The 113,152-nt window shown below is 37.5% G+C and overlaps 1 protein-coding gene across 6 annotated transcripts; it reads right to left on the minus strand.

The window, feature by feature from the left end:
• Positions 1–27,265: 27,265 nt before the first annotated feature.
• rap1gapa (RAP1 GTPase activating protein a) lies at positions 27,266–103,206 on the minus strand. 6 transcript variants are annotated; one of them, XM_084428056.1, is made up of 27 exons: positions 103,065–103,206; positions 91,643–91,678; positions 74,080–74,173; positions 60,513–60,548; positions 58,331–58,378; positions 57,848–57,886; positions 57,538–57,723; positions 55,321–55,424; positions 51,448–51,526; positions 51,175–51,228; positions 50,863–50,946; positions 49,837–49,937; positions 48,705–48,834; positions 46,234–46,389; positions 46,068–46,139; positions 44,557–44,643; positions 42,695–42,835; positions 40,319–40,462; positions 36,407–36,484; positions 34,563–34,672; positions 33,655–33,750; positions 33,102–33,218; positions 31,384–31,519; positions 31,150–31,261; positions 30,941–31,044; positions 30,700–30,747; positions 27,266–29,318 (listed from the first exon to the last, which is right to left on the minus strand). In XM_084428056.1, the coding sequence occupies exons 1-26, from the start codon at positions 103,106–103,108 to the stop codon at positions 30,739–30,741; spliced, it is 2,397 nt and encodes a 798-aa protein (XP_084284182.1). In that variant the 5' UTR covers positions 103,109–103,206; the 3' UTR covers positions 27,266–29,318; positions 30,700–30,738. The 6 variants fall into 6 exon arrangements, with proteins under 6 accessions (XP_084284182.1, XP_084284177.1, XP_084284178.1 ...); XM_084428051.1 differs by lacking the exon at positions 40,319–40,462; XM_084428052.1 differs by lacking the exons at positions 36,407–36,484; positions 40,319–40,462.
• Between the last annotated feature and the right edge of the window lie 9,946 nt (positions 103,207–113,152).

Genomic DNA, 113,152 nt, shown 5'->3' on the forward strand with positions numbered 1-113,152 from the left:
AATATTTTTTGTACCCCTACATGAGTGAAGTGGCATCAAACCCTTTCATCGCAGATTTTTCACTCCCAACAACACTCAATAAGTTGAATTCACGTTACATTCTGTGCTACCCTGTACAGGGAATTCCGGTCCTGCAGTTTCAAATAAAACAATGTAGACATATAAATGAGCAAAACCCATGCATGGTTCTCTGAGGATTGAATCAAAGGGAAAACTCTCAGTTTAGACTAGACTGTTCCAGATGGGCCGGAGAGGTACCAGATCAAACCAGACACTGAAAATCATTACCATGTGAAGGTTTTAAGAGGTAAAGTGAGAGACAGCAAAAAAAAACAGCCATTAACCACTTGCAGTGCTGAGAATGAGCCATATCAGGGAGGGAGATTTCATCATGGGGGCTGGCAGTAGATCTTTTTTAGGTCGTTTCCAAACGATGATATATCCTGATGGAATTTTAAAAGAAATACTGAGGGGGAAAAGTGGCAGAGAGTGATAGAATACATGTGGAAAGGCTCTTGTGTGTCTCAAAGTCTGCATGAACAAGCCACTCCAGCTGCAGAAACAATGCCATAGCTGACCTGTAAATATCGGTGGGGAATTTCACTCATGAAGAATGGTAATAAGCTGCCTGGGAATCAGCTCTCTTGCTGGCCTGCTTGAAGGAGAACGTTGAGAGGCCATCCTCTTCCAGAGATTGAAAAGTCAGACTCTGTTAAATTCACATGTACAGGCAAGTGGGTTAAGATGAGCCAATTTTTACTGAAATTGTCATTTAGGTAAGAAGTGAGATGAGTAAAAGGAATACATCTAAAAATCATAATTCTGCTATAAAATGATATGAGATAAATATAATTTCTCTAAAAATGTAGTCCACTGGTATATATATATATGGGTGTTTCAATTATACAACAACAAAATTAACACAAACAATAAAATGATTTATCAAAAATGATAAAATGGCAAAAATGACTAATTTAATTAAACAACCTTCCCATGTTTTGTTGCACCTTATTCACATTGTTTAAACCATCCAGGGACCAGTTTAAAATTCTGAATGTAGTCAAATAATTGTATAGTAACTGTATGGGCATAAATACATGAAAATGTATTTAAAATAAAAATAAAATAAAAAAAACTGAATTGTATCAAAATAAAATACTAAATACTTTCAAATACAAATTGAAAATACGCAAAATGTGTGGCCATCAGTGAAGTATCACTATTAGGCTCAGAGCCGGACAGTAACGGAGTACATTTACTTGAGTACAGTACTTAAGTAAAATTTTGAGGGATCTGTACTTTACTCGAGTATCATTTTTGGGGAGTACTCATGACTTTACTCAAGTACATTTGAGAGGCAAATATTGTACTCTTTACTCCACTACATTTCTATCCATAACCGTGAGTACCCGTTACTTCTAAAAAAGAAAAAAAAAAAGGAAAAAAAAAACATCTCGGAAACCCTCAATTTGTTGTTTCCCTCTCAAATGTGATTGGATTGTGCAGGCGCCACTGATTGGGACAGCCTATCAGCAATCACCTTCAGCTTTCCGCCAAAAGTCAACTCCATGGTCAGATTTAGATAAGAGACGAAACCATGGACGAAACAATGGATGAAGACGCAGCAGGTCCATCCCGGGAATGTGCCAACCCGTGGCCCCACCTCGCCAGACTATTTCAATTTTCAAGTGTTTGCTGTGTTTACCAATGTAAGCACTGTGGCAGTAGTAATGCAATATTTAAAAAATGTACTCTTGTACTCTTGATACTCAAGTACTTTTAAAAACAAGTACTTTAGTACTTTTACTTAAGTAGACATCTGACTGTAGTACTTTTACTTGTACTTGAGTAAAATTTAGCAAGGTGTATCTGTACTTTTACTCAAGTAATGAAGCTGTGTACTCTGTCCGCCTCTGATTAGGCTGAAATCTATCCGGACCAATTCGGTAATTCGGAGATGCTACTCGCTGTGAGACTTCAGTGTAACCGCCCACTGCTGTGATTGGCTAACAGCTTTGCATAATGAAATAGCTAATATTTCATGTGGAACTCTGTCGAAAACTTTTAGCACTTTTTTACTATTACTGCTCTAAATGTTAACTACTCGTGAAAAGTGATAATTATAGCAATGCAATCAGATCTATGACATTATATTAAGGTTGTGGCATGATGAGCATAGCATACAGACATGTATGCAGCGATCTCGTCATGGCAACTCGATTTCTGCACACTAACGAATGCTTTCATCATAACTAACAGTGCAAACACAATGTAAATAAGAGATTCGTTGATTATTACGGGAGTTTTGGAGCGAGTCCATAACTCAGTCAGAGATAAACACGCGCTGTTTGATTGACAGCTATTGTAAATGGAGAGTTCTTTGATATATATAATTCAATCAGTTTAAATAACATATTATTTACACCCTACTAAGAGACACAATGTGAAGTTGACTGTTTAGTCACTGCAAATCCTGCGCCGAGTTTGCTGACTGATTTACCAAAGAATCCAGTGAAATGCACCGAATACGAATAAATAATGTTCAGCTGAGACATTCACATTGTTGAAAATAAACAACCACATTCCCAGCATTAAGATCCTTTGGAAGGTAATGTTATTTTTAGTCCAGTGATTGACCCTGTGCTCTTCTCTCTTCCTCATCTCAACGCCCGTGGTCGGGGCCAAAGTTGATTTTCAAAGATCATTTTCTTCATGATCATGATCATTTCAGTGTCTCCAGAAATCATTCTAATATGCTGATTTGCTGCTCAATAAACATTTCTTATCAGGAAACTGATTCATTTTTTCAGGATTCTTTGATGAATAGAATGTTTAAAAGAACATTATTTATTTGAAATATATATATTTTTTTGTAAAAACTGATCAATCTAATGCATCCTATACTAACCCCAAACTTATAAATAAATAAACATATTATATATGCCTGTATACTGTATATAGTGGGCCTTTTCTAAATATATTGTCATTGTCATATTACAAGATTCTGAATAGTTCTAAAAGGCATCTGACCAAAGTCTCTCCGACTGTATGTTTGACATCCATACTGCAAGTTATTAATGGAGTCATTTGCAAATATACAAAATACTGTCAGATTTTTTTTTATAGCTCTTCTCAATGATAAGCGATGGGTTAGCTGGTAGTCCTCTATTAAGACTCTTATGAGTTCAAAATGAGTCGAGATTACTCACTCGGCCAACGCATATATTTTTCTTTTTGCGACCTTATTGATTCTTGTAAAAAATGACTGATTCAGTGTCATACCCAGTGTCACAGCCAGCCTACAGTTAAGTCAAGTCACCTAAGCGCTTTATACAATACAGGTTGTTTCAAAGCAACTTTATAGTGATTACAGGAAAATGATTAATTTCAGCTGTTGTTCAGCTGACGTCAGGTCAGTGTTAATTCACTTCCATAGTAAAGATCATCAATTATTAAAGTAGTTCAATTCGATTATAAAGCAGTTCTGCAAAAAATGATGTCATCGTCCAGCTCAGTTCAGTTCTCATACAACAGCGTCAGTACAGTCAGGTCAATAATACTGTTGAATATTAAGTGTCCCCAACTAAGCAAGCCAGAGGCGACAGTGGCTAGAAACCCAAACTCCATCAGGTGACAGAATGGAAAAAAATTGCCTTGTGTTTCAAAATTGACAGTATGGACAGGACAGAGATTCACTCTGTTTGTCTGTGCCAAAGAATGTTTCTTTTCTCTCTCCTTTTCTCTCTCTCTTGTCTTTCAGGCACGCCATCCATGTCCCCAACAGCTGCCAAGTCCGTCATGGCTGCTGCCAGTGCCTGATGCTTCATAGTGGAATGAGTAGTCATGGAGGCTGGGAAGGGTTTTAGATTCAAGCTGCTCTCTTGGCACACTTGAATTCAGCTCCATGCCAATGCATCTCGCAGGGCCTTTGCCTCCTAAACAGGGATACCCCCCTAAGAGCCTGGGCCCCCAAAACAACTCCATCTACTCTCCCTGTGCCAGGCAAAGGATTTATCCAACATCTTTATATGTTGCTCATATAAATGCAACCAGTCCCCAGCGTTGAACTAAGTGTTATTTCATAATATTATTCCTAAAGTAACCAATTCCGGATGATGTGAGGTTTAAGATGTTATTTGCTCTGAAAGATTCAGTCCAAATGTTATTAAAGCTTTATGTATCCTACATAGATACAGGATACTGTAGAAATGTACACCGTAAGGATTTATGATCAGCAGTGTGAAGTCAGACTAGAAGAGACATATACTAGTAAAGTTAAGAGACTATTTAATAATTCCTAACAGTTTTCTAGTGATCATAGTTGTGATTAAATTGCTTAATATTTTTTATAACAAAATATAAATGGGTTTTTACATATGAATATATATATATTTTCCTCAATAGTGGTCTGTTACAAGGCAATCATCATATTTGGAATCCTTGAAAACCCTTGATATAATAAGAAGGATGTGTTGTGCAACAAATTTCATTGCTTCTGAATTAGTCAAATCTTTTTTTTTCGTCCTGCATGCATGCTTATAAGGGCTGAAAGCAATATTTTTGGACTGCCTCAAACGTACTTAATACCGCAATGATTTCTCATGAAATAGCTTCAGCACTCCCCATGACTCATCTCAAACTTGCATCTGATTCCTATCAGCCTTTTGATGTCAGCAGGAGGACACAAGACGCGGCATGTCCGATCCCAAAACTGCATTTCAAAAGATGAAACGTCTGATCGTTCTACTGCTCCGTTATGCTCTCTTCCATATGTGCACACACTGAGCCATTAAGAGAAGATTTAAAGCTTGAATCATTTTTACATTTGTTGTTCTAGGATGGCGGAACTGTCAGTTCCACTGCTGAAAATATCAAACATCAGTAACCAGCGTTTTCATTTAATCAGGGTCTATGTAGGTTAACCGTGGGAGTGACGTGTATGGGAATAAAATGCTGTGACTTCAGATACGGGCCAAACTGTGTCCTGGTAGTCGGAATGGTGTCTGGAGCCAAACATGAAATGTGATTGAGCGTCTGTGTCACTGCAGCCTCACCATCTGCTGCCACTCTCTCTCTCTCTCTGCCAGGTATTAATGAACCTGGGATAAGTACAGTCTGACCCTTTTTAGTCTGGGTTGATTTGATGAGAAAAATGGGTCAGTAGCATAATTCTTTCTGTCATGTATTGTGTTTTACCTCTATTGTCTTAGTATCTTGCATTGCAAAACGTGTAGTTTCATACTGGATTAAGAGCTGTGTTACTTACAAAACCTACAGCAATAGTTGTCATTTCAGTAAAGAGCTAAATATTATTAGCACACATCAGTGTTTCCCATCCTTTTCATCTTATTTACACCCACAGACACATCCGTAAGGGTCAAGGGTCAACCCCTTCATCGAAAAACCAAACCAGAAATGTTTCCTTATACCTCATAAAAAAAGCTTTGGATATCCATACTCGGATATTGCAGTAGTTCAACTTCACACAACACAATTCACCTCAACTCAAATAATTCCCTGATTGTAATTACTGTGTGGTTGAAATGCAAACAATTTATTTTCCTCTTTTAGAGGTCTATGCATGACGAGAATGTGCTCTTTGCACAATTTAGCTCCTTAACGCTATGCTAAAATAGGAGGGATAATGTTGTCCATATGTACCGCCCAGCTCAAGGGCACTGCTAGAGCACAACCACCCAGAAGAGAAGGAGGCCGGGTGAACTCACGCCTGGTGCACCCCTCAGCGTTAAGTGGCAAATCCCAGTCATGGAAAAGAGTTTAATTACCTCAAATGGCTGCCAGAGCCCACTTGAAAGTGGAAAACCGTGAACATGACTGATTAATGAAGAGACTGTTTGTTTAAGTGTCCCGTTTAATCAGGCAGTCAATTTATCATAGTTAGCTGCAGTAATTACTCCCTCCTTCAATATGGTGATGCTGTGACGGAGAAGGTCAGGCCTTTGAATGACAGCTGAAGCGTGTAGGGAGGTTGTGGTTCAGACAGCCACAGTTTCTCTACCATATTCCCCTGATTCATCAAGACTGACTTACTGCAGTTATATAATGTCTGACTGGGTCGAAACCAACTGTAAGTCATGCAAAAGTTTTGTGTTAATCATTCGGGTGTGTGCTAAGTGCTTGTGTGGTAAAAGGGAAGATGATGCAGCATTTTGACAACACGCTTTTGACTGTAAGGTTTTGCAAGGGCATTTTTGGGAGTTGTTGGCTCTGTATAAGCCCTGAAGCTGCTGTGTTGAAATTTAATTTCATACACCAGAAAAAAGAAACTGTATATGGGAAAAAAATTCCAGATGACGAGATAACGAGACTTTAATTAAACACATCTTGTCTATTAAACATATGCATGTGTATCTTATACTTGTCATGAACTACCAAGTAAGTCTCACAGCTAGTTGTGAACTGGCATATAAGAGTTATTCTTTGGCGAATCGGACTACATGGTTGCGTTGTTTGTATTTTGAGTTAAAAAGATCTGGATCATAAGAGATGTTTTTTGAAGGAGTTGGACATGGGTGCTTTATGTGTTTTATTCACTAAAAAGAGTCAGATCGTAAGAGTCATTCAGGAGTCGGACTACACTGGACATGCTGTCTTTTTCGTGCTGTAGATTCAGTAGTGTTGTTGTGTAGGATCACTGTGGTGTTCCGCTCACATTGGAACCCAATATGGTTCCGGTATTTACATTTTTTTTTTTTTTTTTTATGGAATCAGTTCTTGGTTCCCTAGTCATTCCAAACCCAGTTGCTGTTATTTTTTCATGATGAACACAAAATGAGAGTTTTCAAAAAACTATTCATAGGTTACGCGACCAAATGTACAATATTATATATATTTTTAGAAGATTTTAGAAGTTGATAGCACATAGACGTCTATTTATTGCACGCATTTCATCTGAAAGAAGTTTTTTTTTCCTTGTCAGAAGTAGACAGACATTTAGAAAATGTACTTAAAGGGATAGTTCACTTTGAAATTAATTTTTGATATGTTTTAGCTTACCTCAAGGGCATCCAAGATGTAGGTGTCTTTGTTTCCGCAGTAATTTCAATTTTGATATTTTTAGGTCAAACCGTTCTTGTCTGTCAGTCATATAATGCAGGTCGATGGTCACTGGCTCAAAACACAAGCACAGAGTCCAAATTAAAACAATTCCCCATCGTCCAAATGAAACAATTCCCCATCATAAGTACACATTGATGGAAATGTATACACTAGATGTCGCCTTCGCTACTGCAGTTCATTGGAACGAAACCGTAGCCAAGGCGACATCTATGTATATATCTATACCTGCCCGCGCCGTCAGATCATTTGGACGTGTGCTGTTTTCAAGAGATAACAACGATATAAATACTGTTCGTTTTCTTACACAAACCGCTCGTTTCGTGTCTTAGGCCATCAATGTGTACTTATGATGGGGAATTGTTTCATTTGGACGTGGGGAATTGTTTTAATTTGGACTCTGTGCTTGTGTTTTGAGCCAGTGACCATCGACCTGCATTATATGACTGACAGACAAGAACGGTTTGACCTAAAAATATCAAAATTGAAACTACTGCGGAAACAAAGACACCTACATCTTGGATGCCCTTGAGGTAAGCTAAAACATATCAAAAATTTATTTCAAAGTGAACTATCCCTTTAAGATGTTTATAATGTGGAGTGTATGTAAACTGCTTTTGTATGTTCATTATAGCTTGTTTACAACAGATGCATTTATTTTTTTACCTTTTCAGATCCTTATCAGACATGTTTGGAAAAATTGTCATTGGATGGAAAATATTTCTGTGATTCTTATGCATTTATCTTTTTTTGTTTAACGGAAAAAATAACAGCATGCAGGTTTAATAATACATGAGTAAATAATGACATAATTTTCATTTTTGAGTGACCTGTCCCTTTAAGAGCATAAAGCAGCCATGCTACTGTGAAAAGTCCCTTTTCTTAATCATGCCTCTATAAAACATTTCAGTTTTTACAGCTTGAAGGAGTGTAGTCTGATGACTGTGCTACTGGGCAAAGTTCCACTTCTGAATCATACTGAAAAAGATATATCACTGTACATGGTCATAAAAGAATAAAACCAAACTCTGACGTCATTATAAACAAATATTTCCAAGTGGAGCTCATATCAGCCCACCTTATCATTATTTACATTGTTAGGGTAAGGGTAAGTTTTTATAAATAAACCTTCAATACACAGACACAAGCAATGTCCTCATATGCACCTCGCAGCTGCTTGTGATCCAACATTTGTTTCAATTCTCTTCTCTGAAATGGCTAGAAAATACCCCATTCGATTTTCAAAGCAGGCAGATCTTAATTCTTTCTCTTGTCTTTGTTTTGCGAGTGCTGATTGAGAACCTGTTTGAGAGCGGGAGGTAGAGGAAAGAGTTGGGAGCTGATGTGAACAGGCCTGCTTCCTGTTACAGAATTATTTACAGCCTTCTGCGGTTCACAGCTCTTCCCATCGGCTAGACATCACAACGCCAAGCCAGACACCACAACATGCTGTTTTTCTGCTATTTTCACTGCGTTGACCACAAGCTGTAATTTAGCTGCATTAATCCATGCGAAAGAGTGTAGTGGCGGGGATGGCGTGGCCAGGACGTGCTGCGTGTCCCTCACCCTTGCTCGGCGGGAAGATGTCTGGTCTCCCCTGCTTGGTTTGGAGCTGCTGGATATGACCAGGCTCTTGTGAAATGAACAACTGCATGCTGAGCCACTTAGCTCTCTCTGTATGCGTAGTTTACTGAGGTCTGAAAAATCATAAGATTTTTTTTTTTTTGACAAAGTCTGATAACAGTCTGCACTCTCAAGACTGTTTTGATGTATAAAAAAAAAACAGGCCCGAACTGAAAGGTTCATGGTTTTACTGATGAACTCAGTCCCATTAGTCCCTGCTGGAAGATGCTGTAACTGCACCATATATAGCTGCAAAAAAAAGTGTCTTTCTCCATTGAACGTCATTGAACGTCATTAAAAGCCATGGAGTGTTGGGTAAAGTTACATATAAAAGTAAGGCATTACAGTATTGTGTTATTTTCTAAAAAGCAACTATGTTACTTGGTTACTTTTTATGGAAAGTAATGTGTTACGTTACTTTTTTTGCGTTACTTTTTCTCACCTGGGCTGGGCTTGCTTGTTTTTTGTTTTTTTGCAAATGTACATGCCCTTGAAAAGGCAAATGTAAAGGCACCAAAAGTGAAATGAATAAGCTTCAGGCTGAAGGAAATGCATGCATGTACAGTAGAGGGCGCAGCTCAAACAAACCAGCTGTGCTGCCATTTTGGATCGCAGAATAGGACGCATGGAGAAGAAAGGCTGCAACCGAAATCGATCCCTACTATATAACTAAAGTAGTATGTATAAAATTCATAGTACTCATAAAGAAGTAGGCAAAAAGTATCCGAATTACCTACTTCTTCCGACAAGATTATTGCATATTATCATTACGATGGACACTTTACAATCCCATGAGGCCACAGAGAAGATTTATGAATGACAGTGAAGCGGCGTAACTGACGCTGGTAGGTCACATGATAATGACAGCATGGCGGATGTAGTACATCCAGATTACATTCTACATACTCGTTCTATAGAACATACTGTTTCAGTGGTCGTGAAGTAATTACTTATTCAAAATAAGTACGTACTCAAGAGAGTCTGAGATTTCAGACACAGACACTCTAATGTTCCCTATATTCACCTTTGGTTCCTTACCTTAAATATGTAAATATACTATGGTAAACAATCAGACTGCTGTATTCCAGCTAAGATGCTTCTGTAAATATGTACTTTATGTATTACACATTTGTATAGGGTTACTTTTTTGGCATATGTAATTATAATGGTGCAATGCTCAATATTTATTAGTGTGTATTCTGTGCAAATTAGGGCTCATTTACACTACAAATAGGCTACGTTTTAACGCACAGATGCTGCATAAATGGGAAGACTAAGGGCTAGCTTTCTTGATGTATTATAGTCCTCCTTTGCTCAGATCGGAAGCAAAGATGTAATTTATCAGAGTTCTGATCAATGCCTAGGGATTGTTCAGTTTAATCTTCTGTAATACAGACCTTCCTATGAAATGTAATCTGAGCGCAATTTTGCCTCAGTCTACTCACAAGCGCTTGATTTTCAAAAATCCTGATCTGGTGTACCTCACGTTTTACTGAGGGCCAATGATATCCTAGACAGAAGGACTGTTACTGGGTGTAACATGATATGCATGCAGGTGGGTGCCTGTAAAGCCTCTAAATGGGTTTGGCAGCAATAGTTAAAGCTTGGTCGTATATGAGATGGTTATGATTAGCTTTCCTAAACTGTGCTTTTCATTTTTAAGGTTCACTTAAACTAGTAACTCTCTAACTGCTGTCATTGTAAGGGCTTGTTTTGCAATTTTGTTATAAAACTGGAGAAAATGTACTAAATACTGCATATAACAAAAGGCAAAATTATAACAAAATCAAAATATATTAGATCTGTGAAGAAAAGTTCAGCTTCTTGTGGGATTTAGTGATTGTGTTGACATGATCAGTCTTAAACTCACCCCAGTCACACCATGAAGTTCAGTCCTGAACCTTGACAGTAATTCCATCAATTAAAATGTAATATCTTAAGTCTGATGACAGACATATTCCTAGCAGACATTATAACTGATTTAGAGAAGGCACTTTTAGGTTTATCACATATCTGTCATTGTCATTATGAGCTGCCAAGGTTTATTCATAACTTCTTTTGATTAATGGATATAATTATTTGGTTTTATTGAAAACAAACGGGTTTAATACAAGACTCTTATGTAAAATGGCAGGTAAGTACATTTTACAATGGGGCAAAGATCAGGTTTTTCATACCTTCGGTGTACTGCGTCATTCATTATGGCGTGGACTGCGTCATTCATTATGAGTGGCCCAGACATTATCTAAGTCATTACAGTTACAGTCATTTATCCTTCAGTCCATGGTAATTCAATCATATGACCAGGCTAAATCTAGACATCTTTGAAAATCACATGATTCTAATGAAACTCTCTAGAACTTGCAGAATAAATAGTCAGCATGAGGAAACAAATGTAGTCATAGTATTATGCAATATATTGCATAAACCAAAAAGCATTTTTGTGTGTGTCTTAAGTATGTACATATAGCATGTTTAATGTTATGTATTATGTGTATGATTAGTGTTTTGTATTCACTTTACCACACCAGGGATTTTGAGTTGTTAGAAAGGGAAAATTCAAACCTTATACTTAAAACATTTTGTCACCAATAGATTACAGGTACACAATGCACTTCTGGGTTTCTGAGGGGAACGCACTGAAATGATGTATACTAAAGGTATACAGATTATTATCCATAAACAACAGCTGAAGGTGGAACATTCCCACCTTAAATGTTTGTGTATTGTTCTTATGATTTTACGACTTAGACTTTGTCGTTTTTAATGTTATGTATAAAAACTTGTGTCTATGTTGTGTCTCTTATGTACAGTTAATTTTTATATGACTGCCTATAAAATTCGGTCACAATGTCATCCTGTATTCATGGCTGTAAAACTCTTAAATGTAATATCACTGGTTCATTGAACTCAATCCTTTGGCACAGTTATTTGATTGGGTGGATTAATTGCAAACACAGGATATGATATGACACAACACAATGCCTCAGAGTAGTATAGCCTCCAAAATACACACATAGTAAAATAAGGACCTATCAGGTATCAAAAGTGTGAAAAAATCTCATGCACGACACTGAATGTAAAAGAGCTGGCATCAAAATGAAGTTTAAAGCTAACTCTTTTGACTGGCAAACATTGGTCATGTTTTATATTCTGATTCAGTCTTTTGCTGAAACTGTTGGAAAATAGTGTAAATTAACTTTGCTCAAATAACAAACAGTAAACAAAGTCTGAAAAAAAGAAGGTCTAATTTAATCAATGTAATATGCATTGCTGTGGCCTATAAGCTTGTGTAACAAAAACAAGGCAGGCTGTACAGGATTCTTGGAAAACGGTATCTTTAATTTATGTACTCTAAGGGGCAGTTTACACAACACCGTTTTCAACTAAAAAAACTTTTGAAAATGAGTTTCAAAGTGCAAGTTTTTGAAACTGATACTGTTATCTTCTCCATGTAAACTACAAAACCATGAATTTGTGAAACGGTGACGTCATGCGCATGCGTATTGCGTGTTCAGTGTATAGGCGCCTAATGGTTCTCTACAAAGTGACATCGCCAACTACTGGCATGCATAATACAGCGTGCGTCTTTTGTTATTTTCGCGGATCCGTGTGAAGTTGAACGGGCATCGCTTTGACAATAATGTTGTCTGTATGCGAAAAAAGCAAGGAACTTTTCAGTTTTTAGTACATTGCTGTTGTGTAAATGTACCGTTAGTGGAAACCCTGCTACAAGTCAACAAGACTTCATGAATCAAGTCTCTTGACAGTGAGTCAAAAAATTTGCTTTATTGAAATGAGTTAATTTAGGATTTACGTTCAAACTTCCCCAATGCTCCTGGTCATGACTTCTGGACCTTTGAGCAATTCAGAGTTAACTAATATTCTAAAAATTAAGGATACCTGATGTATTTACCTTATTGCTTATCTGTTGATATTAGTATGTAATATGTATCAGCACTTTTTATTTTTAATTTATTCAGACAAAATAATATATATATATTTATATATTATTATAGTATTATATATAATACTAAGAAATATATAGGCTATATATACACATAGGCTATATATATTTCTTAGTATTTAATTGTAGAATTTATTTTAATATGTTTTTATTTCCATGCAAAAGTAATAACCTCAGTACCCACAAGCCCATATACTGTGCTGCATTTTAAGTTAGAACAGTGGTTTCTTTTGTTTGTTTTGAGTTTGGAGATACATGATACAAAAAAGGGATTGAGTGGAACTCTAGCTCATTGTTCCAGTGATAAGTTTAAAAATGACCTTTGACCTTGTTGTATTCATAAACAAGTGACAGAACATCATATGGTCAGGGGAAATTTTTAGAGCTGATATGCTGTGCGGCAGGAGATGGTAAACAAATAATGACCTCAGGAAAAAAAGGAACTGAGAAGAAGAAGTTCTTTCTGTTGTGTTTAATAGGCATTAGAGTAAACAGCCTAATTTAATTTAATTTAATGAGCAATTATTGGCTAAGAAAAAAAAAAACACCACATTCGTACACTCAGACAAACACGCAATTGAACTGCTGAAAATGGGGTCGGGGTTTTAGACTTGCTGTTCACAAACTTCAAGGACATTTTCTGTGAATCATTTTAAAAAGATGACTCCACATTCAGGAGACAGTTGTTTTCTTTTACGGGATGAAATGAATAGACCCGGCCTCACACAATAATGTTTTTTTTGTTGTTGGGAATGTGGCCACATGGAACCATGTACAGAGCCATGGGTTCACACACAAGTTGGACAAAAGCTATTTTATTCAAGTGGAGGGGAAAATAAAGATCAGCACATTATTTACAGGATGACAGTAAATGTTTGTGAATAGAGGCTATTGTGATGGTAATTCATTCAAGGGTATATGTGGCCAAGGTGATATCATGTTTCTGAGAGAGAATAGAGGGCGTCACTGCAAATAGGATCAGGGTTCACTGAAGAGGGGAACACAGTCTACTTTGAATGTGCAGAATAAGGCTCAAACAACATTAAAGGACTAGTAAGAAATGAAAGCTCTGTCATCACATTAATGTTGGTCCAAACCTGTATGACTTTCTATTGTGGAACACAAAAGATGAATCTTTGAAGAACATCCTCACTAGACCTTCATAATGAAAGTGAATGAGGAATGGAGCCGTTTAGTCCCAAAATAACAAAAAAGTACCATAAAACTATCGTTAAAGTAGTCCATATGACATGTGAGCTGCATTTCAAAGTCTTTTGTCAGGAACAAACCAAAATATAAGTCAAAAGTACCTTCTTCAGGCGTTACGATACTTTGGATACTCTGGATTTATGGACAAAAACATAGTCAGGTTAATTCCCACCATTATGACCGCATTGCGTTTGACACAGTCTTTAATGAAGCTTGCAGACAAGATTTAGTAAAATGATAGACTAATTCATTATGTTAAGGAGTAGAATGTTATGGACATTTTTATGAGAAACAAGAGGTTTCTTTTAGGAGCATTGTTTCCCAGAAGGCCTGCTGTGGTTTGGCTGCTAGCTACGAATGAAATGGGCTTTCCCTTCTCTGAGCTCCCGCTGAACTGCACTCTGAAGAACCCTCCTGCTGGGACTATGTCAGTATAATCTTTTTGAGAACAGTTTATGCTGTTACTAAAACTAATGCATTTTGAACTTTTTGGGATCATTTAGCGATAAAGATATAGAACCTTCACAATGCTAACTGGTGTTTTGAGAGCTACTTTAGTTACTAAACTGTAGCTTACTAAGATACTAGGAGCTTATGATTTAAAGTAGTTAATTTGCAGAACAGTCCCTTTAAGGCAGCCATTTTGGTTACAAGCTGCCCAGTGAGTTGACTAATTCAAGAGTTAATAATATTTTAATTAAATAAAAATCTAATAACATGAAAACTATTCTAGACACATTCAACTTTTGTTTCACAGAAAAAAATTTACACAGTCCTCATATTTAGTAAAGAGGGCAGCATTTATATTTCAGTATAGAAAAGACAAGCAATACCATTATATTGCATACTATATACACTATATTAAATACTGAAATATAGATATTGTTTATGCTGTTGTCCTTAAATTTAGTTAGTTAGTTACCCCTCAACACTGATGCTGACATAGTCATTCCTGTGACATTCACTGCACCAAAGCACAATGACCCACTGAAAAATTGTTCAGCAGTACTTTGCTTACGCAGCAGCAAACTTATCATGCTATTTATTATGACAGCATCACATCATAACAGCCATCTGACAGTAAGTGTCAGCACAGGGTCAACGGTATTATCCCTGGCCCAACTGAATAAACAGGGCACTCGGTTCCATGCTGGTGCAGCTAGCTCTCATGCTAGAGCCGCTATTATCATGGCATGCTCCATTGCTAACTGGAAACATTATTCTGCTGTAACAGCAAACTCCAGAGGCTTGTCAAACTGGTTGTTTAACAAGCAGGTGGTGAGGTCCTTCTCTCCTAAACCTCATTCTGTTTGAGTCTCAGCCCCACTTACGTCTCCCAGCAACCCAGAACCACAGCCACCAAACATGTCCTGCATACTTGAAAAAATAAATCAAAAGAAAGCAGCCTCAATTTATGTGGAGGGATTACGACAGTCAGAAAACTGTCTGCGACACTCCGTAAGTGGACTAAAGAGCTCATAGCGACATGTTCAGCAATTCCATGCCCATTTTTGCCCAGAAAATGACAGAGTGACATGCCGGTCCCACTAAAAAATATGTGATCATTAATGTTTTAAACTCCTCCTACTTCTGGGCTAATCTGAGGAGTGTCTGTGAGAATTTTTGATGATGCACAGAGTTGGAAGCGATGTTGAAAGGCTTGTGTTGATTTGAAACTTTGTGGAAACACTGATCTGTAAGACAGATAATGTCATATAATATACCCATTTTATATAGAGAGAAAGCAGAAAGCAAAGCTGCAGTAAATTATAGTGAATCATTTTGTTTTGGCTTCTTCCATGTTATGTTTCCAACTTGAATGCATGATATCTCATAACACATCTCTGAGGTACTCAGGAGGACTTAAAGACAGCATCATTTACTGGAGGTCACATGAGCGGATATCTGTCTGCACTCCCATTGGTAGTTGCTGTATTGCTGTTCATTAGAATAAAGCTTAAGTCCACAATGGTTGCTGGTATCATGAACATGTGATGAGTGATTCCATTAGCTGAAGGTACTTTTATTGAGTACTCTATTCAGTGCCTGATATCACTTTGGCTGCATCCAAAATCACGTAATTACTTCACGACTGTGCGGATCCGGATGTACTATCTTATCTATCACATGACCTACCAGCATACCAGTTGCGTCACTTCACTACCATTCACATCTCCTCTCCTGTGGCCTCATTTGATATTAAAGTGTCCATCAGATGCACACTTCAGTATCTCGACGGAAGTAGCTATACATTTAGACATACTCTTTTCACATACTGTTTTTCGCCCTCTGATATAATAGGGAAACAAGTGAACCGAACAGTTCATGATTTTTCTTTATTAATGCAAGTTGCTTTTATTCCTTGTTGTTTTAAAACCACATTACATCCACAGTTTAGTCAATGTAATGTCAGTGTTCGAGTTTGAATGTTTTTAATATTCAGAGTCAGTATGATGTTGCTATGATGTACCTACACAGAAAGAATAAAGGGTTTGAAATGGTTGTAGTTAATAATACGGCCCACGTGTTACTGCGGTGAACTAAGCCCTTGTGTTTTTTCATCACCGTTCTCACAGATCGCAAGTCCAATCATAACTTTTCCAATGTGCCAAAAAACACTGGCTTTCAGATGGGCTCCTGTCTGGTAGGAGAGGCAATGAGAGTGTGAGTCTATATAGTGTACAATCTATCTATCATAGGGTGGTGACCCTGGCTGAGAAGGCAATTGGAGGACAAATGCAATACCTTTCTGTTTCTTTGGTTCTCTCTCTCACTCATTCCCTCTCTGTCTCAGTGTGTCAGGACTGTTGCAGGCTGCAGCTGTTCCCCTTGTTTTCTTTGGGTATAATGAGGCAGTGCCGGTGCTGCAGGTTCTCATGATCTAATAGTTGAAGCGTTCAGACAGAGTTCACTCACTCACTGCTGTTTTTTGAAGGGAGACCACAGACGTTTCCTTTGAATGTCTGCTCTCATATCCTCTGCTGCTTTCTCTTTATGAACTCTGACGACTGTTGAGGGTCGTGAGAATTTAAACAAGCGTAAAAAAAGTGTAAGAGACGAGCAATACTTTATACTAACTGAAGTATAAAGGTGATAAACAAAAAAAACAAAACAATTTTAAGTAACTATACAACAAGTTAAAAGTTTGGCCGCACCTACTTATTCTTTGTAATTATATCTAAATATAAATTATTGTTTTCACTATTAGATTCACATTTTGATAACTAGGAAATGAAAGTATAGGAATTATGTAGTGAACATAAGATGTAACATAAAACAAAAGTACCTTGTTTTAAATATATTAAATATTATTAGCATTTAAAAGTTAATAATAAAAGTAATACATCCATCCCTCCATCCATTTACCAAACCGCTTGTCCTAAAAATAATAATCTATCTGTATATCCATCCATCCATATATACGTCCATCCATCCTTCCAACTTTACATCTGTGCATCCATCCATCCATCCATCCTGTAAATACATACATGCTGCACATACTGTACATACTTACTGTGCATACATACATAATGTACATACATACGTAGAATTAAAATGAATTATGTATGGAACTGTTTTAGTCCTGTTTTAAATGTTAAAATAGCATTCAAAAGTTAAAATGAATGACCAAACAAACAAATTTAGAAAGCCATATAGCTGGGCCTGAAATAAATCAAGTTAAAGCTGCTCTACTAGCAAAAGCAAATGAGATGAGTTAAGCAGAACTGCTGCAACTCATTGACAAAACGTATAGTATATGCAGTGAATCACCTCTGATCTGAACGCACAGCACTCTGATGGCAATATATTCCTCTCTTAACTCAGACAAATAGATTGGATGTTAGACCGAGACTCAGTGAGTTGTGTTCATTCATTCAGTCTAATTCCAAAGTTACAAAGACACAACGCTTAGACAGCAAAAAGCTGTATTAAGCACATATTATGTTTTAAACATATGTTTAAATAAGCAAGTCAGTGTTAAATGTATTGTACTATTGTTCATTAATTCATGCTCATTCATAACAATAATGTTAATTTATTCTAGAAATATAAATTATGTATATATAGAAATTAATATTAAACTAGATTAATAATATATATTTGAAATATCTACTCCAAATCGACAGTACCACATCATTGTTTGAGGTTTTATAACACATACTGTGTGGAGGTTTAGCAAGACGTGCGTTTAACCCCTCTTCCCTTCCTCTAATAGAGGGGTCATTTACTTCAAAGTGACCTCAGCCGCTGTAAAAATATGATGTATTTTCCTGTCTGAGGTTGAGACTTTGGCAGTGAGTTTAGTCTGTAATGTTCAAGGGAATGGTTTTCGAATTTCACAGGGGCCAACATGATATTAATGCAGAGAGACACTTACAAGATGGGTGAAGATTCTGGGACAGAGGAAGTCTTGACCCGCATGCGGGGGGCAGGGAAGCAGTACTAAACCTCCAGACACTCCCTCTGCCTTTACTGGCACATAAACCACAACAGATCTTCCTGACGGCATCATGCACTCTCCCTCCCGTAAATAGCAAGCTTTTCCTGCCTGTCATGCAAACAGCATGGATGCAGTCTAGACGTTCTCTAGTTAGAGCTGGTGTTAAATAAGGAAGCCTGGGCCTGAGCTAAAGTGAGGCAGACGTTGCTGAATGCTGTCCAAATGGAAGAAATAAGGAGAAAATCTCAGCCAGATGTTATGAAAAGTGTTTTTTGAGAGAGGTGAGCATTAAGGTTAACAACACACCGATTTGAAGTCAAAGTCAGTGGGGGCCGTGTAATCTGCTCTGACAAGACAGTGCGTGTGGTCTCTTCATTACTTAAAGGGGTCTTTAGGGTCTTCATGTAAAGTTTGTAACATACTTTGGTTAAAAGTCCTCAATGGTTGTGTAAAACAACACCCTTTTTACCTCCTCAAAAACAGCTCTGTTCACAGCGACCCGTTTTGGTGCATGTCTCTTTAAAGGTGAACTAAGTAACTTTTTTATCTTAACCGAACAGCTTCGGAGTCATTGGAATGGTTATATGACTGTTTTCGGGTTGAATGGTGGTCTTCTCGCACCCCTCGAGCGCCTGTGAGACGAAAAACCACCCTTGCAACTTTGGGCCGGCGGGATCAGGAAGTATCGCGCGATATCAGGTCTCGCGATGTAACAAACTGCTTTACGGCACTGCACACATATACTATATAAACATTGATATGCTAGCCTTCTGTGTATTATACATACCTCAGTGGACATGGCTCCGTGCGTTCGCCGGGTTCTTTGAAAACAAATGCACATGACCAGCGGGAGAAGATGGGACGAGCCAACGAGTTTTGACGACAGTGTTGTCAAATATCTATTCCGAAGCTGTAGGGGGAGCTCTATAGAGAAACCCGCGAGCAAAAAGCGAAAAAACAGCGAAGAAATCGGAAAGCTGCATAATGCAGCTTTAAAGGATAATGAGCAACTGCTCACCCCACCCCTCTCTTCACAAGACACTTAAAGTGCTGCCTTGGCAGACAGTATACAAATGGCTGAGGGCGGAAATATGCTAATACGGGACAGTCCGTGGTCGTGGGCGGAGCATGAGCAATATGACATCATATTGCTCAGAAAATCCAAACGGATTGATTATTGAGACTGTTTAGGCTTTTTGATGGAAAAAAAGAGGAGTGAATGGATTTTTTTCATTGTATGGTGGTTGCAAACACCATAAAAGTGAATTTTGCATCCGATGACCCCTTTAAAGCCCATCGTTCTATAATACCTATAATAGCTGCGGTCTATAATACCTGGGAAGATCAATATGTTAGCAACGGCAGGCATGCAGCACATACTCATTCCTGGGTACAATCACCTATAATAAAATATTTGTTTGCAAAATAGTTGCTTGCGATTTTGGAGTATGCATCAGAGTGTTACTTTTAAATCAATAGTGAAACATACTTTTTCCCTGCAAAAAAAGATAACAATAAATACATTTAAAAAAAATAAATAATTAACAATAATTATAAAATAAAACAATTTAAATATATCGAACATTTTTGTAAATAATGGTACACAACTGTTCAAAATGTGAGGTCAGTAAGATAAAAAAAAAAATTTATATTCAGCAAGGCTGCATTAAATTAGTCAAAAGTGAGTGACAGTATATAGAGACATTTAGGTTACGCTTTATATTCGATGGTCCACTTTAGACACTCTACTAACTATAAGTCACTTTGTAACTACATGTCAACTAACTTATAGTTAGTAGAATGTCTAAAGTGGACCGTTGAAATAAAGGGTTACTGACATTTATAACGTTGTTCCTTTGAGCTTTCTATTCATCATAGAATCCTAAAGGGGGGGGGGGGCAGGGGTAGGGTCGTCGCCACTTTTGAATAAGAAACAATCAAGACTATAAAACTCGTCAAAAAACGCGCACACACTCAAACCACCTGACTGCACATCACATTTTTGACTTTATTGATTCTGCTTTTATTCGTAATGCAATGGACCGGTCAACGGGACATAAATTAATCCTTAAAGGATGGGACTTTATGGGACATTTGCACAAAAAGAATAAATAACTCACCGTAGCCTATTTTATAAGTCACTCCGGAGTCGCATATCAGTCAAAAAATGTGCCACGAGGAAGAAAAAAACATATATAGCCTAATTCGCACTGGACTAAGTCGCATTGTCCAGTATACTGCTGCAGCACCCCCAGCACCCCCACTTCCCGCGGCCCTGAGACTTGGTGAGCGTAAGAGACTTCTTTCAGAAACATTAAAATCCCAAACTTTTGAACGGAATGTTACGGCATCTACTAACAGGGTAATGCTAACCAGCCAAGCCTTGAGCACCTGGCACTTACATTGTTGTCCACTTACGTCATTTTCTCCGAAGACCATCCTATCCATCACACTGACTTTCAGGAAATGTCTGTGCGAAGACCTTGGCATTTCAAGCACGTCATTTTTATCAGACTGGTCTATTTCTAACTGTAAACCATGCCCACATCATCAGATTCTGTCTCTCACAGTTGTCTCGAAGAGATATTTATGTATATTTTGACTGCTAGAATATACCCTTCCATCAGTGAGGCACTCTGCTGTGTAATGTTGCCTGCTATTTTGTCAATGTGGTTCCAGGAATGTCTTTCCATGTCCACTCGTTCAGTCCAGCTCAAGCTTTACTGCACAGGCCACATGGAAACATTCTTCTTCACATAAGAAAATGTCAGGAATGACACAAGACTTCTCAAGTCTGACTTGATCACATGATCAATGCAATACTGATGTCTCCCACTAGAGCAGAGTAATCTCAGTCTGCACTAATTCAAACATGAATTTTTCATCAAGTCACCATGAAATCAAAATGGAATGAATTTGGAATATTGCCTTATTTATTATAAATGATTTATTTGTGCACATCATTATTTTTAAATTCATGTGCTCTCACAATGTTTAATCAAGATAACTTTCCCTCTCTCAGTGACTTCTCTACTCTGATGATGTGTTTACTGGCATGAGGGTGGGACAACCTGTCACTCACATGACATCACAGCAATAGCAAACCACAACGACCCAGTCAATTCCCGATAGACGAAATCAAGTCCCGCCCCCTTTTTTTGTCTTGTTCCAGAAGCCGTTTCACTTGGATGTACGTCTTGAAGAAAAGACTTCCGTAGCTATATGTATATATTGGAAAAATGCACAATAGAAGAATTTTAAATCTCAGACTTGCAGCATATGAGCTATTAGGTAAAGCTGTGAGAGGATTAGTTGGTTTAAATAGATGACCTCTGTGTCAGCTTAAACACTCCAGTGGTAAAGTGAGAAGCAAAAATGATATTGTGATGAAAACTAAACATCTTAAAAGATGTTAAAAGCCAGCTAATTAGACTCTGCGAGGCATTGAGGAGTGTGTGAGCGAGGGCTTTGAGTGTGATGGGACAAATGAAATGGGCTGATGAAAGCAGTGTGAATTATTCATATTATGGGACAAAGTGTGAAATGATTCTCTCCATCCAGTACAGTCCCTTCAGTTCACACTCACGCCCAGCTGCTTGCGCTTCACATCTACACACCAAACACGCGGGCTCAAAAACCTTCAGATTTTGAGCTTCACATTTCTGATTCGGAATGAATATTTTTTTGAACATTATGCCACAAATGTTGTCAACTGAGCGCAACTCTTACTGAACCTGGAATATTCCTTCAAGTCTGGAGAAAAACCTGGAGAAAAACAGCCGTGGTTATTAGTTTCACATGTAGGCTACCAGAAGACCGTGTCATAGCAGCTCACAAGAAGGTCAACAAGTTTGGAACGTGTAATGTAGATGGGCAGTCTGGCCTTTCTGTGACGGCAATGAGAATTATGTAATTGAGGAATGTACAGAGCTCAAATAGTATCATGTGATATGTGATCATGTGATTTGCGCTAGTATGTCCTGATCACTGGTGCATGTATTATTAACAGAAACCCCCCCACTAAGTTTACCTTTACAAAGCTTAAATTATCAGCACAATGTATAGCCAATGCAAAAAGGGTAACTACTAGCACAATCCTGTTCATTTTATTCCGCTGTTCTCTTTCTCACCTGTCGTCGGCTCTAGTCATCAGAGCCGTGTTGACAGGCTCTGCTCGTAAGTCTATGTTTCGACCCTGGGAACTGTTTTCACAGTGGAGGTTGAAAGAACACTGGTTTACAAGAGCTGGAAGAGAACCTGGGACTCCTCCAAACTCTGATTCATGGCCACCCTCACACCTTACCAGCTGTGTCTGACATCAGTCCACATCAGCATCCCACCTTTGACTCAGTGGACATGGGAACAAGTATTTAATCTATGTTTCACAAGTTCACACTTATAAATAAGATAGAGTAAAGAGTTTGCGTTTTTGGCGTGGGCTACTGTCCGAGTAGAGCGCTCCGAGCTTGGAATGTGGCCTGAACCCAGAGTACTCCTCCTTATAGGCCTCCTCTCATGCTGATTGGATAGACATGTTAATTGCTGATTGGAATGACGTGTTGATTGGATAGATTATTTGAACGTGTTTAATGAACTTTAATGAAACATCATATCATTATAGTGAAAGTATCCTGTAGGCCTTTGTTGCAATTATTTTTGTATCAGGAGCAACTTTTGCTAAGTATTCTGATGAATTATTTTGTCATTTTGGTTCCACGTCCCCCCGTTTGCTGCGAGTTTGAGTCGCGTGGTTATGACGCAATCGTTAGCCTATTTTTACAAAAACTGCTTCTACGGGGCCATAACGTAAGATACAAGGTAATGGGGCCTTTTATACATTTTCGTGTTTCTTTAGAAATAAATAATGGACAAATGGAGTCTTTAAACGCCTCAGATGTAAAGTTATTCGCTGTCAAAGTGACGCCAAAATGAATGGGAGTCAATGGAATGCTAACAGCAGGTGATGGTCTGCTAATCAATGGCGGCCCCCAGGGAAGCTTCAGTTTCCGGCTGATGGATTACCCCCTTGGGTTATTATGTGGTAGCTTTATGTAGAATGCTAAATCCCGCTGCTATATGCAAGGTAAGATTAAATTAAAATGTATAATGTATATGTAAATTCTATATATTCTATAATATTTAAAATCTCAAGTTGCGTCAATAGCAGAGGAGAAAGACCGCGAAATTTAAAAATAAGTCACGAAATGTAGTTTTAAGAGTTTCTCAGTCGAGAATGTAGTTGTTTGAAGCTCAAATATGTTGTTTATTTATATAAAAAAAACACTAACAACGAGAAATGTTTAATTTTACAATCTATAGCTTCGGTTAAAAACTAGTATATGAAACATAAGTTAAAATACATTAATGACTCGTTATAACGTAGTACAAACGTCTTCTATAATAAAGGGATTTTGTATGATTTGTAACCAGGCACTAAAGCGATTACCCATAAAACGTGCTTTGAATCAATCGGATTGCTTGGGTCCTAAGCTCGGACTCATCTCTTCAGTAGGACTCATTTGTTCACCACACCGGCATAAAGCCTTTTCCATCAAGGAATTTAGTTTTTATTTTACATCTTTTAGAAATGTCCACGTTTTGCATTATGTGAATGTTGCCCTCTGCTGGTGTGGAGAATGTATTTACATTTAACATTTTTTGTCATTTACAGACTGTGACTAGGTACTTTAACATATTTATAGCATTATAAATGTGTATAAATTTTTTTTTTTAAAATTAAATATGGAAAACTTTACTGAGAACTGTGGAAACGCGTCATTACAGTCTGTGAAAAGGGTCCATTGACAAAACACATCCATTGCATTTCAAGTTTAGTAAGAATCACATACAGTACTTCACACATATATGGTCACATGCATAAATGAATTCCTCATACTTGTGCTTTAATACTATAAATCCATTTGGGTATGCTCTTAATTAAAAGAAAACAGACAAGCATTGATGTATATCTCAAGTCATTCAGCTATGGCAAATTGAAAAGCGGAAATCAGACAAGCATGTTCAATGAAATATCACACTCAAGTTTATTTGTTTCAGATTTTCTGGGCAGTATGTACAAAAAAAAGCAGTATTTACAATGATGATTGCACAGGAAAAGGTCACAGAAGCAGCAGCTCAAAGGAAAGCATAACAATGTCTAAAAATTCATACCCTGTCATCAGCATGGATTTTGTGCTGCATCTTTTTTATTTCCCCAGACAAATTTGACTTCTGCACAGGAACAGCAAATTACAGTCATGTACATGGACACTGCAAATAAATGGTAGAATCATGTCTCACCACAAGGGGGCACAGAAGCCCTGCGCAGAGCAAACAAAAGCAGACTAAAATATATTTCAAAAATATTTGTTTTTTATTGATACACAACTGTTCCAAAAGGGGTTTTAGTTATAGAGTTAGCAATTCTTTGTAGTTGTTGTGATGATGTCCAGCCTTTTAGCCCAATATTGGCTGTGTCTGAAACTTCAGCTGCCTAGTCAGTCAAAGACTTGACAGGCATAATGAATCTGCTTTCAGATAGGCTTCCAAGGCACCTTAATGTCATTTAATGATATATATATATATATATATATATATATATAGGTTTGTGTATTGTTGGCAAAAAAGTACACATCTGTACTGCCTTCAAAATCAACAAACTGATGGCAGCTTAGACAAAATATTGCACACATATTGGATTTGGATGTACCTTTTTGCCTTACTTACCTTAGTATATTGCCTGCAACTCAGTTATCAGGTTTCAGACAGAGCCAATGTCTGAAGGTGATGATACACAGGGCAACTTTTTGAGCAATGTTGCTGGGCAATCTTGCCTAGCGATTGTTGCTTGGGCACTTTCCCATTGAAAATGGGCAATAAATACATATATGGATAATTTAGATCGGTCGTGGGGCCTGTGTCTCATCTGGTTGCCCGTTGACGGCAACATTGCCCAGCAACATTGCCCAAAAAGTTGCCCTGTGTATCATCACCTTGAGTATGCCATCAGGACGGATCAATTATGGGAAATGTATAAAACAAACATGGATCAGAGTAATGGCGACTACATTACATCTTAATGGTGTAGGACGAGGGGCGGTATAAAGGCAGTTTAATGGAAGCCAGTAAGGCCAATCATTTATCAGAAATAGATTACAAAATATTCCGCTAAGCTTTCCCCTTCATATATTTTGACACTTAGAGTAAGGCAACTCCAAACCACTCTGTCATATTTAGGCTCCATTCAATGCTTTTTGCCTTCAACAGAAAGAGCAAACATCACATTGACTGATTTTTGGCATTAATGATTGGTTTATAGATTAGCAACAGCACATTTGTTTAACTCACAAGTCTGTTTAGACTTTTTAAAAGAGGACTGGCACCTTGGCACACAGCTCAAACATTAAACAATCTGTATGTTCAAGCGCAAAGCAAAGAATAGCCAGTTTGAATTGAGTCAACATAAAGTAAGAATCTCCACTAGGGATTTGTATACAGTTCGGAAAAAATTGAGAGAAGAGTCACCATAAGGAATGCCGCACTGAAGATGAAACTCAAGACATCGCAGCTTTTTATTTATCACAAGCTGCTTATGTGGCAAACAGATAAACAATCAACATGTCGAACTGGTGCATCAAAGCTGAGCATAAACTACAGTTAGTCCTGCTTGGTCAGCTGGTCAGAAAACTGAGCTGAATTAGTGTGTTAGCTCACTGTTGTTGTAACACTGACATGGCTGAATTTCTTATCTGTTTGAGGGTAAGGTAAGGCATCTGCAATGTATCATGTAATATATTCAGAGGGCGTCTCTCACACTTCACCAAACTGTCATGTTTTGATAATAATCAAATGTGAATATGTTCTTTGACTCACACTCATTAAATGCCCCATTTCTCCATGCACAAGTGATAATGGCAGATAGACACATTATTTAAGAGTAACAGCACTTTTCAGGTTCTGACATATGAGAAAATCTCACCAATAATTATGTGCTATATAAATAAAAGAGCTATGGATGCACATTACTGAGAATCAGTACCATATCAGTTTTTGGCTGATATTAGAATTTTTACATATCAGTACTGGCCAATATTGGATGTATAATTGTTTTATTGGATGTATACTGTAATTTGTATAATTGATATTTTCCTTTATTTGTACATTTAGATTACCTTTGTCATGTAATGCTCACTTAAAGTACCCCTATTATTAATTTTTTTAAATGACCTTTCATGTAGTGTGTAACATAGCTGAGTAAAATAAGTGAATGAAAACATCCTGGAAAGTTTTTAATCTGAAAGTGCACTGTATATAAAGTCTCTCAAAAGTAAGAGTCGACTCTGAGTCAATTAAATGAATCGTTTTTCAAACGAATCCTAAGCCGTTTCGTTGTGACGTCAAGACGAAACATTAGCATATTGCCCGCCCACTTAATGAAGTTTTATTAACTAAGTTCGGGAGGAGCACGTTCAGATAATTAACACGAGTGGATAGCACTCAGCAATCAATGATAAGATAGACTCAGCAGTCTTACCTCGATCCATTGACAGTTTGCAGCATCCCCCCACCACCCCTTCTCCACACTTCTAGTTCTAAACACTTACATGCGGGGGGAGTACTCTGGGTTCGGGCTGAATTCCGAGCTCGGAGCCCTCCCTCCGGACAGCACGCCAAATACGCATTAAATCTTACTCCCTCAAAATTATATGAAGAGTTCAGATGCAAAAGCCTCTAAATGCCATCTGAAATTTTCTTCTAGAATGATCATTTTTATGAAGCTCGAATATTTAAGTTCAGTAATTTTACTTAAATGACAATTAATAGGTAATTTTCATTGCCTTTTAAGTGAAATTACTGAACTTAAATATACAAGCTTGATAAAAATGATCATTCTAGAAGAAAATTTCAGATGGCATTTAGAGGCTTTTGCATCTGAACTCTTCATATGTAAGTGTGAACTCGTGAATCGAGCGCGCAGACACCAGGGAAAACTTGAACGCCTTCAAACACTACAGCTGATTCCTGTGGATACTGGATAGCATCACGTCGAGAAGACGCTGTGCTCTACAATGTGAAGGTAAAGCCAGTTTTTTTTCACTGCCCAAGGACGAGCATGAGAAGAACCAGTGGTTAAAATTCATCTTTACCACGATACCACAGCAGTATAATCCTAAACTTTTGCTGTGTTCCCTTTATTTTACTGACGACTGCTTTTCAAATCTCAGTTCAATGCAGGATTCGCAAAACGCTTGCTCTTAAAAGACGGGTCAGTACCCAGTTAATTTGGACCAACTTGCTCCTAAGAATCACAACCTGTAAGTATTACTAATTATTGATGTATATATTTTCTACCGGTGTTCAAATCGGTGTTATTTTGTGTAGGTCTCCTGCTAACTGGTAAGTAACCCTAACCCTAACCCTAACCCTAACCCTTACTGAAATACTTCTGCTAAGCAGCTGTGGGCCACTATTACCTAAAACTGTGTCTATTAATGCAGATTGTTTGTCGTTCTCACTACTTTGAGTAAAGATTAAGCATGGAGCAAGATTTGTCAGTCATTCACACTAGAGCTCGGCTAATGTATGCACTGTTATTGATACAGTTCCCACATGTTTACCGCAATAAATTAGAAAAATACTCCGTAAATAAATACGTTTAAGTAAAATAATTGGTTTGTTGATGGGCATGCACTTGTTAATGCTGCTGGTGAGGAATTACAGTTGCAACATCTCATAATGTACCTCAAACTGAGTAGTGTATCACTGAGAAACGTCCTGCTCGAGTAGTACTGTCGAGTACTGTCTTTAGTTTACGGTGTAGAATCGCTGGGCGTTTTTGTTTTCGATACGCGGGCTGTACGCGGTAAACCAATCACAACAGACTGAGCCGTCTGGCCAATCAGAGCAGAGTAGCTCGCGGAAAGGAGGGATTTAGAGAGACTGATTCATCTGTTGAGTAGTTTGAGAATCATTGAAAAATGTGGTGATGTGCAAATGACCTTTGATGCATGTAAACCTGTTGTAGGAGACTCCAAAACAACTTTAGGAAACTTTAAAATAGCATAATAGGGGCACTTTAAAATTAATCTTTCAAATATCCAATTTTATTCTGTACATTCTAATGCTGTGATACCTTACTTAAAAAGTTACATTTTATTTGTATTTGTAGTTTCTTTACAAATAAGTATAGAATTTGAATACCTGTCAGCTAATCAGATATATTTCTAATATCGGTGCACCCCTACTCAAAATACTATGCAATGACTGAACTGAAATTCACAACACAGCTTTTTTTTATTAGTTTAAAAACTTTTTGAGTGGAGTTACTCTTAAATAATGTCAAAAGATGTATTGCACAGCTGTTATAAACATTAGATCAGGGGGTTTTACACCTGAAATCTGACTGAAAGAACATCAATAATATCAGAATATGAGAAATGACCCTGTCCCAAATAGTGCATTTGATGTGTACTGTACTTGCAGATGTGCGACGACCGTAGCAAGTCCCATTTGTCATTTTAGGTTTCAGAGGAATGCTCTATGCGCCCTGTTGCACAGCCCACCATTTGGGACAGGGCTGAAAATGCTTTCATCGTGCAAGCAGGTGAAATGTCCTTGAGGAGAAAAACTTCACAGAACTGAATTTTAGCACAGTGTTAGGACTTCAAACAACCTGCTAGTTTAGCCACTCATCAGCACAATGACATGTCATTAGACACTGCTACAGAGGAGGTTCTCATTAATTTACTGATGTACTCACAAGGGGGTTAAGGACAAGCCTGAAGGAGGGCTAGTGCACAGTTTCTGGCTGCCTATCCAACTCCTTACTGTTTCTAGTCAAGTCTGCGAGGGTAGTGAGTGTCCTGATGGAGGCATGGTCACATGATCATGGTTCCGGGCCATGCATGTTGTCACTCATGCAGCCGACTGGTGTCATCGTCCTCTTCTTCATCAAGTAACCCGAGCTCTCCTTGTCTCTCTTAGGTGTTTCTAATGGAAATGCTGTTCAAACAATATGGTGTGAGACAATAATCAGGCCACTGACACCGCTTTTCCACCGCTGGGCCGAACTGTTCTAAGAACAGTAAGGAACGGTTCTAGTTATATTTCCACTTGAGCTTGGTTCGGCACGGCACGATTACAAACCGTTCTCGACCCGGAATTCTCAGCCAACCATGCTGGTAGAATGCGTGTAGTGACGTCGCCACTCAGGATTGGTCACTTGTCTGTTACATGACTACCAATGTAGCTGGCTAAGTGCGCTATTTAAGCAACATAAACACAATTAATAATAAAATTAAAAGAAATATTTGATCATCCTCCACAACGCTCGCTATTTACATCTCATTTCTATAAACTCTTGATTTACCAAGGCAAACAACGGGCGCATTACATCAGGCTGGGCTGGATCGGCACGGAATGGGATGGTTACGCGAAGAGAACACTTTAGCCCAATGGTGGAAAAGCGGCTTATGTTTTTTAAAGTAATCTCACCAAGTACCAAGGCTACATTTATTTGGTCAAAAATGCAGTAAAACAATAATATTGTGAAATATTATTATAATTTAAAATAACAAGTTTTCTATTTTAATATATTAAAAATCAAATGTATTCCTGTAATGGCCAAGCAGATTTTTAAAGCAGACACTGTGATACATTTTTATTTGATGGATTTTAGTTTGGATTTGATTTGATAGCATTTATTTAAAACAGAAATGCACTGTTTACTATAATTGTACTGTATACTATTAATTATAAATGCATTGCAATGAGATTCCTTCTTCTGCTGAACACAAAAGAAGATATTTTGAAGAATGTCTGTAATCAAACAGTTCCATAAGTCAATGGCTATCGTCAAAATATCTTCTTTTTAGTTCAACAGAAGAAAGAAACTCATACAGGTTTGGAACAACTTGAGGGTGAGTAAGTAATGACACAATTTTAACTATGGGTGAACTATTCCTTTAGCCTAATCTCATTTAGTAAATGATTGATTACCTAATAATGAATCTCAGTCATAAATTTACTGATTAATTCATTTTGTTTACATATTAGTTATTAGTAGTAGATGAAGTGTTAATGTAACACTACTCATTTATCATGCATAGTTACCAATTAATGATGGACGATTATCTAAAGTGTTACCAAAAAAAAGTGATGTGGTCTATCTAGTGTCCTGAAATTTGTTCTTTCATTTAGCCTTACAAAAAACATAATTCATATGTAAATGACTCTACATATGCATCAATATTCATATTATGCAATAGTCATAAACTTACATAACTTTAGTCTTAATAATATAATATAGGCAATACAATAGACCAGCCTGTGATATTCAGTTGATGAAACAAAATGATTCAGTCAAGATAACAGTTTATCTAACCTGTTGATGGATGTCCATGAGGCAGTCAAGTAGGAGAGGCTAGCAGTTCTGCACAGACAGTCACAGAGTTACAACAAACACAGACAGAAATAAAGAATGGCAAAGTATATTCACTTGCCCAATACTTGACTAAAGAAGCTGTCATTCTTTATGTGCAAACTGCATGCATTTACACAATTAAATCTGCATGCAGATACAACACTTAAATTCAGCATCTTTAGACTAGGCTAGCAAGACTCACCGATGTGGATTTGGGGTCATGCGGTCGCTCAAGTTTGATGCGAATGTCTGTACGGTTCTGCTCCTGGTTCTTTCCACCATCCTGCTGTTGAGTTTTGCCAGGGGCTGGAAAAATAATACATTTATTATATAGAAAGACACACAAACACTACACTGCTACACAAATAGATTGTGTGAATGAAACTCTTTTGTACAGCTTGTTTCTCTCACCAGGAGAGCTCCCCCTACTGGTTGTACTGGTAGTGCTCATGTTGTCCTCAAGCCATGTGCTGTATGTCAATGAGTCTCGTTTATGAGGAGTATCTGCTGATGACAGACTCTCCTGAATGGAACAAATTCAACAAATTGCTCTAGACATACTTACAATACATATGAAGTTTGTTTAAGTGTTTCTAGAGATGTTTATTACTTGTAATGCATTAACGATTAATGTGCTGTTCTCACCATGCCGGTGTCATAGTCCTCTGTAGCCTCTGTTTCGTTCTCCTCTACCACACTAGCAAAGCTGCTGGCATTAGAGGAGGAGCGGGACAGGTCATGAGCCTCAGGAATGGACGGAGCCCGGCAGTAAATGCTTGAACTGCACACACATACATACAAACAAATAAAAACATGCTCTTAATGCATTCACTCATAACAAGCATGAAACTTCCATAGTTCTTGCTGTCAGATCACTTACATCCCCCAAAATGCACAACCTACCAAGCACCAAATGTGAGTAAAAGCTGACTTTGGTAAGTAAAGAAAACAAAGTTACTGGTAAATGTAATGGAAAGTGTAATAATAATAGAGTGTCTCTTCCACTGTGGGCCATTTTGGCCTTGTGGAAAATTTCACACTCTCACTAGTTTAGCTTGATGTCCAACAGTGGACAATTTTAACAGTGTTCATTAACATTTCCACAACATCTCAAATTACAGAAGTGATGAAGTTAGCTAGCATTTTGAGTACCCAAATACACAATAAAATACTATTTTTCACTTTTGCATAATTTGAAAAAAAAAAAAAAAGTCAAGCTTGTTTGGAGAACTTTGGACACAACAATTTTTTTTTAAGTGTAAATATTATGCTTATTTACAAGTTCATAATTTTTTTTTTTTGGGGTCTATTTACATCAAAAACATTATTTTTTGCATACCGTACATTGCTGCAGAGCCTCTTCTCACCCTCTACCTGAAATGCTCTGTTTTAGTCCCTGCCTCTTTAAAGCTTGCTTTTCTGAAAAAAAGCCCAGTCTGCTCTGATTGGTCAGCAGGCCTAGTCTGTTGTGATTAGTCAACCACTTAAGGGGCAGTCAAACTGCACTATTCGTTCAACTGACTTCCATTCAAACGCATGTGAATGCGTCAGACCGGAAACGCAAGCTAATGCAAAAATCGTCGCATTTCGCTGCGTTCCAAAGTTCAAGTTTGGTGAGCTCTGACCTGCGAATTCGCATCACGTGAAGACGTGTGACCAGTAGAAGATCGATACGTCACGTGGCTGAATTAAAAAAATATTTTTTTTTCAGTAAAGTCACATTTTTTACATTTTGAGTGTATTACTATTGGTTACATGTTGAATTCATGTTTATAAAAAAGATGCTGCAGAGCGTGACGTCATATCACGACCTTTGCAATGTCCGAAGAAATTTTGCAGGCTCAAAATCTAGTGTGACCGCGGCTTTAAAGCATGTGTCGGAAATGTAATGCCCCATTACCATAATAGGGTTTCTGCTGCCGAGGCTTCATGAGCAGCTGTGAAGAGCATTATATCTATAGTATCTATGACGTCTATATTCAAAGTCCTTGCAGCAAAAAAAAAAAAAAGTCAACTATTCTTTGAAGGTGGGCCAAAGCAACCAGTAGGCGGCCATTATGCAAATACATAACATGGTGACATAGCTAAGTCATGGAAATAATGGCAGGACTACAACAAAGCATTTCAGGCAAGTATTTTCTAATCTCCCGTGGACTTCTTAACAACTTTGCAGATCGTTAACATGCACAAACAGCTATATTTCACACTAATGGAAAGGTAAAATAAAAAAGAATAGTTGTATTCTTCATATAACAAAAAGTTGAAATCAACCCCTGAGACGTAAAAATATGGTTTAAGTCAAATTCATAGTTAGATCCTCACTGATAAATGTGAGCAGATCATATAATCACTTTTCACTTTACCTGTTCTTAGTGATGAGGACCTCAGGAGAGCTCTGATTGGAGGAGTTTTCAGACTTGGGTTCCTGGGAGGCGTGGCCACTGTCAGGAGTCTTCTGTGTGCTGGGGGAGCTCTCCCTACTAATGCACACACACACACTGACCGTTAGAGGGCAGCATAAGCATTATGTTTGCAAATCTACAAGTCAACCATGAGGTGAAGGAGTCCAAGCTCAACTGCAGTCAACTAAAAATTAGGTTTGGTTAGATACAACAATACATGCTGTTTCACATCACTACACTGAAACACATGAGTTCAGAGCAACATCATTCAAGGGGCCTGTAATTATTAAAGCACATTTGACAAAGGCCAGCTCATGCAAAATCCGTACAACAGACATTTGATTGGCTGAAAAATGAGCAGACCACCAATCAGCTAGCATAGATTTTGCATGTGCGACCAGTTGAATGTGCTTAAGGCCATAATTCATAGCATTTCAGATGCATTTCTATGGCCAGGTAAGGTAAGCGGCTAGTCTATGGTTAAAGAGGTGGTATTCTATGGTAGCATTTATACTTGGAGGGATCCACGATGAGCCTCCCATTCTTGAGAGTGACGCTGGGTAGAGAGAGACAGAGCACTGTCCTGTCCTCTGACAACAGAGCGGCAATTCTTCACCAAACACATAAACACACATAAAAGGAAGGAGTTCAGTGTAATATTATGCTTTATGTTCTGCCTCTATTTGTATCAAAAGTAATTTTCTCAAAAAGAGGTAAATATAGATCTTAAAAGTATTGTTTATAATTTGCATGTACATGTGCATGATCAATAAATGATGAAGATTGTTGGAACATTTCGATTCTGTCAGTACTGACAATTTCATCAACCAGCTTAATAACTCTCTTTAACTGGCCCAAGCCATCAAGTCATTCTTTTTGTTAAATCCTGCTCTCGCCAAAACACACACAAACTCTATCATTCAAAAGTTTGGGGTCAGTAAGATTAAAAAATATATATATTTGAAAGTCTCATTTATTTTATAAAAAAAAAAGCCATTGCTGCAGTCTTCAGTCACATGATGCTTCAGAAATCAATCTGATATGCTGTTTTGATGCTCAGGAAACATTTCTTATTATTATCAATGTCGAAACAGTTTTGCCTTAATATTTCTGTGGAAACCATGATACTTTTTTTCAGGATTCTTAACAGCATTTTTTTTTTTTTTTTGTAACATTACAAATGTCTTTGCTGTCACTTTTGACCAATTTAATGCATCCTTGTTGAATAAAAGTATTAATTTCTTTGAAAACCAAACTTTCAAATGGTAGTGTGTGCACGAATTTCACAGAAGACCTTTCTTCTGCAAGCAGGTGTATGCACAAGGGTCACTAAGTCTTGAAACCAGTACTGTCTGAATCTGTGATACTGTAATGCTCCACAATTGCAGCTCCAGAAGTTCAGCAGTGTTCTCATCCTCTTACCTTTTCTCCTGGACCTCCTGGATGTTCTCAATGCCGATAGCGCTGCTACGTCGAGAGTTGAAGGGTCCTGACTTTTTCCTAGTTGGGCTTTTTCCAGGAATGATCAAAGACTGTGGGAGTGAACAAGAAGCTCAGTGAGCCGAGGATTCAAACACAGATATCACCTCCACACTGATTCCTTTCAAAGGAAACTTTAAAGATATTACATTCTGTATAGGACAGGTTTATTTTATACCACTTGCAATTGTGGTCTGTAATTTCTTATATCTGTGGCGTGGTCCAGTCTTTGTGAGAACAAAATACACTGTTTCGTAGTTTGACCGGCAGGGTGGATGTGAAGTGTGTGCTTGAGGGTTTGGAGATGAAAGATGGGAGCAGGATCTCCTGAGCTTCACTGGACGGCTGTGTTCTCGCTGGGGACACTTTGTTCTCTTCAAGCCTGAGCGCTGGGATTTTACAGCTACTGCTTTATGACTTCAAATGAAAGGCCTTCAAAAAAGGCTTTTATCTAAAATGGCTTCAAAGGCTTCGGAAAGACTCTGTTGCCTTTTTCTTTTGTGTTTCTACACTGTTAGCTCGCAAAGAGTGTACAATTATCAGACGAGGGGATAGAAATACACCAAATAGTACACAACACCACATGACAAGAAGTGACATTGGACATTCGAACATAGCAGAGCAATGCATGACACACAGGAGGTGATGCTGAAAGGGGAGCTTGAAGAAACACTGAAATAATGCTGCTAAATGTAGATGAATCTAGATGTACATGGGTCATTATAAAGAACAGTGCAAATGGATATAAAAATGTGCAAAATGACTCTCTGACTGAACAATGCTTACAGTTGGATATGGTGTGTTTAGAAAGACTGGATTATGTGGCATGAAGATCTGCATGGAACAACTGTTAAAATGATGGATGCACGAAATATCAGTTCCATATCAGTTATTGGCCGATATTAAAGATATTGTTATTTATTGTTATTGGCTGATATTGGGTATTTATTTGTGCATGCTCATTTCCTCTTTTTTTACAATTAGATGAACGTTTTCATGATGTAAAGCTCACCTAAACCTCTAAATAATAATTAACTAGTTAATAATAATTAAACAATGTAAATGTAATACTTAGCAAATCTCAAAATTAATATACATTTTTCATAATTTTATAATGCTTAAATTCACCTGTAGCTTTTAAAATTATTGATTTAATTTTTTTGTTATTTTACTATTTTTACTTATTCAGACAAAATAGTATAGCATTTTAATATTGACATTTATCTGTAATCTTCCATAAAAAAATATTATTTAGAATATTATTATCAGCTTATTGGTATCTGCCATAATTTATTATTGCAACAAATTAAAAATGAAATAAAATGGAATAAATAAATTAAATTACAATAAATTGAAACAAAAAAAGATGTCATTATAATGTTAGATGTAGTGGACTTGTAGATGTAGTCAAGTTAAATGCCATATTCAATAAGAAACATACTGTAGGTGTGTTGCTGTGCACACACTGGTGTCAATTGTTGCTGACAAAACATTGAAAATATGTATTTCCAAACAATTTCCAGAGGACAAACAAATAACAATTAGTACAAAAAAATGTATCCCTCAAATCCTCGTCTTTATTTGAGTAAAATTAAATATGGCATCAGCCCTGACTATGAAGTTCCATAATCCTATTTTTATATTGTTAGGATGAGTGCATTGAGAACTGAGAGTTAAAGCGCCTCTCGCTGACTGTATCAGCAGCTGTATGGTGTAAAAGTGATGTTTAGGTCATGCAGTGAGAACGAATGATGCAGATGAGAGAGGAGTGAGAGTTATACATGAACCTCTTCTATGGTTCCTATTCCTATGGCACTGCCACGCCGTCCATATTTACTGGGACTTTTGCCTGGGACAAGCAATGACTGCACACAGCCCACAGAGAAAGAGAGAAAGAGAACGAGAGAAATTATGAGTTCATGCAGCAGGTTATGTGTTATACAAACAAAGTACGCTACAGACATCTGTTAGAGGGAGCATGAACAGGAAGAAAAAAAGCTGTCATAAGCACAACTGAGGTAGCCACATGAGGAGAAAAGGGCCGGACGAACTTCAGCAGGTCCCGGGACCTGTGAAGTACAAGAAAGCAAAAGTAGTAGCACACAGCACACCATTGGAGACAACGGGACAGTTGACATTTCAACACGGTTTAACAGTTAGTCAGGTTAGCATTATTGGAACAGGTTAAGTCAGATGACAAAACTCATACACATCATGCTGTTAAATAAACATTAATGCAATGCTATTTGTAACTGAGCTCTATTTAATTTGACCTGTTAATATGCTAAAACTCGCAATAATAAAAATAAAAAAATTCCCTCAGATTGTATCATAGATCATTGGTTCTCAACTGGTGGGTCATGATCCGAAATTGGATTGTTTAAATTAAGTAAAGTAAACAGAATTTACAAACTGTCGCTATACAGTTTGTCACATTGTTATTAATTTAGCATTTCATTGGATTAATGGACGCTGCAGCTCCATTGGGATTTTGAGGACGTTTCTATTTATACTAAATTAAATGTGTAAGAAAAATACAGTTAAAAGTAATAAAAAAAAATACAATAAAATAAAAATGTATAAAAATACAAATACAATTTAAAAACTAAAATAAAAAATATAATTTACAACGCTATCCATTATTACTATCCATAATTCTTGTTTATGTTATTAATTTTGCCTTAATTTTGATATTGGTGGATTTATGCACTTTTCAGTATCAGTGTGATTGTAAGCATGTTTTTATTTACTTGATTATGATCATTTTGGTATGTGTTGGGGTGTCACTTGATGTCCAATATATTTGGACATATACTTTAATATATTGTCCTGAAGCAAAACCAGTTGAGAACGGTCACAGGAACCTTAATGGGGTCCCCTCATCGACGGCCCTGGCTGTTATAATCACCATAGCGGGATGAATCACTTTACGCAATTTCTAATTTTCACCTCTAAGCTTTGGGATTTAAGTCCCAATAGTCAAAATATGTTCTATATTCTCCATTGTGTAACCTGCTGTGAAGGTCAAAAAAGTTCATTTGACTGACATGGCATATAAATAAGTGCTATAAATAACAGAAACACTGACTGTGACAAAGGCATGGCTCAGTAACTCTGAAGTCTGTTCCAGCATGAGTCCCTCTGGGGAAAGATTTCACTAGGCTCATATGAGTTTTGCTTACGAGGGGCACTGGCATGACTTAGCATGGCCTTCAGTGTGTGATAGTCCCCAAGGCAAGGAGCAGCACCATAAGAGCCACTGCACTTGATGGAGCAAGAACTGGCTGGCCGAAGAACGCTGTCTCTGCACTTATCTTGTGCGATAACCATACTTACCGACAGCACACCTGCGTATTAAAACATTAGCACTGCAGAATCCATTCAACATACACACACACACATATATATAATTCTCTTTGCAGGTCCTTATGTGGTGCTGATGTGCGGCTGATCCTGTGGGGGATGTAATAGGTCAAAACATTCACAACTGTCTTTATACTAACATTGCTGGCAGGCAGCCTTATCCTACATCTAGATCAGATAATATTCATTCCTGAGAGACACTGGAAGGAAAATAACTAAATAAAATCTCACATGACTCCTTGTAGACTATCTGACAGTATTTCATTCCCTCATGAGCAACATGCAACACATTCATAACTTTATATCATGCACCTCTCAAAGGACCCCATCTCCACCATAACACACACACACACACACACACACACCTCCTGTGATGACGGAGCGGTTAAATGAGTTACAGTCTTCTCTGGGGAAAACTCAAATTCAGGTAACATGCTTTTGGGTCAATGACATATTTATACTTAAAAAAGTAAAAATAAAAATCTATTTTAAAACATCTGTGCCAAGCTCTCAGAAATGTATTTGTGATGGATTGAAAAACTTTTCAATTTAATGACTTGACAAAATGTCATGTGATCCAATCATTATTACTTTCAAGAAGGTTTAAAATATATATATATTTTCAAGGTAATACTAATATACATTTTTTTATGAATCTCACAAATTGTTTATTCATAAATATAATACATTTTTAATGGGAGTCACCACGTGACATTTGCAACCTAAACTAATCTTATCTGATATTTTATGAGATTATTGATCTTGACATACAGTCATAAGGGTCTTTAAAGGGATAGTTCGGCCAAAAATGATATTAAACCCATGATTTACTCACCCTCAAGCCGTTCGAGATGCATGTCAATCATTTTTCAGACGAACACATTTTCAGTTATTTTAGAAAATGTCTTAGATCTTTCAGTGGTTATAATGTCAAGTTATGGGGTCCTCTCCTTCAAGTCCCAAAAATGTGCATGCATCCTTCACAAAAGTAATCCATCCGGCTCCAGGGGGATAAACGAAGGCCTTCTGAGGGTAATCCGTGCGGTTTTGTCGTAAAAATATACATATTTAAAACTTTATAAACTAAAATAACTGGCTTCCGGCAACGGTCGACGCGCGTTCACGGGAGATGAATGCTGGCGTATGACGTAGGACGTAGCGTAGTAAGTGTCGTGACGTAGAACGAAGTATAGCTAAATCAAACGATACATCCTACGTCAGCATCCATCTCCCGTGAACGCGCGTCGACCGTTGCCGGAAGCCAGTTATTTTCATTTATTAAGTTTTAAATATGTTTGTAACTTTGTTTTGTAACACAGTAAAAGTTATCCTGTCAACTGTAACTGTGGTAACTCCAAGAACTCACAGTAAACTTAATTTGCCACAACCAAGACCTATAAGCATTATGTAATATGCATAAATGTTTCACAGTTGGCTTATGCTTCAACTATGTAGAGATAAACACCTTTCTGTAGTGTTTTCCTTTCAACACAAATATATAATGTAATAAAATATGATACTATCTCACAAATACATAAGGAATAAATATAAATAAAGATGACTAATTACCAAGCTGTAGCCGACAAGTGTCCTTGGTATTTGAGGTATAGGTCTGTCTTTTAGTGTTTTGGTTAAAAACAGGATTGAAAATAGCTTATTGCTTCTAAATTATGATGTTTTTTTTCATGTAAAAATCTGAATAAAAATGCTAACATTATAAGTGGACCTCAAGTTCATGCCCCCTTTAAGTTTTCTTTTCAAGAATTTTATTAAGGCCTTTTTTTTCATCACCCTGACATTTTTGACTAGAGATTAAAAAACATGCTCATCATAAAATAGGTGTATTGAATATGAATGGCTTTTTAAATGTACTTTTGAACAAGTTAATGTCATTGACCCTTTTAACTCAGGAAATATTAACTGTTGCTAGAGCAGCGCACACGAGCAAGGCCAGTGAATTAAGTGATCCTTTCAAGAAACATTCCTGAGGTAAACTCAACGGTAATAAGTGAAAGATTCCAGTGAAATACAGACTGAGGATATCAGTGGCTGTAGAGATGACAAAAAAAAAAAAAAGAATGATGGGAATGAGGAAAAAAGGGACTCGTGCATGAGGGCAATTATTAAGTTGAGGTTGTTTGATTAATCATGAAACATTTCGCCTTTGTTGTGTTGTTTGTCTTTAGTTAGTTTAGCAACTCAAGCTTAAGTTTCAGTGTAGTCAGGAATTAGTGAAGTATGTGTAACCAGGACTGGGTTTTTACCTCATAGTGGAGGGTAGTGAGGGGACTAGCATAGTTTTGCCCATTGGGAAGCCTGAAGGGGGGGTTACTTACTATCCCAGGGGGTTTGGGGGTCTCTGGTGAGAGGTGGTTGATGTTGTTGTGGGTGAAACTGCCGCTGTGACTATTGGAGACTGTGTACTTCCTGATATTGAGGCCCATGGTGTCCAGAGACTGGCTCCTGCTGCGGATCACCCGCTACAGCACAGGGAGAGATGAGGAGGAGACACGGTGAGCAGCGGCAGGTCAGGGTGGGCCAATGGAGTGGGTCTGAAGCCAATCAATCAAGTTGCTAAAACAACTCAAGCAACACCTGAGTGAACCACAGGTGAGGAGAGAGTGCAGTTTTGTCCGTAAAAGAAAAAGCATGTGGCCAGAGAGAAGAAGGATGATATGAAGCCTGAGCACAGGAAGTCTTTGAAAGGATGGCTAAGAGCTACCGAAGCTAGCTGTGTAAGAGTGTAAATGGATATTGATTAAACATCACCCGCTAAAGTGCTGCCCGATTTTTAAAACTCCCAGAATGCAACAACCACAGAAGAGCTGGAGAACATCCTTTATGCTAATGTGTTTGTCTACAGACAGCTGCTGAAGAAAACTGTGTGAATGATTGGTTGCGGAAGCAAATAAAATAGGTTAAAAGAGATAATGAAAATGATTTTTGAGAAATCGGATAGATTTTTATGTCTGGATGACCACAATCAGTGCGTGAACACCACTGGACACATTCAATTATAAACCCGGCTGTCGAGCACATACAAACAGTCTGTCTATAATAAATTATAGGCCGTTTGAATTTTGGCCATAGAAAATTTTGTCTTCTTGAATAATAACCTCGGTAACACTTTAGTTTAGGGTCTAATTCTCACTATTAACTAGTTGCTTATTAGCATGCATATTAGTAGGATATTGGCTGTTTATTAGTACTTATAAAGCACATATTAATGCCTTATTCTGCAGGACCATATTTTACATCCATTTATCCTACCCAATAACTAAACTTAACAACTACCTTACTAACCAATAATAAGCAGTAATTAGGAGTTTATTGAGGCAAAAGTAATAGTTAATATTAATAGTTGGTTAATAGTGAGAAATGAACCCTAATCTAAAGTGTGTCCATAACCTCTATATACCAGGGTTATCATAGTTAACTAAAACCATAAAAAACATGGTTAAATAAAATAAATAAAAATATTTTATTTCAGCTAGTTGCCAAAGCAACATTTCTCATTTTCAATTAGTTTAACTTGAGCCCCTTTTACACAGCGCGATGATCCCGGCAAATTGCTGGGAAATTGCCAGAACGCCTTCTGTGTGAACGCAAACACGACCCGGGATTGATGCCGGCATCGATGCCGGGTTGGGGACCTAGTAACATTGCCATGTTCAGTCCCGGAATGCGCGCTGTGTGAACAAAAGCCGTAATAATGCCGTGTCGTAGTGATGACGCTGAAGCCCGGGATCGTTCGCCAGCTAGTGAAACAGTACGTAATGCGCAAGTTTATGATCTAATCAGAGAAAAAAATGCAGAGAAATCGCAGCTCAAAAGCAAACTTAAGACGCTGCTGAGACATTACAAGTCGCATCGATGTCACGTGTCTTTACGGGATTTTTACGGGTTATGTGTGAACGCACTCTCTGATTCCGGAAAATCACTGGCAGTGTGAATGAACCAAAATCAAACGAACCTGGGTCAAATCCCGGGTCACTTTATCCGTGTATTTTCCGGAATCTCTGTGTGAAAGGGGCTTTGATGTACTAAAACTGAAATAAAAAAATTTCAAAAAAACTATACAGACATACGACACAATTTAAAAACTTTAAAATTAAAATGACAACAGAAAATACAAAAACTAAATCTTATTCAAAATATATTTAAAAAATCTCAATGACACTAAAATAACACAACCATATAGTCATTACGCATAATTCTACATATTACAGGAAAATATCTGTGTACGATATGATTAATCATGTACTACTGATTAATTTGTAAAGTATTTTAGGAAGCAAAATAGTGTAGAGCCCAAGATAATTCTCATGAGTGTATCTATGTTCAACAATGTGCTAATAGGACTAATTAGTGTAAATTATGGTAATGAGTGATTTAATTAAGGTAGCATTGGATACATCACTTGGCAGCTGGAGTCATAAAGGCGGCACCATCTAAATCCCAAGAGAGAAAAGAAATACTACCGTTCATTTAGAACAACAGCAGCAAAATCAAAAAAGACAATCTGAACGAACGACTCATCTCACGTCCTTTAAAGATTCATGAGTGCTAACATGACTGTAAAACAACTGTAGAACCACCATTCACACACAAGCCACAGTAATGCTTCACAAACATCTTCATCCTCCTCTATTCTGGATGTACAGTAAGTGACCTCACAGAGACCCCCAGAGCCCGGTGTCCTCGTGGATTACCTTGAAAGATTCAAAGAAGCCCCCTCCCCCTCCTCCTCCATTCTCCAGTTTGTCCTCCTCTCCTCCCAACCCCATCATGGCCTGACTGTTGATGTGCAGCTCCTCATACAGCGTCTCCAGCAGGGCAGACCGGGTGCGCTCCTAGGAACAAAAAGAGTTATTGTATTTGAATATAAATAGTAAATGAATGTTGACAGCCTAGATGATTTGTTTTATGCTGCATATATCATATGTTGCATATATCTTAAAATATATCTTAAAATACATTCAAGGTATACACTATATCAACATCACATTTTCCTGGGAATTTAACCCATTAGCTTGGTGTTGCATGTGTCTTGCTCTATGAGTGAATGTGAAGTAAAACGTTACTGGATCAACATCCTTTTTGATCCTGAAACAACATTCCAATCAACCAATCAGATTTAAGGGATAGGTTTAAAGTTAACGTACCCCAATTATGGTTTTTCGAATATTCCCTTTTATGCAGTGTGTAATATAGCTGTTTGTGAATGTAAAAGTTCTGCAAAGTTGTAAAGTCGAAAGTGCACGATAAACAAAGTTATTGTCTCCCAAAAGAAAGAATCGACTCTGAACCGCCTGTACGAGTCGTCTGTAATTTGAATCCCACTGCTTTACGATTAAGACATTTGCATAACGCCAGCCTATGTTATATGTTGTCCACCCACGAACAACTTGACCCGCCCTCAAACAACTCATTTTACTGATGACTGCTCGGAGTTCAATGCGGGATTCGCAGAACGCTTGCTCTTGAAAGATGAGTCAGTACTTAGTTTTTTTTTACCAGCTTGCTCCTCAGAATCATAACTTGTAAGTATGAATAATTAATTATTGATGTATATAATTTCTACCGGGTGTTCAAAATACTTCGTTTTGTGTTTTATATTGCGTAACTCACGTTATTACTGTCTTACTGAAATACTTCTGCTAAGCAGCTGAGGGCCACTATTACCTAAAACTGTCTATTAATGCAGATTGTCTCTCGTTCTTACTACTTTGAGTAAAGATAGAGGATGGAGCAAGATTTGTTTTGCAAACTTTAATGTTACATCAATCATTCACGTTAGAGCTAACACTGTTATTGATACTGTTAATAATACAGTTCCCGCATGTGACTGTGGTTGAGGAGAGGTTCCCTGATATGATTGTAAAGCGCTTTGGGTGTACAGTAGTACATATGAAAGCGCTATATAAATGCCTCATTCATTCATTCATTCATGTGCACCGCAATAAATTTGAAATATACACATCAGTTTGTTGATGGATCACACTTGTTAATGCTGACGCTGATGAATTACAGTGCAACATCTCATAATGTACCTTAAACTGAGTAGTGTATCACTGAGAAACGTTCTTGCTCGAGTCATCCTTGCGTTGGAGGTTCGGGTTGAATAACTAGTTCTTCCAATGTTTCATCATCAGACTCGCGCTTGAATTTATATGGTAAAATCGACACCATCGTTACTGTCTTTAAAGAGTGTACAATCGCGGAAGACTGAGGAAGCCTTCTGAGCTGAAAGTGAGTTAATCTGTCGAGTTGTTTGAGAATCATTGAAAAATGTGGTGATGTGCAAAGTATATTATGAGAAAATAAAAGTGTTTTTTTACCTTTGATGCATGCATGTAAAACTGTTGTAGTACACCTCCAAAACAAAATTTGGAGCTTTTAAAATAGCACAATAGGGGCACTTTAATGTCAAGTTTCTTCACCATTTTTCTTGACTATGTTTTTGGACAGGATTATTGTTCTAGTAGGATCAACAAAAGATTTTGATCCAGGAACATGTCTTTCTTGTGATGACTATATGAGCACTGACTTCTGACATCTTACAGTCACTCACCTCTAATTTGGAAAATTTTTCAGCTTTGTAACAAGCGTATTCAGCATTGATCAGCTTGGAAAGTAAGAATTCATGAAACTCTGGACCCTGTAAGAGACAGAATGATGTAGGAGGAGAACAAATGAGAGAAAGACAGTTGGATGGAAATTAGTGTTTTTTTTTTTTTCATTACATACTGTACAAAACTGTTCAAAAGTTTGGGGTCAGTTTCTTTATTTTATTATAATATATAATATATTTATTTCTATACTATACAGTACACACACACAATATAGCATACATGAATTACCCGTAGCAGATCTATACAGGTGGAGCTGGGGAAGATGGAGGGTTTCTGAAAGTGTGCTGCAACTGCTACAGCAAATGCATCTAAAGTTTCATGACAGAACTTTGCATTTCAAGCAAAATGTTTTTTTTTTTTTTAACATTCTATTAATCAAAGAATCCTGAAAAAATATTAGTTTAAACTATATTCAACATTGATAATAATAAGAAATGTTTCTTATTTGCAGCAAATCAGCATATTAGAATGATTTCTGAAGGATCATGTGACAGTTAAGACTGGAGTAATGATGCGGAAATTTTTTTTTGCTTTGCCAACACAGGAATAAATTTCATTTAAAAATATATTAAAACAGACAACAGTTACTTTAAATTATATTTCACAATATTATTGTTTTACAGTATTTTGACCAAATAAATGCAGCCTTGGAGAGTATAAGAGATTTATTTCAAAAACATTTAAAACAATCTAATAGACCCCAAACTTTTGAAAGGCAGTGTAGTATTTGATACTTTTTCCTTCCAAATGCCAGTTTTTGTGCGTCGGCCGACTAAGTTTTTTCAGTGTGTTCCGCACCGTCGGCTGAAATTGGTCCTTGTCAGCGTTTTTTCGGCCGATTCGACATGTTGACAACTCGTTGGTGAGAGAGAGAACTCTGATTGGCTGTTCAGCTTAGTGAACGAGTCAGTGCACGAGAATAATAGCAAAACAGCGAGCAAAGAAGTCAAAACGGTACAGAAAGAAGGCTGTTCTAACGTTACGTCATCTTACCTAGAGTGTTCCTTGGCGAATATTTCAATATTAACATGAGCGGAGTGGAATAAAGAAAGTGTTTTGCAAGAATGATATTCAAAACGATAAGCACGCACTGCTTTGTTTATGGTTTGTGTATCTGCAGCCTGCAGTGTCGGTTTCCCTTTTTGAATGACGAATATAGACAAATTATCTGCAGAAATAGACAGTTGTCTCATTTACACGCAGGCACAGAACACATATTTTAGCTGACAGTCGGCTGTAGTTCTCTCGGTGTGTTCAAGTGCAGCTTTTTACCCCAACGCGAGGTGACAACACAGTCGGCTTTCATCAGCGCTAGTTCGTCGGCGTCGGCTTGGTGTGTTCCAGGCTTTAAAGAGCATTTTAAGTACTGTATATAATTAATCAAAGCATTCCTTAAGAACTGAACCCATGTTGCTAGTGCAATGCATCTAAATGAGATTAATCAACTCACTTTCTTAAAAATGGCTGGGTTGGGGAGGGGTGGTCCGAAGAATGGGACGTCATCTCGCGCAGTTACCGAAACCTGGAGAATGACAAATATGTGTATCATTTAGTGACTCACAGAGAAGTGTTATAGAAGCTCTAGATTGCAGTAACACTGTGACGATGTACAGTACTTTGTAGAGGACGTTGTCAGAACAGGCATTTTCCACTTGCACCACTACATAGGCATGCAGGAAGTTGGAAGCAATCATGTCTGGCACAAATGGAGTGCTCTCCTCTTGAAACACGATGGCCACGATGTCATTCCCTATATGCCTCTTCCTCTGCAGCTATAACAGGACACAAGAGAGTTTATTTTCATAATCCTTCATTTAAAATGTCCTCATGTAACTGCACTTTTAACATGTATGCAAACTCAAATACTAAACAGTTGTTAGAGTGGGAATTCATTTGGAAAATGTATAATGGATTAGCAGCTTTCAAGTCAAAGAATAATAAAAAAATGGGTCCTGGATGCTGATTGGTCAATACAGTGTTGCAGCTAAAATACACAATATAGTAATGTATGATGCAAAACACCTATTCATCATAGTTTCATAAAGGCCAACAATTAACCTTTACCAAACCTACACTACAGTTAAAAAGTAGTATTGTGAAATTTTACTACATTATTACATTTTAAAATAGCTGTTTTCTATTTGAATATATTTTAAAATGTTATTTATTCCTGTGAATTTTCAGTTGTCATTATTCCAATCTTCAGTGTCACATGATCCTTCAGAAATCAATATGCTAATTTTATGTAAAAAAAAACAAACATTATAATCAACGTTGAAAACAGTTGTGCTGCTTAAGACAACTGTGATACATTTGTTCAAGGATTCTTTGGTCAATAGAATTTTTTTTGAAATAGAATATAAATGTCTTCAACTTTTGACCAATTTAATGTGTATTTGCTGAAAAAAAGTATTAACATATTTGGAAAAAAGAAGTCATGCTGAGCCCAAACTTTTGAACAGTAGTGTTCAAAGAATAGTAGCACATAATAAATTAGCTTAAATACAGTTTTAATGAAAACATGTGTTTTTAATACTTTTATTATGCAATATCTATTATATATCAAATCAATAAGGCACTCAAATACGTGCTACATTGTGCATAGCCTGTACATATTTTATACATGAATATATTGACAATGTAGCTCAACATTTCATACTTTAATGCGTAGGAATGAAATGAGCCAGTCCAAACGTAGGTATTTGATGTGGTAAACAAAACCACAGTTGCGATGAGTGCCGTTAAATGCTCTTCGGGTTGACATCTCATGATAAATCCAATTCATTTTGAAGGTTGAATTTATGTGTCAATGATGCCATGTGCTGAAGTTGTTTTTCACAACATGTCACAACAGATGGCTGGCAAGGACAAACACAGAGGTTGTTGCCGCTCATTTAAACATGGACATCAGTTCACCAACTTGATCTGCTGTCAACCTCCAATCACTGCAGAGTGTGTGCACACATGACAGCAAGAGAGAGAGAGAGAGAGGAGCTTGGTTCATGTGTTCTAAATGCAGAAGATTCCCTGAGGAGTAAGCTCTAAAAACACTCTTCCTCTGAGGGAGCAGCACTGCCAGTGAAGGTGCAGAATAAAGGTCACTTTATGAGTCAACAATCATCTGCCAGCACATCAGCAGAGTGTGGCTGCAGGAAACAGCATATTGGAATGGATTTCACCCCTCCTGTCCATCCAGATGGCTTATACCTATGTGGCTTGTTTTTTTATTATTTATTTTACATCAGAATAGTATCTACAGAGATGGATCATTAGGGACAACTGATTATATTTTGTCATACTAACACTTCAACAACATTTGTACTGATTGAAGGTTCTAAAAAAGGGATAATGTACATCTAGCCGGTTGTTAACTCAGAATAAACACAGACAGGGAGATCAGATCTTGACATAGTCCGAGATAACAACCGGCTGGATGTACATTATCCCGCTTATTACACGGCTACTTGCCACATAAGTAAATAATTAGACACGAAATATTGATCTGAGTCTGAATAATTTATTAGGTCTTTAAACGCAACACTTCCACGGAGAGAGCAGTTGCTAACACGGCAAGTTCAAACTAGACGGACATTTAAGGGATCCGGTACAGTCATACCACTTATTCCATGGCATTTTGCCACATAAATAATTATGGGGATAAGAGATATTGATTTGAGATGAAACTGTTTTAAAATCGTACCTGTTTGTTTCTTATAATTTAACAGTGTACAAAACAATCGTCGCAAAATGGCAGCAGCTGCGTTTGTATGAAACAAGAGAGAGCGAGTCCACGATACTGGATGACGTAATTAAATAACAAAATATTGATTTGACTTAGTTTTAATATTTCATTAGCTCACAAAATGCAAAAACTTCCATGAAAAAAAAACTGTTCCTAGCAAGCGTATAGCGCGGCTGACTTCAGTAACCCGGATGAGCATGTGTTATCTGTTTTCAGCGGTTGTTATCGAGGAATAACATACCGCTGGATGGCGCGATTGACCAATCAGAATCACGTATTCCACAGAGCCGTGTAATAATAACAAGGAAAGCACATGTGATATGAGCTTGGTGCGATGGTGAGTACCTGCTGTGTGTCGCCCTCTGTGTAAGGCAGCTTAGTTGACACATGGAACATGATCTCCTTGTTGTGGAAATTGTGGTATACAGACTCAGAGCCTGTCTGTCCATGTGTCACGTCCAACCCTCCACGAAACCTAGAAGGAAACATATACAGAGGTTTTGCAGACAAGACATGAATTTTAGCATTAGCATTAGCATTAGCATTAAACATCACATCCAAGATTTTGTATCCTTTATAATAGGGATATACTGTATTCATAAAGGTTACAAAAAGAACACTCATGGACGAACTCACTAAATATGGCAATATATGGAGGAGCCAAATAAAATTAAATTAAGGAATACATTATTTGAAGGATAAACGATAGAGAAAAGCGACTGGTTTTTGATATGTCTATTTATTTGTCAATTTTGAAAGATTTATATTATTGTATTATTTGTTGTTAAATTTCAGTATATTTACATTTTTTTAATTAAATCAGACAATTTTTACCATTTAAAAGTGATTAATTTGCATTTTAATTTTAATTAATAAATAAAAATATTCCTATATATAAATATATTAATATTCCTTTATTATTATTGTAAATGTATTCTTTTATTTAGTTCTTTACAGTGTTGTTTTAGTATTATTTATATACTATTGTATACTATTAGTAGTTTTTTATTAATATTTTGAATTTGTTTTTATTTTCTGTTATGTGCTTTTGTCATTTTTATTTGTTTTTGTTTAAACATTTCTATTTAGCATTAATTTATTATTCGTTTTCAGATCTTAAAGTTTTTCATTTAATATTTATACAGCATTTTATTTTAGCTTTATTTCAATTATTTGCAGCAATCCCGTTTAATCAGGCACTAAAATATGCAGACATAGCACCATAAGAATTTAAAGTCACTTTCTTTTTCAGGTAAAATTGTACGTAGATATTTGGGGGTCAAGCAAGTGCAAATAAACAACTCTAAAAGCAAGTGTAATTTATTCTTTGTGAAATCTCTCCTCAGATGCGCAATTTTAACTCCAACATCCAAAGCTTCTATTTTAATTAATGCATGCAGTTATTTCATCTAGTGCATCTACATTTCGCTCGTGCCGTACTGAGAGAGAGTAAGAGCGTTCTGTTTATAAGTGTTACCCTTTGAAGTCATGGAGCTCGATTTTCTGTCCCAGAAACTCTAAAAACTCCACCAAAGCAGGACCCTCCTCGTTATTCCCAAACAACTCCTCCTCTGAGGTCTACACAGATAAAAACACATGATGCTGATAAGATTCAAGCAAACATTTGTACTTAAGTACCCTTGGCAGTAGACACCCACCAGGCACAATGGTTCTGTTGAGGTCTATGCAACAAAGAAGCTTCATGCATTATCATAACTTAAATTACAGAACAAAATAAAGTAATTCAGCCTTTCAGATATAGCAAATCACAATAGCAAGACCACATAATGTTACACCACAAAGCCTGACATTCAACAAAACCCAAATGAAATGAACCCACAAACAAAAAAGCAAGAACATCTTGATGAGGACAAAAGCAAACTCTAAAATTAGCAAACCTAAATGGCTCATCATGGGTCAATTAGCTTGATGCAAATGCTAATTGTTCCTCTGAATAAACATAGTCTCCCATTTAGAGACCCATAAGGGCAGGCGGAAGATTTGAGGGCTGATCCATAAGGTGCGTTTCAAACATGAGCACATCCCATCAAAGGCCTTGGTGTTCTTGCTGCACACACTGGAAAGGTTGAGTATGTAAACACATCGATATGTGAGATGAAGAGGCTAGTCAGGCCTCCGCTCTGATGCTAATACGCTAAGAACCTCTTAAGTACCTCTCGCTCGCTCTCGGCTCCTCTCTGCGGCCTTAAAGGTCAATGACTGTCCTAATGTAATCAAAGCTCTTCTCTGGGAACAATAGCCTTATGATTTTAATACAAGACAAATGAAGACAATGGTTTGATTGTTGTCTAAGCAGCGGAGCCATTGTGAGGTCGAGAGGAGGAAGGACTACTTTGTTAGATGTTTGATTCAAACATCCGATTTTCAAAGGTGGTGTTCTAAATAAAGATGAATTATGAAGGTGAATTACAGCAACAATTCATCTCTGTGCATCTGCTAAATGACAGGAGCAAACGGAGATGAGGCTTCCCATGCGACTCACCTGTCCAAACTTCTGATAAATGACTCCAAACTTGAAGTTGTTGCTTATGACGTGTTCGTCGAATGTGACAATGAGTCTGGAGGCCTGCGGGAGGGGTAGATGATTTAAATAGCATGATAAGTGCCCTTTAGGTACCGCTCTGTCAACACTGCAAACCCTTGAGAGACGCAGAGCAACACTTCTGCTGAAACTAGCGTATTTCCCAGTGCCACACTTAAATTAACCAGGACAAATGATTCAGGATCATGCATTGGTGTATAAAGCTTATCACTATGCTGCAGATGGGTTATACAAAGACATAGGGTTGCGTACCTTTGGGTAAAGCACCGGGAAAAAGCGATCCACGTTCACCTCTTCACAGACGAGCTGATAATAATGAAAAGACAAAGCACATATTGATTCTCCTCATTCTCATTTGATCTTGCAAAAGTGAACACTATGGTCATCTGTCCAGGCAGGAAAGAACAGACTCATGGGGGAGTGAGACAATCAGTCATGTCACTCAGAGAGAAGTGTGATGAATTGGAGGGCATGAAAACAATAGTGCTGACCCCTTCACCCCCTCCTCGCATGATTCACTCTCACCTTGGCCATCTGGACAATGTTGGGGAATTCGGTTAGACAAGATATTGGAATCACGTCGTGATACGTTTTCATTTTTGTTCTGTAAAAAAAAGAAAGACAACATAAGATTAAAGTTAAACTGCAATATACAAACACATTTAATAAAAAATACAGTTTTCAATTGTAGTCTTTAAAAAAGGCATCTGAAATAATAAAGTGCAATGTAGTGTTGTCAAAAATAATGATTTTTTTGATACCGAAATAGCCTATCTGAAATTCTTCCAATACTAATTTTCCACAGAATAGATAACAGATACCAGCTGTGCTTTCTCGCCCTCTCATGAATCTCTCCGACAGCGAGTTGACACACAAACCCGCCTCCCCTCACTCACATTTTTCATTTGGTTCGGATGAATATGAATCGCCGTGTGGTTGCTCGTATTGTACAGTACATAATTTTACTCATTACCAGAAATGTAGTGCTCACATCCAAAGTGCACACACGTAAACAAGTACATTGAGTTATTTTTCGCTGCTTATTGCACTTAAACAGTCAGATACACACAAAATAATGTCAAAATGCAGGTATTGGCAAGCATTCTCGTAAACACAGTCAGTTATGTTTTAAGTGAATGTAAACAGCTGAGAAAGAAAATGCGTGTAACAGTATAATGGATCTGTCCATCAGGTCTTAAAGTGACAGCAGCCTAATATACTTGCTGGCAAATTATGAGATAATATTTAAAAAATCTATATGGCAGTTTTTCCCCATGGTATTGATGCCAAAATTGTGGACTGTAGTAACTTTGGAAAACCACTAGCCACAGTGGCTGGTGAGCAAAAAAAATAAAAAACTAAAAATATTTATAAAACGATTAGTTCCAATCCTTGATTCTGATTGGTCAATAGCTGTGTTTTATTCACAATAAAACACGGTTATGACCGCTTTACCCAACGGTTCTATGTATCACTACACAACACCCCTAGCAACCACTCTTAGCAACTTAAATATAATGTTTGATCTCATTGATAGCCTATTATTCATTGAAGCTAGAGTAGAGTATTGTTTGTGAGAGATCGAGTAAGCGAGTGTACCTGCATTGACAGTAGACATAGCATTTTCCTTAAGGTCAGTCCTATATTCATAATAAAAAAAATCTGTTTGAATGTCCGCTGCGATATCTTGTCCTTTTAACAGGTAAGGGGTTTTCCCATGTCCTAGTCATTTGTCAGTTGTGTCTAGCTTTTCCATGTTCACAAGTTTGAGTCCTTTCAATGTAAAAGTCTTCACTACTGACTGACTCACTCATAAAGATAGTTTTTGCCGCCATCTAATAGTGAAATAATGTATGTAACTTCTGTTGCTGGTTACGGTCAGGGACTATTTTTTTCAGCGGAAGGAAGGTTTTTAGTGATTTTACTTCATGAAAGTTGCATATATATATATTCATACACCTTGCTATCCTAACTTACATAAATTAACTATAGTGTCCTGCACCCACTAGTAAAAAAATATCAAAAACTATATGGTGTCTGAATAATTTTGTGTTTGACTGTGTAGTGTATATATATATACAGTGGGGAGAACAAGTATTTGATACACTGCTGATTTTGCAGGTTTTCCCACTTACAAAGCATGCAGAAGCCAATTTTTATCATAGGTACTCTTCAACTGTGAGTGACGGAATCTAAAACAAAAATCCAGAAAATCACATTGTATGTTTTTTAAGTAATTAATTTGCATTTTATTGCATGACATAAGTATTTGATACATCAGAAAAGCAGAACTTAATACTTGGTATAGAAACCTTTGTTTGCAATTACAGAGATCATACGTTTCCTGTAGTTCTTGACCAGGTTTGCACACACTGCAGCAGGGATTTTGGCCTTATCCAGATCCTTCAGGTTTCAGGGCTGTCGCTGGGCAATACGGACTTTCAGCTCCCTCCAAAGATTTTCTATTGGGTTCATGTCTGGAGACTGGCTAGGCCACTCCAGGACCTTGAGATGCTTCTTACGGAGCCACTCCTTAGTTGCCCTGGCTGTGTGTTTCGGGTTGTTGTCATGCTGGAAGACCCAGCCACGACCCATCTTCAATGCTCTTACTGAGGGAAGGAGGTTGTTGGCCAAGATCTCGCGATACATGGCCCCATCCATCCTCCCCTCAATACGGTGCAGTCGTCCTGTCCCCTTTGCAGAAAAGCATCACCAAAGAATGATGTTTCCACCTCCATGCTTCACGGTTGAGATGGTGTTCTTGGGGTTGTACTCATCCTTCTTCTTCCTCCAAACACGGCGAGTGGAGTTTAGACCAAAAAGCTCTATTTTTGTCTCATCAGACCACATGACCTTCTCCCATTCCTCCTCTGGATCATCCAGATGGTCATTGGCAAACTTCAGACGGGCCTGGACATGCGCTGTCTTGAGCAGGGGGACCTTGCGTGCGCTGCAGGATTTTAATCCATGACGGCGTAGTGTGTTACTAATGGTTTTCTTTGAGACTGTGGTCCCAGCTCTCTTCAGGTCATTGACCAGGTCCTGCCGTGTAGTTCTGGGCTGATCCTTCACCTTCCTCATGATCATTGATGCCCCACGAGGTGAGATCTTGCATGGTGCCCCAGACCGAGGGAGATTAACCATCATCTTGAACTTCTTCTATTTTCTAATAATTGCGCCAACAGTTGTTGCCTTCTCACCAAGTTGCTTGCCTATTGTCCTGTAGCCCATCCCAGCCTTGTGCAGGTCTACAATTTTATCCCTGATGTCCTTACACAGCTCTCTGGTCTTGGCCATTGTGGAGAGGTTGGAGTCTGTTTGATTGAGTGTGTGGACAGGTGTCTTTTATACAGGTAACGAGTTCAAACAGATGCAGTTAATACAGGTAATGAGTGGAGAACAGGAGGGCTTCTTAAAGAAAAACTAACAGGTCTGTGAGAGCCGGAATTCTTACTGGTTGGTAGGTGATCAACCTTATGTCACGCAATAAAATGCAAATTAATTATTTAAAAATCATACAATGTGATTTTCTGGATTTTTGTTTTAGATTCTGTGTCTCACAGTTGAAGTGTACCTATGATACCTACAGACCTCTACATGCTTTGTAAGTAGGAAAACCTGCAAAATCGGCAGTGTATCAAATACTTGTTCTCCCCACTGTATGTATAATTTACTTTTCTTACCACACTGACAACAAATTGTTTTAGGCATAAATAGCAAAACTTAAATGTAAAAAGACACATTTATTTGAAAATCAAATTTTGCACAAAATAACACGTTTTCATGTATATATAATTTATTAATTAAATTAATTAAATATATATATTTTTACCCCATTAACAAATTGTTTGTTCTTGTATTAGGCATGAAATAAAGCATAATTTTGTGAGGCTTATAAAGCAAGAAAAAAATATATGTTTCTTGTTTTCCCTGGCAGTTCAAAAACACAGCCCAGACCTACAACAGTAACACTTATTAACCGCTCCAAACTCAGTGTCATTGTGGCATCATTAAATGTGTCACATGGATTTGATAACAAGAACATCCTGCTGCCATCCCTCAACCCACACACATTGGCCTATATTGTCCATCTGGTGCCTAATGCGGAAATGAGGGTGCCGTGTACATTTGGCCTGTTTAATCTGCGAGAAAAGAGGTTTTATTGTGGGTCCCAGGAAACATTCAGTGTGTTCTTTTTAATGTCCACAGTAAAAGCCAAATTTCAAAACAAAGTAGTGGAGCTGTGCCAGAAACTAAGCCCTTCATTAGCCCTCCTCATCCACACGATAAAGACATTTGGCAGGACATGAGGCCAGGAGAAAAATGATTGATTTGGGGGAAGAGAGAAGCAATCTAGAATGGATGGAGAACAAAAAAGAGGAAAGGAAAAGGTCATACCTGAGCATGAGACGGAGATGCTCTTGGTCCCCGATAACATCATATTTCATGGAGAACACCAGGTGGCCCAGGGCACTGTCCACTGTATAATAATTAAAGTGTTCCTAATGAAGGAGCAGAAGGCGAAGCTGTGAGCGTTCATTCATCTTCACACTTGCAAACTCATCTCAGTTTTTAGTCTCAACACTCCCCCACAAACCTAAGGGCTAACCGACCACTTCTTTATGCACATTAGTCTAATTTATAATGGATATTAGATGTGAATACATTACACCCATTGAAGCTAAACCTAATAAATCTTCATTATGTCTGGCTGCTGCAGTGTCACATTGCTCTATGTAATTAGGTTACATTTGCTAACAATTATATCATTGAAACTTATTCAAATGATAGATGAGTGGTTCCATTCTGAATGTTTAGCTTTTTCTATGCATTTTCGACACTAATTTTGTGAGCTATATTCAAAGTCTTCTGAAGTCACACGAGTTGTGTGATAAAAAAACTGAAATATAAGTTGTTCTCTTGATTTATTTTGGCCTGGACCAAAAAAAAGAAAATGATAGTCCTGGTTCGCTCCATTCCCACTGTCATTTTCAACACTGACCCTAAAAATATAAAACAAAAAACAGCTTTGATGACGTATATTTTGCAAAGGAACATCCAAACCTATGCTGTTTGCCGGGCTAAATGCAGTCGCTGTATGTACGTACATATGATGGTATTTTTATCAGTTGAGAACTTATAAAACGTGTAAATGTCTGTGGTCCATTTTGCATTCATATTACAGCCGAACCGCACCAAAGTTCGCTTGGAAGCGGACCAATACCCCCTGGAATGGTGGGTCTCGTTCCGCTCGTTTGGTGCGCACCAGGGTTCGGATGGCAGCGTTCACATTTATTCAAATGAGCTGCACTAACAGAGCAATCACACTAGAGTTTCTTTTAATCAAACTAAAACTAAAGTGTAAACACCCTCAAAAACATGCCGAGTAGAGCTAGGGCAGATTTGCAGTTAATAATGACTTATTAATAATTATCAAGCTGTTCCTCTCACAAAGCTATCAAATGTCTTTAGTGCAAACTTATAGGGCCCTATCTTGCACCCAGCGCAATTGACGTTGTACACCGACGCATGTATCATTCCTATTTTGCACCCGCGCAAAGCGGACTTTTCCCTCCACAGATGCACGTCGGTTAACTAAGAAATACACTTGCGCTCCCCGGGGCGGTTCAGCGCAAAGAGGAGGCGTGTTCCGGCGCAAACGGTCCCTCATGCTATTTTACAGGTTTAGAAAACAATTGCGCCACTAACCGAAAAAAAAAACAGTTTAAAGTCAGTGGCGCGTTGCGCATGTTATTCATATGCTATTTTAAGGGCGCATGCTTGGCCTTAATCAATGTAGCGTGTGCACAACGCGCATACACTTTGATTCTCTCATCTACACACAGACGCAGCAGTTATCATTTTTGCAAATCATACATTATTACGATAGATAGATAGATAGATAGATAGATAGATAGATAGATAGATAGATAGACATTTTATTATAAAAGAATACATCTAGCTTACACATTTACTCAAATTATCATACGCCTGTTTAACCGAAGTTAATTTGGGTGTGTTTCTCCATCCCCAACGTCCCTGACGAGAACGTCGGTCTCCTCGGCCTTGAACCGCTCCTGTCGTGCGCCTGGCAAATCCACCGTTATAATAGGAATCCGCTTTAGAACAAGCGCGCCTGCTCTTAAAGGGAATGTGAAATGTCGCTCTGATTGGTTTATTTCACGTTACGCCCAAACCACACTTATGAATAATGAAGCTACTTCAAGTTCAGACCAACCCCTTTTAGATTTGCGCCAGGCGCAAGAGTCATTTATCCCGCCGGGAAAATAGCAACAGCGCCAAGACCCGCCCACAAAGTTACTTGTGCTTTGCGCTTTGACACTTGCGTTTCAGATCGTTAAAATAGGGCCCATAGTGTATTAATATAGTGCCTGAAACATATAGTGCATATGGAAATATAATACATGAATGGACTATTTTATGACAGTTTTACAGTGATATTTTTGGCATTTTTATTTTAATTAGAAAATTCACTTCTTGTGTTCCATGCAAGAAAGAAAGTCATACAGTTTTCTACTGACATGAAGGTGAGTAAATGATGACATGATTAACCACTTTTGGCTGAACTATTACTTTGTTTAAATAAATCCTTACTTTGCCCAGAAAATGTTTCCTGTAGATCTTAGCTGTGGTGTTGCACTCCAGTTTGAAACGTGAGGTGGGAGACAGGAGCTGCTCCGGGTCAATCCCATTGCTCAGCTCGTGATTGGTCCCTTCGATCCAATAACCACCAAACTGGGGCAGCAGAATCAAGGGAAATGGACTCTGTCTGCCGAGAACCTGACAGAGACAGCAAAGAAAAACAATTACGTTGACAGTCAATCGTGCAAGCCCGCAATAAATTCCACTGAGAATACGACTGCAATAACAATTTCTGTCAGCTCTTTATTTTGAACTGGTTTACCTCATGGACGCTGGGGTAAGGAATGTAGTCTTCCTCAGTCTGTAACAAAATGATGTTCAAAACATTAATTATGCAGTGGATTCATTTAGTTGCAACAGACCGTTTTTTTAAACTCCAATGACCCATGGAGCAAAAAATACACTGCTTGCTCATCTGCTGGTTTATTTAAGAGAAATAACTCACTAACTGTATATGGTACAATCGGTTTGATTCTTTACAGGCACTGAGGCCTCAGGCCAGAGAATATTGCTCAGCACCAGCTAATCTTATTTGATTGCAGTTCCATTAGTGCAAGGGAAAGTGGGCTACGGATGTCTTTGAAAACTAGATGCACCAGCTTGACTGATAACCAGCTCTTCTATTTGAAGCCGTCTGCCCGCAGATAAAACAGCAGCCCGTGGCCTTCAGACAATACGTGTTTTGTATTATTGTGAGTGTGTGTGTGTGTGCAGGGACAAAAGGGAGCCGGTGAGGTGAACGTACTTTGAGAGGAGGAGGAAGAGTGCTTCGTTGCTCGTCCATTCTGTTGCTCTGAAAGATAAAAAGAGAGAATCTGTCAGCCCTATAGCAGCCCTGTCAGCCCACGTGTGAAAGCAAAAATAGCACTTTGGTTAGATCTACTCAGGAAGAGGAATCTGATAATACTTTTATGCCTTTTAAAAAAGAAAAGGAAATATCAGTTTATAAATTACAAGAATATACATCTTAAGAAAGACACAATGGGATTATCATTCCTAGGAGCAATTCACTTCTATGCATGCATTTTGGCACGAAACATGGAGTATTTAAATTAACGTAATGGTTGCACTATTTTACAGCACGTGCATCAACATGTACTTACAGGATATTCACCTAAAACAGTACTTGGTAATAAAAGGTAACTATGGGTTAAGGTTAGGTTTAGGGTAAGTACCTAGTTATTACAATTACTATAATAAGTACATTGTATGTACATGGGGAACAGGACTGTAAAATAAAGTGCTACCAATATAATAATGAATTGTCATTATTTGTCAATGTTTGCAAATTTGGCTTATATGAGCTGCAATTAGCGGAACAATACAATCTTAGCAAATTCCCTTATAGCAAAATTAAAATATATTAATTAATGTTATTATTGTAATGTAATTTGTACTTAAAGAGGTCTGGGAAAAAAAACAATACATTTTGAGAAATTATTTCACATTAAAAGTGTGATTTACAAGAAAATATTATGCAATTAATAAAAAACAGACTAAAATTATCCACACGAGATTAAACATCAGTGCAAGGATAAAACAGGCAATCGCCAGGGGAAAGAATGCATGAAAAAAGTTAAACGACATAATGGGACATTCATAAAAAAAGATTATGAAAGACCATAAAATCTTTTTAAAAGAAAGCTCACATGCATTTAAACGATATTTTAAAAGAGCATATTTATATAGATCTATATTAGATCAGTCTTAGACAATGAACTGTTTTTTATTCTCTTTAATCAGGTTTTATGAATATGGCAGACGGGAACACAAGATCAAAACACGATTGTGAGCGTGCAGGGAAAAGACGTTCAAATATTTGCAAGGCTATTTACAGCCATTATACAAAATATAACATCCTGAAGTAGCAAATATCAAATCATTTCTCCACTTCTTTAACTAAAATGCTGAAGATTAAAAAAAGAAACCCTCTCAGGGCTGAATATGATTCTACTGATAACTGCTGTAGATTTGAAATGCTGCACTGAGATGCAACAGAGATCACATTTCTGATCTATTTGATGACGAATTCCAGCAGACCAACTGTGATATACATACCAGCACATTTGTCGTTTAAAACATCCTGCACATCTAGCTGAGCTTCTCTTTTACTTTTATAATGTCATCCAGAAGCAACCTAACAGTAAATCAGATCCATTTTCAATGTCATATTGTTCTCTGAAACATTAAGGTGCATATAGTGCACTTTTTGTCGTTAGACATCTGTCTGTCCTAAATTAGAGATAACAAAAATAATATCAAATGACTCAATATGTCTCTGTGTACTCAACAGCAGGATCTTGTATTTAATCACCGTAGATAGGGACTAATTTGTTCTCCACAAATTCAAATCATGTTCTCATTGTAGATTTGGCAACTGCAGGGCCCAAATATAAATATATTTTTTGTAATATGTATTTATAATAAATAAATAAATAAATATAACTTTAACTTCCCCCATAAAAGAATAAAAAATTACTTGTTTCAAAAAAGGGTTATACAGTATTTTTAATTTAACACAACAATCCAAATTGCAAATTAAAAACTACGTAAATTAGGTTTAGTTTGCAATAATTGCAATGCAATCAGATTTATAATTAAAAATCATATATTTTTTATATTGATATGAGCAATGTTGTTTGCAACAACAAACGTTTTCACATGCACATGAACAACGAGCAAGATACAGTATAGTGTCAATGCAGTGCTGGTTGGTTAAATGACTGGCCCCGGGGTCATCCTTATGGTTTTTAATGAATAAATGTCCTCATTATTTACTGGGATGACCTTCAACTACAGCAAAAGACATGCAAGCGCAACTATGTAGCTAGTGAAGACAGCTGATTCAGGGGTTAATGAAAGTATCTACATCAAAGATGAAAGGCAGAGGGGAGGAAAAAACGAGAAAAGTAAAAGAAACACATTACCTGCATTTTCTCAATCATTTCAAATAAATCAGTAGTCTGGAAGAAAGGAGAGGAGATGAGATGAAATGAGATGAGATGAGTTCAGAGTTGACCCCTAGATTACATTCTCATGATGTGAGAGGGGTGTGGCTGACAACACACACGACACACTGTAGTGCCGAATACACACACCTAATGAAAATATCTCACATATCTCTCATCATTTAAAGGAACACGCCAACTTTTTGGGACTTTAGCTTATTCACAGTATCCCCCAGAGTTAGATAAGTCCATACATACCCTTCTCATCTCCATGCGTGCCGTAACTCTGTCTGACGCACCCACCGCTAGCCTAGCTTAGCACAAAAACTGGAGGTAAACGGCTCCAGCTAGCATACTGCTCCCAATAAATGACAGAATAACGCAAACATTTTCCTATTTACATGTTGTGATTTGTATAGTCACAGCGTGTACAAATAACAGTATGAGACACAGCCATCTTCTAACCGTATACATACTGGGAACTATATTCTCAGAAGGCGAAGCACTGCTACTTGGGCGGAGTGATTTGCTCGCAGCACCTGAGAAGCCCCGTGGTGAGAAGCAGAGAGTTCATTCAGAGTTGGAGTAAATCACTCCGCCGAAGTAGCAGTGCTTCGCTTTCTGAGAATATAGTTCCCAGTATGTATACCGTTAGAAGATGGCTGTGTCTCATGTGACCTTGTTATTTGTACACGCTGTGACTATACAAATCACAACATGTAAATAGGAAAATGTTGGCGTTGTTTTGTCACTTATTGGGAGCAGTATGCTAGCTGAAGCCATTTACCTCCAGTCTTTGTGCTAAGCTAGGCTATAGCGGTGGGTGCGTCAGACAGAGTTACGGCACGCACGGAGATGAAAAGGGTATGAATGGACTTATCTAACTCTGGGGGATATGGTGAATAGGCTAAAGTCCCAAAAAGTTGGTGTGTTCCTTTAAAGTACTCAGACTGCAGCCATACTCTGACTTACAAAAAACTGCATTTTATTAGCCAGTTAACTTTATCAACTAACTTATATAAGTAAACTCATATAAAAGTATTTTTAATGGGATGGAAAGTTTTTTCCACACAATACAGATTTTAAAGTGCCACTATTATGCTTTTTCAGACATTACATTTCATGTGCTGTGTAATGTACAGTAGCTATTTGTGAATGTAAAAGGGCTGCAAACTTTCAAAAATCAAAGTGAACAATAAATAGAGTTATTGTCTCCCAAAGGAGAGAACCGATTCTGAACTGCCCGAAACGAGTCGTCAGTAATTCCTACATCATTTACGAACAATTTGCATAATGCTAGCCTATGGTCTTTATTTGCTGCCCACAAACTATGTGTACTTTGACCCGCTCTCAAACACTAGTTGTAGCTGGGGCCTGGAAGAGTTTGATTTGTGTTGTTTACATGTTGAGAAGATGCTGTTTTCTGCACTGTGAGAGCAAATCCACTTTGCATGCACTTCCAAAGGATGAGGACTCGGGCTTGAATTGATATGATCAAACCGACAACATTGTTACTGTTTGTATCTCTGTGCATACAAATGCTGAGGAAGCTCCAGAGCTGAAATTCAGATATGGTAATGGTTGTTTTGTTTCTGACATACGCTGTGAGCTGTAGACCAATCACAACAGACTGGGCCATCTGACCAATCAGGGCAGAGTAGGCTCTCAGAAAAGACGGATTTAGAGAGACCGAATCCTTGTTTGAACCATTACACTGCAAGAAAAGAGGTGATAATGCAATGTATAGTATGATAAATTTAAGTGTTTTTTTTTATCTTGGATGCCTGTAGACATTATTGTAGGAGACCTCCAAAACTAAATTAGGAACCTTTAAAATAGGGGCACTTTAACAGTAACACAGCCTTCTTTAGGAGTATGAAGTTTTGGATCCTTCCATGATTTATTACGGCCAAGTACATTCAATATTGGCTGGTGGCAACGTTAGTTTTGGCCTAACTCATGCAGAAGACAGTGGAACTGGCATTTCCTCTTTAGCCCAATGGCAGCATGATTTTTAGATGGAGAAAATGTATAGAGATACATAACAGCTCTCATATAAAAAAATATATAAAAAATAAAAAGCTTATAGCTGATTGTCTTTGTAGCTATGAAGTTTATTATAATTGCATAAAATTATAATTGGATATAATTGGCTGTTGTAGTAGTTTGTAATCATTTCCCATGTGCATATGCCAATTAGCAATATGACACAGAAGCAGAAATTATTGAAATCCATGGCACATTAATAATATTTAACTTCTACATCTCAAATGCACTTATTTTGTTTCCTAAAACTTCTCATTATTTATTTTGACTGATTCCCACAAGCATGTTCTTATCTACTGACAGCTGATGTGACTCTAGTGAGCTTATTCTAGCCTGGAAAACTTCCAAGACACAGACAGTAGAGTTCTGTCCAGCCTTTGGGACGGACCCAAAGACAATATGAACGTGAGTGGAAACAATTATCTTCGATCTGTGGAGATTGTTGACTGGATGAATTTCTCACAGTCTTGAACAAATACTTTGTGTCCTGTAGCATATTGTTGAGTACATTGTGTGAGTCCTCCACCATCAGCAAACAAACCCTACTGCTGTCTTGAAAACAAACTTCAGGAAACTGAACCACGTCAGGTGAAATACCACTGACACGAGGTCAGAAGAGTCCTGCACCACAAACACATTACCAAAGGGCCTCTTTAGCCAAATGACTAACCAAACATCAGATTGTAAAGTAATTTAATAATACTACTAAACTCTGAATCATGTGCACTTTATGGTATACAGTAATTAGTATCCTCCCTAAACAAACATCCACAGATGAACAAACATCTATTGGATTACAGAAATATTATAAATATAATGAAATTATAATACAGTATAATATTGTTATATATATATATTACATATATTAACCTGCACTGCAACATAGGGGGAAAAACATTTAATCTTTTGAATCATATAGCAGATGTATGGATGTGAGGACCGTTTTAAAAAGGCAAAATCCATTTGATCTTAAGATAAAAAGGTAACTGAATATGACGGACAGTGATTAGCCTTGAAAAAATAAATCTGCAGCAAAATTATAGTGCATGTCAGTTTACACTGATAGCAGCTCTGTCAGTGATGGAAGAAAATCCATTTTCTCTTTTCTTGCTTGCATTAAAAATTGCTGCACAAGGAAAAGGAAAACCTTTGATATTTTTCTGTAAGAACATGCAAATGTGTCAGGTAAGCATGAAATATATCCTGAGATGCCAGAACTTGCACAAATCAAATATATCCTGCTCTCTTCACACTCATAATCAGTTATTAAAAGTAAAATAATTTATTTTACAGTTTACTTGCTGTTGGTTTTAGCAATATTTTGCTGCACAGGATTAACTATGAACTCGAACACTGTTGCAAAACCAGATCTTAACCTCCCAGCATATATCCAATGTAATATTTTTGTTTAGACTGCAGATTTCACATACTTACTCCATCAGGTCTTTTCCAGTGAGTAACTGTCACTTGCAGTGGAGTGCAGTTGAGCTGTGCATTCTGACTTTTAGCCATTTTTAAAAAAGTCAAATCCAAAACCTCTATTTGAAATTTTCTACGTCAAAAAGCAAAATATGGTGTGGAGGCTGCAAAGCTACAAAGTCCTCTGTCCTCAGAAGTGACAAAAAACATTCAGCCCAGAGAGCTCCAGCAAGTTCCATGTCAATAAAGTGAGAAAACTCCAGCAGGGCAGCAATAGACTGCAGTGTGTACTCTGGGAGGTGCGTGCATGTCTGTAACCTGAAGTCTAATTGTGTATTTAGGCATTAAGATCCTTTAACTCCAGGTGCTCTGGAGTCTTTCCTTTCTCAGGGAACACTGAGTTGTGGAAGAGACGTTGCATACCTACAGAATTAGCTTTCTCTCCGTCTTGTACTTTTCCTTTCTGTCACTGGGAGGGGATCAGGATAAAACTGAGCTGAGCTTGGATCTTTTCTCTTTCAGTCAGACAAGCCTGAGCAGAGTCGTACTGACTCGTCAACTCTGTTCCAAAACCTAGTGCAACATTGTAACCAGGGTTTGAAATTAATACCCGCCAACCTGCCAAATGTATGAAACAATCAGTCGTGGTGTGTAACACGTATTAACTTACTAGCCAATTTGGCGGGTTATGATTATTAAACGATGTCCTCCAACCAGGAGCATCTTACATTAGCATAACAAAGCGTAAAGGATAAGAAGCATCATGTCTTTAAAGGACACCTATTATGCCCCTTTTTACAAGATGTAAAATAAGTATCTGATGTCCCGAGAGTGTGTATGTGAAGCTTTGGCTCAAAATACCCCACAGATAATTTTTTACAGCATGTTTAAATTGCCACTTTTTGGGGGTATTCATTTTTGTGTGTGTATCTAGCCTGGCAAACCTGAGACCTACATCAAGATGTTAGGTCTGGCAACTCACCATTGGCACGGTTCAATCCGATGGGCAGGATAAACGGTTGTCTCTCAAAATCCCTCTGCACGCAATAGGATAGCGCTACAACCATTCAGAGCAACAAAGAAGGCTAGTTGGTATATTAAACTTTTGCCGTATCCAGTCGGCAAAACTCCAAACACATCTTCCTTTTTTTTAAATGGCCGTGCCGTTCTTTGCTCTTTTCTCAAAGAAAAGCTTAACTCCAAGTCCTCCAGAATCGCGGCCAAAGCCTATTCGAAAGACCGCTGTTCGCCAGCAGCAGCAGCAGCCATTCTTTGTTTTCAAGTTGTCGTCATTATGTTAAGCCCGCCCCGCCTACTCTATACACCATGTGATTGGCCTGACCTGAGTTTGGTTTTTCCAGCTCGAAAGTCAACGGAGAGTTGCTAGACCACACTGGCTGCAAAATAAATTTTGCTGCTGCCAGGGTGCGTCTAGATTTCTAGGCTAGTGTGTATCCCTTTAAAAGCAAATGAGCTGCTGCTCCCGGCACAGAGGGCAGAGCTTCAAGAGCTCGTGCTCCGGTGGCAGACAATCTCATCTCACGGAATGAAAATATCAGAACAGAAACTCTCAGCAGCGGTGAGGACAATAATGCCCACAGAGCCAGAGAATATATGCTGTATGGAGATAGAACAGGTATAGTTTTGTTTAATTACGGTTATAACTTATTTGTCATCTTGCTTTTATCCACGAATAATACAAGCATGCTGTAGCAGAGTAACTTAGACCCCGTCCGAATGATGGCCAAAAATATACTGATGAGTTTTATGTAGTTTATTGTACTTCACACAAAAGATGAAACGTCAAAAAATCACCGTAAGAGCTGAATAAACACAGTACAAGAAGTGCGCATTAAATTCTCTCTCCCTTGCATTATCATCAACATAAACAGCGAATTACACAAAAACACTTGTTAATTAACAGTAAACAAATATATGGGTGTGCTTAATAAACTGGTAAACTTTATATCCGTAAAACGACTCAGATGAACTGTGCGCGTTCTCCCTTTCATTACTGCAGTTAGCAGTAAAGTTAGTCCTATCACTCCAGAGACCGTAAGCTGGATCACGAACAGTTGGTACAGATCCATCCTCGAGTAACAACGGGAGTAAATTAAGACTGCTATATTCATTCTTACATCCAACAACAAAACACCTCAGTTGCTTGGGAGACATTCTTGTCTACAGCTGCTCCGCGGACAATGGCGGACTGTGTACAGCTCACTCAGGGCGGGGTCTATGCTAAAACTCCAGTGTCCATCAACAGTTGTGGGAGGGGCTTGTGCAAATTGACGTCACTTTGCCCATAATCTGCGAACGGCTTGTTCTGAGACAGTGCTTATGATTTATGGGGATTTTTAAAAAATAGCAGTGGGTGAAATTTATCATTATAGGGTGGTTGTGTACACACACTGGCCACACACATTTATGTTCAAAAGTGAATTTTGCATAATAGGTGCCCTTTAAAATTATAATTACTGATTTAGTTCTGATTAGATCTACTGTTTTAGTCTGACATCTTGAATTTGAGATCATGAGTACAGAACGACGTGTCTGGTGTGTGCTACCTGTGAGATGTCTGAGGTACGGCGTAGCACTTCTAGTCTGGTGTGTGACTGGAGACCAGAAGACAAGGCCACTTTTTCAACCAGGGTTGTTTTCTTTTATGGATGTCATTCATTGTGATTTTGCCAAGTAAGACATGTTCCTGGATCAACATAAGTTGTTGATCCAGGAACAACATCTCTGTCCAAAATGTTTTGTCCTAACCCTATTCATACCCCTACACCTTACCCTACCCATTACTTATCCCTAAAATCAGGGGGAAATAATGAAATGGTGAATAATACTTATGTAGGAGCACCTAATCCTGATTGTAAGCCTATATTTCACATTAACTGTAAACCTATCCCTCAAATCTGATTAGTTGATTAGAATGTTGTTCCAGGATCAACAAAGATTCTGGAACATGTTGCACTCTGTGAAATCACGTTCACCTGTCAATACAATGAATTCAGTACACAGACTTTTGTGAGGAAACAGTTGATCAATGTTGACATTTTCTCTTTGTGCACAGGTTTGTGCCACATTATCAAACTAAAAATTGTTCTTCTGATCTCAGAATAGTTTATAAAGGTAAAGACATGAGTTTGGCTAAAGCGAAGTAATGCCTAGGTGATCAACATGCAAGAGGCCATCCTATAGCTAATTTGACCGCTGAGTCTTGGGACAAAATCTCAAATAAAGCACGCTGTCACCTAAGTGTGCAATTAGTATAGGCTTGCCAGAAAAGTATGATGAACGATGTTTCAGAGGGTGTAAAGGAGAGATGCAAGACTGACAGCTTATTACTGTATGTCAGCGGCTGTTGTTAATTTGCCTGGCATCATTATTTGAGTGAATTGTCCTGTTTAAACTCTGATCGGCCTTTAACACTTCTACTCTGTTTGGAGATTTCAGCAGAGCCTGCCCAATGATCATTAATGACTTTTTCCTGAAAAGCAATTCACAACATTTCCAGGAACCACTGATACATACACTAAAATATTTGATCTATTTAAAATGTAACAACCTTGTTTGATCAGTAACTGCCTTTTTATAATCAAAAGTAATACTGACTTTGCATTGGAACAAAATGTTCTAAAAAGACTAAGATCATGAATATATTAATTAGGTCTCAATGTAAGCTAATCTTCTCGCATAGCTTGGACTCATTGAAGATGCTGAATAATCATATATTTTACAAGAGGTGGACAGTAAATTGTCCAATCCTTAATTAATTGTACAAAAAAACTGACTGGTATAAATAGCTCAAATATACCCAGAAATAAATCTTTGTTAGTTTATGGCTATGCAAACAGATGAATCAGCACATTTGGGTTGAACTATAGTGACTTACTGTTGAGATTAAAGTGAGTAGAAGATTTTTCCAAAATGTTCTGAGGATTTTTTTTTTTTTTTCATAGTTATTTATGATTCATGCCAACCTGCCAGACAGAACTGCCAGTCTATTCTAATAAAGCTTAAAGTCAGTGAGTGGATTTGGAAATGGAAATGCCTCCAGGGATCAGCAGAAATGAACAAATCTATTTAACTGGTCTTAAAGAGACATTGTGACTACATTTTAAAAGAAATGATAAAGAGCTGGTATGGTTATCCCTGTTTTAGCCTCAGCCAAATAACAACAAAAATATACCAATGGATTTTTTTTTTTTTTTGGACAAATAATCAGACCAACATTTTTCTTGCACAACAAATCAGCAAATTATAATGATTTCTGAAGGATCATGTGTCACACTTTAGATTAGGGTCCAATTCTCACTATTAACAAACATTTAGAAAGACAGTTGTTAAATTTAGTTATTGGGTAGGATTAAGGGATGTAGAATATGGTCATGCAGAATAAGGCATTAATATGTGTTTTATAAGTACTAACAAACAGCCAATATCCTAGTAATATGCATGTTAATAAACAACTAGTTAATAGTGAGAATTGGACCCTAAACTAAAGTGTTACCGAATCATGTGACACAGAAGACTCGAGTAATGATGCAGAAAATTCAGCTTTGTCATCACAAATTACATTTTAAAATGTATTAAAATAGAAACCAATTACTTTAATATTTAATAATATTTTACAATTACTGTTTTTTCTGTATTTTTGATTAAATAAATAAAACCTGGGTAAGCTCTAAACTTCTTTCCAAACTTTCGCCACTTTATACACAGAATGTCATTGCATTATATAACAAAATATCAAAGCAATGGCATTTCTTTTTTGAACATGATAGTGCAAATACACTTCAATCAAAATAAGCTTTAGGTTACATTCCAAAAGATAAAACAATTGATAATTGAATGCTCAAAATGATAATGAAGATAAAAATTTAGCGGAAACTTTCTGGTTACAACCATTGATCACGCGATTTGCTTGTAAAAGCAAATATGGCTCCGAAAATTGAAGTTAGTCTGAATGTAATGAATGTACATCCACTGTTTCTTGAGGAGAAAGTTCTTTTTCTTTTTTTGAAAGTCATATCTGCACAAGGGGTGATCAAAGTGGACTTCACTGAAACTTTGTTTGACAAACATGAGGAGAAAAATCTCCTGTCTTTCAACAGAGCTCAGAGAGAGAAAGGCATACTGATGGGCTTACTGGACTGATGCACAAGGATGTCAGAGGCATTATCTCCACTGTGAAATCAGGCCAATCCTTAATTAATAATCCCCTTCATGTGATTCTCTAGTCAGTCTCTCTCTCTCTGTCCTGTCCATGACCATCCTCAGCTCAGCACAAATTAAACTAAATTAATCTAACTTTAGAAGATGCTGCTATTAGACTAGCAGAAAAGCAGGGCTTCTCTCCAGAGCAGCTCACTATCTTCTAAAACAGTGTTTTTCAAGCGGTGTCGCAGGCCTGTATGGATACATAGGATCTTGGTTTTTTATATATATATTTTTTGGGGCTTTTCAACGTTTTTATGAGATTAGATAGCAAAAGGAAATTATTGGGGAAAGAAATAGGAAATGTGAGACAGGCACTGTAGCTTTTCCACATCATGAGTTTGTGACATTTATTTTCATTTAGATCTTCGCAGATGCTGCCAATCATCTCAGTTATAAGTTGCTAGTGTCCATTCTCTTTACAGCAGAGGGGTGTCATATGCAAGCAGGCAGCCCCATATGCTCCTTGTTTTACAGCTGATCTAACACACGCTAACACTGCAGGCCTTTGTTGCTACTGCGTGTTATAATTTTTTGTGCTTTCGAAACAATTAAAAAAGAACGGTGAGACATTCCCATTAGCGTTCAAACAGCAGCGCCTCACAGAAGGGCGTCTCAGGCCTGCAGCATGTACGTCAGAGGTGAAAAAAAAGACTTGCATCTCACACTGGGTCAGAATTAGATGACACGTAAAACTAAAATCCTCTCTGACTTGGCAGTCTCTTATGTAAATGACATCAAACTGCTCAAAGCACAATCCAGTGGAGAACTGCCCTGGCTTTGCAACTATAAAGTTGCACAAACACGTCTCTTGGTGGATATTTGTAAAATTATTCAAGTCAAATATTATTTATGTGCAGGGTCCAAATTTTACTTTTTGATAAACCTGCCAAATGCAGATGAATTGGGAAAAAATTACCAACAGAATAAGTACAAATAAGAGACAAATAATCACAAAGTAAACCCATAACCAACAGAAAAAGCACAATTTAGATCTATTTATAATCTTGAATGTTCTCACAATGAGAAGGAATGGAGAGCAAATTGAGACTTTTGTCTCCTGAGAAAAAGATCCCATAATTTTAGGTCAGGTGTGCCCTATTCAGAGCTTCATAAGAGATCTCAACAACGTCAACGATGCTGGATTTCCTGAAGATACAGTACACACGTCTGCAATCAAATGTCAGAGATTGTCAAATGTCATTCCAAACCTGTATGACTTTCTTTCTTCTGCTAAACACAAAAGAAGTTATTCTTAAGAATGTTGGTAACCAAACAGGTTTAGTTATACTGTAAAATAATATTTTCATGATTTGTTATCACAACTTTAAATTTTTTGTCAAATCAACTTAGATAAATAATGTGTTTCAGATAACACAATATTTTGAGTTTCTATTTATTAAACCAAACTCCACTGTATTAACTAAAATTTTTGATTTCAATGAACTTATGGATTTTTGAAAATGACCTTTCATGTAGTGTGTAACATAGTTCTAAGTGAATGAAAACATTCTGAAAAGTTTTAAATCTGTATATAAAGTTATTGTCTTTCAAAAGTAAGAGTCGATGAAATGGATTGTTTTTCAAACGGGTCATAAGCCGTTTCGTTGTGACGTCAAGACGAAACATTAGCATATTGCCTGCAGACACCAGGGAAAACTTGAACCTCAAACACTGCAGCTGATTCCTGTGGATACTGGATAGCATCATGTCGAGAAGACGCTGTGCTCTACAATGTGAAGGTAAAGCCAGTTTTTTTTCACTGCCCAAGGACGAGCATGAGAAGAACCAGTGGTTAAAATTCATGTTTACCACGATACCACAGCAGTATAATCCTAAACTTTTGCTGTGTTCCCTTTATTTTACTTCTTCTCAAATCTCGGAGTTCAGTGCAGGATTCGCAAAACGCTTGCTCTTAAAAGATGGTGTTCAAAATACTTAGTTTTGAGTTTCATATTGTGTGGGTCTCTGTGTGGGTTTATGTTACATCAGTCATTCACGCTAGAGCTCGGCTAATGTATGCACTGTTCACCGCATGTCCACGTTCACCGCAATAAATTAGAAAAATACTTGCTAAATGAGTAAGTACAAGTAAAATAATCGGTTTGTTGATGGACATGCACTTGTTAACGCTGATGGTGAGGAATTACAGTTGCAACATCTCATAATGTACCTCAAACTGAGTAGTGTATCACTGAGAAACGTCCTTCTCGAGTCGTCCTTGCGTTGGCGGTTCGGGTTGAATAACTAGTTCTTCCAATGTTTCATCATCGGACTCGCGCTCGGATTGCTATGGTAAAACCGACGTCATTGTTCGTTCGTTTAGTTTACGGTGTAGGAAGCCTCAGGACACGCAGAGCTGACGTTGTTATGGCAATGGGTGTTTTTGTTTTCGATATGCGCGCTGTACGCGGTAGACCAATCACAACAGACTGAGCCATCTGGCCAATCAGAGCAGAGTAGCTCGAGGAAAGGAGGGATTTAGAGAGATTGATTCATCTGACGAGTCGTTTGAGAATAAATGAAAATGTGGTGATGTGCAAATGTATTTTATGAGAAAATTTAACTTTTTTTTTACCTTTGGTGCATGTAAACCTGTTATAGAAGACTCCAAAACAACATTAGGAAACTTAAAAATAGCATAATAGGGGCACTTTAAAGCAACCAGGCAGCTTACTTTTTTAAGTTAAACCAACAACATTGACTAAAAAAAACCCACAACAACACACTTTTATTTTTACAGAAAAAAGAAAGTCATACAGGTTTGGAATGATGGGGGTGAGTAATGACAGAATGTTCATTTTTGGCCAAAATTTTTAATATAAACACAAGCAAGAAAATATAAACATATAACGAGCAGTAAAATTGCCTCGAAAATATGGAATGATGCTTCTTTTCCACATTCTTTTCCATTTACCATAGGGTAGACTCAAAAATTCATACGATTTTTGTTTTAATTTAATTGACTAACAAAAAAAATGTACTAGACATGATCTCCAAAGACTCTTTTCATTTTCCATTCATTTCTTTCTCCCATTTCATTCACGTGAGATTACCCTCTGTTGTGTTATAAGCTATGCTGCAGAATTGTGGATGCAGTTAAAGCACTCTGACATCACCCGAACTTTATCCTCTTAATCACAAGCTGAGCTCACCGAGTTTAAAAGCCCTAAAATCTCCTACACACACACACCGAGATCACTCAAACTACTTACACACACTACACACACCACACAAAGGATCTTATTCTTCAGCCCTGCGCTTTGACAACCTGACCCTCATATCTAACATATCGGACACAATCGCCAACATCGACAAACAATTCCAAACTAAACATGGCTCAACAGTGAAACTAATAACATTTGACTTAAAGAAGGGTTTAAATGGCCCTTGTATTATTTCTCTCAGGACCCTGTTTCGAGTGATAGACGATTTTTGGATCAGCAGATATAAAAAAGCAATATATTTGATTTGTGCAGTAGCTCAGTATGAAAATAAAAACTCTTTTCTTATTAAAAAATAGATTTTAGCTTTCCATCAGCTTAAGTTCATCCATGCAGTTGAAATTCATGCATGAGTCACAAGTTTGGCTGCGTAAGTCATTAGCACAAGCACTGAAGCTTCAACACTTGAAGGTATATTTTAGAAGCTGCTTAAATGCTCTATCTGTGTATGAATTTTTTTGGGTGAACTGATTGTAGTGATGCACCTCAGAAAAGGCATTTGGATATACAAAGTGAAATGGTTAGTTCACTCAAAACTAAAAATTACATCATCATTTACTCGCCCTCGTGGCATCCAAACCTGAATGAATTTGTTTCTTTCATGGAACAAAGGTGCATTTTTTTACAAATATCCTGCCCATTTTCAGTATGATGAAAGTGAATAAAGAACTGTGGCTTTCAACCTCCAAAATGGCAGAAAAAGCATAATTAAAGCATCACAAATTAATTTGATAATTTCTTGCATCCATGTTCTGGAGTCATAAGAAAGCGTTGTGAGAGAAACAAAAACCGAAGTCGTTTTTCATTGGAAACATAGGTCTCTTTGCTTCATGAAAGTTAATGAGAGAAGTAGTGATTTAAGGAATCAATCTTTTGAGTCAGATCTTTACAATGAATCAATTAATCTTGTTCACAAAACCAACCTGAATGATTCACAGATTTCACACTCACTTATTCGATCCGCTCACTTCGACTTCATTCAGTCAGTTTCACGCACAAAGCTATTGGATGGGTTCAAAATACTTGGAATATTGTTTTGTGTGTGTGTGTGTGTTTGTGTGAAAGTTTTGAAGCTGGAAAGTTCCCTGATCATTGGAACCACTTAGAAAAGAGTAAAAAAAAAAAAAAAAAATCTCCTTTAATGTTTAATACCATTCAGGTTTGGAACAACATGAGGCTGATTAAATGATGATAGAATTTTCATTTTGTTTGAACTGTTACTTAAAGGGTCACGTGAGCAGTTTTAGTTCACAAAGCTGAATCCTTGGAGCTATAAGTCACTGACTAGCTGTCAACGGATAAATGACCTTTCCTAATCAATACTATTTTGACAGGCATTAGTTTGTCTCATGAAATAAGAGGTGTGACTGAGAAACTGGCCTGACATTTGTTAATTAATAGCATCTGACATTTAATTACATCACTCTCATTTAAATGCATGGCATGTCAATCAGAAAAGTCCGTAATCATCCCTCTAAACACTGGCCTCATGCAAATCAGTATTAGTTGTGCACAGGCTCACAGTAATGTAGCAGATGGGTCAGAGGAGGTGAGACAGACTCAGCAAGCAGAAGTCAAGCATTGGCAGGATGGAAGGACTCTCAGCATGCAGGCTGGCAGGAGCTTTGTGATACCTTGAGGAACGCAGGGCCGGTGTGGGGCAGTGATGGCTGGAACAGTGAAGGATCTAGTGTGTTAGAGATGCAAGGCTCTCCTCCATCCTGTTTCCTGTAATGAGGGAGACAGTTCAATTCAGTTCTGTTCAGCAGTACACATGTGCACATATACACAAATTACACCACAAAATAAAACTACATGGTTCTCAACCTTCTGAAAGGGTCACAGCAGGGAAAACAATGTGAAATGCAAATAGTTTAGGCCTGTCAGTCAATGATTAATTGCCTTAATTTTCACCTTGTTATTTATTTTTATAATTAAAACACATTAAATTACTCTTAACTTGACAGCCCTACAAAAAAGCTTATTGACTTTATAAAGGGAAGAAAATGGTTCCCATATACCCAAATGCATTTGTCATTATAGATAATATAATATAATATAATAAATATAATTTGTTGCTGAAATGAAAGGCTGTCTTGTCCAATCAATCTTTATAGTTATTTAGCACAAATTAATCTGTCAGTAGCAAATCTAGCCAATGCAATTTAATAATATAATCGTAACATGAGGATATCGATACACCCCTATATAATATAATATGTTTGTATTGCGATGAGTTACCACTTAATGTCCAATGTGGGACCTGATGCAAAATCACTTGAGAATAACTGCTCTAAATGGCCAGAGGCCATGGGGTCACAGCAGAGGAAGCTTTAGCATTGTAATAGCCCGAATAATGACAGTTGTATCACAACCCCCCCCCTCCCCCAACCCACACGGCCGTACGGTCAGCACCTCTGTGCAAGCTTTTGCATTTAGATTAGCAGGTTTCTCTGTCAGTGCAAAGCTCCATGGAGTTGTAGAGGTGATGTGCAAAATATTCGGGGGTTGGTATAATCACATTTTTTTTCAGACTCCTATTGTTTTGACATGCGGCCATGATTAGATTTCCCATTATACTTTAGTTGAGGAGAAACAGATTGTATTACAATGCAGGCTAAATACGGTTCAGGACGATGTAAGTGAGCTAAAGAATGGCTCTGAATGATCCATAATAAGACAGCTGGTGAATTTATTCTTTGCTAAATGTTTTCATAAAAAATTACCCTGACAGACAATCCACCAGAAAGTACAACAAGATAACGCCCATTGCTGCAACACATATCCTCCATGGTAATTCAGGAAATCGAAAACTATTAAATCTTCAGTACAATTAAATGGAATTGTACGCTAACACATACCTGGTACAAGTATAAGGGAATTATGCAAATCATGTAACTGAGCAAATGTGCCCATAAAATTAGTACTGAATGCAATCTGCATTCAGAATAAAATGTTCCAAGCAAATAGTGCTGTGTTTTGCGAATAAGGTGGAATCTGTGAGTCTGATCTGAACACAAACACTGAAAATGTACATAATTTCTATTTAAATACAGTGCAGCAGTGTTTCTGTGCATTTAACATCTGGTAAAAAGGTGGTGCAGCTCTTGACTGAAATTCATTCTCAGGACCTGTGTGGTGCTTGTACCATATTCAGGCAAAAAGACTTATCTGAAGATCCATATCTGGGAAAATCCTTCTTTTTGACATCAAGGAGGGGTTGTAATAGTGTTAATAAAGTTGAGAACTATTTCAAATGTGCACCTCTGATATCTCTCTAGTTTGTAAGAGAAAGTCAAAAGGAGAGTCTGAGCTCTACGGCAGCAGCCGCCCCATTGCTTGCATATTCTTTCCGCCATCCATCAAAACCAGACAGCTACTTTATAGGTAAATTCGATTTTTAAAATATGGCCATTTACCGCAAACCATCATTTGAGGTTTGTTTTAAATTAACCTCCAGACTGCACCATAACTCACTTATGGGAGTTTAAGTGAACTTTTGCCTTTAACTCATCCATAGATGTCTAGGTAGCGTGGATTTTTGCAGTGGATAATGGATGTGATGTAATGGAGTGATCTGCAGTGCTGGAACACAGACCTTAAATGAACCACTGTGGTCAGCGCCAAAACGATAAATGATCAAATAAAATCTCTCCAAGCAGCCAACATCCTCGCACAGCTTGTCCATTTGCTGATATGCTCTATTAGACCAATTTCCATTTACTGCCCATCCTTTAAATTAACTTCAACGAATGGATCTTGGAACTGCATATCCCACTTTAGCTTTAAAATTGATTATTAAAGGCTCAATATGTGGTGGTGAATTGATATAATGTAGCGGTAACTTACTGTACTGTTAAACTGACACATAGATCTGGTTGGTTTATTACAGTACAGAGTAATTTGAATTCAAGTGTACTAATTCTCTTCCTGCACAGGCAAGAAATTCCCACCGGACTGCTGAGGGAACGCTCTCGCTCTGCATTCACAACCGGGATCATTATTTCACTCCCTACAGCTGAGCAGCCCAGAAACCAATACCATGTACTGAACAGACAAAATCCTTGCTGAAGTCTGCCGGCATCACAGCCCTGTGAATCTACACTACTGGAGTACAGCCATGAAATTATACATAACATTATATCAATCGTTATTTAATGCTCAAAAGCAGCCCGTTTTGACATTAAAAACATCATGCATCATGGAAAACAATTACTATTATATTAGTTCAATTAAATTATTGTACTAATTAAATTATTATTTCTTGAGGCAGTTTAGTGTAATAAAGTTTACCTCATAAAAATACAGCCAGATTTTCCAGTAAAACGTCTCAATCTTTTTGTCATGATGTCATGATGTTTAAAGAATAGGGATGCACAATATATGGATATATCAGTTATCAGCTAATAGCACACATCCTTTAATTGATCGGTATTCATAACTGATACATTTGTATATGATTTTGGGTATTCAATTGTGCAAGTCATTTGCCATATTTTCTCATTTAGATGACCTTTTCCACCATTAATGCTCACTTAAAGTAAATTTTTAAAAACACAAAAAATGTAACAGTTAAATATAATCTATAAAATGTAATGGAAAATCTCAAAAAGAATATAATTTTTCTTACTGTACATTAAAATGTTGATGCCTTGTACTTTAAAAAAAAATCACTTTAGAATTGAGTGTTTTTATTGTATTTAGACAAAACAGTATCACATTTTAATATAGACTTATCATGATCATTATTTTTTATAATTATTTGTAATTAAAAATAATAATTTGATAAAATCATGGTTAATGGCATCATCCCAAATTTGAATAGTGGTGCATTACTATTACAGAAGTGCATCATGAAGTTAACATTAGCAGGCAGACAAACTGACAATACTCACCTCTTAATCTCTCATTTGTGATTAATTCACCAGCATCTGAGCATACTAATTGTCCAATTGATGAAGACATGAAATATTTCTCCTCTCAGCTGCTAATATCTAAAAATTGAAACCAGACCTCTTTCTATCACCCCCACCCTCTCCCCCTGCCTTCCTCTCGGTTAACTGAGCGAAGTTTGATTGAGAGTAAATCAGATATTTAAAGTCTGCCGATAAGAGGAATGCAGTTACATGTGAAATTACATAAACCATTAACTCCTGAGGTTCTCCTACCACGCAGCAACGTTTCATTACCATCTCACCTCTGTCTTCTGCGAGTTTGCGTAACCACAGTAGATGCAGGATAAAACAAGGAGGAAGAACTATAATGAAATATGAACTATGGTCTCAGATGTGACACTGGAGAGAACTACAAAGCACTAAAAGCTCACAAGTCAATTACTGGTTTCCACGAGCAGCACTGAAGCTTGGAACATGACAAAAGATGTTGGTAGGTCACCCGTTAAGAAGTTAATTGTAAACGATGATCCGTGAACGAACGTCAGTTACTGCTCGCAAATGCTGTCTCTCTACTGCATTGAAAATCTCCCAACATATCTCTATATGAGTTAATAAAGGCTCTGGCAATCTGCTCGTCTCTAAAAGCATATTGTACATGACACAGTTTATGAGCCGCACACCTGCCAACTGCTTTGGCCGTCCCGCCAATCTCCTAACCAGTATGGCAAATGCCATAAATACCAAACCCCGTACAACTGTCATGCTTGATATTCCTGTACACAGATACAGTGCGATTACTCACTGCGTGGATGGATGTAGGATCTCCTCTCCCGTCTGGCGGTGAGCTTCTCAAGTCAGCCACACACCTGCTAGAAGCATTGATCCTCCCACTATCACTTCATTTGCTGTCTGTATCGCTCTCTTGCTCTTACTCTAATGCTCTTTTCCTCTCTCTTCTTTCTTTATGTGTCTCTCACCCTCCCCGTTCGCGCTCTTACGCACCCGTCCCCTCCCCCGCTCACTCACACACTGAGGGCTGTCCATCTGAGCTGTCTGATGGGGCTGCAATTTGCATTCATCGTGCTTTGCCTTAATTAAACACACACAAACTCCCCATCACATACTGTTGCTCAGGCAACGAATTCACTAACAAAATATGTCCTATATTTCATTTTTAAAAACTGTAATCCTACCGTAACATGCTTTTTTAGACAAATCGCTCTTTGTTTGTTCCTGACATCCTCTCTTGAGCCTCCAGGGAGGTTTTATATATTCAAGAGCTTGTTTCTCTTAAGTTAAGGATCAATTCAAAGCTCTTAATGTAAAAGAAGTGGATTAGATGAATGAGTGGGAATCTATGGAGACAGTGTGGTAATTTTCTTACAAACACAATATGGGAATTTAATAAAGGAAGTATTATCTTGAAACAGCATCCCGGCTTGTCACACTAGAGGGGTGACAGCAAACATCGTCCATAGATGGAACAATTAAAAATGAAACCTTTGTGTGCCATTTTAAACCTGTATGATTTTTTACGAAATAATAATAATGTACATTTGGGTAAGGTAATTTATGAATCTAAGGTTATACAAGACGTTTATTATTTTTTGGAAAAAAGTCTCTTGTGCTCATAATAAAAAATACAGTAAAAACAGTAATATTGTGACATTATCACAATTTAAAATAACTATATATTAAAAGTGGTCTAAATGATTCCTGCACTGTATTTAAATTCTGAGCTAGATCAACCAATTCAATGAAAAGATCTACCTTGAAAGGATGATTTGTCTTTAATAAATCATATTTGACAAAAAAAAAGGCTTTATTTAAAATCGGACATGAATCCACAAAGATCGATTTGAATATACCATTCAAGATGCTTGAATCCACAGAAGAAAGAAAGTCATACAAATGTATAATAACTTACCAATTTGGAGGCAGAATGCCCATTTTGAGTGCCATTTCTTTAAGATGCTTCTAAAAACACACAACCAGTCAAATAAGCCAAGGTAAACATACAGACAGCACCTTACTGTATCAGATGTCTGTAAAGACAACACATATGACAGCAAAATACTGCTGTCCACAGCATAACTCAAAGAGATAACACAGGATTAGTGAGCATAATCTGCAGGACTTGAAAATCAGAAAAAACACATGGCTCATGTGCAACTCATTCAGAGAATAAAGAAGATCACGTTAAACTGAAAAAAGGGTTGCTATTAGAATTTGAAGATAGAAAATATGAAGATGGCATATTTATTATTAGAATGTTATTAGAATGTTGAAGATGGCAGATAAAAAGACAACACAACTTATGTCAAAATCAAAGTCCATCAAAAAAAAAAAAGGAGGGAAAATATATATATATAAAATTGTCATCTCACACGGAGTCTTTCAGACTGCCCAGAAGCTGTCATGCAGCTCATACCTGATCTCTTACTCTCCCTGATAACTTAAACCACTTCTAATGGAGGCCGTTGAGCCTTCCAGGTGTTGCAGCATCTCCATCTGTCCTCTGAGAGGTGGAGAGCAGCACAAAAATGATGTTAAAACAGAGATCGGTTAGTGAGTTTAGACAACAGCCTCAGAGAAAAAGCTGTTTTTCTGTCATAAAATAGATTCGGTTCCTGACTCCGTATCTGTCTTTAGGGAGACAAAGACAAAACAACAAAAGCAGAATGACTCAGACTAAAAATATATTTGGCACATAAAAATTGTAAACTGAATCACACAGACCACAAGATCTCAAACCAATACTTGGATTTGTGTAGGTGAGCTTTTATATGCTTTTGAATGAAGTGGCAATCTCTGACAGCAGCATTACTAATACATTGTGCCGTTCTGACTAAAGGCTTAGACTCTTCCTCCAGGAGTCCATGCCTGCATACTCCAAGAATATTAATCTATTCAAATGATAATCCAAAATGTCTTAGAATATATGAATAATAATGTGACAACCCAAACTTAAGCACAGGGGGGTGGGGGGAAATCTCAAAGGAGTTCACCATATTCCACTCTTTCTTTCATTCGACATACAAAAACCAAGTGAGAAAAAGTCATTTGCGCTGCACTGTTACTTTGCCGTACATTTATTGATTATAGACATACAAAGTCCTGTCATGAAAACTCTAGATGGTGCAGGCTAATAGGTCCTTAACTCAATCTGTTTACAATCACGTCATTCTCTATAGGGCACAGCTGATTGGTTCCTGCTGTATCAGTAGCCAATGAGCTTGCTGCTCAATCTTCAAATACTTGGTCAGCATTTGCTGTAGCAGTTGCAGCACGCTTTCAGAAACCCTCCACCTTCCCCAGCTCCACCTGTATAGATCTGCTACGGGTAATTCATGTATGCTATATTGTAGAGCAGCAGCAGGTCTAACTTGCTCACAGCAGTGTGTTGTGCATGTACTGACAGCAGCAAGTCCTGTACTTACTCTGCGGCATCAGCAATAACCAACAGCAGCAGCAAAGCAGATCTATTCCACCAAGACAAAACATATCAACATTGTATCCATTACCATGCCAAACACTCAGAGAGTTGTCATGTTTTTTATGCCTTGCAAACTTAAAGATTTGGGTTTCTTTGATTAAAGCAGCACTCAGTAGCTTCGGGATTTCTTCGCTGTATTCTCGCTTTTTGCTCGCAGGTTTCTCTCTAGAGCTCCCCCCACAGCTTCGGAATAGATATTTGACAACACTGTTGTAAAAACTCGTTGGTGATTCTCAGACACCAGAGGCTAGTAGATCAACGACATCAAAGCCGATGGGACATTCTTTAAAACGTCTTCTTCATTCGGGTTCGGACAGCGTGAGGGAGCGCAATAATGACAGCATTTTAGCAGATTTCTTTTGGCCGTAAAGCAGTTGTTTACATCGCGAGACCTGATATCACGCGATACCTCCTGACGCGGCGGCCGGTGGCCCGCCGCCCCAAAGTTGCAAGTGCGTATTTTCCGCTCACGGGCACCAGGGGGGTGCGAAACGACCACCATTCAACGCGAAATAAGTATTATAACCATTCCAATGACTCCGAAGCTGTTCAGTTAAGGTAAAAAAGTTACTTAGTTCACCTTTAAACACTGTTGTTGTTGCAAATTTTGCAGATTGTCACCAAGGTAAAATTACTTATCTTTCTGACATAGATTTTGTCACAGTTTTTTCGAAATTACAAGAACAAAACAAAACACAAAAAAGCCCAGACCAAATATCACATAACCTCAGCCACAAAACTCATCTGCATGTATTTTAAGAAAAATTCATGCTGCATAACCTCAGCAGACCCCCATTGCTCTCTCTCGCTCCCTCCTCCCTCCCCAGTTCCCTTATGCATTTGTGAAGAAAACATTACTCAGATTAGCACTAGCTCCATCGGAGTAAAATTGAGTCATGTTCAAAACATTTACACAACAGGATCACAACTGCTGCCACTGACCTCATCTCATATGTGGGCGGTGCACTTTAAAAAAACATCTCCACATCTCACCTCTATACAATTTGCATGATCCGGTTGTTGGATAAGTCCGATGATGGGCTTTTATTTTTAGCTGTAATATAATCATACTATCGCATCTCCCACTGTGGTCTAGTAATGTATGGTGATAGAGGGGCTGGATGACAAGTGCACCACATGACGCAGTGACATGTTTTCATCCTCTCAGGGGCAGAATGATGTAACTCGTGAAGGCCTGATGCTGTGTGATCAGGAAACGACCGCTATAAACACACAGGACTTGAAGGTCCCATTGACATGGAAACACCCTTTGGGAAGACGACACATGTTTATATGGACTCCCATCCTCCAAGCGAGCAGGTGCAGTCAGCGCATGCACTTCATTATCGGTAAACATTGATTTCCCTTAAAGTGACTAGTAAGCCTACATATCATCCTCCTGTTTGTTGTTAATCCCTCCCTAAAGCAACATGCATACATCAATCAAATCTATTAAACTCCAATCTACTAGGGAACATCCACAGAAAGACAATTTTGGGATTCACTGCATGACAAATAAATAAATAAAAAGACAGTCTGTCTTTCACCTTTTCCATTTGATCTAATCAATCTCCTGTACTGCTTTATGATAATTCACGCAAATGAGGCAAGATAGGATTTTTCTCAAGTGGTTTTGCTTCAGGTCCAAGAAATCATATGGACATCAAGTGGAAAACGAAGTAGCAAAATTATATATATTACATATACAAATGTTCATGTGACAGATTCATTTGCTCCAAAATACCATAGAGTTAAGCATATCCTAACTGTGCATAATTATATTACACTCTTTGTCTTCCATTATGCATTGTTTTCCCTGATGAACCACCATTTGAGAGGCACTGGGCTAAACCATTCACATAACGACTAAACAGTCCACTGTCACTACTGAACAAAGTTATTAATATCTTTGTTTTTTGCAAAAAGAGGATGTGAAGTCCAGAGCATGCACCATGACTCAGTGCTTCTCTCAGCCAGAGAGAGAGAGAGAGAGAGAGAGAGATGTCTCATGAAGCATGTATCCAAACCACCATTTACAGCAATTAAAGTCTCTCGTTCTCTCTCTGGCTCAGCGGAAGAGAACCCAAATGACCCACTCCAGGAGGACACAGATGGGGAATGGTTGTACATCACCTGCCTCCATCTGGCCCTGCAAAAACTCAAGCAGCAGCATCTGAAATTAACTCCTAATTCCTTCGTGTTGACAGCAACTGTTTGAAATACATTATGCAACTCATTCAGAGATTTAAATTCTGAATTTTTTTTTTATCCAAACTTTCTGGATTAAATCTGCTCTTATGTGGAACTATTGAAAAGAAAACCAGAAAAAGTATAAACCTATCAGGTTACTGCAGACGGTCCTGTAACAGCAGAAAATGTAAGAAAGGCCCCAGAGGATGGCAGTAAGAAAGGCATCTAAATCTTACACTGGTTGCTGTTCTGATATTAAGCCTACTAACATTTGCACTCCTCAACCTGCTAAGGCTAGAAGCATCCTGGGGATCTGAGTAGTTTTTCATGCTTGTTCAGTGAACCATAAACAATTATTACACGTGCACTTGTGGAACAGTCCTTAAGACACTAACAGTTCACAGGCGGTAGACAATAAAAGCCATAGTGACAATAACTTTCGACACTAAAGTGACCTTTCTACTGAATCTGAAAAACGCCAGAAAGATCCTCAAGGGCCCTGATCACTTGTGTGAACATGCCATAGATATAATATAATAAAATGATTATACATTTTATATGCAATTTGGCATATTTATATTAATCATGACACCATCCGAATTTCACATCTCAGTGGTCTAAACATGACCACACAACTGCTGTTTCTGTGGGTACAGATAATTCCCTCCACTAGCTGCCTGCCTGCTGAGTCTGTAATGGGTCAGATGAGTGAACCTCCAGAAGTGAGCTTGGACTGAGCTTTGATGCGTGGCACATCAATCTGACATGCCTCTCATCTTCCCATGTCTCTGCCATCAGAATACCCCATGGTGAGACTGGCCCTGAAGGTATTTTGATGGAATTAACCCAAATGGGCATCTTCAGTTTGAGGAGGAGGAACTTGTACATCACAGCATGCTTGGGTCTGATATTTTTTTATGTGTGCTGGTGTCTACACCAATAAACTAGCTGCTTTCCCCCAGGCCCAGGCCATCATCATTTCACATAACTTTATATATTTCTCTGTAGAGATCTCAGTGTGAGCTGAAAAAGCAAAAAAGAGTGGATATTTGTTTATATATATATCTTCATCTTCTCTAGAAATGAACTGCTTTGCAAATTCTTTTTACAATCTTAAGGGATAATAGGAAACCGTATCTAGTGGAAGTAGAGCAAAAAGCTTTCTATTGGTGTTATTGCCTGTACAAATGTTGAGTTTGGAGAAATGCTGACTGTGGGTCTTCGCTAATGCTCCCCATAAATTGAAATGACATTCCTTTTTTTCCAATGAAATAACTGTGACCCAAAATTGTGAGTCAATGTATCTTCTCAAACTGTGACAATATTGCGCACAATCACATTTTGATGACACGTGTGAGCATTCATGTGTCCCTGTCTTTTACTGCGTAACTCTAAAGCTCCCTTGCTACTTACAAAATCGTCAACTATGCCACAAAAGGAAGAGTGATGACTTATCTTCTCTTTGTTTAAGAACCTCTCTAACATTCTGATAACAGTCATTATACACAGATTCTCATTATGCATAACAGAGATATGGATTAAACATGCAGATATGCATGTTTACAATTGCCTAACCGGAATATGTGATTAATAAAAAGATACTGTAGGACTTCAAGGTATTATCAAGGTGTATTCATCACCAAAAAAGCTTTTTAATACACCTGAAGAGTGCATATTTCTGCATATCTTGACCTGCCATGGAAGCGTCAGGTTGTTTTTAATACACGTTTTGTGCACCGTGTGATTTCGATGGGTTTCCATTTATAAATGTTGTCTCAGCGAATCAAGGACTAGCTTGTCACATTGCTGCTATATTTAGTCAGACAGTTGCATGTAAGAGACACACAGAGACAGTCTGGGCTGATTAAGTTTGACAGCTCTCTCCTCCCTTCTCCTTGAAACTCTAGCCAATAGATTCACATAAATACATACACAGATAATGGAGTGTAAGAGATCATTCAGACTCACCAGTACGCTGTTCATCTGCATGCAAACAGTGAAAAACTAAACAAATATAGTCCTAAACTTGAACAAAGCCCACTTCCTTGCTCTAAAACTATCGTGGCAGCACACAGAGTCTGAGTGAGAAAAAGTGTCAAACATCTCAGGAGCGTCACTACAGAAAAAAAGTATTTAAGAACATTCTGCTTCTCCGAGACTTATTTACATTTACATTTATGCATTTGGCAGACACTTTTATCCAAAGCGACTTACATTGCATTTCAAAGACTTAATGGATAAAGTGTCTGTATTGATAATACATTTGTTAAAATTTATGTTTTTTTTTGTTGTTTACAATCAAATTAGCTAAGTTGCATGTACAAAATAGGATAGTACTGTACATTTACGATAGAATATATAAAAATTCAGTTTGCAGCATCTTCATAAATTTAATTATAGCAAAAATCACACTTATAAAGTTTTGTTTGTTCGTAGTTTCTGTTTTCATGGACTTTTGGTTTGTTATTTTAAGCCCAGCCAGGCAACAGTTGTCATGGACACTCATTAGATCATCACACCTGTTCGTTATCATCTCATCACTGTGTATTTAAGTTGCTCGGTTTCAGTTGTCAGTCGATGTTTGCATGTTGTGTGTGTCTACCCCTGTTTCACACACGCACTGTTAAACCTTCTCTCTGTTCCTGTGTTTATTGTTTAATTACAATCACTTCGTATTGGATCCTGTGTACCTTCGCCTTCCTCTGTCTTCATCTGGTGACAACACCTGATGAACATTTTGTATTAGAAGTAGAAGAAGAGTTAATTTATGTTTTGTAGAAAAGGTATACCGCTATCTTGCTTTGACCAAAGTGATCTGAATGCACCTGACAACATACATAATTTCGACTTGTAAATACGAACTACACAGGAGGACTTGAACACACCAAAATTGCCAACACAGTGCTAAATAATTAATATAAGCAAAAGCATTCCGCACAACCTGTTTCCCAGAAGGCTGTCTGGGACAGGGGGACAATGTGTGCCCTGTATTATTGTACAATAGTCCTCATACATCTCTGTCTCATTTAATAATGCCAGACAGAACTCAGCTCTACATCGGTTAGACAAATGTGCTCAATTATATAACGTGAAATAGAAAAGATTGACTGCGACTTAAAAGCGGAAAGTCTGAGGAAACCATCTCTCCTCACTGTGACACCTACACTTTGTGATGAAAGAAGAGTAAAATGATATACTGACATGATATATTTCTGCACTTTATCAAAGCCAGGGATGTATCTTTGATGTTAGGGAAGTAAAAAAAGGGCAACAGGAAAGACACTTGATTGCTTTCAAACATCCCCTCAGAATGTCATCCGCCTTCTCATAGCCGTCAGGTCATTCAGAGATTAATAAAAGAGTTAATTGGAAATATCTACAGCGCATGTATCATTTCCACTACTGGAAGAGAGGTGAGTCTCTCTGGACCTTGAATGGGTTTAGCTGACCTGAGATGGGGTAAGATATAGTGTGGGACCAGCAGCCTGAAATATGAGAGCCGTATTGTTCGCTAAGTGCTTCCGGATTTAGCGCTGGTCTGGTATTAGGCCGGGATGCTGTTGTGAAGGGGAAGACAATATGGTACAAAGTTGCAAAACACGCAGCTGGAGTATTCATTTACATGCGGGAGAAAGAGAAGGTTTCGAAGGAGTTTGATCCTAGCAAACCCAGCAGCAAACATAAAGGGATCTTTCACCCTAAAATTCTGTCAATTCTGTCATCATTTACTCACATCATTTCATTCCAAAAACTGTATGACATATAACATGAGTTATCTATATGGGGCGCCGTTTGTAAAGCGGCTCACACTGAAAATAACAGCAACATTTTGTCACATTTAGCTTCAATGAATGTTTAAAAAACTGGTATGAATTTTTGACGGTCACTTTTTTAGCACATTTACAACAATATTTGTCAACTTAGAGATATTTTAAATAGTTCAATCTAAATATTAAATGTTACACCTAAATGTTAAATGTTAAATCTAAATGCTAAATCTAAATCTAAATGTTAAATCTAAATGTTAAATCTAAATATTAAATCTAAATGTTAAATCTAAATCTAAATCTAAATGTTAAATCTAAATATTAAATGTTACACCTAAATGTTAAATGTTAAATCCAAATGCTAAATCTAAATTTAAATGTTAAATCTAAATGTTAAATCTAAATGTTGAATCTAAATGTTGAATCTAAATCTAAATCTAAATGTTGAATCTAAATGTTTCGGGTGAAACTAAATATTTAACTAATATGCAAATTCAAAATGCGGATTTAGATTCAACATTTAGATTTAGATTTAGATTTAACATTTAGATTTAACATTTAGATTTAGATTTAGATTTAACATTTAGATTTAGATTTAGATTTAACATTTAGATTTAACATTTAGATTTAGATTTAACATTTAGATTTAGATTGAGCATTTAGATTTAACATTTAACATTTAACATTTAGGTGTAACATTTAATATTTAGATTTAACTATTTAAAATATCTCTAGGTTGACAAATATTGTTGTAAATGTGCTAAAAAGTGACTGTTTAAAAAACTGGTATACATTTTTGATGTTGTTTGAAGCTAAATGTGACAAAATGTTGCCGTTATTTTCAGCGTGAGCCGCTTTACAAACGGCGCCCCATATTATCTATCCCTTTATAATAATGTATATAATAATGTTTTAATGACAATGTAATTATATTTTAAGTTACAGTGTTATTTAAGCATTATTTATATAGGCTATTATTATACTATTTTATAGTATATTACTAATTATACTAGTATAGTACATTTATATTTTCAGTTTCATCTTAATAACAAGTCATTTTGTTATGTATGGAAGCTTGTTTCCGCCAAAGAATAAAACATTTTAAAAGATAATTGAAACTTTTTATATCACAATCGCAAGTCTAAATCTCGCAATTCTGACTTGATGGAATTGTGAGATATAACCTATTCTGGTTAAGACTGGAGATAACTCCAATTCTGAGAAAAAAAAAAAGATTTTTGAAGATTTTTCAAAACGATTTTTCTCAGAATGGTGAGTTTATAACTTGCATTTGCAACTATATATCACGCAATTCTGACTTTATAGCTTGCAACTGCAACTTTATGTCATGCAATTCTGACTTTATAACTTGCAATTGCGACTTTATATCACGCAATTCAATATCACTCAGAATTGCGAGATGTAAACTCGCAAATGAGAGAAAAAAAGTCCGATTTGTGAGATTAATAAGTCACAATTTCCTTATTTATTTTTTATTCTGTGGTGGAAACAAGCTTCCATATGTGCTATTTATATTCTCTACTAAAGCTAATTCTAATTAGCTTTAATTTATTTTAATTTCAGTTTTAAGTTGCAAAGACAATTTAAAATTTCCATTCAAGTTTTTCAAATGTAATTTTTTCCTCTTTATATTTTATTTCATTTACTGAAAATGATTTGCAATAGTTCTAGTTCTAATTGACCAAAACAGTGATGTGTTAAGCATCTTATAATGACACTTCACACATCACTGTTATTTTCATTCTTTTTCTTCTGGGAAAACAAACCCAAAATACTGATGACTCACTTTGCACTACTCAGATTTTCATCCAATCAGATGCTCTCTACAACAGCCATGTTTACATGCACTCAAATAATGAGTTTAAAACAAGAATGATGCCTCAATATTTGCTAAAAAGTCTCTTCTGACATATACAGAGTAGGTCAGCTTTCTTTTTAGACAGGCCTAATGCCCTAATGTCCCTAATGCTACATACAACAGACTAGCAACTAGCAAGTATCAAAGTTCATGGCTGTGACAAACAAGGCAACTGGCTATTTTTTTAAGAGAGGATGCCTCCAATATGTCTTCAATAATATAAACTTAATTTCAATACAAAATGCATCAACACAGGAACGAAAACTATGCTACTCAGGTAATTTCATGCCGTCTTTAACCCAAGACCTAAAGCTAATGCTGTTATATGCACGTAATGACAGTGACCTAGATTGCTCATATGTTACAAAGAGAGAGAAATAGTCTGAATGTGAGAGTGCAAGTGAAAGAGACAGGGAGATAAAGATGCCTTATCAACAGATAAAAGTCTCTTGATTGACACACAGTAGGCAGCACCATTACTCTAATGCAGCATCATCGCTGGATATTGAAGCATTCCTGCTGGATCTACGCACAGATTGCTTTGTGACGCAAAGCAAGGTGTCTTCATTAAGCAAACCAATCTAAATCCATTCATGCTAATGTATGCCACGTCCAAGAGTGCTCAAAACACTCGCTGCACCGCTGGTGAAAAATTTACATTCTTTTCATATTCAGATCGGCCATTGAAAGACCCTTCCGAATTCAAACTCACCAGAACTTCTTCGGCCTCCTGATTCGAAAGGGAGAGCAAGGCATTGTGGATCTGTCAGGCTAATTGAGATCGGTCTTCCTTACAGAAAGTCTCAGGCAGTCACTTGCAAAGGGCCTATAGATGGGATTATGACCTATTTCTGGATCACAGAACAGTCAGATCCTGTCTTGCTCTGACAAGCTAATGAGTCTTCTTCCTTTTAGTGTCTTCTTCCTCCCAGACTCATCCATAGACTCAAAATATGTATCATTTGCATATCTTTTTGATGAATTACCACCTATATTAACAGTTAGAATTAAAAAAAGATATCACCTAATGATACATTTTCTATACTTGTGAGTTCTCTGCCTTACTTAAGTTCATAGATTAGCTGATGATAGAGAACGTTTTGCATCCTGTTCGCATAAGCTCCAAAAAGTTAATAAACAAACCGCAGCTCCATCAACAGACTGACTGTCAAATCCCATCACAAAGCCACTGATGCGTGATGTTAAACGATGTGATCGCCATCAAACGTCAGAGTCATAAGTCTGAAGATCTATCCTCAAGTTGTCCTCAACTGCTCTGTGCCTTCAGAAGAAAAAGGTGAGGAAGGATGGACGCGTTAGGTCTCTCGTCCTGCAAGCTGTGTGATAGAGAGGCGTAGACTGATGCAGGCCGGTCCTGAGGTTACACGTGGAGGGACGGATGCCTTTGGAGCCGGGAATCTGGTTTATCCGATGGGTTTGTTAGGACTGACCTTCAGGCTGCTGTCCATCTGCACCTGGCATCCTGAGCAGACCTTTACACACGGCCTGCCAGCACACGCTCTCACTCACACAGACAGGGGCGTGAGAGTGCCGCATGTGTGCCTCAGCGACTCTGTCCTGCCAACACTGCAGAGCTGTCTGCTGTCGCTGTGGCAACAAGACTGCAGCATGTCCTCTGCGCTCCGGACCTTTCTCGTCCCAAAACCACTGCATGCATCAAAAACACCTCATCTGTCTGTCCTCCCTCTGTACAGCTTTGTGACATTCCCTGAGCAGAGTCTATCAACCCAACATGTCTTGACATTTAAGAAACCAACAGTACACAGGTTAGAATTTTAGAACTGACTTTTATCTCATCAGTTGGAATTAGATTCTATCTACTGTATCTATCTGTCTATACGTCTGTATCAATTTGTCTGTCTGTCTAGCAATCTATCATCTATCCTTCTTTCTGTCTATCTTATCTATCCTTCTATCCATCTCTCAATCAATCAATCTGTCCATCTATACGTCTATTTGTCCATCCGTCCGTCTGTCCATCTGTCCACCTGTCCACCCATCCATCAATCTATCCATCTGTTTATGTATACATCTATCTGCCTATAGTATCCATCTATCTATCATCCATCCATCCATTCATTCATTCATCTATCTCTCTGTCTATCTGTTTGTCTATCCATCTATTTATCATGTCTGTCTGTCCGTCCGTCCGTCCGTCCGTCCGTCCGTCCGTCCGTCCGTCCATCCATCATCCATCCATCCATCATCCATCCATCCATCCATCCATCCATCCATCCATCCATCGTCCGTCCGTCCGTCCGTCCATCCATCCATCCATCATCCATCATCCATCCATCCATCCATCCATCCATCCATCATCCATCCATCCATCCATCGTCCGTCCATCCATCATCCATCCATCCATCCATCATCCATCCATCCATCGTCCGTCCGTCCGTCCATCCATCCATCCATCATCCATCCATCCATCATCCATCCATCATCCATCCATCCATCCATCCATCCATCATCCATCCATCCATCAGGTCTACAAATGTTCAAACTTTTTGAATTTCTTTGAAAAATGTTAAGAAAAACTATAAGAATCCCTTTGAATGATAATTTGTAAAGCAATTATGTATCATGTTTCACTAAATTAAATTAATTCAAACTCAGGAATTGAATAAAATTTTAAAATGCTTTTTCTAAATTCAATTCTGAATGGTGCACAACCCTGCAACAGTAACCAGAGGGGTTATTTAAACAGACAGCTTTAAATTGGCAATAAAATACATATGAAATCTAAATGGTATTATGAAGGAAAAAGCAGCTATAACAGTAAAGGGCTTTGGATGGTTTCCTTCCAAGTCACTTACAGCAGACAGAAATTGTCTGTCCTCTGTAACTGTTTCCAGGCTGATACCCCTGAGCAAAACAGCATAAAAGCTTGTGGTTTCTGGAACGGCTGAACAGGCTATGGCTACGTTAAATGAAAAAGACAGTACTTACCACAAACTTCTGGCTCTGGAAAATGTCTTGTCAACTCTGAAAGGACAAAAGACAATTTTAGTTAAAAACTCAATTTCGTGCACCTGTGCTCTCAACATAGTACAGCTGGTGGTCTGAATACCAACTACTGTCCTGGCATCAAAAATGTTTTTTGTTGGATTTAGTTGAAAAACAGGGTGAGAATATAAAAGGGCGGGGCGGGAATATAATATTACAGGGAATATAACAATATAAGGGAATATAACAATCATAATTTTTCCATAGAAATCAAAAAGTTTTACCATTGCCAAATGGCATATTCATCACCTATGATGTATTTATACTGTATCCGAAAATTTGCCTTATACTACATGAAAAATCTGCCAAAGCACATTGTGTGGGGAAAATGTTGACTCAGACATGATCCTGCCACCAGCAGATGGTGTTGTGATGCAACACTCGCTAGAATTACACTGTAAATCTGCACTTCTTACATGCATTAAAGCAACATTTTTTAAAGCAAATTACATTAAAACCGCTTAACTGTTCGACACATGGAAAGCAAACTGAAAACAGCAATATACTAACCCTAGTGAAAAATAAATATACTAAAATATATTTGAAATATATTTATTTTATGCTAAGTATACTACAAATACATTTACATATTTATGTACTTAATATAAATACCCTGCAATTGTACTTTTGGTACACTAAATTGGTATACTTAAAGTCTGCTAAATTGGACTAAACTAAACTAATTTTGTATTTAATGCACTTTAGTTATCCTGAAATAGTGCTCAGGTCAACTTAAGATATACTTGTGTATATTTGACTGTGCTGAAGTGAAACAAATATACTTAAGGTACACTTTAAATATCTTGCATTTAAAGACTGATATTATACAGAGATCCTACTATCCTTACTAATAGTGATATTAAAACACACTAGGCTTAATATTTAGAAATGTGCATTGTGCAATAAAGAAGCACTCTTTATTGAAGTTTAATTATAATATTTATATCAGTAAGTCTAAAGCGATATGTTAGTAAATATGTGTGTGTGTGTGTGTGTGTGTGTGTGTGTGTGTGTGTGTGTGTGTGTGTGTGTGTGTGTGTGTGTGTGTGTGTGTGTGTGTGTGTGTGTATATAGGACTATATATATATATATATATTTGTTTCCAGACATCTCAGTTGTTCTCTATGTGTTTCCCCTGCTGATATTTAGATATTCTCATCTCCAGTGTGTTTTACTTTAAGTGTACATCCCCCCGTTCAGGCAGACAGGCGGTACAGTCCCCAGCTTTATGGCAATCCATCTTTCCAAGAACCTCTCTGTCATGGATTAGGCTGCATACTATCAGGATTCATACTATACCAGCTAACATCTGAGGTATTCCTGACCCGGAGCCAGAAATAGATGCAGGGTTGTTGCTCTTAGACACAAAAGCACTAACATAATGTAAATGGACTGAAAGCATCACTGCTGTGTGTGTGTATTTTGTTGACAGCATGGACTTTGAATTTGCTATCAAATTCACACAAGAGGACAATCTATGTCACAGATGTTGATTGTCCTCTGACAGCCTCTCTTTTCAAATAAGACAGCTGATGTTAAATGCTGACCCCTTTAGCGGCACTCAGAGTCAAGTACATCAAACACATTTCCACAGAGGTACAGTGGTAAAATACAAAACTACATTTCCTGCTTATTTATAGTATATCCTCACCTCAAGTCCATACATGTTTGATGCTATTGACAAAGCGGAGGCAGTGTGTGGTTTCAAAAGGGGAGGTCATTGTTTCCGTTTTTATTTCAGGCAATACTGTTAATGTGTCTTTGAACACTGTAAATAATGCATTGACTAGCATTGAAAATACTAGCATTTTGCCTTGATAATGCTAGAAATTATAATATGCCACAAATCTTTTTTTCTTTTTTCTATTTATAATGAATATAATAGTCAGTCACAAGATCGTAGTTCTCATGATGCAAGGCGGCTTAAAAACAGCACAGCCTTTTGCTAAGAAGAAAGAGCCTCACACCAACAGTGTCACTACTTTATTTCATTTACAGCTTCACTCTGACTCATAGCTTGTTTTTTTGTTTCATATTTTTTTGTGTACTACAAAGGGAGACAAAAGATGGCTTCCTTAATCCAAGTCATTTGAAAAGTCTGATAAAAAATCCATCGCTCAGTTAAAGAGAGATTTTGTTTCACAGTTTTATTATCGGAACAAAAATGAACCCTGATAACAGTTCAGTAGGTTCATTAACCCTCAGCCAAACTGAAACACATCAGGCTGTCTACATTTTTCCATTGAAGGTGACCCAACAGTGAAGACCTTGGCTCAAGGCTCTGTTGCCTTCAGGCACCAAGCCTAAAGTATGCGCCTTTGGTTCACACTTCACTAAAACTAGTTAAAAGATCATTACTCTCATGTCGTTCCAACCTTGTATGGGTCTAAATGGAAAATTTGCTAAACTCATGATTTTCATGCTGCTATAGGCATATATAAAAAACACTTTTTGATAAATATAAAGCTCAAAAGACCAGCATTTATTGGAAATATATATTTTTTACAACATTATAAATGTCTTTACTGCCAGTTTTGATCAATATGTCCTCACTGAATAAAAAGTATTCATTTCGACCCCAAAGTTTTGGAGTAACTCTCAAATCAAATTTGGCGGCATGCAGGTTTGACATGAGTGATGATTGGTCATGAAACAAAGAACCAAATACATTCAAATAGATGTAATGACTGAGATGTAATGTAATGACATATTTTATTTAAATGTGTATTTTTATGTTTTCATTTTTGGGTATAATACTATGAGGTATAATAATTTCTTTCAAGTGTACGCAAATATTCTTGACCAGGTTTTGAGCAACACAAAAAAATTTTTTTACAAAAAAATAAAAAAATACAGTAAAAATGTAAACATATTTACAAAACAACCAGTACATTTTACAGTATAAAACTGTAATTTACAAATAGGAACATATTTAAACCGGTAAATCCAAAAACACACACTGCTACTAAAATCAATTTTGTACCTTTAACATATACTGACAACCACCATAATAAGTCCATTAGAAGTTCATCACAAGTAGCCTTTCCACAAGCTGAGTTATACTAGCATACAGAAGGTGCAGTCATTCACGCAAACACAAAACACTATCATAGTAACACACCTGACATTAAAATAATGCAATAACATTCATTAAACAACAGAAGATGTGATAAACTATTAAGAAACATAATTGTTTTAAATGAAATACTTTTAAATGTGAAGTGTCACACACAGGATTTGGGAATATCAGTTTACAGTTTTTCCACAGCAAATTTGATTTGCCTTTTTTACTTGTACATTTAACAGTATTTTACTGTAAAAAAATACATGAAATGACCAGATAGATCTTTTACAGTTGTTCCTGTATTTAGTACAGGAATTTACTGTTAACCTATTAACATTTTATTTTATAGCATTTTTACAATATTTTAAAATTACACTCATTTTGTTACAGTGAACTTACGAACTCAACAGTTCTGTTTTTTGCTGGTGGGTTTTTATTTTATGCTTTTATCCATTTATAAGACCAGTCCACAAACATCAAACAAATCCACATAATCAGTCTGACAAAAGGAGACAGACTTCCTGTGTGTAGATTACAAAGCATAATTACTGTCAGTCCTGACGTTTGTGCTGCAGGGACGCTCATAGTCACTCCGGTTTAATTAGCTTCGCCTCATATCCGCAAATAAACAGTAAAAGCCCCAATAGCTCAAACACATAAACGGCACATCACTCAATAGACCACGAGAGATTCAAACTATTGAAGCCCGCAGGGAACACTGGTGCCATCAACCTGTGTGTAAATTATGTGACAGATCTAGACATTTTATTGTTTGCTATATTCATGGGATTTACAATGTTTATGAACTTGCCAAATGTTCACAAATCAGTGATGACAATAAAAAGATGAGGATATATCAGAACTCCCATCATGCAGCCCAGAGGAGAATCATAAAACTTGATATTTTTCATCCTTGGACTCATGTTAACCTCCCCTCCTGTTACAAAGAATCCCCATAAAGGGGAAATTGAGTCTGGGTGTGGTAAAACTATGAAGCAAAGCCTTCGATTGAGCCAAAATAGCCGCAGAGGATTACAGTTCAACAGTGTACGTGATAAATTTGAGTCATTAGCAGGCTAAAATTTACAGACGTATTAACGCACACTAAGCCAAATAATTGCCTGAATATATGAATGATCTTTTGACACTGAAAATTCTGTCACAAATATTGTAAATGAAATATCTGCGACTATAAATTAATTGAAAATGTGACTCAACAGTTCACACTGAACTTAATCTTATCAACGTCAGGAAGTTTTCTTCCTCATAAATGTTGCGCTTCGTGAATAAATGAATGTTGCAGGTTAATTGGATGGATTGCTTTTTAATTGCAAGAACATCATGAACAACACAAATAATACATAATCATACTGGACTTATTAGAATGTGGAAGTCTCTGCGTTCCTTTCTACTGCAGAACAAGAGAAAAGATGTATAATTCATCACTGGGATTCAGAGCATAAACTTGAGGGTTTTCTGAACCTTATGGAGAGCCGGGGGCCTTTCTGTCAGAATAATCTTCTGAATTAATTTAATAATGTACTATTGCTGCCCTCAAACCTCTGCAGGCGCACACAATATGAAACGAGAAGGTTGTGTTAGCTTAAATTTATAATGCTGCAATAAAAGTTTCTGAGTGACTGAGGGGTGCAGTATGAGATACAAAGGAGACTGTCAATATTTGAGACCGTAAAGGATATTTTAGTGGAGCTACACGGGATAAAATGACTTACTGAATCTGATATTAAAGCTGACTTGGCTCTAACACAAGCTCGTTGACCATCACTTCTTATCGTATGATCCCTGTGGTACAGCAACATGGTGCAGGCGCATCATAAATCATGTCTCGAACACTTCAGGGCTACTGGAGTAGTGAGCACAACATGAACCTGCTGGATGTCATTTATAATTTAGAAATCACAATTCGCAAGCCTAATCCAATTATGGTTCGGGTCATCTCTAAAGGAATGAGAAAATAAAAACAAATGGAAACAAAATAAATTATTAAAACAAATAAAGTGTGTTAAAGTGTACTTTATGAATGGATGGATGGAATGGATGGAAAATCAATTTCTGTCATGACAACTTTCGGCGTGTTTGGCATGGTAATGGATACAATGTTGATATGTTTTGTCTTGGTGGAATAGATCTGCTTTGCTGCTGCTGTTGGTTATTGCTGATGCCCTAGAGTAAGTACAGGACTTGCTACTGTCAATACACACAACACTCTGCTGTGAGCAAGTAAGCCCTGCTGCTGCTCTACAATATAGCATACACGAATTACCCGTAGCAGATCTATACAGGTGGAGCTGGGGAAGGTGGAGGGTTTCTGAAAGCGTGCTGCAACTGCCACAGCAAATGCTGACCAAGTATTTGAAGATTGAGCAGCAAGCTCATTGGCTACTGATACAGCAGGAACCAATCAGCTGTGCCCTATAGAGAATGACGTAATTGCAAACAGATTGAGTTAAGGACCTATCAGCCTGCGCCAATAAATCTAAATGGAAAAAGCAGAAACACTTGAATGCTATGAATGAATCACACTCTTATGGTATTAATTTAATAACAGTATAATTTAATTTAATAAATTTTTTTACTGAAATGTTAATTTGGTCCTACCTTGAGTAAATCAGTGTTATTTTCTGTTAGTGAAAAAGTCAGAATTTACAGCATCGTTACATCAGTGCCACATGATCCTTCAGAAATAATTATGATATGCTGATTTGGACCTCAAGAAACATTTATTATTATTATTAATGTTAAAAACAGTTGTGTTGCTTAATACTTTTGAAATTGGGATACAAACAATTTCAATAATCTTTGATGAATAGAAAGTTAAAAACAGCACTTAAAATGTAAACACAGTAAAAATGTCTTTACTGCCACCTTTGATCAGTTTAATGCATGCCTGTTTTCTTCCTCCCGAATGTTGCGCTTCGTGAATAAACGAATGTTATGCAGGTTCATTGGATGGATTGCTTTTTAATTGTAAGCACATCATGAACAACATAGATAATACACAATCATACTGGACTTTTCAATATGTGGAAGTCTAAAAAATGTCATACTGACCCTAAACTTCTGAAGGGTAGAGTCAGAGGTTGCGGTAACCGAAAATTTTCCGTAATTTTTCTGATTAAGGGATTACATGAGACATGATACGGATTTCAGTAAGTTGTACTGTATCTTTCAAAATATCCCGAGATATTTATGCTTGTTTATTTTGTGCTGTAACGCAGTAAAGAGGAAGAGATGATCGGTTCATGTGGGCTTAGCACTGCCACACTTTGGCCACATTAAACAGTATTTATTGTTTGAATTTTGTAATTAAAATAATAGAATTTGAAAGCGGAGATTTTGTTTCATATGAAAAGTAACAAAGCTTATTGCGATTTATTGCAGTTGCATGATGAAAACTGAAAAGTGTTCAACTTTTCCTTCATAAATAAATAAATGCATACGCTTGTCCTGTAAGTGCGTGAATGTGAACGAAAACATAAGCTATTAAATGTCTAATTTTCATATAGGCCTAATTGAAATATGAAAATTAAAAATGACGTGTAGGCCAATAATAGATTATGACCGAAATTTTTACGACCCTGTCCGTCAAAATGACGGACAATGCGAAAGTCTAACGCGACCTCTGGGTAGAGTATAACGCTCTCAATATAGTAAACAGAAGACATTCTTGAGATATTACATTTTCTTCTTTTCAAACTCCACATTCTGGATTGTTTTAAGAAATGTTGCAAGTGTCTTGTGGGGAAACAGTTTGTCAGTGTTGACAGACACTATATAATGTCTCAGAATGTGAGTGTTTAAGGAGGAAGGGGTTACACCTGCTGTCTGGGGAACAGGATCAAGTTGACTGAGAGAACAGCCCTCTAGTCAATGCCAATACACTGTGCACCATAACAAGAATGTTACATAAACGCCCATCAATTTTTCATAACTCTGGAACACAGAGGAAAGATACCCCAGCAAAAAAAAGACCAAGTGCTTTGAGTGTCAGTGCTCTTGTTAAATAATGAATCTTGTTCGAATGATATACGTAATATGAAAATCAAAGCAGGACTCGATATCCAGTGTAAGAAGTCAACATACAACATCTGAAAGTAGCCATTGGAAGACAGTAAAGAGTAACAGTACAGTGGATGTACTGTACTGAGACGCTGAAGACACACGCATCGGTACCAGCCGCGAGTCTACAATGTGACAGCCAGATTAATGCATACGGGTGGCTTAACACATGCAGACTGTCTCGCAGTTCTTCAGGTTTCAGCAAAGTGTGTCGCCTAGCCGTGATGTCCACATTTGTGTGTTACACAACAGCACAGGTGCAGAGACTCATCAAGACAGCAGCAGCACCTGTCATGTGACACACAGAGGGTTGGAATGCATCAAACGTGTGACAGTCAGAGCCGGGACATTTGAAAATTTCACCTAGGGTCTTAGGGGTGAAATCACTAAACAAATGTAAATTACGCTCAGTACTGATTGAGGGTACGTTTCCTTCGCATTTTAGACAACAGACAACAACGTCAAAAAGATCCCTGTTCACATGGATCCGCGAAAACTACAAAAGATACAGTATTGCGCATGCCAGGTCAGTAGTAACCAATGTCACTTTGTAAAGAAAAAATGTGCGCCTATATACTGAACACGTAATACCAAGACGTCACGGTTTCACAAATTCCCGTTGTTAAGTTTACATGGAGACAATAATAGCATTGGTTTAAAATACTTTGAAACTCATTTTCAAAAGTTTGCATTTTCGTGTAAATTAACGACCAAAACCCATAAAAAACGTATCTGTTTTGAGTTGAAAACCGTGTAATGTAAACTGCCCCTAAGAAAGCAGCATTATATTTATAATTATTTTATATATTTATATAAAATACAATTATTTTCACATTATGGCAGATAACCAATAAACGGCTGATATCTATACCTTTTTGTCAAACACTACCGTTCAAAAGTTTAGGGTTGGTAAGATTTTTTTTATGTCTTTGAAAGAATTCTCTTATGCCCACCAAGGCTTGATTTATATGATCAAAAACACAGTAAAACAGTAATATTGTGAAATATTAAAATATAAAATAACCGTTTTTTTGAATATATTTTAAAATGTAATTTATTTCTGTAATGCAAAGCGGAATTTTCTGCAGCCATCACTACAAGTTTTCAGTGTCACATGATCCTTCAGAAAATGTTTGATCAATTTAATGCATCCTTGCGAAATATAATTCTTAATTTATGTAAAAAAGTTAAAATAATTATTGACTGTTTAAACAGTAGTTTAAATTAAAATAAAAAATCAACCATTTTAAATGATATATTTGAATTTAGACATCACAAAATTAACATACAGTATGAAAAATCGATATTCATTTGAGATTTGAGATAAGATTATATTTACCAGTGTTATTAAATTATTAGCATTTTTAAAGATGAACTTTAACTGAGAGTTAGATGACAGCAAAGATTATCTAAGTGTAAAAATAAAGCTAATTAGCATACACAATTAATATCGAATAAATTAAAAACATCCATATTATAGATTGTACCAAATTCACACAAAAAACAACACCACACACACACACAATGGAAGTTTGTGTATATTGTTTATCGACCAATTCTAGTACTAATTCATCAAATGATGACAATATGATGGTAAATTCACTTTAGAAAATTGGGCACTAAAGCAAGACAGTGTATGGTAAAAAAAACAATGCTATTAACAGGTGCAATTCATTCTTAATAACTTCCCCTGCTGAAAATGAGTTATGTGTCATTACAGCCATCTATGTGATGTACAGGAAGCGTCTAACAGCTGCCCTTCAGAACTAATCAACAGTCTTTGTCTCCTCAAATAACACTAAAATTAATCCAGCCATCTTCAGTCACGTCTTCGAATGTAAATTCAGATGAAGATCAGACGAAGGACAGAGGGGTTAGTGTTGGTTTTAGAGGTGGATGAGTGGCCACAGACCATTGAGAGGTGCACACGTGGTCTTTGTAATGCAAAACAAAAACCTCATGAAAACGGTTCAGCTGCCTCTTCAAAATGCCATTAGAAAAACTAATGCTGACAAGCACCTTTAATCTTTGTCATTTAACTAAAATCAGCATTATATTTGTGGTAATGGAAAACAATGTACAACCCAACATGGCAGAATCAAAGGAAAATGACATGAATAAAGGGCCATTTTTCTACTCAAGTCGTTCGTCTTTCCTAGCTACTTCGTTTCGGTTCACTTCCTGCCCCATTCTTTGCCCCACTGGAACACTGAAATTGGGCATAAAGAATCTGCTGACCTCCAAGAACCAGCGATCGGCACCACTGGTTGCAAAACAAGTAGCTTTTCCAGATGGCTGTTTCTAAACAAGGTCCACTTCGAGTCTTTTTTCAGAGCTCTGGAGTCAAGTCCTATGACTCAACCCAGGTGCCAAAGTGAGGGAGAGAGAAAGACAAAAACAAAAAGCATTTCATGATCTGGGACAAAGTCTGAGTCTACTGTTTATTTCATTAGACTCCTTTAAGAGTCAATGAGGCCAGAGAGATGGGCTAGCATAGCATCACCAGACTTAATTTAGAAAATGATTCCATCTCTCATTCTGAGGTCACCTAAAGGGACCCTCCACATGCAGATCCGCATCCTGAACCTGCATAATATATCCTCATTCTAACAAAGGCTAGTGGAATCAGTTCTGTAACTCTTTATGTCTTGTGAGGAAGCTACATCACATAACACATCACATCACATGAGTTATTCAGCGTTTGTCTAGGTTCTGTGAAGAGGTGCATGTTCATGAGGCCATGTAAACACCAATCACCTGCAAGCAAATCTGGTAACTTGTTATCTACACCCATTGCAATTTTCAATGATGTCTTTTAGATTTCGCAATCTTCAGAACCAAGAAAATGTCAAAACACAGCCAAAGACAATTTACTGAGCAAAATGAGAAAAAGGATCAATACGGATAATTCCCGTCCATCAACAAAGTCAGAGAAGCAAACACTTAAAAGTACAAGCTGCCCTTTAAAGTGCTGTATACACCACCAGTTGAACTTTTGGTTACACTTTATTTTAAGGTGTCATTGTTACAGTGTAATTATATATTTAAGTACTGAGTAATATTAAGCAACTACATGTACTTACTATAGGGTATAGGATTAGGATTTGGTTGAGGGTGAGTTGCATGTAATTATTACTATGGTAAGTACAAGTAACGTATGTAACAAGGACACTGTAAAATAAAAAGTTACTGAACTTTTTTATTATTGTTTTAAAATGCATACAATAAAAAGTTAATATTATTTAGTTGCATTTAATTTATTTTAAATGTCAATTTAATTTTAAATGCGAAAAGAGATTAACTTATTATTTTACATTTGACATTGAATGATATTTTATAAATAAATTGTATTACTCTTACATGAATTAAAGTGTTATATATGAGTACATATAAAGATTTGTGTTTTGTAAAGAAATTCATTTCAAGCATTTAAGCATACACCTTTATAGATCAACCGACCATGACAAATAAATTCAGTCAAATGTGTCTAAACCTTTGACTGGAAATGCATGCATCTATTTAAGGACAGTCCTGGTGGGACAGGTCTGATCAGATCAGCTATGCAGGCACAGATAACACTTGTCCTTGACAACACAGAGCTGAAATATGGCAGCCTTGCACCTGTTGAGCAGACAGGATCCTTTAACAGGCAGAGGAATCTCACTGGAGTCTGTGGGTATTCAGTCGAACAGAAACTCAGGTTTGAATTCCTCTCTACTGAATCAACAGATCACTTAATGAGGGTTTAATTGAATTCTCAAGGCCGGATTGATAGGGCAAACAGCTTGTGATTACGTTAACCTCCCTGGTTGCTTCGCAGACACAAGGTTTCTGCATGGATGCATGTCTGTTTCAGTCAACCGCAGTGTCTAATTCAATCCAAACTCAATTACACTCTCTGTTATAATGGCCTTTAATAACATGGTTTACTTGCAGGAGAGCAGTTCACCAGAGCCGACGTAATGCATTGCACACTGAGAGAGCAGTCCAGTCATTCAAATATATACCAGTGATGAAACCAAATCTGCTTTTTGCGATTACACTGTGCTACTGCTTTTATAATGCATTAGCATTCAAACATGCCGTTATCATATCTCCCTACTGAGACTATAACATCAGTGGCTGATATCCTGACAGATTCTTTATAATCACCCTTCACATCACAGAGTAAGAAGAGAAAAGTGAATGTGAAATGTTTTGGTAAACAGCGTTTGCTCTTACCCGCCGTACGCTCCAAAAGTGAAACTCCTCTTTCTCTGCGGCATCTTGGCTAATGGATACAGCTGAGTGCAAAACAGAGAGACAGAACTCTACAGAGACACCAGCACTGCCTCTGTCTCCCTGGACTGACTGAGTAGTCTGTGACTGTGTGTGTGTTTTCGTGTGTAACTGTACACATGCAGCACGCTGTCCTTCCTTTCCACTCCCCTGGCTCCCTCTCTCTCACGCCTCCTTGGCAAATAAGGGACTGAGAGGCTGGCTCTGTCCACGTTCAGTCGCCCCGGTAACCGGTCCCCACTTCTCATTCATATCTTCCTTTACTGCTATTGTAAACAGACAGAAATGGAGCAGCAACTAATGTCTTCATAATGTCATGATTGATAGATCATTATATACTGTAATATGTAACTACATTTTAGACATGAATTAGGTAAACAGCTTAAAAATGCATATTTATATTTTATATTTATTTAAAATATATGATGATGTTGAGATCATATCTCTGTGTGGAGCAGGCCGGCTGTTGTCAGACTCCTTGTGCATACAAAAATCTCACTGGATTATTGCAATTAATGGCAAAAGGAATGTTTGGTAATGCAAACTGATATTTCCTACTTACACACAGCAAAATATATAAATAACTGGCTTAAAAAAAAAAATTCTTTGTGGAAATACTAATGTGACTAAGACTTTTGCATAGTGCTGTAAAGTAAGTCAATTTAAAAAAAAAAATCCCTAAAAACTCACGATAAATAAAAAAATATGGTGCATATCATGCATCCCAAAAATCATTACTGGTGACGCTTGTGGAGAACAAAATACACACTTCAGGGATCGTGTGTCTCCTAAAAACAGCTGCTCAAACAAAAGTGTTTGTCCACTGTTGACACAGAGTTGTGTTCTTTTTCAAAGTCACTTAACTATTTACCTAACTGCACATACTCCTTGAGCCTTGGACACAGTCAAAGGAGAAGTGTATTTGTAGGTCAGTCATTAAGTGACTTGCTTCGCACAGAAGGTCTTGTGGGACTGAAGTCTGAGTCTGGCAGTATGCCTCTCTGATTATTAAGCAGCACACAGTTGCCCTGTCCCATGGTTGAGTTTCAATATTTATCTGCCTATAGCAGTTTAGAGTCTTCTTCGGCTTTTGCTGGTACATGTTTTTGTCCTTTATCAGGAGTGGAAGGCACACACGCTTCCAAAAGAACGCAAAAGCTGTGATCTCTTCAGAGATAGTCGTTATCGTCCCTGACGTGCTGTTCTCAAACCCAGACGGTCTGGAACATCTAGCCAGCGGCTGAAACCTCAATGACAAGAGTGATAAACTGCTGATTCATCTGCAAAATCCAGGTTCATGACAGCATGCTCGACAAAATGGCTACTTGGCATTTTTCAATTGATTCAAAGGAACTAGCAAAACTGCACACAAAACACATCCAGTAAACATTTTAACATGACTGTGTTATGAAGCAGGGCGAGATTGCTAATGAGAGACAGATATCAGCGCCACACGCAAGTCCCTTTTTTAGGAATATTAAGGAATGAGGACATTTCATTCTACCGAACTACCCGCAAGTGCTGAACTCTGTGTGTGAGACTACTACTCAAACAGTTTATTTGACGAATTTAACTTGTGAGGTAACGCAGCGCTGTTTAAATTAGTCTAACGTTACACTATCATACTAAACAGCATTTGAGTGTGTTGAAAGTTATAATGTTATTCTATAGTTTGTTTGCTATATGAGACTAGCAGTAAGCTAGATCAACATTAGAATAACATACTGATCATATTCTAACATTTCATCATGTTGAGCTATATAACATTGATTATTTTTATGTACAGTTGCTCACCTGTCTAATAAAGTACATACAAGAGCAGCGTCTCGTCAAGTCGTGAAGCTCTGTCAAGTCCAAGTTTGTCGCGGACACCGAGCTCACGGCATCTCGAAAACGCCACGCCGATATTGATCCTCGTTTTATTTCTCCTTTTATCCCCAAAGTCTGCTTGCCATGGTCCATAATGTTTGAACGAAACAACAGCGTGCCGGTAGACATTACGCAGTTGTCCTCATCTGTCGCCATGGTTACTATGGCAGTACAAGCGTAAACCAGGGATAACGCGGATATTATGTCATTGACAGGCGACAAGTGATAAGGGACAGGCACTATTTAAAATTGTGAATGTCCCTGAATTTACAAATTAGGATAATGGAAGTACACAATTGAAAGAAATATATAACACTTTGTAAGTGGTTTTTTGATATTTTGATACAAAATTCTTACATATTGTACCTTTAATATGTGCTTGTATTAATAAACAGCCAATATCCTAGTAATATGCATGCTATTAGCAACTAGTTAATAGTGAGAATTGGACCCTAAACTAAAGTGTTACCATTTTGATTTTTTGGTTGTGTGTGTGTGTGTGTGTGTGTGTGTTTAACATACATACAACAGTTACTTCTGGTCCTTGAATCTGATTGGCTAAGAGGTATCACCAGTATGTTTCTTATGCTCAAATGGCATTAAAAAAAGCTAAACCAGCTAATTCGCATGTGCAGTCCAAAGGGTGGGTATCAGGTTTCTATGAGAACCAAAGTTTCAATGGTTCTCATAGAACCAATGATATTGCGACACAGCGAATGGCTCTTTTAAGGCAAATTCACACCGCACAGACAAACATCAACAGCCAATATCCTAGTAATATGCATGCTATTAGCAACTAGTTAATAGTCAGAATTGGACCCTAAACTAAAGTGTTACCATTTAGAATTTTTGGTTGCATGTTTTTGTTTTCTTTTTTGCATGTAGCATGTTAAAATTGGCTGTGTATAAGCTGTGTGTGTGTTTAACATACATACAACAGTTAATTCTGGTCCTTGAATCTGCTTGGCTAAGAGGTCTTTCCAGCGATATTCTACCAGTATCACCAGTATGTTTCTTATGCTCAAATGGCATTAAAAAAAGCTAGACCAGCTAATTCGCATGAGCAGTCCAAAGCGTGAGTATCAGGTTTCTACGAGAACCATAGTTTCTAATCGGAACTGCAGTGACGCAATGATATTGCGACACAGCGATTGGCTCTTTTAAGGCAAATTCACACCACACTTTTAATTTTTTGAAAAATATCTGTCATGTTCATACTGCCCCAACAGACACTGACAAACGCTGATTGAACATGTTCAGTAGGGTGAAATCAAACCCCAACCAACGGTAACAGACGCCGACAGGGGTAACACACTGATCTGACAAAACCCAACAAACATGTTTGTTGCCATTTGTCCGTGCAGTGTGAACTGTCCACCAAATTGCGTGTTGCAGTTTCTCCCATTCATAAATAATAGGAGTGCACCGTCTTTTTACATCTATAGGAGCAAACCCACTATAATTTTACAAATACTATGTTGTTGTATTTTGTTTAAACTATGTAGTTGTTTTATAATTTGTGATAGGCCTACATATATATACATATTTGTAGCCGCAAATTCATTGAGATTTACGTATCTAAAGAAAGTCCATGAAAGCCCTGACGTGCCCTATGATATATTGTCAGACCGCCCACAGAGTAGACAGGCTGTCCTCACTGACTCAGATGGCTGCTCTCAGCTCAAAGATATTTGCTCTTAGGGAATAAACTGCCAGGTAGACATTGATCAGACGCAAATACTGTTTACGCAGCTCTTATTTTTCTGCTTCAGGCCACCGCTGTTCATCATTTCAGACCCAGATGCTCCGAAGTGAATGCTTATTGTTTGAGGGGCAAACTGAAGCCATATCAGTCACATCTCATACAAATGAACGTGGCAACTCCCGTTCACAAGCCAATAAACTCTCATGTCCTTCACAGCCCCTGAGCAAATGGGATTTGTGAGTGTGAGACCAAGGGACTAATATGAACTGTGAACTTATAACATGTCGGTGAAGACAGAAATCAGAGTCTAGGCGAAAACTCACAGGCTGGAGTCTGAAAACTCCTGAAATAACAGAGAGACTTTAAAAAGCATGGCTCTATCAAAGATCTGCTTTCAGCTAAAATGAATAAAGTGCAGACTGCAGACAGTGGTGTAGTTGTTTATGAGCTGTTGATCCTGTGGCGTGAAAAGGTTCAGCTTACTTCCCCTCAGGCGGGAGGGTTAATTACACCATAACATTTACTCTGTCTCATGATAAACACCTTGCTTATGGCCACAGCATATAAAAGAGGTTCAACCATGGCTAAGACTATATTTCAACTGGAGAAGAGATGTTTTCAAGGGAGAGGTATTTAGAGGGTAATTGTGCTGGAAATTATCTACAGCCTATCTTTGCCTGCATTTCATTTTATGTCAGACTTACACCACATGCCAGCTACATTAAAAACAAGATTACTTCCTCCAATTCTTTACTCATAAATCTCTATTTTATGTGTCTAGATCTTGTTTCAGAAAGGGGAAAAAACAAACAGAACTACTTTTCACAGGCAGTCAGCTTGTGAAGTTTAAAGTGGCCATAGATGTGGCTGTTTGAATGGAGGATTTTTTAGAAGCGTCCACATGACCCCATGTCCAAGCAAGGGAAGCAGCCATGGCCTCGTGCACACTGTGCCCTTTCACTGGAGCTCAGTACACTACTGCAGAAACACTGACAGAAAGAGACAGTTGTTCAAGCATACCATAGGCATACCTAGAAAAAGTAGGAGGGGGGTATATTAAACAGACAGACAGACAGATGTAAGAATGCTAAGAAGAGGCTAAACATATTCATTAAAAGAAGACCATCAAATTTAGTTTCTCAGCAGACACTAGATCTCTCTCCGGAAACTCTGTGCTGGATCAATGATCTAAATGACTGTTTGGCATATTCCGTGCCCATCGATCTTAGTGCCATGTAGAGAAGATCTATTATAGTAATAATGGATGCTTGGTACAATGATACTCCTGTGCCAGTTGGACCAGACCTACAGACACAGGGTGAAGTACAACCAGAGTTCATCTCTATCTCCTGAGGCTGAGAGCTCAATCTTTCTCTTTCTCGCAAATATATGCCTCATATATCAATGCATTTACGCTTGCAAATAAATCTTAAAGAGAAGTCAGTTGCACAGCCAGTTCAGAGCAACACCGGCACCTACTGGCAGATCATGCAACTGCAAGGAAAAGTTGTGTGTGTGTGTGTGTGTGTGTGAGAGAGAGAGAGAGAGAGAGAGAGAGAGAGAGAGAGAGAGAGAGAGAGAGAGAGAGAGAGAGAGAGAGAGAGAGACAACTTTAATACGCCCATGAACCGCCCACAATCCATTCCCTGGGTCACCTTGATTTTGCCAAGTAAGACACGTCCTGGAACAACATTCCGCCCTAATACATAGTCCTAACCCTATCCCTACCCATAAACCTAACCCTACCCATAATGTTCCCTAAAATCAGAGTGAAATAATAGGTGAATAACACTGTTGTAATAGATGCACCTAACCCTGGTTGTAAGCCTAAACTTGACATAAACTGTAAACTTGTCCCACAAATCTGACCATCTGATGTATTTTACACACAAAACTGGAAAGCAAAATTTTAAAATGGATTCTTTCATTTTCTTTAAAAAAAATTTGTCATGAGTCTCTCTAGCCTACACTATCACTAACATATCTACACAAACGTGAGAGAGAAAGAAGAGGACAAAATACAGAAATAAAGATGAGAGAAAAGATAGATAGATAGATACTAAATTCAATAGACAACTGTTAAAAAACTTGAAAAAAATCTATTTTTACATGTAATGAATAAATCACTCACAAAAAAGGTTGTCTAACTTTCCTTGACATTATCATGCTACATACAGCAGGGCGATATCAAGTATATCATCTTTCATGTCCAGTGAGGCCATTCAGAAAGTCATATGTGTAGTATCCCATAAGGCATCCAGCAGAGAGTGTGTTGCACTTACGCATCACAGCAGAGCTAAATGACTTTCTTATCTGTGTGATGCAGCAATACACCTGGTGCTTCTAGGTACGTCCTACATAACTCAGCATATTGGTGCACATTCATTCAGAGCACGCTGTACAGACTACCGCTGCCATGACCAGCACTGTTTGTGCATGGATTCTCTGAGATACAAACGGAAGGTTTTCTTCGAAGTTCTATTATAGAAGAACGCGCAATCAGTCAATAAAATGTGATAAAGTTAGTTATAAACAACAGTAATACTGCAATGATGAAAAGCTGCAAAGATTCGAGCCATACTGTTCGATAGCTCTCTGTGAAGAACTGAACAAGATTTAAGTCACTCTCCATTACACTGTGCAGTCTGCAGTCAAATGCTCCAAACAAACATATAATCCTCTAATGTGAAATAAAGCTGAAATGAATGGTAACACTTTACTTGAAGGGGTGTGCATAAGACTGACATGACACCGTCATAATCATGCCATGACACATGTCATAAATATGAAGGAGGTCTTATGCATGTTTATGACAACTGTCATTAAGTGTCATTCGCTCAATTATGACATTTTTAATGCAAATATGACATTGTGTGAGATGTCTTTGTTATGGCAACTTGACATTACTAAGACAACACAACCTGTCATAAATATGTCATAAACATGACATAGCAGATTAATTATCAAACTTAAGAAACCACTTAGGCTTTAGGGGTTAACATTTCATTAAACTGTCATGTGGTTGGTTTTGACATTGGCTGTCATGAAGCCATTATAACATTTTAATGACAAATTAAATTTGTACCACTGTACTTGAGGTCAAGAAAAACATTCATGACACAGTTATAATGGCTTCATGACAGCCAATGTCAAAACTAACCACCTGACAGTTTAATGAAATGCTAACCCATAAAGCTAAGTGGTTTCTGAAGTTTGATAATTCATCTGCTATGTCATGTTTATGACAATTTATGTTGTCTTGGTAATGTCAAGTTGTCATGACAAAGACACTGACTGGTTATGATGTATTGGTTTATGTCAAGTTGTCATAACAAAGACATCTCAAACAATGTCATATTTGCATTAAAAATGTAATAATTTAGCGAATGACACTTAATGACAGTTGTCATAAACATGCATAAGACCTCCTTCATATTTATGACATCTGCCATGTCATGATTATGAAGGTGTCATGTCAGTCTTATGCACACCCCTTCAAGTAAAGTGTTACCCAATTGGCTTTTTTGTTATAAAAAATAAAACAAACACAAATAAAACCTACCCCATGGGAAAAAACTCTGGATCCAAACACAGGGCAGGGTAGGACAGGTTAAGGCAGGGCAAGGTATAGGGCAGGGCAGGGCAGGACATAACAACGAACTCACACAGGACTGCAAACACAAGGAGCATAAATAGGGATTTACTCCCTATGCTGCTTGTGTTTGCAGTCCTGTGTGAGTTTGTTGTTATGTACAAAGCAGATAAAGCAGGTATTCCAATACCCAACTTCAGTATTCTCTTAGCTCTACTTTGAAGGATCTGAAACTCCACATAACCTGAACAAAAAGAGACAGGCAATAAGTCTGCGGGGTGCAAGAGAGTCTAAGACAGGATACAGACAAAAGGGTAGAGAGCCAGAGAAAGTAGATATGCAGGGAGGACACATCATGATGGACTATCCATCACTAAAGCTTGCCAGTAGTTTTGGCTCTCATGTAAGTGTCATCTTAATGTATCGTTCAGTAAAAGTAGGCTCTTCAGCTCAGCAAGAGGACAGGGCATTAAGTTGGAGCTATCTGTCAGTCCCAGATAGTGTATTTTCACTCTCAAAGGCCATCCAGTTTACCCAGCTTTCTCCTCACCTACTGTGACTTTTCTGCCTGGGAAGCTTTCCAAAGTAAATTGACATTTCTCTCAGAGGACTAAAGACTTGGAGTGTCATTCTTCTGTTGCATTCTGATAACTTCATGAAGATGAAAGCACACAAACTACCTGTTCAGCTTATGAATTTCATACATTTGTCCCTGCTATACAGTCCTTCACTCAATTTATATCAATTATAAAGAAGGAAATGCTGGTAAATGCTAATTAATCTCAAATCTTAATCTTCAAAAAGTGCATAAATTATGTTATGAATATGGTGCATTTTCTTAAAATTGTCAATGGTTATTGTCAATGGTTCATTGGTGCACAATATTTCAAAGAACATCGAGTTCTTTTGATCCCCTTCAAACACCTGTTTCGGTAAATCAAATAGCTCAAGTAAAATATCGCAATACTATTTTGTGGCGGCTTTAAATATAATAGATGGCAGTTAAGCAGTGAAACAAAGCATGCAAATATTCAATAGAAAGCAATCACAACACAACAGACTGTCTCATTTTGCAAAAGAGTTAAGATAACCTCAGTGCTGAATAAGTGGCTTCAAGGGTCACTTCAGCAAATAAACAAAATAAGCTTTTCCCACAATTCTTTGCATTGAGCATATGTCAACAGGCATTCTGCAGCCAACAAACCCATTCAATTAATGAAACATTTGGCATTTTTAACCACACTTTGCACATCCCAAACCACAAAGTGCTTTGCTGGTAATTATATGGGCAATTTAATTTCTTAGAATGCCAATGCTATAAAGCAGCCTGTTTGTTTGCCAACCTGCAGAGTAAATCTGGCAAACTAAATCTTCTACTTAAAGAAATGTGAGCATCTCTCAGGGTGGAGGAAGGGACGACATCTTCGCTCCTGTGGCTTTGCTTCAAACCTTAGCTCTTTATCAAAGACTTCTGGCTCATTTAATATCACAACAGCTAAGGCGAACACGGAGCAGTCAGATCTAAGCAGCTGGATAAAATCTGACTTAAAACTGAAAGTAGATCACAAGTGATCTGCAAATAAAATATTGCTTTTAAAAATTAAATACCAATAATAATAGACGCCATTTCTAATGCCGCAGACAGAGATGACATGAATGGCAACTTAATTTTTCTCTGCAAAAAAATCTAAAGAAATGAAGTGCAAACGGCATAGCTTACTCTAATGACATTACGGTGGGGATCCGCAAAGAGCCAAGCTGCTAACTGAGATTGGCAGAACATCACTGCTAGAATCCATGAATACAGATGAAGAAGCTTCATAATCAAGTAATACACATGCTCTAATAGATTGTGACGGTATGTAAATCAAAACAAGAAATGACTTAAGCAGATTTTTTAAGGGCTTCTCATCACAAGTTAGAGAGCAGGGGTAGTTTTTAGAGTCAGATATAAAAAGGAAAATGTATTACATTTATCTGAGTGATACAGATAAATATTCACTTTTTATGGTGCTGAAAATACTTTTGCAAACTAGATGACTAAACTATAGAATGTAGTTTTCATATCACTTTTCTTATTACCTCAGCTACCATTCAAAAGATTGTGGTCGGTAAGAAGTCTCTAATGCTAACAAAGGCTAATTTTTTACCAAAAATACAGTAAAAACAGCAATATTCTGAAATATCACTACAATTGAAACAGCTGAATTTATATATATATATATATATATACACTCACCTAAAGGATTATTAGGAACACCTGTTCAATTTCTCATTAAATGCAATTATCTAATCAACCAATCACATGGCAGTTGCTTCAATGCATTTAGGGGTGTGGTCCTGGTCAAGACAATCTCCTGAACTCCAAACTGAATGTCAGAATGGGAAAGAAAGGTGATTTAAGCAACTGATTCAAGCTGATAGAAGAGCAACTTTGACTGAAATAACCACTTGTTACAACCGAGGTATGCAGCAAAGCATTTGTGAAGCCACAACACGCACAACCTTGAGGCGGTTAGGCTACAACAGCAGAAGACCCCACCGGGTACCACTCATCTCCACTTCAAATAGGAAAAAGAGGCTACAATTTGCACAAGCTCACCAAAATTGGACAGTTGAAGACTGGAAAAATGTTGCCTGGTCTGATGAGTCTCGATTTCTGTTGAGACATTCAGATGGTAGAGTCAGAATTTGGCGTAAACAGAATGAGAACATGGATCCATCATGCCTTGTTACCACTGTGCAGGCTGGTAGTGGTGGTGTAATGGTGTGGGGATGTTTTCTTGGCACACTTTAGGCCCCTTAGTGCCAATTGGGCATTGTTTAAATGCCACGGCCTACCTGAGCATTGTTTCTGACCATGTC

Source organism: Rutilus rutilus (genome assembly GCF_951802725.1).
Source record: "Rutilus rutilus genome assembly, chromosome: 13".
Taxonomy (NCBI): Eukaryota; Metazoa; Chordata; class Actinopteri; order Cypriniformes; family Leuciscidae; genus Rutilus; species Rutilus rutilus.

Coding starts and splice junctions, on each gene's coding strand:
- rap1gapa (XM_084428056.1), bottom strand. CDS start 103,108: ATGCCGCAGAGAAAGAGGAGTTTCACTTTTGGAGCGTACGGCGG. Junction 55,425..57,537: donor GGAAACATTTTCTGGGCAAA/GTAAGGATTTAT, acceptor CTCCTTCATTAG/GAACACTTTAATTATTATAC. Junction 40,463..42,694: donor GCTTCTTTGAATCTTTCAAG/GTAATCCACGAG, acceptor CCTGTGCTGTAG/CGGGTGATCCGCAGCAGGAG.